The 118,156-nt window shown below is 41.7% G+C and overlaps 3 protein-coding genes and 1 non-coding gene across 5 annotated transcripts; 1 reads left to right on the plus strand and 3 right to left on the minus strand.

Annotated features, from left to right (window-relative positions):
- Nucleotides 1–13,932: 13,932 nt before the first annotated feature.
- On the minus strand, nucleotides 13,933–14,096 carry LOC123389837. Its single transcript, XR_006604472.1, has one exon. It is a non-coding gene; the product is annotated as a U1 spliceosomal RNA (small nuclear RNA).
- Nucleotides 14,097–17,181: 3,085 nt separating this feature from the next.
- Nucleotides 17,182–66,706, plus strand: LOC123386944. Its single transcript, XM_045072448.1, has 19 exons — nucleotides 17,182–17,606; nucleotides 18,022–18,079; nucleotides 18,478–18,585; nucleotides 20,219–20,412; nucleotides 20,999–21,058; nucleotides 21,981–22,174; nucleotides 22,421–22,651; nucleotides 29,714–29,876; nucleotides 32,468–32,610; nucleotides 34,290–34,325; nucleotides 36,628–36,777; nucleotides 40,392–40,502; nucleotides 44,878–44,902; nucleotides 46,013–46,078; nucleotides 46,368–46,557; nucleotides 51,521–51,723; nucleotides 55,519–55,695; nucleotides 66,176–66,325; nucleotides 66,632–66,706. Exons 1-15 carry the CDS (start codon nucleotides 17,530–17,532, stop codon nucleotides 46,549–46,551), a joined length of 1,800 nt encoding a protein of 599 aa, XP_044928383.1. The 5' UTR covers nucleotides 17,182–17,529; the 3' UTR covers nucleotides 46,552–46,557; nucleotides 51,521–51,723; nucleotides 55,519–55,695; nucleotides 66,176–66,325; nucleotides 66,632–66,706.
- On the minus strand, nucleotides 59,436–78,989 carry LOC123389825 (ral guanine nucleotide dissociation stimulator-like). 2 transcript variants are annotated; one of them, XM_045072436.1, is made up of 7 exons: nucleotides 78,258–78,989; nucleotides 64,068–64,655; nucleotides 63,563–63,670; nucleotides 61,984–62,177; nucleotides 61,337–61,396; nucleotides 60,199–60,398; nucleotides 59,436–59,947 (listed from the first exon to the last, which is right to left on the minus strand). In XM_045072436.1, the coding sequence occupies exons 2-7, from the start codon at nucleotides 64,203–64,205 to the stop codon at nucleotides 59,547–59,549; spliced, it is 1,101 nt and encodes a 366-aa protein (XP_044928371.1). In that variant the 5' UTR covers nucleotides 64,206–64,655; nucleotides 78,258–78,989; the 3' UTR covers nucleotides 59,436–59,546. The 2 variants fall into 2 exon arrangements, with proteins under 2 accessions (XP_044928371.1, XP_044928372.1); XM_045072437.1 differs by lacking the exon at nucleotides 78,258–78,989 and having other exon boundaries at nucleotides 64,541–66,180.
- Nucleotides 78,990–83,700: 4,711 nt separating this feature from the next.
- Nucleotides 83,701–104,719, minus strand: LOC123389834. Its single transcript, XM_045072449.1, has 2 exons — nucleotides 104,532–104,719; nucleotides 83,701–84,479 (listed from the first exon to the last, which is right to left on the minus strand). The coding sequence occupies exons 1-2, from the start codon at nucleotides 104,717–104,719 to the stop codon at nucleotides 83,744–83,746; spliced, it is 924 nt and encodes a 307-aa protein (XP_044928384.1). The 3' UTR covers nucleotides 83,701–83,743.
- Between the last annotated feature and the right edge of the window lie 13,437 nt (nucleotides 104,720–118,156).

The following is a 118,156-nucleotide window of genomic DNA, read 5'->3' on the forward strand; positions in this document are numbered from 1 at the left end:
AAGAGAAGCAGTTTGAGCTAGAGCTTCCAGAGGAGGAGATTTGATCACTTCCCTTAGCTCAATAGCATCCTAGACATCCTCACATTAAATAAGTCTGATCTTCCACACCCAGAGCCCTAGTGACCTCATTTAGTTGACGTTGAAAGAGAACTCCTACCTTCAAAGTACATATTACGTATGTTTCCATTCAACTTTAAGCAAGTGTTTAAAGCTTCTTGATCTATGTTCTTCTATCGTCTCTTCTCTCATGGAGAGATTCCAGGAGTTAACTTATCTTTTCTTTTTAGTGGAGGTGCAATATTTATTCCAGCAGTTAACAGAACCGTTCACGTGTATTTGCTCAACAGCATCGTGGTGGGGAGAAGTGAAGGATGGTGGGCGGAGCCCGAAGCCCTTTAGGTCACAGAGTAGGATACAAAGGCCTCTCTAGGGACATGCACGTGTCCTGTCCCCTGAAGGAGTAGCCATGGAAAGGGGTGGCTCCTTACCATAAGAGATAATCTCACCAAAGGCCAGAAGACTCTCTGAAGACTGCCTCCAAACCAGAAGAGCCATCACCACTCACATGGCAGTCACTGTTTTCCACATTTTTATTCTTGGAAATTTCAGAAGGACAGAAGTGTTGAAAGCCTAGCATAATAAATATCAGTGAATTCTTTCTGCAGAATTAAACCATTGATAACTTATGCTGTCTTTGCTTTCTCTTTCTACATGTCCTCATATAGCTTCTAGTATAGCAATTGATGACCCTTCTCTCCTAAATAATTCAACAAGTATCTTCTAACAATAAGAACATTACCCCACCAGAAAGCAGAAGAAAAAGTTTTTAAATTTCTCAGGATGATCTAGCATCCAGTTTGCCTCAATTCTCTGCATTATCCCCAAAATGTCTTTCTTAGCTGTCCCCTTTTTCTTCAAGCCCAGATCTAGCTGAACTTCTCTTATTATATCTGGTTGTAATGGGTCTTTAGACAATTTAAATACTGTGTCAAGACAATAAAGACAACCCATGGCTTCACTTTTTTCTGTGACACTGATAATTTGTTTTTGTTTTAAAAATCATCTGCATCAATGCTTAACTTGACCTTAGAAATTCAGCTGTAAGTGAACTTGGTTCATTAATTTTGACAACTGTATGCACTGATGTAACTGTCCCATCAAATCAAATAAAAAACAATCAAAATGCAGATTTCTGTTGGCCCAGAAAGATCCTTTGTGCCTCTCTGTAGTCATATCCCCTCTGCTCCTTGTTCCAGGCAAGCATTGATCTGCTTTCCATGATCAGATTGATTTTCTGGAGAGACGAGGCCAGTTTGTCTTGTAAAATGTCCCACAAGTCTAACTGTTTCCCTGTAGTGTCATTACCTCCACATTCTAGCTATCGACTTTCCTATACACTGGAAGTTAGGTCTAAAACCTTGGTTAAGTGCAGGTTAAACATATCAGGAACAAATACTCTCGGTGATACTGGATACTTCCTGCTGCTTCGAGTCGGGGGTACAACACCAGGGTGTGCATACTATTGAGTTTTCATCCTTGGTTGAGTTGTCAGCCACCAATACTGGCCTTTGTGATAGTATATTGTTCTCTTAAAATTGGCAAGTCACCAGTGGGGTGATACTTTGGTAATGTCCAAAGATCCTACTCCCCACAATCTTCTACCCAATGCTTGTAGCATCCATTGATGGCTCTTACCTGAATCAGTTTTTCCATGCGGAGTTGCAAAATGGTGACTTCCTAATTCTACCATTTTTTCTATCTTTGGAAGCTGTCATTCTTTTGTAAAGAAGATCTTTTTTTTTTTTTTAAACAGGAATTTATTTATTTGACAGAGAGAGAGCATAAACATGGGAGCAGTAGAGGGAGAGGAGGAAGCAGGCTCCCCACTGAGCAGGGAACCTGATGTGAGGCTCCATCCCAGGACCCTGGGATCATGACCTGAGTTGAACACAGACACATAACTGACTGAGCCACCCGGTTGTCTTGAAGAAGACTTCTCTGTAAGGAACCAGGGACTGCATCTCCTAAACAGGCAGAGTAAAGCCTAATTGCTTTACCCTTAGTTACAGTCCGGGACAATGTGATGGTGCGGGAAGGAAAGAAGGCAGGAGGCAGGGGCGGGCGGGAGGGCGGGAAGGAAGGAAGGCGAGAAGGACACAAGTAAAGGCAGGAAGGAAGGAAACAAACCGGAACTGAAAGTGAAATACTGAACAAATACAATTCTGCCTGATGAATTGTCTTTTTGGATATGTAATAAAAGCATCCAAGACGACAATGCAAAGTGTTGTAATGGTACTGGTCATTCATTGTCGGGCTCCTTATCATCCCAACCTTCACGTAATGTGTAGGTACGAGGCTGGCACAGACACACTGCATTTCCCTCTCTAGTGACGTGGGGTGGCGGGAGGGAGGGACATGGACTTTGGAACCAGGCGGCTCTGGGCTGAGTCCTGGCTCTGCCACTTGCTTGCTGGGTGGATTGAACCCCTTTGAGCCTTGGTTCTTTTCTCTGAAGGGAGAGTCATGTTGAGAATGAACAGAGGTACCATATGTGAAATTTCTGTCCCAGGGGGAGGGACTGATCCCTACCTTGGATCTTTTCAGTCCCCTGGAGAAGTAAGGCCACAGGAAGAGGAGCTGCCTGAACTTTCAGAGCCAACAGAGAATTGGGGCTGTTCAGACACTCTTAAATGTGCCCATGAACACAAAGTCACAATTCGCTGCTGGCTTATTCTTCCTTCATGTACTTTTACAGTGTTTGTTGAATGGTGTCTTTATTGAAGGAAGCACGCTAGAGACTAAGCAGTTAAGGAGGCAACCCAGGTGTATGTTGGTGACCGTGGTGCTAACCTAACCTATCCTTGGGCACAGGTGCTTCTTCTATCCTGGGACTCTGGTGCAAATTCCCGTTCAGTCTGTCCCAGGATTTCTGAAGCCAGAGAAAGCAAGCAGTGGAGGGAGGGAGGGGCCAGTGGGCTGGACTTCAAAGGAGAGAAGCAGGAGGGAAAGGAAGGCGTGACGTAGCAGAACTTCCATAAGCCATCACTGTGAGAGAGACCACTCTGACCATGAATGACAGAGCGACTGATGAATGAAGTAGGAAATGTATGCATTGCATGACGCGGATCGGGGCTAGAGCTGACAAAAACAAACCCGACTGTGTGGCCAGGTGGGGGCAGACACCAGCCCAGCAGAGATGGGCTCTGAAATGTCATCCTGAAAAGATACATGCCAAAGAGGTCATAGTTTTCCCCCATCTGAATTTCTCTCTCTCTCTCTGTTCCTGTCTTGATGAAAAGTTTGCAACTCTTACACTGTTACAGAGGGAACAATCCGACTTATCATGCCATAATTTATAGAGCTGACTAATGTTGTTTTTCTCCAAAATACTGGGATTTAATAGAATTATTTATTCTATATTTGGAATTATAAACGCATAAAATATACATGCCCCTAAGTGATGTAAAATGCAATCACTTTTTCAAATAATTAGAAGTTTTTTGATTTTTAAAATACATAGGAACATTGATTTTAGAGGTTCTGTGAGTAATAGGATTTCACAAAATCTATTGTGAAGCTATCGCTTAATGGGATTAAAAAAAAACACCTCAAGATATTTGAACTTAAATAATGCTGCATTGATCTCATACCAATTAAAGAAAGACACAAGATAGAATGCTATGTAGATTATTTTTAAAAGTACCTTACTAATATATTACAGGGGTATTTCTAATGGAATTATAATCTACTCAAACACCAGAAATTCTGTCGCTGAAATCTTGTCTTCAAGAGATCAACAGCTAAGCACTTAATATAACCACCTGAGCTGTTCAGAGGACCATATCAAATGTGGGTAATCCCAACTGCTTAATTAATATGGACCCTCTGCCCCCAGTACGAACTTTATAACAGGTTTGATACGCCCAAGGATCATAACATTTAAAGCACAAAATTTTAGACGAAGCCACCACAACCATCAACACCAGCTGTGCCAGGAGTAGAGGAAACCTTTGGCACCATTTTCAAGAAAAAACCCCAAATATATCTGAAGAACTTCAAATTTCCAAATTCTCTTTTCAGAAGGACTTATTGCTATGTCCCGAGGAACTCACTGTCCCAAATAAGATTGGGCAATGTCTCAGGAGTAATGTAATCCGTTTTGGGAAGCAGTCGTGAGGAAGCTGAGGGGTCCTTCCAAAGAGACCTTCTGCTCAACAGTGACTTAGAAATCCATTTACAATCTTTTCTTTGACATCAGTGAGAGACACAGCTGGTTGGCGGCTTTCACCTTGCTCTATTGGGATATCACCTGACCAAAGATCCCCCCCCCCCCCCCCCCGCCGCCACCACCAAATTCTCAGGCTCTGAGGAGATACCCAGCAAAGGACTGTGTGTGTACAGATGTGTGTGTGTGTGTGTGTGTGTGTGTGTGTGTGTGTGTGTGAAAAGACGCAGATCCTGAAGGCATCAAAAGGGCATGATGCTGTCTGTTGGAACTCATAATTTTATTTATTTATTTTTGCAAGAGACAGCGAGAATGAGAGAGCACACAAGTTGGGGGGAGGGGCAGGGGGAGAAGCAGACTCCCCGTTCAGCAGGGAGCCCGATACGTGTCTTGATCTTAGGACCCTGAGATCATGACCTGAGCGGAAGGCAGACACTTAAGGTTTTTTGCTTTATTTTAAGCTTTTACTTATCTGTTTGTTTGCTGTTATAATTTTTTTTATTATGTTATGTTAGTCACCATACAGTACGTCATGGGTTTCTGATGCAGTGTTCCATGATTCATTGTTTGCGTATAACATCCAGTGCTCCTTGCAATCCGTGCCCTCCTTAATACCCATCACCGGGCCGACCCATCCCCCCACCCCCTCCCCTCTAAAACCCTTGGTTTGTTTCTCAGATCCCATAGTCTCTCCTAGTTCATCTTCCCTCTGATTTCCCCCTTTTCATTTTTCCCTTCCTTCTCCTAATGTCCTCCATGCTATACCTTATGTGCCACAAATAAGTGAAACCGTATGATAATTGTCTTTCTCTGTTTGACTTATTTCACTGAGCACAATTTCCTCCAGTTTCATCCACACTGATGTAAATCAGTAATATTCCACTGCATATTTTTATTTATTTGTTTGTTTGTTTGTTTTTTCAAGAGAGGGCAAGAGCAAGAGAGAGGACAAGTGGGGAGGGAGGGACAGAGGGAGAAACGGTGTTAGGACTTATTAATCTGCGTGCGTTAGTCCTAACGCATTACTAACTTCTGGTTATTAGGACTTTTTTTTCTCCCTCTGAGAATATTGGAGGCTCCGGATCTCCTCATTATATTGATGTAAGTCACTAACTTAGGTCTGTGAGGACATAAAGACAAAGCAGACATAGACCCTCCCTTTGAGGGGTTACAGAGTAAAAACTTGTTCTCAACTTTGGTCACGTATTGAAATCACCTGGGGAGCTTTAACAAAAGCTGGAGCCAGTTTCCCTCGCAGAGATTCTGACTTCATTAGTCTAGGATATGGCGTTGGCATTGAGATTTGAATGTCCCCATTGATTCTAGCGAGCATCCAAGGCTGAGAACCATTGCAATAAGGAAAGACAAAGCCTTCTGAAGCCCACAAGCTTCAGCATAATAAGAATTTTGAGCCTCTAGGGGTGATTATACTACTATAGGACTTTTGCAGAAGTATAATAAAGTTTAAGGTTACTGTTCTCTTTTATACACATATGTATCCATGTTTGCCGATGTGTGTGTCAGCATGTGTACGCACGTGGATTACATGAGTATCGCAGTTTTTTCTTAGGACAGATCCAGTGACATAGCAGTAATCCAAGTCACATCTCACTCACTTCCCCGCCACCTTATTTTCTTCCAGCTTAAACAACAGAAGTCTTCCCACTTTGGTAGCCGTAGTCTGGGATCAAGGGGATGGCTGGATCGGTTCCTTCCGAGGGCTGTGGGGGACAATCTCCTCCTTGTTTCTCTCCTGGCTTCAGTGACCTCAGCTGTTCCTGGCTTCTAGAAGGCTTTTTCTGTGTCTTCCCTGGTCCTCCCTCTGTGCCTGCCTCTGTGTGCAGGTGCCCTCCTTTTCATTTCCTCTTCGTCTTTTTTACTGATGTATAGTTGACACAGAGTGATATGTTAGTTCAACATAGGGATTCAATGGACATTACACCATGCTCACCATAGGCAGAGGTCCCATCTGTCCCCATACAACACTATGACAGTACGGTTGACTCCATTCCCTACGTTGTACCTTTCGTGCTCGTGACTTACTCCCACCGTAACTAGAAGCCTGTATCTCCCGCTCCCCTTCAATGATTTTGCCCCCCCCCCCCCCCCCCCCCGTGGAGACAACACCGCCACCGTGGAGACAACCACCAGTTTATTCTCTATATTTATGGGTCTCTTCCTGCTTTTTTTTGTTTGTTCACTTGTGTTTTGCTCTTTAGATGCTATACATAAATAAAATCGTATGGTATTTCTCGTTCTCTGTCTGACTTATTTCACTTAGCATAATGCCCTCTCGGTCCGTCACTGTTGTTGTAAATGGCAAGATTTCATTTTTTAAATGGCTGATATATACCACTTAATGTATGACTTCTTCTTTATCCGTTCATCTATCAGTGGACATTTAGGTTGTTCCCACATTGTGGCTCTTGCAAATAATGCTGTCATAAGCATAGGGGGGTGTACATGTTTTTGAACTAGTATTTTTGTCTTTTGGGGGTAAATACCCTGTAGTGCAATTACTGGACCATGTGGTATTTTTATTTTTATTTTTTAGAGGACCATGACTCCCTTTTAGTTCCTGCCCCCACACTGGCTCCCAATCTCTTACTAGTGTCAGTTACTCCTGAGCAAATCCCCAGGCTCCCTTTCTATGCATCTTAAGCACATTTTCATATCCATGACCGATATACCTACAACAGAGGGTTCAGGTTATCTAATTTTGTTTTTTAAAAATTTTAATAATTTGTTGTAGCCACACTTAAAAAAACCTTTATTTACTGTTTGTTTGTTTGTTTGTTTGTTGTGAGCAGGGTGAGGGGCAGAGGGGGAGGTAGAGAGAGAATCCCAAGCCTACTCCCCACAGAGCCTGAGACCAATCCCAAGACCCTGTGATCAGGACCTGAGCAGAAATCAAGAGCGGGTTGCTTAGCCAACTGAGTCACCCACACACCCCTAGAGCCGCACTTTTGACTGGCTCTTCAGTGCTATTTGCTGTTTGGTTCAGATAGTCTCTGCTTGACTTACTCTGTCTCCTACATGAACTGTCTCTTACACGGACTGTTTCTGGTTACCCTCCTTTGGACGTATTTGAAAACTCTTAGAGCAGTAACAAAACAACACAAGTGGTTAAACAAGCAAAATTAAAACTATGACTCAGAATCTCATTAATATCTAGTGTAGAATTTAGCTTTGAATGCCCATGAAAACCAGAAACCTCTGTTTTTAACACGAGAACCACTTCTGACTCTATTAAAAAGTCAGGCCTTAGTGCAAAAAAAATTTGGAGAAATGTCCTGGAAAATGAGTATGGTTTCTATTGGAAACTATAAAAACAACAACAACAACAACAACAACAACAAAACAAAACAAAACAAAACAAAAAACCACACATAAGCATGAGCATTTTTGAGTGGGAGGAAAAGAAAGACAAACAATTCATTAGACTGAAGGGAAAAGGAACAGGAAGGGGTGTGGCAGCGAGCAGAGGACACCGCAAGACCCATCAGATTCCCTTCCTTATTTTATCTGGAGACAAGGGTGGTCTCGCCTATATAAATCACTTGGGGTGACTAAGCTGAAAGTGGGGTGGGAGGCACCACCGGGTCTGTCCACGATCACTGGTGGGATGAGCAAGCGATGCTTAGGGGGGAATCGAATCAGGAGATGCAATTTCATGCCATCGCGCTGTTCTCTTGTAAAGCGCCACCTGCTTCTGGAACACCCACCTGGCTGGGGGTGAAACGATCAGGTAGATTGTCCAGGACCGGCTGCAATTGTGTAAGCTTTCCATCAGACACTTGTTCCATCTGAAATAATGTTGCTCCTCGTGCCCTGGCTTGCACTCTACCAGCTGCCTCGAGCTCCGCGTGGGAGGGACTGGTTCAGAACCTGAGGAGGTGAAATGCTGAAGTTACCCTGGAGGTGACAGCAAGCACAACAGATGCTGGGATTGGAGAGGTTCTGAGAGAAAGTCTCAGGCTCAAGGCTGCTACTTTGCCTGAGGCTAGTTAGTGAGCGTGTAATACTATAGTTAATCAGGCTTATTATACTGGACGTTCTGGGATTTTTTTTTTTTTAAGAATTTTTTTTCCTAAGAAACAGATCAAAGGAAAGAAAACCGCCAGCTTTCCTAGTCAGGTAGCTTGATTTCCCCGGTACTTTTTTCTCTTCCATGAGATAACTGTATCACACAATTTGCGGGAGGCGGTGGGGGGCGGTTTCTGGGAATACACCCACCATACATCATAGGATACTCTATGGAGCGGGAGTTCCTAAAGCCTCTGCCTGCCGTCCGCTCCCACCTGTCCAGGGCTGTATTCACACAGGCAGAGGGCTTTCGAGGAATTCAACCAGGAAAATATGGGTCATTATCATTAAAGAGGTTGTTCCAAAACCTCATTGAGGCAATTTTTAACTTTGAACTTTTCCTAAACACTTACCAGGGGTGCTCCTAGAAAATAAAATTGTTTTCTTGCTCCCTTCTAGGAAACCAGCCTGGCAGCAGTGGCAAAGTCGGGGCAGGGGGGAAGAGGGAGAAGTCAAAAGGCAAAACGTGCACAGGTAACCTGGAAATTATCTGCCTCTGAAATATCCTGCCTTGTTTTATCCCATGTCATCTGTTTAACTCTCATGCCGCCCCTGCCAGATGATGCTAAGCTCTGGGGTTGGAGTGACAGCAAGCCGGTTATGAGGTCCCTGTTTTGGCAGCTGGAACCTGACTGGTGAGGGCTTAGTGGTGTTCCAGAAAGGCCAGTCCTATTACCAAGGCCCTTTATCTTAGCATTCACGTTCAAGGTGTCAAGAGCGTCATCCAGATTTGTGATTTCATTAACATCCGGGGTTTGACCATGACTCATTGTTGAGCGCATGGCAGTGGGCATCTGGCGAGTTGGAATTGAACGTGACTTATTGTTGAGGGCACGGCAGTGGGCATCTGGCTAGTTTCATAGCAGCCAAGTGAGCTTCCCTCGTCAATTAGGACTGTCTTGAAACCGGCCAGTCTTGACGGGGGCAATTAATTCCTGGTCCAGAAGCAGCCCAGCATCCACACAGCTGGCTAACAGTCTGGTACTTGCTGAATGAACCATGTACTTTCCGAACATCACCTAGCAAGTGCAGGGTTGTCTTCCTGGGAGTCCCCCAGCATTCAGAGATACGAAGAGAGCACATACAATGAGAAGGTCCTGGTGTAGGCAACAGGAAATCTCCAGGGAGAGGATACTTTACCCTGGTCAGTAAGCTAGTGTCCCAGTCGGAGGGCGGAGTGGAATGTGAGGAGGGGCAGTGAAGAGATAGGAGGATCCCAGTCTCAGGAGCGGGGGAGTCTGATCTCTGTCCACTGTACCCTCCCTGAGGACAGATACCAGGTGTATTGTGCTCACAGCTAGATTCTCAACACTTAGCCCATTGTAAGTGCTCATGAAATGCTTGTTGAGTGAATGAAGAGCTTAGAGAAGGACAAGGAAGCATCTGCGCCGGCATGATCAATGGGGAAAACAGCCAATATTCTCACAGAAGAAATGCTATGACACAGTGCAGCCCAACATTTCCACAAATTTCCCTTCTAGGAGAAGAGAAAAGAAAATTCTTGCCCCGGGGGATCTGGAGTAAAGTCTTGGGACAATAAAGCACACTTAGCAATATACACTGATAGTCTGGTTTATGACATAAAGCCATCACCTGTTTGTCCTGAGGTCCTTTGCATGGACACCTCTTGACCTAGCTCCTGGACTGCCCCCATGGGAGAGACCTTTGGATAACCCTTACGTTCTGGGAGTCCTTTAAGTATCTGTAGAGGCTTCGAGGTCTATTCCTGAGGGATTGTGGCCCCGAGAGCCAGAGCTGTCTCCCCACCCTCCATGTTCTTCTTTCCTGCTGAAGATCTTGGGATTACCTCTTCTCTCCAGAGATGTTGACCTCCTGCTTCAGAGGCATGGCCCCTACCTGGGGCAGCAACAAGAGGGATATCCCAACTCAGCACAGTGAGTCCAACAAGGGTACCAGGGATGCCCAATGACACTAGAAGAGGTCATTCAAGGGATGCAATCTGTGGAAATTAAGACAGCATCGGGAGGCATTTCTTAAGATGTGGACTTTCAAAATAGACTAACAGCAGTGTAAATTCTTCTTGGAAGCACTATAAAATGAGAATAGCCCCTCCTCTGCTTGGACCACATAAGCATGTGCTTATCTGTAAATGGAGGGTGAACCAAATGCTCTTGTCGGCCTTCTGAGAGTCCATGATTCTACAGCTCCGTGTTTATATGGCACCTTTCAATATGTTATTGTGGCCCAGTTTCAAACAAGTCGTCGTATATTCTTATTTTATAGCTGAGGAATGTAGGCCACAGCATGTTGGACCATTTACCCAAAGTAAAGCTGAAAGCTAGCCTTTGTCAGCTTTCTGTTATCCTCTGAGGAGATTCCAAAATCGGCGATGTTCTGGTTTCGGGCTTATAATTAGCTTCCAGAAAATGATGACAGATCATCCTGCTACATTAAAGCCCATCTTTTTCCCCTAAAACCTGACACAAAGTCCCCTACACCAGCAGCGATGACCCAGTTTATTTTTTTTCTTATGTATGGAGTTCCGAGGCGTGAGAAGAACAGGCTGTAGTTAACAGGTGTCTGGAGCTCCTGCCCCTTGCTCTTTTCTAAAGAACACAGTTGCCTGTGGTGGGTGGGGGAGATGTCCCACCTGGCTGGAGCCTCAGCTCTTAGAGGTCACTAAACCTCAGCTTGCACCCCTGAATTCTGAGGGAGTTCAGAATTCACTATGGGTAGTTACTGGCTGCAAGTGTCTTAGGAGACCTGACAGGTCAGTACAGGAGCTTCCAGTGATTTCTCTCTTTGTCTTGGGTACTCTCCCTCGTTTCAAAATATTTAAGGCCATCTGAATGGCCCTGGATTTTCTGAGGGAACCCTTGGATTTGGAGTTATCTCATGCCCCAAAGTAGTCAAGACCATTCACTATTCACTGTAATCCCAATTCTGGCAATCCCTCCTTACAACACACACACACACATAAACACACACGCACACCACCACCACCACCACAACCACCAACTCCACATTCTCAAATTTTTTAGATCTTTTCAGAACCGGTGCAAGGCCTTGACTTCTGGCAAGCACCAGGTTCTCTCCAATGTTTCAAGTGCCACTCTTTAGCAAAAATCAATAGAGGTGTCATCATTGTTGGTGTCTTGGCTAGAGGAAGGGAGGGTCCATTTTGAAGATGGAGTTTGATCAATATAGTGATTATTTAAAAAGTTATGTATCTTTAAAATACTGTGAATTGTATTTTCAGTAGCCATTTTCCTATTGTATTTATTTAATATCGTATCAGGTAATATCATATCATATAAATAAACACAGAGGAAAAGAGCACAACCTGGTTTAAATCCTGATTCTGCCATTTAGAAGTCAGCTAACTTTAGATAAGTAACCTAACTTCCCTGGAGCCTCATTCTCCTCATCTGTAAAATTAGAAATATTTATATCCATCTTAAAGGGTGATAGTGAAGGTAAGAGCTAGCAAGTATAAAGCACCTAGATTTTTGGCTAGCCTGTGATGGGTGCCTACGACATGGCAGTGTGGGTATGGGCAGTCAGGTTGTTGCATGAGTGTCCTTTCGTGGCTACACCTCTCCCAATGGGTTAAGGTGCACCCACTGTCAATTTTCAGTTGCACTGGGGCCCCCAAGTTCCTCAGGAACCAGCAGTCCTTGAATATCTGGCACCCAAGCTTGCTCTGCTTGGCACTGGAGTCCTTGAGAAAGGCTGCTGTCCATGTTCCCTCCCATGGCATTGGAATCCAACCTCTATGAAGGAACCCAACCCTATGGTCAAGTCCATTCTTAGCCCCCTGTCCAGCAGGCCTTCCTCTGAAGGATGCAGAGAGAACAGGGACCCACATAATCTTGCTCCCTCTTCTGCCTCTGATTCCAAAGCACCTCAACTAGGTGTGACTGGGTTTGTTGATCTTCGCCCGTGAATAGTTGTAGCATTATTAATACTAGTTGAGTAGTATCTAATTACTTCTGAGGCTATGTGAACTAGAATTGCATCTCCTCATTTGGAATAGATATATGCCTTTAACAGTGACATGTAAAGTGAATTTTGGAGTGTCACATCTTATTTTTCCATTGATTTGCATCATTAAATAGAAATGTGTTTCTTTGGGGAAAAACTGGATTTTAATAAAATTTCATGAAGAAATATAGGAACCACACATATTACAAAAGTATTTCTATAAAATCCTAATAATGATACTGAAAATCACTTACACAATACAAACAAAAACCTCTGAGTGTATTTTCATGTTTAACACAATTGCCTAATATTCTACGAAAGGAAAAACAATGATCATTGCAAAGAACATTCTGGAATAGAAAGTCAATTTTATAAATTCATTTCTCATCCACATAGCTGCATCAGGTGCTATTTTTTCTCTCTGTTGCTCAGATCTTAGAACTCTGAGAAGGCAATCTGTGACATAATTGCCTTTGATTTTCTTAAAACATTGGGCTTGATTAAATCTGAAAGGTGAAACAAAACTATAGATGTGACCAAGAGCATCCTATCAGTCAAGATAGACTAGGTTTTGTGGTGACAACAAACAGTTCCAACAAAAGTTTCTTTCTTTCGTTCTTTCTTCTTTTTAATATTTTATTTATTTGTCAGGGAGAGAGAAAGAAAACACAAGTAGGGGGAATAGCAGGCAGAGGGAGAAGCAGGCTCCCCACTGAGCAAGGAGCCCAGTGCAGAACTCAATCCCAGGACCCTGGAATCATGACGTGAGCCGAAGGCAGTGGCTTAACTGACTGAGCCACCCAAGTGTCCCCAAAAGTTTATTTCTTGGTCTTACTACATGTCCATTGCAAAATGACAGGGAATTCTGTTCATTAAAGCCACTGAGGAACACAGGCTAGAAAGCTTCACTTACCTTCCATGTTCCCTGTCACTAAAGAGGGAAAATGAGATCTCTAAAGGCTCGCACTAACAATTAAATGCTCAGCCATAAGAAACATAAAATTTCTACTCGTCACTCATTGCTAGAACTAGTTCCATGGCCCGATCCGTCCAAACAAAGTCAGATATACAGTCCATATCCTGTGTATAGATAGAGAGAAAGTATTTGAGGAATAGTGTTAATGTACACAGAAGGCATTTGCTGATGCATATTCAGCAAGGAAAGAGGCTGTGTGGAAGCAAATTGCTAGAACCCATCCCGAAGAAGGTCAGCAAACCAAGTTAAGAAAGTCTCCAGGAGATGTATGTTAAACCAGTTCTCTAATTTGTGAGGGGCATGGAAATTTTTTCCTAACAAACAGACACTGAGAAAAATCTTGTTAGATTTTCTTTTTTTTTCTTTCTTTCTTTTTTTTTTTTTTAATGTGTTGTATGGGGCACCTGGGCAGCTCTGTTGATTAAGCACCAACTCTTGGTTTTGGCTAAGGTCATGATTGGGTGGTGAGATTAAGCTTTATGTAGGGTTCCCTGCTTAGCATGGGGTCTTTTTAGGTGTCTGTTCCTCTCCCTCTGCCTCTGCCCCTCCTCCAACTCATGCACATGCACATCCTCTCTCTCCTAAAATGAAGAAAAGAAAATCTTTTGAAAAATGTGTTTTTTTTTCCATTTTTGAGATTTTGTACATCTGCATTTTCATGTAAAATTGGCAATTTTATTTTATTTTATTTTATTTTTTTCAGGGAAAAGCGCGAACGCAGTCCCCCACTACCACAAATTATGCAGTCGAGTTTCCCACATTTGGGGAAATCGCAGGGGTCAGCACATCCGGAGTGCAATGGATAAGCCTCGCCCTGGGAAAACCACCTTCGTGATCATGGTATCTCCCCTGTAAAATTGGCAATTTTAAATGTTGGGAAGTAGTTAACATAAAGTATGTTGAAGGCACAGAAAGGGGTCTATGCACTGAGACCCAGCACCTCATTGGTAAACTCTGGCCTGCACAGAGTGATGAAGAAGAGCAGAGTAACAAGTCTCGTTACACACCAGCTAAGGTTGGATAACAAAAATGTTTAGTGCAGCCAGTCAGTTTGGTCCCAAAGAGCAGTATGGGACTGGAGGAAAGGAAAGAGATCGTCCTAACCAACCTGGAGGTTTTGTTCTGTGGGTCTGGCAGGCAGTCAAGAGATGGGAAAGAAATCTGTGTATGAAAAGAAGGACATTCATGAACCTGCTGTTGGCAAGCTGACATAGCCTGGACATGCACTCTTTTCTCTTCCAAGGATAAGTTTATAGAAAGAACAAATAATAGATAAACTAACAGAGATGCCAGAATGGGACAAGGGAGGCCCCTAGGGTACAAAATTTAAGGAGGCACTTGCTCAGGGTCATGAAGGTTCATGGATGAGGCTTGCGCAAACCTAGGCGTGAGTGTCTCCCTGACACCGTGTGCTCTGGGGGCATCAATTGCCTCACCTTCGTGCTGCTTCACGAGTTTACACTACATCAGAAACAACTGTTTATTCTTTTCCCAGATGATACGGCTATGTTTTGGGAATAGCAAATCTTAGTGAAAAATAGTAATGAGAAAGCAGTAAAAAAAAAAAAACAATTTGGACACTAATGGCCCATTTTGTGATGACAAATTGGCAACCATTTGCTCCAATGAATCAATTTTTATTTGCATTTATACATTTTCGATTACACTTCGATTACACTTCCAAACTCTGTGATATGATTTCACTTTCTTGGTTTATATATTTATTCATTCAAAGGTATTTATTGAGTTCCTACCTCATATGTCATTGTGCTAGGCAATTGATTATATATTGGTGAATAAAACAGAAAAGGTGACTGCCCTTTTGGAGTTGATAAGTGAGACAGAAAGAGACACTTAATATGTACATAAGAAAATTAATAAGTACTTTTCACTGTGGCAAGGACAATAACAGAAACAAACACGATGCAGGAATGTCGACTATTACTGGTTCATGTTCGAGAACACAGTCAAGGATCACCTCCAAGACCTTTGGCGATGCAGCGTGGTTGAGGAGGATTCCTGCCAGAAGTCCTAAGACATTTGAGAAAGTAAATTATATAACACCCTTTCTTTAAATATTAAAACTAAAATTGAAATAATTCATGCATGCTTTAAATAATAGGAAGACATTTTGTCAAGTATGTATTATAAAAACAAAGCACATTTGGTCATACCACAGAGATACTACTAATAAAGTTCTTTCTTTCTTTCTTTCTTTCTTTCTTTCTTTTTTTGTCTTTCAGTTTTGCCACACTTTAGTAAAATTCATATTACTCCTTGACTACTCTCTCGCTGCTCTTGGCTTTCTTCTTTCTCTCTTCCTTCTCCTACTCTTTTTAAAAATTCATGCATATTTAGGATTGATCTAATTTCAATTTCTTCTGACTTAAGGCTACTCTTGGAGGGGAGCCTGGGTGGCTCAGTTGTTGAGTTTCAGCTCAGGTCTTGATCTTTTGAGTCCTGGGATCCTGCCCTGAGTTGGACTCTGTGCTCAGCAGGGGGTCTGCTTGAAGATTCTCTGCCGCTGGGGCGCCTGGGTGGCTCAGTGGGTTAGGGTGCCTTCGGCTCGGGTCATGATCTCAGGGTCCTGGGATCGATCCCGCGTCGGGCTCTCTGCTCAGCGGGGAGCCACTTCCCCCTCTCTCTGCCTGCCTCTCTGCCTCTTGTGATCTCTCTCTGTCAAATAAATAAATAAAATCTTAAAAAGATAAAGAAATAAAAAAGATTCTCTGCCTCTGCCCAACCACACCCCCCCCACACATTCTCTTTCAAATAAGAATTCTTTAAAAGGAGATGAAAGTAAGAAAAACCTGAAAAAAATAAACAAAAGCCTACAAAATAAAAATACAAAGAATGCTACCTAGTGATTTCCCTGAGCTCTGCAGCTTTGCAGCCCTCTCTGATCAGTGAACTTGAGAGGGGTGAGCTGTTCGTGATGGCCTTCTAGGGGAGGGGCTCTTGCCCTGATCCTCAGGTGGACTTCCCCTGGTGCGACTGCAGCTGGCCCAAGCAGCAGAGACGGGCCCTGGGTTCCAGCAAGTGCCGCTGTTTTACTCCCTGAAGGCTTGCAGCACCAATGGCTGAGGTGACTGTCACCGCACCCTGCTCCCTACCGTGGAGCTGAAAATTCACACCCAGCTCTTCAGTGAGCCCGCACAGAAAAAAACATTCCACCGGTCTTATCTCCTCGGATTCTGTCAGAACTCTGCGTTCACCCTGCCAGGGACGAGGCATTTTTATCGTAGGCACGTGACTGAGTTCCAATTCCAATTGTTTTGTTTTGTTTTATTTTTAAAGATTTTATTTATTTGAGTGAGGGAGTGCATGAGAGCGGAGAAGGTCAGAGGGAGAAGCAGACTCCCCATGGAGCTGAAGCCCTATGTGGGATTCGATCCCAGGAATCCGGGATCATGACCTGAGCTGAAAGCAGTTGCTTAACCAGCAGAGCCACCCAGGAGGTGGGAACCACCCACTCCAGGTTCTATGGATTCCAGTGACACAGACCAACACCAGACCTGCGAGGTGTCAGAGGTCTCACCAAGCTCCTGCTTCTTCTGGACCTCTCCCAGGAAAGTGATCACCCAACTATGCTGTGATTCGGAGTACAGGGCTTTACAGAGTAGAAAGCCAGGACATAGCTTCATGGTTTTCAGCCATTTTCCCTAACTGATGTCTGGGAACTCTGAAGCATTCGGGCCCCACCTGGTCTTCTGGGGACCACCGGGATCCTGAGATCATGCTGTCACCCCTGGGATATCACCCCACTTCACCCCTTGAACACTTTTAAGCCAGGATTGTCCCAGACAGGGGTAGACACCTAAGTGTTTCAATCATGCACCTGGCTGTCGATGGAAACTTTGCAGTAGGCTCCTTCAGGTAGGTGCCTCCCCTTGGATGTATCCATAGCCCTATCATCCGCATAACTTGTTCCCACCCAAGGGCCAAGGGGCCAAGGGCCAAGGTCAGTCCCTTACTAAGGGATTTCATTGAAAATTCGAAGCCTAAGTTCTTGAGAAGCTACTACCCAGCCCTTTGTAGGTGGGGCTGTCGTCTTCTGGGACTCCAGAATATGAGCACTGATGAACACATGTGTGCACACAGGAGCGAGTGTGCTTGTGCACACAAAACACACACACACCCCAGGAGGGACTGTGGGGTGGGATCTGATTAGTAGCAGATTCCAAGAAGTTGATAGGAGGGAGGAAATTGGGTGGGAGGTATTTCCTACCTGTGACAGCACTCCTCTAACATCATAGCTATTATCCAACCTATGCCTGTGGACATCTGATAGAAAGACATGCTGGAATCATCCGTATTTTGCAGAGAAGGGACCATCCCTGTCAGGCACAACGGCTTATCTAAGGTCCAAACCAGGTAAGTATAGAGACTTGTGTCTAAAAACCAGGTGTGTTTGCAAGCTGGGGACCTAGCTTCTCCCAGACCTTCCCTGGGGGCCTGTTCCGAGGGGTGTTTGGGGTCACTGTGTACAGATAAGATGTGGCCTTGCATGCAGAAGGGGGATGAGGAGATGGCAGACCGGAGCACTGTTCATGTAGGGGTCCAACCAGGAGTGGGCCCCGGTAGGGGATCACAGGCAGTGATGTCACTGCCTGGATCACAAAGGCCCACAGCTTGTAACCCCTGCAACCAGGACCCACACTCTAGTCCGGTATCAGGGCTATTTGGACAGAAACGTCTGACACAGAAAGATGTTTTCGTCCTGTCTACGTACATCCCGGGGCTCTGGGTACCAGAACCCCCAGGAAAATGTCTTGTTCCCATGCTGCAGAAGTTGGCTGAAACCACCCCCGCGATGCCTCAGGATGTTTCGAGGGAGACGCCATAAGGTACTTACTACTGAGGAGACTAGGCGATGCCCACCCCTCTGAACCGTCCTAGGGAAGCCCCATTCCTTCCTCTGGACTTTGAGGGGAGGAGGGATATGTGGGGGTTCCCGCCCATGGGCTGGAGGAGGGTGAGCACAGTGGATACCCTGGTGATCCCTTCTTGTTCACACCAATGTCATGGTGGGCTGGGTGCACCGGGGATTCCTGAGGTGCCTCTTAGCTGTGCCAGAGCACATCCAAGGCCCTGAAGCTGGGCCACGTTTCTCTCCTTGGGGGAGGGCTCTGCCACCTGGGCTGTGGTGTGTCTGGAATGGAGCGCCCTGGGTCTAAAGACTAGCAAACGCCTCCAGACAGGGCTCTAAGGTCTCCTGCCTGGCTGCCGGGCACTGTCTTTACAGAACGCTCCAGAGGACATGGTGCAGGAGATGAATGTTGACATCCGCTGCTCTCCTTCCCCAAAAGACAAGAAGCCGCACAGGGCCAACAGAGTCTGGCGCTGGCTCAGGGTGAGTGCAGGTGCTGGGGAGACCCAACCCCTGGGGCGCCCATGCCGCACCAAGGGCCCCACTTCCGAGAAGCCAGCCTGGCCTCCTAGAGTCCTGTACTCCCGTGAATCTGCATCCCATCTCTTCCCCAAACTGGCCCTCATGGTCCTGCCCACGCCTTGGACAGAAGCACTGCCATTGTCCACATACTTATAGGAGTATCATTAAAGAGACTTTAGACCAGGTCTCATCCCGTTGATCTAGACTCCTTTTGCCCTGGCCTAGGCATTTTCCTAACTCATGCTCCCAGGTGTCTCCATTGGCCCAACATTCCTTCCTCAGGTTATACAAATCTTGCAAATGATCATTTGCAAGAGTGAGTTGGGAGATTCTGATCCAAAGGGACATGGGGCCCATGGTACTCTGTCTCTTGCTCTGTGCTTTTGTTTTGATGGAACACATCTTTGGGGCTTCTAGGGTGAGGAACAGGGGCCTCACTGCCCTGCACGGCAGTCCAGAAGGCCAGTCATTTATCCGGCATCTAGCCCTTTACAGGGGCAGGACTGGATATAATCCCCTTCTGTGGCTAATGAACAGTGCTGCATCCTACAGCCTCCGTGCCCTCCTATCCTAAGCCCTCTCACCTAAAACGTCTGTGTTCTCATCTCAAGAATGAGATATGTTGGGTGCCGGGGTGGCTCAGGGGGTTCAGCCTCTGCCTGCAGCTCAGGTCATGGTCTCACGATCCTGGGATCGAGGCCCACGTTGGGGGGGGGGGGGTCTCTGTTCAGTGGGGAGTCTGCTTCCCCCTCTCTGTCTGGCTGCCTCTCTGCCTACTTGTGACCTCTCTCTCTCTGTCAAAAAAATAAATAAAAAATCTTTCAAAAAAATAAAAACAATGGGGCTATGTCATCAGAAATCACAGGATCCATGCCACTCATGCAGGGACGTGCTACCAATACTCCGCTCACAAAGGGACCTGAGATACTAGCAAGTTCAGACATCATTTTCTTCAATTCTTTGTATGGATACCAAGAACATTTTCTCTTTTCCTTTAAGGTTTCTTTCTTTCTTTCTTTCTTTCTTTCTTTCTTTCTTTCTTTCTCTCTTTCTTTCTTTGAATTTTATTTCTTTATTTGACAGACAGAGATCACAAGTAGGCAGAGAGGCAGGCTGAGACAGAGAGGGGAAGTAGGCTCCCCACCGAGTAGAGAGCCCAATGCGGGGCTTGATCCCAGGACCCTGAGATCATGACCTAAGCCAAAGGCAGAGGCTTTAACCCATTGAGCCACCCAGACACCCCTTCCTTAAAGGGTTCTTAATTGATTGGTTGATTGATGGATTGAGAGGGAGGCAGGGGGAGAGTGGGGAGAAGCAGAGGGAGAGACAGAATCCTCAAGCAGACACTGCCCTATGGACACAGCCCTACGAGGAACGCAGCCTCAGGACAGGGAGAGCATGACCTGAAGCAAAACCAAGAGTCTTAGGCTGAACCCAATGAGACACTGAGTCACCCGATTCTTTTTCGGACTCTGGGCTCTCTTGTCCCACCTCTTGTAGAAGTCCCTGAGATCTGGGGGCTCATTCTGCCCTCCAAGCCCCAACCCTCCTGGTGGCCACAGCACTGACTCATGTCTCCTCTGATTCACCTCAGGGGGAAAATGGCTCAACCAGGAAGAGGAATAAGACCTTGATACTATGGAACACTCGTGCCAGTTCATTGGAGGCCATAATAGATTACCTGGTGACTGCCGTCCTAAAAGAAGATCTAAACTATGTTCACATGTTTCTCGAAATACATCGCACCCTTGCTACCACCCAGGAGGTGCTGGGCCTCCTCTTTGCAAGGTGAGCACCCTCCCCTGCCCCTAACTGCTCCGTGGGATTTGGCCAATGCCTGGTTGTGAGACTTGGCAGGACCCCAAGCTTCCCCAAGCTTCCCTTGCTCCTAACTGGGGCAGAGGTATTATAGGGATTCAGTGGGGTCTTGTAGGGAAAGAACACTTGGTAGCCTGCGCCAGTGGAGAAGTCTGTTGTTGGGCCTGTGGGCATGCTCTTTGAACATTCCCGTGCCCCTCATGATGAAACCTCTGCCTCATTCCTGACTCTCACTGTGATCTTGAGCTGGGCTCCTTTGCCACTGAAAGGGAGATCTGAGATTCCTTCTGGGGACTGTGTGTGGGTGAATCCAGAGCAGGCAACCCTGAGGGTGAGCAGGGGCCAGGGCAACTCAGATGTCGGTGATGGGCTGGTTGGGGCCCTTTCATTCAGCAAGCATTCAGGAAGCCCCAGTAGGTGGAGGCGATTGTCTCGGAGCTGAATGGGATCCCTGCACAGAACAGAGAGCACCCCAGGGCTGCAGGCTAGTCGAGGGTCAGGCGGTGAGAGCCAACATCCACAGACATCTCATGTGATGCCCCCTGGCCTCCTCTAGATTCGGATGTGTTTACTCCACGTATGACGAGGTCGGCGGACCCCAGGACCAGCGCAACATGTGAGTAAGCTTTGGCTGCTCCAGGAGGGCCTTCCCTCTCCAGCAGGGCAGTAAGGGTACTGTGAGTTCGAGGGGCTACTGGACCTTCACGCACACCTCTGTGATTCCTGCTTTACGGTAAAGGTCTGAGAGCTTCTACTGGAAACTGGGAAGGTGCCCTGGGGAGCTGGGGTAGGTGTGTGAGCAGAGGGGCATGGAGGACAGCTTCAACCCCTGAGTGGGTCATGCTCCATCCCTGCCCCCTCCCAGCCCTCTCTCTGCCCCAATTCTGGGACCCAGAACGCAGGATTTAGGAAGCATCGCACAGCAGTCTGTTGGCACCTGCACTCGGTGCTCAGAGGGGGCTCAGGGAGAGTGGTGACCCAGTAGAGCCCAGGGAGCAGCAGGCATCCCACACCCTGTGGGAGGTGAGTGTCAGTGGAAACAGACCCACTCTCATGGCACCTAGTGACTGGGCAGAGGAGGTAACGGTGGAGGTATGGGGAGGGTCCTGGGAAGGCTTGGCTAGAGACAGAGTCCCCTTTGTTTCCCTCCTCGGTTGGATCTTCACGGAGCAGAGGCGAGTGCAGTGAGGGTAATTAAGAGGCCAGACACCACCCCTCCCTGGACACATGCAGTTGAATTCAAATGGCTCATGGGCAAGGAGACAGACTGAGGAGTGTGTCCAGCTCCCCTAAAAAGTCCAGAAATGCTCCCCCCATTGACCAAGGACTCCCACTCCCAGAGGCTTTTGGCCAGCCTGCCGTGTGGGAGCAGGCCTGTCTCAGGCGGGACTGCCAGGTCGCAGGTGGACAAGGAGTCCGACTGGTCTCGGACAGGAGCTGGAAGCCCAGGGGCCCAGGTTCCCACAGGGGTTCCCTGGGATATTGGTTTGGATGCATACCCTGTCCTCTGACTTCTCTGCCTCTATGTCTGTCCCCAGGGCCGTCTATGCCATCCTGGATATGTGGGTGGAAAGGTATCCAGGGGATTTTGTGCAGCCTCCAGAGTATCCCAACTTGCATGCTCTACTGGCCTACCTGCAGGTCAATGCGCCTGGCTCGGACCTGCTGCGCCGTGCCCAGCTTCTGCTGCCAGAAAGGCAGCGCGCTGAGACCACAGAACCAGAGGCTGGGGGGTGAGGAGGACTGGGGTTAACTGATGTGGGCCTGAGGAGGAGGCAGGGTGGGCCACCCTGAGGAAGCCTCCATAGATTGTAGTTGGGCCGAGAGGAGTGAGTTATCTCAGATCCCTGTCCCCATGGGCTTCTGTTGGGGACACCTTCCAGGGGCTGGGTCTTGAACACAGGCCACGCTGAGTGGTAGGGAAAGGGAAAGGCGAGAGGGAAGTCAACCAAGCTGATGATGCTTTCTCTTCTTGGAGCTACATCACCGGCCCCGGAGCCAGATCAGGATGTGTCTCGGGAAGTTGTTCCAGCAGCCACTCTGGCACCCGCTGCACCTCTGGGGCCTGAGCTGGTCCCCTGCCATCCCTGCTGCGGCTGCTCACTATGGGATAGGAAGACCAGTGTCCCCCCCCCCCTGACCCGTTGGGGCCAGGGGCAGATGGTCGTCAGGGCCCTCGTTCACTTCTCTGCCACGGAAGAGCCACCAGGCCCTTTTGACTTTCCTGGATGACCAGCAGGGTCCTGCCCCCGAGCTGCCGCCAGCTGCCGCCACCCTGCCTCCGTGGTGGAGCAAGCTCGGCTCGGTCCCCGAGTGGAGCAAAGCCGCCACCTGCCTCCGTGGAGCAAGCAGGCTCGGTCCCCGAGCTGCCGCCACCTGCCTCCGTGGAGCAAGCAGGCTCGGTCCCCGAGCTGCCCCCCCCTGCCTCCGTGGGAGCAAGCATGCTCTTCGCTCCCGAGGAGCACCTCGTGCTTGCTACAACCAGAAAGCGTGTCTTTCCCATCCCCCTTATTGCTGCCTCCGTGGAGCAAGCATGCTTTTTTTTGTACAACCAGAAATTTTTCTTATTCTTTTGTGTGTTCTCTTTTGTGTGTATGTAATAATTACATACTAGATTTAATTAAAGACAGTAGAACTTGAGTTTACATAACATTTTACTTGCATTCTTTGCAGTGGGATATGGAGGTTTCATTAGGTCCATTCAGGGTGTTGCACAACCATGTCATTCTACGACGTTTCTGTCACAGAGACACCCGCGCTCCTCATCGCTCACTGCTCTGTCCCTCGCCCAGTCCCTGCAACCGCTGCTCTGCTCTCTGTCTCGGCCACTTCACCTCCACTTGGATTTTCCTCTGCCTGGAATCCTACAGTATGGCCTTCTGTGTGTGTGTCTGCAGAACAGAAGTGTGATTCCCCTCTTTTCAAACTTTGTTATACAAATAACATTTTATTACATAGGAATGTTCCTGAAAGAACAGAGACCACGGGAAGCCCCCACATGAACTATTTTCATTCTGAGCTAGGTTTCCCATTTAGAAGCATGCCTTGAAAAGCAGAAACCCCGAGAGAAATGTCTGGGTCCATGAGACACCTTTACATGCTTTCAATTTCCCGGGTAGTCTGCGTTTCAACTATTCTGATGGGCATCTTATCAAATATTAAAATCATATCTTAAATATTCTCCTTTCTTGCTAACAAGTTAGGTCATCAAGAGGTCTTTAGGTTTTATTCAGACTATATCTATTTAGTCAATAATAATTTAAACATGAAAAAAAAAAAGGCACGTTCCTTCTACCAAGGAATAATCCCCCATCACACACGGCGGCCTTCTCTGCCTTTCCCTCTAAGTGTAGCGTGTGTGTGTGGGGGGGGGGTGTGCGCACATGTTTGTGACAGAGTGGGACAGGGAAAGTTCAGGGGCTCTGTTCTTGTTCTACCTAACGTCCCCTCAGTGGACTGACACTGTCGCTCTGTCCCCTTGGGCATTCTCAGTGACAGCATTCAGGAACCCCCTCTGTTGAGCAACTAATTCATATCCAGTTATTTGACTCTCATAATGTAAGTGATAAGCATGTCTGTGTCATAAATGTCTGTTTTTTTTAGAAATGATTCCTATAAACACCAACACCGAAACACACTTCACCCACATTTTTAGGGGACTGGCTGCTGGCTCCTCTATGCTGTCTTCATTAGGGAGAAGCATTGCTTTGGAAAGGAGGGATCCAGGATTCTATAGATGAGACCTGAAATCATGAGGAGGACAAGCCAGCAGTGATGACGTCGGGGCCCTGGGAGTGACCATAGAGCATTGGGGAGGCTGCCCACAGCGCCCTCATATGTCCTCTCCCAGATGCTCCCCTGCCCCATGTCCTGGAACACACCTCACCCATGCCCTGTCTGGTGACACGCTCCAGCCACTCCATCCCCCCCGGGCTCAATCACCCAGACTCTCACTGGAGCAACCAGACCCTGCTCCAGGCCAGCAGAGGTGCACAGGCCAGGCCACTCCTCTCGGCTTGCTCCCTGTCCTTCCTGGCTGAACCCCATCCTCTCAGGGACGAACCTCCAAGGACAGTGCCAGTCAGTGGGTGACAGACAAGTGTTCATGCAGATGGAGTTTTAGTGGCAACAGCAAGAGCCACATGAACTGTGTGAGCAAGAGAGGCCTTTACAATGCACATCGGCTGCTCATGGAAGCTGCAGGATGGACAGAGCCTCAACCAGGGCCTTTGGCACTGGACAGAGCTCATCCACACCCTCAGGATCTTCTGGCTGTGACCCCCTGACCCTGCCAACCCCAACCTTGGTATCCCTCAAATTAAGCTTGTGTGAGAGACGGGGCCGGGCTTCCTGCTGACACCCCTCCTCTCCCACAGAGTCGGGTAAGGGGGAGTCCCCTTGATCTGACGCTCTAATAGAGGTCGTCGTCAGTAACTCCGGTCTTGCCCGCCAGAAGATGGAGCTAACCAGGCACACAAGATAGATCCTCAGAGAGAGGGCATTTGGGGCTCTCCCTGCAGGAAGAGAGAGAAACACCAGCGAGTGGGACTCCGTGAGAAAGGGGAGCTCTGAGCACTAGGGGAGGGGCGGCCGTGGGCTGTGCGCTGCCTTACTGGCCAGGGGCTCAGGCTTCATGTTGGCTTGCAGGGAGTGCCCAGGCTTCATCCCACCAACAGGTCCATCAAAAACCAAACTGACCTCCATCAAACATTTTCAACTTCAGCCACGAAAAGGCTCTGGGGCCCTGGCAGTCAGGGAGGCCTAAGGCGCGATGTACCAATGGTTCCACAGTGGGGGAAGAGTGGGACAGGCGTGATGGAACTGGGGGGCAGCTCATTTCCCTGCTTTGGGGAGAAAGAGCCCCATCACAAGGCACCCCAATATTTGTTCTAAAAACAGGTGGCAGCACAGCGGGCTCCAGCTTGCCAGTCTCCACACGGAAGACTGTCCATGTCCAGGACACTAGCTCTGGGGGACGTCCTGCCCCAGGGCTGGCCTGGGTCTGATGGGTGAGCACCAGTGTAGTGGGATCCCATACTGGCGGGCAGGAAGGCTTTCTGGAAGGACGACTGGGTCAGGGGAGTCTGGATTGGTAGGCTGAAGGGACACAGTAGGGCAGAGGCCCAGAGCCCAGGACGGCAACGTGCTCCCAGGGGGCTACTCTGAGCAGGTCAAGCTGAGGATTACTGAGTATCTTTTGAGAGCATGAATCATAACAGTCAATCCCCCTAACAGCCCATGAGGAAGGGCAAAATGCTGTCTCTGTTGGACTCCGAAGGAAACCAAGGCTTTTCCTTTCTTTTCTCTTTCATTCATTTCTTGGGAGATGAGTGAAAATTTTATCAGGAAACAGATCATTATTAGATCTATTCTTGGAAACTTCTGTTTTAGATTTAGGCTCCAATTTTTTAGTATGAAACATTTCAAACCTGTAGGGAATTTCAGAGAGCAGTACAATGAACACCCATCTATCTTTGTTGTAGAGTCAGCAGTTATTAACATTTGGTCGCATTTTGACTGTTGATCTATCTTTCTATAAATTTTGTTGTTGTTGGATCTTTTGAAACTTTAATAGGATTTTTATAAAAAAGTTAGGACACTATATAAAACTTTAAAGTCAATAGATCCCCAGGAATAAATGCAAGACAGAGGTCAACTGATCATATATAGGCTTTAAATCATAATTTCTTTCTTGGTTATTTCAGAGGATCAGACCATATATATTGCGGATCCACTTAAATAGACTTAAGATTCCAGCTTCTTTTCTATGTTAGAACTTCTCAAATGATGCTTCTCAGAGTTATCCTGATCTGAGAATACCACGGAAACAAACTTCTTTAGCCATTTTAATGCAAGTTGAAATTAATTTTTTTTTTTACAATGCTATTGCCTTTTGGATTATTCAGTTTGCTTCTGACATTAGCAACATCAACATACAGCCAGTAACTCTGCAAAAGATGGTTTTCTTAGCATGATTCACATAATATAAAACAACAAAGGGAAGGAATGTGGTTTGTTGCATAATTTAGAATCTGAATCCTTTGCTTCCTCCTTGGAAAGTGGTAATTCCCATAGAATGGATATACAGATTCAGGTCCCCCAATGTCAAAGAGGAATATGGGAAACATCCTTTGGAATAGAATGTGTTATTGTAAATAAGGACAGTTAAGCCAAATGACTGTGCTGCATGGTTTTGCCTGGATGCATAGACTTTAGGCTTAAATAGGCATGAAATTTACATGGACATTTTACATCAAGCTTTCCATTTAATAACCACATTGCTGGCTTATAGAAACTGCTTTCTTTGGAGTTCTAGTTCTGTAGAATAAAGGAGGTAAACTGTTTTCTTTTTGCTAAAATGACAAGCATAAGAATTTATATGAGAAAAGATCTTTGAGGTCCAGTCTTACACTCGGTGTATCTGGAGCCATGTTATAGACTGTAATACTGCTGTTCATTAAGTAGTCTGCTTTCCATCCCTGCAGCGCTCCTCTCCGTGGCAGCTCAGGGGTTACTTCTGCACAAGTTAAACTACTCTGCCAGATGCAAGACAAAAATGCCATACAAAAACTTTTATGAAGTTAAAGGAATACTTTATCAATTTGAATGGCTCCCCCCAAACTCAAACTTTTATCTAACTCAAATTTCTCACTTTCTTTTATAAACTTATATTTTATTTATTTAGCTTTTTAAAAGTAGACTTCACACCCAACATGGGCTTGAATTCACAACCCTGAGAATCAAGAGCTGCATGCTTTACCAACCAATCCATCCAGGTGCCCTTGATAAACTTATTTTTAAAACTGTTTAAGATTTACAGAATGATTGAGAAGTTAATTCCGATATGGCCCACATCAGTTTCCCTTATTATGAATATATATTACTCCCTACTACATTTTTACATGCACTTTCCTTCCAGCTAACCTTACATGTTTTATTAATCAACATATAAACTGTATGTGCCAAGCATTTTTTTACAATATTTTGTTTATTTATTTAAATGACAGAGAGATCCTGAGAGAGAGCACCAGCAGGGGGGAGCAGGCAGCAGAAAGCAGAGTGAGAAGTAGGCTCCCCGCTGAGCAAGGAGGCTGGTGCTGGGCTCCATCCCAGAACCCTGGGATCGTGACCTGAGTGGAAGGCAGACACTTAACTGAGCCACCCAGGTACTCCTAGGCCAAGCCTTTTGAACTTACTAATTTTATGTTGATAGTCTTCAAAACTTGTGGAAAGAATACACAATGGAATTAAAAGATGTTGGGAGCCACATTCTATCTTCCTCCAAAAATCATCTGGATCTTTTTTTTCCAGTCAAAATACCCTACATTTTTTCCTCATAGTCCTCTTATTAACCATCTTATAAGTTATCACTGATAATAGCATTTTCTAGATCACTGAAGCTCTAAACCCTCGATATTTCATTTTTTCCTCCTCCTGTTCAGTCACTATGAAATTTTTCTTTAAATTACAATTCAAATGCATCACTTTTTAATTATTCTTATGGTGATATCCATAATATCTAAAATGCTATTTAGGTTTTTTAATTAAACACACACAGAGGTAATGTGTAAGTGCTCAGGCTGCCATAACAAAATACTACAGTCTGGGTGGGAACCGAAATTTCTCAGAGATTTGGAGGCTGAGAAGTTCAAGATCAAGGTGCCCAACAGCTCTCCTCTTACCTAAGAAGGCTGCCTTTTAGCTGTATCCTCAAGAAATGGAGAATAGAGGTCTCTAATGTTTCTTCTTATGAGGGAATCAATCCCATCATGAGGGCCCCACCCTCGTGACCTCATCTAAACCTAAGACCTTCCACAGGCCCTATTTTCAAACACCATCCCATTGGAGGTGAAGGCTTTAACACATGAATTTTAGAGGGACAGGATTCAGTCCACAGGAGGCAGCAATGCCCAACCTCAACACTAGAAAAAGTGCTGCATTAAGAGGAATTGTGAGGCCCGAGCTTAGATTTGTCTTATGGAGGACGAATGCTAGCCTAAAGGCCACTGGTGTTTCATCAAGGCAGTGCAGGGGTGAAAATTGTGTTTTAGGAGAGCAAATCTGGTGGTTGCTTATGGGATGAATTTTACTGGAAGAAATCACAAGTAGGAAAACCATTTGCGGGAGTAATGTAACAATCTCTGAATAAAGACCCACATTATGATGACAGCACCTTAAATGCACCAGATATGAAGCTTCTCCTGATGCTTCTATAAGAGGGGATCTCTTCCTTAAATCTACATTTTTCTTGTGTTTAGGGGTTGCTCTTGGAACTCTTAAATTCCGCACTATATTGTGTTTGTTTCTGTACTTAGCCCTTCCACCTGGCAGTTCCTCTGGTAGGTAGCAAAGAGGCGTCAGAGCAATGCAAAACCCAAAGCCAGGAGGCAGCCATCGCCCCGATGGGCCTGGAGACCCAGACTCCTACCCAGCAGGATATGCTGCAAAAACTTCGTGGACTTGACCACATCGCTTGACGTCCAGGGGGTTTGCTCAGCGCCACCAACGGGATCGGCCACCCCCCCACCAAAGGACGCTCTCTGAGCTTCCTGGCAGGCAACTCGCAATGACTGCGCTTATCGGGCTCCAAAAGCTGTGGAGGGGATGAATGAATTGCTCTCGGTTCATTTCCGAACTGTCAGGGAAAGACAAGCTACTCCTCCTCCTCCGGGAAGGGACGGCAGCCGACCATGGACTGAGCGCGCCTCCGTTCCTCTAACAGGGCTTGGACTGCTCAATAGGGCCCCCCCCCCCCACCATTGGGATTCCACGCATCCTTTTACCAGTAAGGAAAGACATAAGCAATAATATTCAACAGGCATGAAGTACAGATTACATCAACAGGTATGCAAATACAGAACTAAGGGAACGGTTTTGCTGTTTAACGCCAAGCGCCTACCCTTTAAGAGCACCGGAGTCCCACCCCTCCAACCCCGCTCCCGACAACCCCCCGGCCCCGCAGCCCGCCCCCGCTTAACCCCCCCTCCGCAGCCCACCCCCTCCGCTCCCCCCCTCTGTCCACTCCCTCCCTCCCCCCGCAGCCCGCACCCTCCTAGGATGCCCTGCGCCGGCGTGATCCACTGCTCCCATCCCAGGTTGCCTTGCGCGGCGGGCTCGCTCCCGGTTACGTGCGCGCGGCGGGAGCCGGAACGTGCTCTCGGGTGGTTGCCCCACCCACCTCGGCCTAGTTTGTTCAGCCTCTAGGTCTTGAATTTCCCGCCAGGTTGCGGCTGGGCAAGAGCGATGCTGCCTGGCCCGCCTTGGCTTTGAGGAGAGAGGAACGTCCAGAACCCCTGCAGCTTCCTTTCGGCGCTGAACCCCGCCCGCCATGTCCACGGGGTTCTCCTTCGGGACCGGCACGCTGGGCTCCACCACCGTAGCCCCCGGCGGGACCGGCGCAGGCGGCGGTTTCTCCTTCGGGACGGGGCATCTCGGTAACTGCGCTTCTGCGCCTTCCCGGCCTGGTCCTCTCCGTGAGATCCCGTGGGTGGGCCCGTCCCTCTCCCTTCGCGCCGGGTTCCTTTCTAGTGGGTCTGCGAAAGAGAAAGACAGACTTGCGCAGCGCCAGCCTCATAGTCCTGCCGTTCGGGGGCCTGGTCGGGAGGGTGGTCATAGGGTTGTGAGTCCCCAGAATCCACAATGGTTCACCCAGTGTCCCTGTCCAGTGGGGTCTGGCTGGGTGAAAGGGCCTGGGATTTCACGCTGAGCCCTAGCAGTGCGGCAGTCTGAGGCACAGAAGGAATGAACGACATTGTGGGTCATTCTGGGCTTTCAGAAAAAGACAATAGAAAAATTTTAAGGGGGACAATTAGAGTTTTATCGCTGATAATTCAGAATTCATTGCAGGATATACGGCTTTGGACATTCCACTGCTTTAATGATTTCGTGGTATTCTAAACGAGCTCACCTCTTGGTACCTCATGGAACCCTGTCCTTTTTTACTGCAGGTTTTAGTTTTAAATACGTATTGCAGCATTTCTTGGTGGTCATTTTGAACAGTGTGCGTAGTAGTATTCGTGAGTGTTATGGTGGAATGACTCACACTGTCTTCTAGTTACACTGAAAACTGTAGGTAGCATATTTATCGTTTTTGTGCAACCTGCTAAAGCACCGCTTCAGGCGATGACGAAATAGAGCCAGCAGAGGTTTAGAAAAAGACATTAATAATAGTTAAAGGTCATTTTCATGGTGAGAGATTTCATTTTTAGAACTTCATCTTTTTAAGGTAAAAGGGGAGGAGTTCATTACATCAAGAAGTGTGCATAGAAAATGTACAAGGTATCTATTGCCTGAAGCTTGAGGGATGTCATTATAGAGTAAAAAGCCAAAAGTATCTTACTTATATTAAAAAGGGGAGGTACAGGGGCGCCTGGGTGGCTCAGTGGGTTAAGCCTCTGCCTTCTGCTCAGGTCATGATCCCAGGATCCTGCGGTTGAGCTCCGCATGGGGCTCTCTGCTTAGCAAGGGGCATACCCCCTGCTTCTCTGCCTACTTGAGAGCTCTCTCTCTCTCTGTCAAATAATAAATAAAATCTTTAAACAAAATAAAATAAAATCCATGATAAACTGAGACACAGGGCCAGCTCCTTTTTTTTTTTTAAGATTTTATTTATTGATTTGACAGAGAGAGATCACAAGTAGGCAGAGAGGCAGGCAGAGAGAGAGAGAGAGGAGGAAACAGACTCCCCGTCGAGCAGAGAGCCCTATGCGGGACTGGATCCCAGGACCCTTTTTTTGACCCCCTACTCAGTGTTGATGACTGGTTTCAAGTTCTGTTCCCCTCACAGTGATTGCCTGGTGTAATACATTGTATAAAATGAGTTTAGTTGAATTTATTAAGTTCCTAATGATGACAGTAATAACATTTATTAAGTGAAGTTAATTCACCATGCATAATCTTTCAATCTTTTGCAAAAAATCTGTTAAGTGGGCACAGTTATTAACATTTTGCATATGAGGAAACAGAGGATCAAGAAGGCTAAGTTATGTCACACAAGTCCCAGGACATTGGAGAGCTGTCACTGGAACCCAGCCATAACACCGCTACCTCCTTAAATTGCAGTGTCCCAGACATAAGCTTTTTAAAACTGACCTTGACTTCTCTTGGGATTATGTCTTGGAAGGGCAGGCAGGATAGAATAAAGATACCTATATAGGATGAATGGGAGCTCCCATTATGTTATGTGTTATAGTCTCTTTTAACTCTCCTGTACAATTTTTGGAGTGTTAGGTTGTTGAGACATTTTGATTATTTAATAATTTGTTCTCCCACTATAGATAGCAAATATGAGCCCCTGAGTTTTGATAAGAACAGTTGAAAGTCGTGAACTTTGTTCACATCACTTGCTATCACCAGCTGTTCTTTTTGAGCTTTCAGAAACTCTGAAGAGAATTTCTGCTTATGAACACATAATCTGGATAGAGGGTGATTTTTACTTTGTATTTTCCTCTTGCCAGGTTATGTTTAGTCCTTTTCCTCTTCTCTCCCCTACCCCAGTTCTTGATGCTGTTTTGGTGACAAGAAAAGTAACTGTATCCCCCGTCCCTGCCTAAATCCATGAATATGGTGATAAAGCAACAGAGAGGTGGCAAAGATCACTTAAAAGAACTTCTCTGAGTATGTTTTATTTTTCTTTATTTAGTAGTTGGGAAAGAACAAATGTATTTAGAAATATGGACTATACGTGAGTCATTCAAGAGGAAAATGATCCACATTCATAGGACTTCTCTGTGGCCATTTTAAAATATGCTAACTGTCAATAAAACTTAGAGAAGGAGAATATGTGATACTGTTTATGATTTCCTTGGGATCTGAAATCTTTTGTATGTGACTTATTTTTAAAGAGAACAGGAGACTATTTGAATTGGGTTGGTTAAAAATAAATTGATAGTTCTTTTTGTATTCTATGGCAATATATTGAATATGTGAAAAGAAAGAAGGTGTTTAACCTTGAAGAGTTAATTTTTATTTTTCTTTAGGAAATACTGGCTCCAGTAGACTTTATTTTGTGTTCTTTATAAATAAGCAACCCTTCAGTGGGGCTCAATTTTAGAACTCTTGGAAGCACTGCAACTCCTGCCACGACATCTGCTCCTTCAGGTGGTTTTGGAACCGGGCTCCTTGGATCGAAACCTACCACTGGGTTCACTCTGGGAGGAACACATACAGGTAAGGAGGATTGTCACATTTCAGGGAGTAGCTATGGGATATTCTTTTTAAGGTTCTGGCTTATATCTCTGCCCTTTATAGGGATTGTCAGACCTAAAAAATGGTAAATATTAAGATGAAAAAATATATAGGGATGTGGACTTAAGGGCCAGTGGTAGGCCTAACATTGGTTATGATCTATTCTAGTGTAAATGAAAACACCCATTTAGGGGTTCTTGGATGGCTCAGTTGGTTAAGGGTCTAACTCTTGATTTCCACTCGGGTCATGATCTCATGCTTGCAGAATGAGACCTTCTTTGGGCTTTAAGCTCCTTGGGGAGTCGGCTTGAGATTCTGTCTCTATTTCCCTATCCTCCTGTTGCATACTGCACCCCCCTCCCCCAAGCTCTTTCTCAAAAATAAATAAATCTTCAAAAAAGAAGAGAAATGAATTTGAAGAAATGTGATTTTTTAAAGAAAGATTTTATTTATTCATCAGAGAGAGCGAGAATAAGCAGGGGGAGCAGGAGGCAGAGGGAGAGGCAGGCTCGTCACTGAGCAAGGAGCCCATTGCAGAACTTGATCCCCGGACCCTGGGATCATGATTTGAGCTGACGCAGCCACTTAATCAATTGAGCCACGCAGGCATCCCAAGATCTCTTTTCAAAATAACTTGTTTTTTGGTATACTTGACACAATGAAGATATACCTCTTTAAATATAAAGAATTAATTTAATTTATTTTTAAGATTTTATTTATTTATTTGACAGACAGATCACAAGTAGGCAGAGAGGCAGGCAGAGAGAGAGAGAGGGAAGCAGGCTCCTTGCTGAGCAGAGAGCCCGATGTGGGGCTCGATCCCAGGACCCTGAGATCATGACCTGAGCCGAAGGCAGCATCTTAACCCACTGAGCCACCCAGGCGCCCTAAGAATTAATTTAATTTTTACAAGAGAGTATATAATGCAGTGTTTCACCTTAGTGAAGATAAATCAAGTTTACCAATTTGGACGTTAATTTAATTTAGTATATATAGTGCAGTCAGCATCCTTTCTTGCTATAACATTATAATTTACCTTCCTAAGAGACGTTTTAAGTTTTTATATTATTAAAAGAGTTGTTTCGATGGGAAAAGGGCAAGAGGTCAAGGTTTCTGGTAGACATTTCGATAATAAAAATCTGTTTTTTAATACTTAAAGATATTTGGTTATTAAAAATATGTGTCAGTAATGCTGCCATTTCAAAAGCTTATTTCTTTATTTACTCTTTATTCTGTACCCACAGGGCCTCTTGGTCTCTGTTACCACTTTATGCATTGACATTCCAGCTTTGATTAAAACTTTTCACAGCCACACATAGAAAATATAAGAACTGCAGGAATGCGGGAGCCTCCAGTGAGCTCCTTGAAACGACTTTGTGTGCCAGTGTTGGCTTAGAGTAGCTTTTTTTCTCCTTGCCTAATGTTGTTATAAACAGTAGTCGTTTGCATTTATAAATCTTATTCCCTATATAATTATATATAGCCGGTAATATGAAAACCAGTGCTCTAGGAAGAACGTTTCTATTAGCGGTCATGGTAGAAGATACTGGTTGTTGTAGTATCATATCCTGAGGATGACTCTAAGTCTTGCCCTTGTAATAACCCCCCCAAAATGTCATCTGCCATTGATGATTAAATTTTATTTCTCTTTTTGTCCCCAGGCATAGCAACAAGTATAACTATAGGATTAACTCTGGGTAAGAATTTTTGGAGGAAAGATCCCAGATCTGTGGTTTTCTTCTCTTCTCTTTCTTATTATCTCACAGAGCTGGGGTATAGAAGGAAGCATGTAAGGAACCTAATAGATCACAGACACTGACTCATTATACAGCCTTTCAGTACTGGAGTTTTTAAAAAAGTCAATGACTGTTTAATTCAGGAAAAAAAACTTTAAATACAGCAATGGTTTTTTTCCTCTGGAGGTTTATTTTACATTGTATTTTTATAGTCATTTGAACCCTTTTAATGGAAAAAAAAAAAAAAAAGCAACAAACTCTAGACCAGAAGTCTTAGAATTAAGCCCTGGTTGTAATTCCAAATCATTGTGAGGTCTTAGGTAGTCATGTAGTATCTGGCAGCTTTTGGTTATCTGTAAAACAAGGGTAGGACTGAAAAGTTTTTGTATTTCTTTTCAGCTCAAAAACGCCATGGTTCTCTGTAGCGATACGCCAAAGGGAATGTGAGCAAGTAGTATGACAGTTAATAATGTAAAAGGAAATGAATGAATGAAAAGATAGAATGGGAACTCAGTTAAAGTTAAATTTATTAATTTAATTAACATTTGAAGTAAACTAAAGATTGGTGGACTTTGTTCATTTGGATGCTACTCACCTGTGACCCACAGAAAGTGTAATCCATCTGTTCACTACAGGAGTTTTGGACAGGATTGGCTTCTGGGCAAGCAGTTGGATTCTCTTCTTTTCTGAGATTTTAGAACACATACAGGATTTCAAAGCACTGTACGCGGGCAGGAATTTCTGGTTGTGGTAAGGGCAATCCAGAAGTTTAATTTCTGGCAGCTACTTCTCTCAGTGCCTTTAGGGAAAGCCAAAATGCAGGTCATTATGTATTTCCTCATTTAATAGTTTGGAATAGCTACTACTTCCTAACTTGGCCTTGAGTATACATAATGCTTTGAACATGTAGTATTAGCTGTGGTGTGGTGATGGTACTGGTGGTGCAGGTGGTACTAATGATGTCAAGAGCATCAGCATGAGTATGAGTAAGGCATTCAGTGGGTGATAAGGTGAAGCTGACTGGCAGGTATAGTAACATGTTCTTGTATGACCTGATAATTGCTCTAACATGTATGAAAGGCACAAAGAGAAGTAGAGGAAGATAAGAATAGAAGTTTATTTTGGGGGCAGGAAACATCATTCCTGATGGAGACGTGCAACAGCCCAGTCATAAGGGGACTCAGGGAAGTAGGAAAAGTACTTGGTTAGAATTTAGGATTCAGAAGTGGGAATGGTAGGGAGAGAGGGGGTGTGAAGAGCAGATTGGAGGTAGATAGGAAAGGTGGTTGTGTGTCACGCCTTTTGACTCTAGGGTAGAGATAGTATAGAGCTAATGAGAGCCTTCAGTCAGAGAGAATCACCAGGGTATTATTTTTTGTTGGTGTTCTCGCTTCTTCTTTTTTAAAGTAACTGAAATAATTCTAAGAATAGATTAAAGTTTAGAGGGACTGATAGCACAGAAACAAATTAAGAGGTTATATTTGTTCTTGAGAAGAAGATGACATGAGCTAAGGGTTTTGAGGATGCTCGTAATCCAGAGCTATTTCTGCAGTAGAATCAGCAGGATTCATGGCTAGTAGAATGCAGGAGAGAGAAGGGATGTCAGGGGTGATTATGGTTTCTGGCTTGAGCAACTGCGTGGACCACAGCAGGGGGTTTAGGAAACGTTTTGTGTACGGAGGCGTAGAGGCGGATAGTTAAGGGACATCCCGGTAGAGCTAACCAGTGGAGACTCGGGGTAGGTGTAGATTTAGGCCCGTGTTGCCCTAGCTGAGATTCTGTAGTTGGGAAGTATGGGAGCAGGCCTGGAGCCGTAGGCAGTATCATTTAAGAACTGAACAGAGGAAGGAGATGGACAAAAGCAGACTGGAAGGAGTAGCCAGAGTTGACAGAAGTACAGGAAGAGGAAACAGTAGAGAATGGTGGTTTAAATAGCGTTGGAGGGGAGGAATATTTTTCTGTTGAGTATAGAGCAAAGGAAGGGTAAGTGCTGTTTTAGGTAAATCCAGGGGTAGAACTGATACTGGATTTCAATATGACCACATTGATGGGACTTTTCCTTGCTTTTCCTAAGATCATAGCATCCTCTTTTAATTATTCACCATGATTTGGCTCCAACTTCTATATTTTCCTTTTTCATACCTACACACCTATGCTTCTAGCTACAAAAGTAGGGTCACGAACTTTTAGGGATCCTGATTGAAACCGGTGTAATACATATACAGTCATGGTAAAATAGGATTTGTTTGTTTGTTTGACACAGGAACGCCAGCTACTACATCTGCGTCTACAGCAGGTTTCAGTTTAGGATTCAGTAAACCTGCCGCATCTGCCACACCATTTGCTCTCCCTATTACTTCTACCTCAGCTCGTGGTCTTACTCTTTCCTCTGCTCTGACGTCAACTCCAGCAGGTGAGGCAGAATGGAAAAAGTCACGTTTTGTGGTTGAATTTTGTTTTGTTTTTGGTTAGTGAATATAGGGATCCACCTTATTCAAGATAACTTCAGTTTTGGAAAGTTTTTATTTTAATCAGTCTGCAATTAGGATCCTACAAAGATCATCATTGGCTTTAAAGCAGCAGGAGCCATCCTGGAAGTTGATCTCTGTTTACAGAGCAAAGCAGGGACAGGGTGAGAGGTAAAATGTAAAACTATTAATATACACTTTGTTTTCAAGGAGCATATTGGTGACAAGAAAGGATAAAGAATTTGCATCAGCCTAGCCTGCCTTAGGATTCATTCCATTTTGAAGGCGAATTTGGCATCTTGGATTGAAAACTCTTTATTATTCTCTGGAAACCGTTACCTTACCCCATTCTAGTGTTTTCTAGAACTCTTATTTGTGTCACTAGCGTTTGCCTTACGGTCTTATTTCTCTTTATTCTTAAGTATATGTAATTTTATCTTTAGCAAGTAGTTTTTTAGGAAAAACTAGAGTGAATTTTGTCATGGACGTGAGGGCTGTCTGTTTTGTATTTTCTCCAGTGTTCTTAGAAATGATGTTTCCTTTTGAAGCCTTTACCGTTTTACTTTCTATAGGATCTTACAGGATTTTCCGTAAATAATTTGGGCGGAACAACAGCTACAACTACTACCCCATCAACAAGCCTTTCCTTAGGGGGAGCCTTAGCTGGTTTGGGAGGTTCACTTTTCCAGAGTTCAAATACAGCCACATCAGGTAATTAATGGTATTCATATTCCAAAATAGTAAATATTTATATTTAAATTTACTTTATCTGTATTTTGACCTTTGGAACAGACCACTTTGTCTCTTTAACCTGAATGTTTTTGTTTCGTATGAAAACTGAATCATAAAATAATGGTTTTCATGCATAATTGGATATCTTAGCCATATTGTAGAAAAAAAGTTTTCTGCTTCTCAGTATTGACTGACTATATAAAGAAACAAAGAAGGGCCTGTTTAAGGATCTTATAAACTATTCTAGAGAAATTTATCAAGAAATGGTAGTTGTAGAGTCTTGGATCATTTGGTATCTAAGTTCGTGGCAAAACAACTTGACCCTTCAAGCCCTGGTTTTAAGAATGGCTTTCCATTACAGGCATCAGGAAAGGGTATTAGCATGCTTCAAAGAAAAGGTTTTAGAACACAAGTATTAAATTTATTCTAGTCAAGCAAAATACTAAAGTATCAATTCAATTGGCAGAGAATACTTCATATTTTCCATCTTGGATTGATTTTTCATTTCTTTCTTATTTTGAAATTAGCTTCATGTTAAGGATTCTGTCGATGTTTTGAGTATTAAGATATACTATAAATATATTTATATATAAATATAAATGAATGAATAATAGAGGAAACATGATACTATAAATAATGTAATATAATACCAAGTAGGAGTGAGAAGAGCTTCCCTCTGATTTGAAAACATTGTATAATTATCTCACATAGCAATATAATATCAAGAATTTCTCTTGAACAATTTATGTGTTAGGAAAAACATATTTTTTGGCATTGAAACATGTGAAAATCATAGCATTCCCAGTAATACAAAGGTTCATGTATAATGGCTATTTAATATCAGAAGTTTTTTTTTTTTTAAAGATTTTTTATTTATTTATTTGACAGAGAGAAATCACAAGTAGTCGGAGAGGCAGGCAGAGAGAGAGAGAGGGAAGCAGGCTCCCTGCTGAGCAGAGAGCCCAATGCGGGACTCGATCCCAGGACCCTGAGATCATGACCTGAGCCGAAGGCAGTGGCTTAACCCACTGAGCCACCCAGGTGCCCCAATATCAGAAGTTTTACTCAACACCTCCTAGGTGTCTAATACTTGGTCGTGTGGGAGAGATGAAGGAGTATGACCTAGTCTTTTCTATTAAACAGCTCTTTCATATCCTCCGTTCAGGTACTAAATTTAGTGAAGGAAGTCTGGGTCAGTGGAAGGGGAAAAAAGGAGTTGGTGAAGATAATCTGTAAAAATTTGTAGCATTCAGGTTTGCATTATCTTTCAGATACTTGTCTTTGTCACTGTAGTCTCACCTTGTAGGTATTCAAAATATCTCCTAATAACTGAATCACTGGATGACTGTAACATACATTTCTTTGTAGGATAAGTGTTTAAACATCTCTCCTAAAGAGTCCTATGAGAGCAAAACACAAAAATAACAGAAAGGGGAGGTGGAGGATTGTTTTTGTGTCTTTCTAATGAGTTTTTAGGCCTGCTACAATTTTTCTTAGGCTCTAGACACACGTCAGTGCTTGATTTATGGTTGTGCTAACTAAACATACCCCTGTATTTTTTTTTAATGGACATTCATTTAGCTATATTTTTTTTCACACATTGTCAGTATTTAAATCCACTCTTCATATATCCCCTGCTTTTATTCAGTACCTCTACTGTTTCCTCTGTTTAAAGTAAATAGCATCTGTCCAAAAAGAACCACCAGTTATGTGAGCTTGGTAATGCATGGACTTAGATGATTTACCAATGCGTGGTCTTTAAAATTTTGCTACTTGATTTACAAGCATACCTTCATGACTTAAGATTAACTGTAGTTTAGCCCCTTCAATTCCTTTTGTCAGTGAGGTAGGATTTAAATAAATGAAGTCTATTTCTTTCATTAAATTTTTTTTGAAAAAGCTTGGGAGTATGAAATTTGATGTTTGAACTGTAAGGCTTCTAACTCTCAGTTCTTTAGATTTCATGAATAATGAAACTATTTGCTTTATAAGATTTATAATATTTGCTGAAATCTTATATGTTTTATAATGATTTATAATGATTTTACTGGATTATTTTATTTTGTAATTTATTTATCTGTTACCAGCTTTCCTGAGGTATAATTGAGAAGTAAATGTAAGATATTTAAAGTGTAGAGTATAGTGATTTCATATATACGTGTACATTTAAAATGCCCATCAAGTTAATTAACACATCCAATACTTGATAATTTAAAAAGTATCCAATTACAAAGCATGACTAGAGGACAAGAAGTATTCACCTGGAAATATACAAACTAAAACTGCTTTTTCAGGAGGATTTAAAAAAAACAAGTAGTATGTTCACATTTATTGAATTAACAGATAAACTCTGACCTTTTTAGTAAAGACAAATTAATAGACCCATAAACACAGAGAACTGATGGTTGCCCGAAAGGGTAGGGAGGACAGGCAAAATGGCTGACGGGGAGTTGGTACAACCTTCCAGTTATGAAATCAGTCACAGGGATGGATATCATCCGTGGTATTGTAATAAGGTTGTATGGTGACAGATAGGGTAGTGCCACTTGTGGTGAACATAGCATGTATAGAGTTTTCAAGTCACTGTTGTACACTAATATGACATTGTGTGTCTACACTTTAAAAAATTACCTAAAACGTAAAGAAGTTAAAATTATATTATCCAGAGTACATACACCATTAAATCCCAGCTTTAGACTTATTCCATGTTATTTGCTTAAACCAATTATGAAAAAAATGGGATCCAGCTTGAAAGCATTTGAGAATTTTGTCCATTGAGGGAAAATCATTGTAAAGACTTTGTAAATTATATTTGGTTTATTTGTAGGACTTGGACAGAATGCTTTAGGCTTGACTTTGGGAACCACAGCAGCTACTTCAACTGCAGGCAATGAAGGTCTTGGTGGTATAGATTTTCGTACCTCATCAGATAAAAAGAGTAAGTAATGTTCTGTTCTAACAGTAACTTAAATTTCTATGTCAGTAAGATTTTTAGTTACATGTTCAGTAGTAAAGTTTTTACTTTTACATTTACTTTATATCTCACAAATTTTTTGTGTATTGTGTGTTTAAGATTTTCTTTTCATAGAAAACTGAATTTTGTTTATGCATACGGTTATGTAGCTATCAGTGTGTGTATTAATATATGTTCTTAAGTTGGGATCATGAACACATGTATGGTATATAAGTTGATACTTGAACAACATGCTTTGAACTGGTTAGGTCCACTTATATGTGAATTTTTTCCAGTAAAAGTGGAGTCCTGTAAATGTGTTTTCCTTACGATTTTCTTAATATTTTCTTTTCTCTATCTTACTTTATTGTAGGAATGCAGTATGTAGTACATATCACATACAGAGTGTGTGTGAATAGACTTTATATTGTCAGAAAACATTCTGGTCAGCAGGAAGCTATTAGTAAAGATTTTGGGGAGTCAAATTATGTGTAGATTTTCAACTGCCTGGGTGTTTAGGACCCTTAATCCCTGCATTGTTCAAAGGTCAACTGGATTGCTTTGTAACCTGTTCTTTATCATATGTTATATCGCCAATATTTGTCAGTTCAGTAATTCTTTAGGAGTGTTTTATTGCTGCTTAAATCAGCTTTATGAATCGATGCATCATTAATCAGCCGTCCTTCCATTATTAGTGTTTGTATTCAGTTCGTATATTCTAGGAAGTATCAACATATTGAGCATCTTTATGGGGAGAGGCAATGTGGTATTGTAGCTTAAGGGGATAGACTTGAGCTGAAATCTGGCTTCAGATCCCCTCCACTGTTGATAAGCTCTGTGACCTTGTTCAAGTTATTTATCCCTCTATGTTTAGTTTCTTTATCTGTAAAGTGGGGGAAAAGAACAGTAACTACTTGACATTGTTGGTCCAAGGATTACAGTTTATAAGACTTCAGTAGAGCCAGGCACACAATGAATGCTCTCTATGTGTTTGTTTTTCTTATAAATTTTCATTCATATTTTTGATTATTTTTTAAAGACAAATACCTAGAAACTGAATCACTGGCTTAAAGAGAGGGAGAGTTTTGGAGACTCTGGTAAATATTATAAAATTACTTTCTAGAAAGAGTTTACCAATTGATTACCCACCAGCCAGTATGAAAATGCCCTTCTCACTATGCTCTTGCAATGCTGAATATTCTTGTAATATTCTTTTTAAAAAATTACCAATCCAGATTCATTTTGAAAGATGTTTTAGTTTTGTTGATTCCCTGTGCATGATTTTTTGTTTGGTCTTGCATTGCCTCTTCTGCCTCTGATGAAAGCATGTTTCACGTATTGCATTGAATCCTCTGAAGAACTTAGAATGAGTAACAGATGAAGGAGTCCATATATCTGTGTAGGAATTTTTTATTTGGATGTGGTTTTTATTATGTAGACGATTCTAGGGTGAAGTACTGTTTTAGAAGCTGGCTATCCTAAAATCCTTTTAAACTTAGAAAATTTAGGATAACTTTGAATGAAAATTGATTTTTATTTTATATTATTTTTTTTTAAATTTTATTTGACAGAGAAGAAGAGACAGCTAGAGAGGGAATACAAGTGGAGAGTGGGAGAGGGAGAAGCAGGCTTCCTGCTGAGCCAGCAGTCTGATGCAGGGCTTGATCCCAGGACCCTGGATCATGACCTGAGCTGAAGACTGATGCTTAAGAACTGAGCCACTCAGGCGCTCCGAAAATTGATTTTTAAACATAGGGGTCTGTCTCTTGTTTTTACTTAGTTTTCTTTGTAGCCGCATCAAAATTAGAAGAAGTTATCATAGATGTTTTAGCAGCTTTTTTTATTTATCAGCTGAAGCAGTCTGGTACCCTTGAACTACTTTGATTTTAATTAGGAAACTGGTTCTCTCTTTATTGTAATTGCTTTTAGGCTCCACATGAAAGACTTGATTGACGCAAAGGAGTAAGAGAAATATAAGGAGTTAATCTCCCTTCGCCCCCCACCCCGCGCCACTCCACCTTCCCCCATTGTCTTCCTCTTGTGTTGTGCCTCAGAGTTGAACCCAAGGAGTATGTAGAATAAGTGCACATGACCTGATATAGCACATCCAGTTCCTTTTAACCTGCTATACGTGTCCAGGGGTTCTTTATTAATCTAAAGGATTTCTCTGTTTCCCTAGCAGCTGCATCAGTTAGCCTGGACCTGCTATATTGGGTTTGATAGATGAAGAGGGGTAGGAAGCAGTGGTCTATAAGTGGGGGCAGCATGGAGTAAGATCTAGAGACAAGGATGATCTTTACTCTTTTGAAGAACTGCTGGAAAACCGGCGAGCCGCAGCATGGGAAGATCAGATTCCAGATGTCATAAAGGGAAGGGCCGTGTATGTCATCTTAAAGAGTTTTGTAATTACACGGAGGACAGTTGAGACCCACTAGGGGTTTGATGTGAATAATAGGACATGAGATACGTGTTTGAAGAAGAGCATTCTGGCAGCCATGTGGAAGATAATGTGCAGGAGGGCAGGAACAGAGGTGGAGTGCTGACAGTGAGCTTTGACAGCAGTCCACAGGTATTACAGATGCCAAGCTAGATGGACTAGTCAGGGCCCACGGTCGGCCAAAAACAGGCCTAAGTTTTCTATACGCAGGTTTGTGTGTATAGAGACTTCTGTAAATATAATAAAAATAGAATATCAAAGAGAGAGCAAAATAGGATGCTAATGAATAAAAAAGTTGAAGTCTGTGGGAAAAAAATTAAATCCCTCCTTTATCTTACTGTGTCTCGTCCAGTCAAAGGCTTACATCGGTAGAACATGGATATCAATTTCAGAAATGTTAAACTATGAAAGACAAATATCAACATACAAAGTAAGGAAAAATAAATTGTAGTTAGATTAAAAAGGTAAACAAAAGAAACCCTATGGACAAAGGCAAAAGGTAAAGGACAGGTTGGAAGTAAAATACTTGCTCTTTCGATGCTTTTTTTTCTTCACATTTTAACATCCGAAATTGAGATGTATCTTGAAATGAAGGTCTCATTTTAGAAATAGACACATAAAGTATATGTATGAGATAATTAATATGCTTAATGTTGAAATAGCTCTGAGAAGTCCGTGAGAAACATACCTCAGATATACCTCAAATAGCCTGAATAGACCATTCACTCAAGGAGAAATAGACTTGTCTAATTAATATTTGAAATGTTTTACTTAGTACTGTCAGAAATATGAATTTAGATGATAATGAAGTGGCATTTATCACCTATGTACTGGCAGTGATTGTTTCAGAAAAATGTCCATTGTTGTAGATGGTGTGACAGAAAAATTACTTATTCGTAGTAGGTGGGAAGATAAATTGGAACAGTTGTTTTAAAGGATCAGTTGATAATACGTAGGTTTTCCTTGATGTAATCTTTGACCTATAAATTCCTCTTTTTGTGGAATACAAATAAAGTCATGCACAAGTATTTGGAGATAAAGGCATTCACTGTAGCAGCATTGTTTATATAGTACAGGCGTATATGTTAAGAAGAGGGATGGGCATAAAGGTTCTGATACAGCTATGTCATCAGTATTCTGTGGTCATTTAAAACCATGTTAAGTGACATGAAAAAGACTTAATTTCAACATCCTGAGAAAATATGTGCACATAACTTATGGTCATCCCGGTCACGTTTAAAAATGTGTGTGTAAGTGCCAAAACGGGTTGAAAGAGGAGCCATTAAGGTTCTCTGATGGGATGAAGTTTTGTGTGTTCCTGTATTTCCTTCATTAAGCAGGTCTTATTTTGCAGTGTGAAGTAAATTCTGGGAAAGCAGAAAGTGAGTCACTGCATTTTGCTGATGGAGCATTTTTACTTTTCTACTTTTAGACATACACTAATAATGATAACCACTAAATAAGTGTTCATGAGAAAGCTGTTGATCTATCTGCACACCTTAAAAACATCATCTTAAAAAATTGCTGCTCTTGTAAAATATTTAGAGACATCCAGGTAGTCTGACATATTTTAGTATTCTAAACTGATAGAACCTAAGAAAGCATCCAGTAGCACTTGCAGGAGGTCAACTGTGCCAAGCAAGAATATTTTTCATAGAAGATAGTTGAAAGAGGAAGAATCTTGCCCTTGAAAGAAAGAGATACAAATCAGCTACGTAACTATCTGTTTATTTGTATACAAACATGTCCCCATAGTATGTTGTTTGGAGTTTGTGAGAAGTGACCTCACTTGATGTCTATGAGGCTGTCTGAAAAATGCTTAGAAGTTTCTGTTTATACCTAAGTTTGTGTTAAATTTAAACTTGAATTTGGAATACATTGTTAAATGACCTGTTTTTACATAAAGCTTCTTGAATTTTCTAGGTGATAAAACAGGAACAAGACCAGAGTAAGTTTACAATTTAACTTTTAAAGTATTTTATTTGAAGAATTTTATTTGTTAATTTATAGGCAGGTGGTCTCATCGGAACTAAAAGAAACTATATAGACATTTAGAAGAAAAATTCTTTGAATCAGTTTTTGTCTAAAGTATAATAATAAACATATGCTCTGGAAAGATTTTGGAAGGTCAGATCTTTAATTTTTAATCATTAGGAAATTTTATAACCAATTTTTTCTGGATACTTTATGCTCAGTTTTAGGTATATATACCTTTTCTATATAAACTACTATACCAGTCCCATTTATTTTCTGATGATGAAGAGGGAGAAAAGCCTCTATCTATAATATACATCAGATAGGTTTGAAGATCACTATTTTTACTAGCACTTACATTTCTCGCCTAATTTGTATTACATTAGATAAAACATTTGTAAATAAATGATCAAGTTCATGCCTCCAAAATATCTTCTGTATACTTTAGCCCTATTTCATAAATGAGAAAGCTGTAGGAGACTGAGGTTTGCTTCAGGTTCTATCAAGGAAGTAGTAGCAGATCTGTGACTGAATTTTAACTCATAATTCCATTACAGCCTGCCACATTTCACCTCCCTCTATTCTCATTAAATACTTATGATTCCCTTAGTCTATCCCTAGGTTTTATTTTGTTGAAGAATAAATTGAAATTCTAAAAATGAAGTAAAATATAATGAGAATCTCATTATGAGAAGTTTGTAGACTTTCTTTAATGAATGCTTTAATATTTTTGAACGAAATAAAAGGTCAGTCATAGTTTTTGAGCCAGGGAAACTTAGTTCAATATTTAATCTCTTGTATTTTCTAATTTTTTTCTTAAACATTTGGTCAGATGCATTTATGTGTACTTCTGATAGGTGCCAGTCCTTTTAGAAGAGAAATCTCCCCGTCAGATGAATTGTTAAAACTATTGTAAAGGTCAGGAAACAACATTTTTTTATAAAGAGATTTGAAATCAACCATAAGAGCTATAAATGGGGAATATTTGTTTTACCTCCTCCCCTTTAACACTTCCGTAGTGGAACTCAGCTGTCAGCTTTTTAGAACCTCAATGGCTTTAATCTATCTGTGGCGTTTTTCTCAGGGATAGTAAAGCACTGAAGGATGAAAATCTCCCTCCTGTCATCTGCCAGGATGTTGAAAACCTCCAGTAAGTGTGTCAAATGTAATTAGATATATCATGTTGAAGAATGTTAGAATCTATTTTAAGGGGAACATCTCTGTTGGTAAAATTTTTAATATTTTTATAAACAAAGCAGAATAATGGGAATTAAAATTCTTTTATTGTCAATCTGAGAAAAGCATGTGAACTGTGGATGAATTTTTAATATTTCCTTTTTAAAAAACACTAGGACTCTGACCAGCCTATAGTAAATATACATTTTTCCTTTAGGAAAAAGGTGTATTTTTTTGAAATTCAGTTTTATGTATCTTTTTAGGAAATTTGTGAAGGAACAGAAACAGGTACAAGAAGAAATTAGTAGAATGTCTTCAAAAGCCATGCTTAAAGTACAAGAAGATATTAAAACTCTGAAACACCTTCTGTCACTGGCTGCCAGTGGATTACAGAGGAACAACCTCAGTATTGATAAGTTGAAAACAGAAACTGCTCAGATAAACTAACTTAAAGTAATTTTATTGTAGGGTTTTGTTTCATTTTATTTGAGTCTTATAGGTTATAAGACTTGATATAGATGTCCTGTAAGAAAACTGTATAGCATGTGTGCTTTTTAAAAAAAGATTTTATTTATTTGAGAGAGAGAGAAAGAGAGCATGAGAGGGGGGAGGGTCAAAGGGAGAAGCTGACCCCTTGCTGAGCAGGGAGTGAGTTGCAGGACTCAGTCTTGGGTTTCAGGATCATGACCTGAGCCGAAGGCAGTCGCTTGACCAACTGACACCCAGGAGCCCTAGCTTGAGTACTTTTAAGTTGCTATGATACTAGTAGTCACTAGTTTGTATTGAGTTCTGATTATTTATGAGGCAGTATTTTAAGCAATTTATATTAGTCCAGTTTAGTTTTCATGACAGCTCTATGGGTTACAGCATTGAATTTTAGAATTCAGAAATCATGACCACCTCTTTTTGGCTCTCAAATGCACTCGTGTCCACAAACAACCTGACTCTGCACTAATCCTTGGTGCTACCCTCTCCCTCTTCTCTTTAAAAGAGAAATAGCTACTCCAACAAATGAACTAGCTTCGGGCAAGATGATATTGTGTTAGAGGGTATACTGATGAGCGTGAGATGGCCAGAATTCCACTGTTCGTGTGAATTTTAGGTGTATGTGAAAATTGACCTGGATATATGACCCATACTAGTGTAAGTGGTACTTGAAGCTAAAAGAATGGATATTTAGGAGAGCAGAAATAGGCATGAATGAGAAAAGATATCTTCCAGGAACCCAAGCTCAAGGATTCTTGCCTCCTCAATTTCACTGCTGGGTCCTTCCCCACGGTCTGTTGGTATTCACCCCTTCCCTTTTCCCTGCCACCTCTCTGGTCTGTGCCTTCACTGCTTCACGTCTAACCCAGTAGAATCAATACCCCGCCTTCCTACTCTGCTCTGAAATCCGGTACGACCATTGTCAGGTTAATTCTTCTGTGACTCTGCTTTCCCTGGGAAGATTGGACCAGAGAATCAAGTCCATACTGATTAATCTAACAGTCCGGGTCCTCTGTGGACTCTTACACAACCTGTCCCCTCAGCCTTCACCCTTGCTTTTTCTTTCAGCTGTAGCCATCGGTGTATTACTGAAACATCATAGGCATGGTGGTCAGAGCTGAGGGTATAATTAAGAGCAAAAAGCAAGCCCTGCCCTCATAGAATGTATAATGTAGCAGAAAAGCCAGACATAGCAGTCTCCTTGCTTCCCTCCACGTTCCAGCCTGTCCCCATTGTGCTACAGCTTCCCCACCTTCATCCAGAAAGCCCTGCCCTGCCATTTTCACCCATTCAGACCTCTTCTCACACTAAGTGCTGAAGACATTCCTTCTCTTCACCACTGAATGCATAATTGGTCACAGAGAGTTATTCAAATGCAGTGTCTTCCTTTGGGGATGGCAGCCGCCATTATTACGTACTATGGGACAGGCTTCTCACAGAGCTGTGCCTGGAGTCGATACCCAGGACATACTTGCTGAGTCAATAAAAGAGTGGATTTGGTTATGATATCCTGTTGGGCATAGCTGTCTTCTTCATTAAAACCAAACTTAGAACCTCTAGGATTTTTAGTTCTTCAAGAGAAATGTCCAGAGGGGAAGGCAGACAAACTAGGCTCCAAGAGCAGCAAGGATTGACCTTTCCACTGGGGGTTCCTGGGGTTTTCCTGGCTTGGTTTTTCACTTCACACCCATCCGTATTCTGCCTCTTGAACTTCCAGTAGTTTGTGATTTCCACTTCGACACTTGGGTTTCTGATCCCAAAACCCCTGCTGTCCTTCATTGCACTTGGGCCTGGCTGACACAGACTCTCCGCTTCACCTCCATACAAGTGGGGAAAATCAATTTTTATTGAGAGAAGGCACTCATTATCTCTGTAGTGCCCTTTTTATAAAGCACTCAGATCATTTCAAACACATCATAACTTGTGTTCTTACAGTATCCCTGTGAAGTAAAGATGGTTTTTATTAGAGAAAAAAATTTTTTCAATAAGAGCATTAAAATAGGTAAAGTAGAGGGGCACCTGGGTGACTCAGTCATTAAGCATCTGCCTTCGGCTCAGGCATGATCCCAGCGTCCTGGCATCTAGTCTAACATCGGGGCTCTCTGCTCAGCCGGAATCTGCTTCTGCTTCTCCCTCTCCACTCTCTCTGCTTGTCTTCCTTTTTCTTTCTCTCTGTCAAATAAATAAATAAATAAATAAATAAATAAATAAAATGTTTTAAAAAAAAAGAAAACAACTTTAAAAATTTTTTTCTTAAAAATAAGAAAAAGTAGAAAAACCATTTAGAGGAGACCTTCCAGTTCTATAACCTTCCAGAGCATTTAATGATATGGGTATCTCCTTCAGTGATAGGGGTGAAACAAAGATGTGTATGGTGTTTTTATTTTGTTTTGTTTTTTAACGTAAGCACAAGAAAAAACACTCTGACATAGAGGAAACCACGCAGTAACATAATCGAGCATCAGGAATTAAAGTAGGTTGATAGTCACTGAGAAATGTGTATAGTAAACAGAATTAATAATGAAGGTTTAAGTACTGTATAAGAAAACCCAAATTTAAATCCCAGTTTCATTACTCCTTTTCACAAATGTTTGGTTCATTATAACTATGGGAACACACACCAGTAGCCATCTTGCATTAGGAGGGAGATTCAGGGCATTGGTCTCTTGTTCCAGACTTGAGGTTTTAAAAAAATTGAATACAGATACTTATATATGATACCAAATATAATATATTGCTCAAGTTGTTTCTTTGTGAAAAACATCTTAATGTTTTGGATTCTGAGAACAGCATGTATTCCATGTCTGAAAAGGAGACTAAGGAAGGCAAAATACAGAAAATGAAGAAGGAAGTCAAAATCACTGTCAGCCTAAAGTCCGTAAGATAGTGACATTAAAGTTTTGAAGAACATCGTACAAACATTTTTCTGTATATGCCTACAAATAAATAGGTACCTATTTACGTAGGTACTGAGACATGCACTCAGCTTGCAAATTCTGAGTTTGCCACCCTTTCTTTACATCAGCTGTATGCTGTGGACTTCTTACCCTGAAAATAGATGCACCATGATATAGCTGTATAGTAGACGTGTTGTGCTAAAGCTTACGTAAGCACTCCCCTGTCAACAGACTTTAATGTTTTGTTTTCAAGTTTAAGACATTTTGCTAAACTTCCCTCTAGAAAGATCGTACCAATATATACTCCCAGCAATAGGGCATGCCACTATTTTATGAAATGCAGGTATTGTCGTTTAGGCATCCTGCAATTTTAAAAATCTTGACTTTACCAGAATTCTTTTGTTGTGCTTGAAACCCTGAACTGTTAGATAGGCAGTTGGCCTAAAGCCAAATGTTGGCCCATCGTTTAAAGCTTATATGTCCACTTCCATCACACACCCAGAATTTTGTCTTTTAAGAAATCAAAAAAGATCAGGGATTTGTTTGTTAATCGGTTTGCATGAGCAGGGGTCTTCCCATAAAGCTAAATTACTGGTTATAGAGTATTTGGTAGTGGTGAGGGTTAGGCAGTAAAGCAAACAATTCTTAATATTGAAATGAGATCACAGAGGGGCCTCTCATCCCTCACACCGTGTGATCTAATACTCGGAAGTGTCAGAATCTCAAATATCTGGATTGTAAGCGTTCTACTTTGCCATTTACCTGTTAGATCAAATCCCCAGACTCTGGCCACATGAGAAGTGTTATTCTTTCAGTTATTTGAAGAATTGTCTGAAACTAGTTTAATGAAATACTTGAATAAGTAAGTGACTCTAATAGGGCCTTAAAATTGGTTATCACTCAGGCACCTGGGTGGCTCCGTGGTTCAGCATCTGCCTTCGGCTCAGATCCTACATCGGGCTTTCTGCTCTGCGAGGAGTCAGCTTCTCCCTCTTCCTTTGCCCCTCCACCTTGCTCTCTCGCTTTTGCTCTCAAATAAATAAATAAAATCATTTTTTAAAAATTATGGTTTTCACTCCTTTTCCAACTTGAGAACTGAAACTGGAGTGCTTTCTTAACATTACTGATGCAGTCATGGGGGAGAAGTGTTCTACTTTCCACCACAGCTTCTAGAAAGCAGGCTGTCAAATTTTCCCATAGAAATGATAGTAAACTTGGAAAGTTGTAGTCATGACCAAGAATCAGCATCAAGTAGACCAGGCCTGTACGTTAAAAGCAAAGATAAAATAGCTTTAAAAAGTATAATAAATGTGAATCTGTGTTTCAGATCTAGATCTATAAATACAGATAATGGACCTCTAATTTTAACGTGGTTGTCATCACCTCTAAAATTACATTTATGTGTGAGTGCACATATGGCATATATACGCACACAATTTGTGATGTATATAAATACTAATCCTGTTTTACAGGACCTTTGTTATCATTCTTTTCAGGACTGTTTAAGCTGATCCCTATTTTCGATTCGAAGCTGTAGTGTGTGGAAACAGAGCTACATGTAGTTTCATTGATTACCACTCTCAATAGCCATCTTGGAATTTATTTCAGAAATCACAAAGGATTGTAATCCAGTTTTGAATCCGTTCGTCCTTATATCTTCTTTGCTCTCTTTCTCTCAGTGCCAAGGCCAGTTTTGCAGGGGAGGGAAGTATAAAAAGACAGTTACCCTTCAAGAAATCATGGGGAGATCAGAACCCAGGCTTTGCTTTGGTTATATCCTTGGTATTTCCAGGATTAGGGAAGGTTTACCCAAGAGGTCTGCGTGTGGCTCTTTTACCTGCAGAAGTTTTAAAGTATTAGCTCCTGAAATGAACTCCCTCGTCTACCCCACCCCCAGCAGGGTCCTTCAGTCCCCACTCAGGTGAGGCTCTGATACAGCGATGATAAGTGCATTGAAAATGACCCTCCCTATAATTTTTTTAAGTGAGAAGCATCATTCATGACTGGTGATTATATATGTGTGTTTTCTCCAGGCTAGTGGCGACAGGGTGGATTTAACAATTGCTAGGCCGGGGAAATCCCAGCCTGGTAACCCTGTCCAGGACACAGGAGCTCAGGGTAGCAGCCAGCACCATGCACAGCCGCTGTACCACAACAGACCCAGCTCACACAAGGTGAGGCCTCGAGTTTGCATGTTTTCATTCATCTGCCCTCAGGGAATCCTTGTGACAAACTGGTAAGATTTAAATGAGGGCTGTTACTCTGTTGGAAAAGGTGAACACAAGGTGTTTGGGGGTGTGGAATGTGTGTTTGGCTACCTTGAGAGTCCCTGTACAGTCTGTTCCTCAGCCAGTAGGGGTGGTTTCTGAGTAAGAAGGTCCCTCTGCCAGATTGATGAGAAGTGTTTGATCTTCTAGAAAGACTTCTTTGTTTGGTCCTGCTTGAAAGTGGGATTTATCTTGGTTTGCTCATTCAGTTGTAACAGGAGGTTATGTAACTTAAAAAAAGGCAATGACCAACAAGTCCATACTTAGCGGTTGGGCAGGTTGCCTACAACAACAGAATTCTCTATGTGAATATGAAGCATAAATCATACTTTCTGATAGGTACATGCAAAACACAGAAAGCATTTCTTTTTATGTTACAGTTCATAGGAATACTACCCTAGATCATTTTAAATTCCTGTATGTTGAGCTTTTTGCTGCATCTTTCATATTTCAGTGCTTTGATAATATATACCTAGGTAATTTATCTGTGCCAAAAATTCTGATGCTGTCTCACTTTGGATGCAGAAATCAGTAGAAGTCAAAAAACAGTGGCACTTTACTGTGTTCTCAGTGTTATTTACTTCATTTATCTTTCATTTGAACTCAACTTCTAGTAGGCCAGAATTTTTACAATGATGCTATTTACCAACTGTGTGAAAATCACACATCGGAAACTTCCTATATATTTTTTTTCGTTTGTTTGTTTTTACTTCCTATAGTTTTTAAGTAGACCAGTAAATAAGTTTTAATTTAGCAAAGCAATTTAATTTTACTTAAGGAGAATGACTTGAGAAACACATGTTTAGCTTAAAGTGGCTTCTTAATGTAAGTACAGTTTGAGAGAATAACTCTGTAATGTCACAGGAGCCCAAGAAAGCATTATTTATTTATTTATTTATTTATTTTTAAGATTTTATTTATTCATTTGACACACAGAGATCACAAGTAGGCAGAGAGGCAGGCAGAGAGAGAGAGAGAGAGAGAGAGAGGGAAGCAGGCTCCCCGCTGAGCAGAGAGCCCCATGCGGGACTCGATCCCAGGAGCCCAAGATCATGACCCGAGCCGAAGGCAGTGGCTCAACACACTGAGCTACCCAGGCGCCCCAAGAAAGCATCATTTAAAGGCACAAGTATTTTTGGCCCATCAGGTTTATCTTGTTTTCTGAGCTGAAGTATAGACTTGTCAGTGGTCTTTGTTAAGTTAAAACTTTTAAAAAATTATAAGCACAAACTTCATCTTATTTTTGAACAGAAAATGAAATGTGTGAAGGGAACCTATAATTTTGCTTTCACAATGATGACTACGAAAAGCAGTTATTGTTTCGAAAAGGAATTTGAATAGGAGTTGTTCATATCGCTGGTCCTTGCTTTACAAGTTACATATATATACATATTCCTAAAGAATCATAATTAAGGCAAAAGTTGGTAACTGAATCCATGAATTCTACAGAAAGTGGAAATATGGGTGCTCAAAGACAATGCTACAAATTTAAGACTGTCTTAGGAACTACTTAACCATTTCAGCGTTCATATAGAGGACGATTTATGTCCTTTTGTTTGTTTTGGGCACAAATATTTTTCTTTTTACTAGTTCCTCTTCCTTAATTTTAAGTGGTGGTGTTTTAAATAGCAATGCTGAATTCTTACTCTAGGTGCTCTGTAAACCTGATTGTTAGAACAGCCACATGAAATGTAATTTTAAGCATTAATTTAGCAATTTACCATTAACATACAGCATTTGTGATGTCAAATCCTACTTTAAAAAAATAAAGGTCTCCTAGGGAGAACAAATACAAATTCATCAAAACAACCTGTTCAGAGGATAATCATTGTTAAAAATTAAAGCACACATTACTCTATTACTAAGCCCCTGCGTAGCCCCTGCTTGGAAACATTCATACAGTGTTAAGCCCTTAGAAGTTTCCATGAAGTATACCAAGAGTAATCCCTGAAGTTTGGCTAAAATGCATACATCTCAGCCATATGGAGGAATAAAACAACCACCTCTAATTGACTCGATACCTGACAGACACAAGCGTTGAAGTCAATGTGCTCCCAGCTGAGTTTACCTGGATTGTCTTCATAATAACGTGGGTCTTACCCAGTTTGGAAGGATGTGAACATAGATGTCATATGCTATGATACCACCTGTGGACGTTTACAGGTTTTCTATGAGGTCAAAATTCTAGGAACTCTAGGCTATTTAAGTAGTGCCCTCAAGAAAATTTCAGAGTGTTGGTTTCAGGAGCAGAGAAGAGCAGACACCCCTGCCGGTGCAGGGCTTGACTGACACGTCGTACCTGTCCGCTCTGAAGCAGTGTCACTAAAGGAAATGTTACAGTTCTAGCAAAAGAATTCATCTAGTTCTGCTGTTGATATTGTTAGTCGTGGTAATAGTTATCTTGTTATCTACACTATGCTGTTACAGTATATGTGTTATGGAACCTTTTGAGATAGGAGCTTCCATTATTACACCTAATGGGATAGCACCCTTGTAGTGTGGATGCATATAGCATCATGCTGTATGAACATACACAACTACATATGAATACATGTTTATGTATATACACTATGTGTGTGTATGTGTATTTTTTTTAAACTTGAATCACCTCAGATCCCAGTGTGATCATGCGTAGCTATATAATTTGGAGCAAATTACATGAACTTTCCTCCTTTTTTTTTTTTTTTAAGACTTTATTTATTTATTTGACAAACAGAGATCACAAGTAAGAGAGAGGCAGGCAGAGAGAGAGGAGGAAGCAGGCCCCCGCTGAGCAGAGAGCCCGATGCAGGGCTCAATCCCAGGACTCTGAGATCATGACCTGAGCCGAAGGCAGCGGCTTAACCCACTGAGCCACCCAGGCGCCCCTACATGACCTTTCTAATAAGGCTATTCCTTGTTTATAAAATGGGGCCAACCATAGGATTTACACTCCGGACCATTGTAATGAAATGTAATGAAACCATGTAATGAAATAATACATGTGAAGCCATTTGCTTTACACATAGTAAATCTTTAAATGTTAGTTACTATTGCTATTTTAATATTAATATTGCATAGGTACACCTTGTTTTTTTATAGCATTCTAATTTTAAAAAAAGGGTTGTGTTTTAAATTTTCCTTTTCTTCTAGGATGTCCCCATAAATAGAAACAATCAATATCGGTAAAAATTGCTTTTTCCTGAGAACACAGTTTGTTGGAAAATTGTTCTCTTCCTTAACTTTTTCAAAAATTCAGTTATTTCATATCCTTATAGATTTCCGTGAAGGTTGTGAAGATCAGTTTGCACCCATTTCATGACTGAGCATTCTCATGAGTAAGAAACAGAAGATAGATCTATAGCTTTTTTCTGGCAGTTAACAAAATCCGCACTTTACTTTTGTACTATTCTGTCACCATTTCTCTCAAAGAATAGAGGAGAGAGAGAGAAATAAAATTAATTAGCTTGTCTTCAGAATCTTAAAACTCAAGTGCATTATTGACCTTTGTAGAATTGGCCCTATTTTGACTTCCATATGTCAACAGTCCTGAGTTTTTTCTGTTCCATACATAGTCATATGAAAATACAGCCGTCCAAAGTCTGACATTGTGATCCCCAGTGTTCGGTGTCATGTTTGTACCATGAGGAACTGTGTATTATTTCTACAGTAACTGATTTTAACAGTGACTTTATCATTGCCATGGTATTTTTTCCTTCAGTTTCCTTACTTTACTTCAGCTATGTATTATTTATTTTGCAATGAATTTTCTTCCCCTGTGTTAGGATCTTACCAGTGTGTTACATGCCAAGAAAAACACATGACTGTAAAGAAGGAACCACCTAAGTCCCTGGGAATGACAGTGTCAGGGGTCAGAGGAAGCAAGAGTGGTGAACTGCCCATCCTTGTAACCAGTGTGCCAGCTCATGGCTGTCTGGCACGTGATGGCCGCATCAAAAGAGGTAAGATAGGGAGGGCTGGGAACAGTGAAACTCTTCCCATCTTCTCCCTGCATGCGACTCATGTTTGAAAAAAGTAACAAATATTCCCCAAATTTTCTATTAAATATGATTTTTTAAAAATGTTCTAAAGTTTCCCATCCATATATAAGTGTAAAACCTCTCTCTAAGGTTAGAAAAATGCCTAATGGGAAGGAAAATTGCTGCAGTTTGATGATGTTTCTGTTCTTTTTTTTTTTAAGAATTTATTATATTATCTGACAGACAGAGATTACAAGTAGGCAGAGAGGCAGGCGGGGGGTGGGGGGGGCGGGAAGCAGGCTTCCGGCTGAGCAGAGCCCGATGCGGGCTCGATCCTAGGACCTGGGATCATGACCTGAGCTGCAGCCAGAGGCTTTAACCCACTGAGCCACCCAGGCGCCCTTTCCGTTATTTTCTAATGTTTATTTAGATCATTGCATTATTTTATGTTGGAAAAAACCCTCCAAAAAATAGAACACTCATCTTTTCCTTCCTAACCATTTATATAATCCTCGTTGCCCTTTTTTTTTTATTATATTACTTGGCAGGGCAACAAACACTTTTTTTTCTTCCTTAAGCAAAAGATGCTCAAATCACAAGTTTCATTTCTTTGTGTAGACCCAAGGATCTCTTCTCTTTAAGTATTCTGATACATCCACGCTGAGCAAACTCTGTAGGACTATATCTATAAAACTGTGTAACTCTAAAACAGGATATGTTTAAAATTCATTTCTAAGAGCAAAAGATCAAATAATTTTTGAGCAGGAAAGAACTATAGAAATCACTGAAGCCCAAAGAAGAGAAATGAACATGCCCAGGTCCTGCACATTAGCAAAACGAGGTCTAATGATTTGGACTTCCAGTCACATCACAGTGCCTCAAGCCACATTTTTTCCTATATATGATGAAATTATCTTAAAGTTTTGAGTTGTTTTGGAATGTTTTCCATGAATTGGATTTTTCCCTCGATATCGTAAGAATGACAGAGATGTGAAAAAATTACAAATAACAGGATGTATAGGGAAGATAATGACTTGGTAGCTCATCTCATTTTCTTGTTTATTCCTTTGGACAGGTGATATATTGCTGAATATCAATGGCATTGATTTGAACAATTGAAGTCACAGTGAGGCCATGGCTATGCTAAAAGTCAGCGCCGCATCCCCTGCTATTGTCCTGAAAGCACTTGAGGTCCAGACTGTCGAGGAGGCAGCCCAGGCTACTGAAGAGCAGCCAGGCACCTTCAGTGAGAATGAGTAGGACTCCAGCTGGTCCCCGTCGTGGGTCATGTGGCTTGGGCTTCCAAGGTACTGACAGCGTTTCAGCAGTTTCATGGAATAATCATAGTGACAACATTTCTCAGTATGGAACACAGTAAATTCATTTGTCCAGGGTGTGAGGGGGAAGGTCCTGGTCAGAGATGAAAGTGGCAATGGCATATCAAGTTATAGAAGAAAAGGGTAATTTTTTCCTTAGGTTATTATATTTTAAAAGATAAATTTAAGGGGCCTCTAGGTGGCTCAGTCGGTTAAGCATCCAACTCTGGATCTCAGCTCAGGTCTTGTACTCCGGGCCATGAGTTTGTAAAAAAGATTTTTTGTAATTTTTAAAAAATTAACATTCTTAAAAAATAAACCATTTACCTTATTAGAGGTAAATTTAATATGTAAGAACTCAGCTAAAAAGACTTGGTGTATCTGTTTATAAAAATGAATAAAGCCATTCTGTCCATGACTATTAAGAAGGTTCTCAAGTGGGCCAGCCATGAGATTTGGATGTTCATGCTCTTGCTTTAGAAAAGCTGTCATTTACCACACGTGTACATGCTTAGACTTCGTGTGCATTTTTCACCAGAAAAAACAGGTCAAAGTGTGGGGCCTTTTGAAAAGCTTTACTAAATCCCCTTTCTTAATCTTGTTAACTCTGTCTAAAAAGGCAGGATGTCAGAACTCAGTTTTCATTGAACATGAGAGACTCCTTCAGCCAAACCACGGGTGTGCGAGAGTAGGTCTTCTCACCACCTTCGGGACTGTAACCCACCAGGACATTCTGTAGTTGGTCATTGTCTGCTCATGAAAGTGTTTCAGCTCCTGATGAGTGTTGTATATACTTCGGTATTGAAGTTGGAAGAATGTGTATTACTGTCTTTGTTTCTAGATCACTTTAGAGGAATCCTAAAACTGAACTATGATGAAACTTTCTGATTCTGAGCCAAGTAGGAAAATGACTGATTTTTTTTAAATAAAAATAAACAATAAGAATGCCAGTTTCTGAGACATCTAGCTTCATTTGGATGTAATTTGTAATAACTAGCATTTGTATAGTGCTATGTGAGATATATATATATATATATATATATATATATATATATATATATATTTTAAAAGTCCTTTCACGTAAAGAATAGCAGAAAAATCCAGGATGAATGGAATTCATTGTCTATCATCTAACTTACTGACTTGTCCTTGTGGTAGTGAAAAAGACCAAAAAGGCCTGAAACAGTAACAGAATTCGTATCTCAGGGCCCTGTAGGCATAGATTGGAATGGTTGCTATGAAACCATGGCCGTTCTACCTAATGGTGAGGGCTCAGCCAGCAGAGGGAACTCATTTATCCTCTTGAGTACTCAGCCTGATACACTGACGTGTCACTTGAAACCCAGCATGTCAGAAAGGCCCGGTCCCACTGGGGGAGAAGTGGTCTCCTCAGCGGTGCAGGAGCCGAGCGTGTGCACACCACTGCCGGTGGCCAGGCCATGCTGGCGCTCCTTTTGTTCTTCTTACCTGGTGTTCTGGGTGTCCAGCTCCCCTAAGAAGTCCAGAAATGCTCAGCCCATTGATCAAGGACTCCCACTCCTAGTGGCTTTTGGCCAGCCTGCCGTGTGGGAGCAGGCCTGTCTTGGGCAGGACTGCCAGGTAGCAGGTGGACAAGGAGTCTGACTGGTCTCGGACAGGAGCTGGCAGCCCAGGACCCAGGTTCCCACTTGGGTTCCTTGGGATTTTGGTTTGGATGCGTACCCTGTCCTCTGACTTCTCTGCCTCCATGTCTGTCCCCAGGACGGAGCATTTTCAGGTGAATCACAAAGAACAATGATATTTCAGATGAACAGTACATGGGATAATGAAATCTATTTGGGGAGTCTACCTGTATCGAAAGGGTATCTATCAGTCCAAGCTCACAATTCTGTGGACTTCTTGAGGTTGTGTGTTGTGTGCAGACCAGTATACACAACCAGGTATTGGGAGGGCCACTGCTCTGTGGGTACCGGCGGCTCTTTCCAGCATGTCGCACACCACACAGGGGGTAGCAACTCTGCTCTTTTCAAAAGGGAGGGTCTTTCTCTGCAGTTAGCTGGCGGTGTACCAGACAAAAGAGTCATTTGTTTTGTGTTGTGCTGTTTCATTGTTTGTTTTGGCAGAAGATTCACAAAAACGAAAATACCTATATCGTCTCTAAAAAAGTTTGAAAAGAGGGGAATCACTCTTATGTTCTGCAGACACACACAGAAGGCCATATTGTAGTTTTCCAGGCAGAGGAAAATCCAAGTTGAGGTGAAGTGGCCAAGACAGAGAGAAGAGCAGTGGTTGCAGGGACTGGGGGAGGGACAGAGCAGTGAGCGATGAGGAGCGCGGGTGTCTCTGTGAGGAAACGTCGTAGAATGACATGGTTGTGCAACACTCTGGATGGACCTAATGAGACCTCCATATCCCACTGCAAAGGATGCGAGTAAAATGTTATATAAACTCAAATTCTACTTTATTTAATAAATAACATCTATGAAGTAATTATAGAGGTGAACACAGAAAACAAATACGATAAAGAAGGAAATGATGTCATGCTCCAGTCATGCTCTGGAGCTGCAGCAAGCACAAGCTGCTGCTCGGGGGCCGAGCCTGCTTGCTCCATGGAGGCAGGGGGCGGCAGCTTGGGGGCCTAGCCTGCTTGCTCCACGGAGGCAGGTGGCGGCAGCTCGGTGGCAGGACCCTGCTCTGGTCATCCAGGAAATTCAAAAGGCCTGGTGGCTCTTCCGTGGCAGAGAAGTGAACGAGGGCCCTGACGACCATCTGCCCTGGCCCCAATGGGTCAGGGGGTGTCACTGGTTTTCCTAACCCATAGTGAGCAGCCATAGCAGGGATGGCGGGGGCCAGCTCAGGCCCTAGAGGTGCCGCAGGTGCCAGAGTGGCTGCTGGAACAACTTCCCGAGACACATCCTGATCTCGCTCTGGGGCCGGTGCTGTAGCTCCGAGAAGAGAAAGCATCATCAGCTTGATTGACTTCTCTTATGCCTTTCCCTTTCCCCACCACTCAGCGTGGCCTGCGTTCAAGACCCAGCCCCCGGAAGGTGTCCCCTACGGAAGCCCATGGGGACAGGGATCTGAGACGATTCACTCTCCTCAGCCCAATTACAATCTACAGAGGCTTCCTCAGGGTGGCCCACCCTGCCTCTGCCTCAGGCCCACACCAGTCACCCCCAGTCCTCCTCACCCCCAGCCTCTGGCTCCGTGGTCTTTTCAGGAGCGCATTGCCTTTCTGGAAGCAGAAGCTGGGCACAGCGCTGCAGGTCCGAGCCCGGCACATTGACCTGCAGGTAGGCCAGCAGCGTATGCAAGCTGGGAAACTCCGGAGGCTGCACAAAATCCCCTGGATACTTTTCCACCCAGGTGTTAAGGATGGCATAGATGGCCCTGGGGACAGACATGGAGGCAGAGAAGTCAGAGGACAGGGTACGCATCCAAACCAAAATCCCAGGGAACCTATGTGGGAACCTGAGCCCCTGGGCTGTCAGCTCCTTTCTAAGACCAGTCGGACTCCTTGTCCACGTGCGACCAGGCAGTCCTGCCCGAGAAAGGCCTACTCCCACACGGCAGGCTGGCCAAAAGCCGCTAGGAGTGGGAGTCCTTGGTCAATGGCGTGGGCATTTCTGGACTTCTTAGGGGAGCTGGTCACACTCCTCAGTCTGTCTCCTTGCCCACGAGCCACTTGAATTCAACTGCTTGTGCCCGGGGAGGGCTGGTGTCTGACCTCTTCATTACCCTCACTGCACTCGCCTCTGCTCGGTGAAGATCCAACCGAGGAGGGAACAAAGGGACTCTGTCTCTAGCCAGGCCTTCCCAGGACCCTCCCCATACCTCCACCGTTACCTCCTCTGCCCAGTCACTAGGTGCCATGAGAGTGGATCTGTTTCCACTGACACTAACCTCCCACAGGGTGTGGGATGCCTGCTGCTCCCTGGGCTCTACTGGGTCACCACTCTCCCTGAGCCCCCTCTGAGCACCCAGCATGCAGGTGCCAACAGACTGCTGTGCGATGGTTCCTCAATCCTGCATTCTGGGTCCCAGAATTGGGGCAGAGAGAGGGCTGGGAGGGGTCAGGGATGGAGCATGACCCTCTCAGGGGTTGAAGCTGTACACCATCCCCTTCTTCTCTCTCTCCCACAGTGCTCACACACCTACCCCAGTCCCCCAGGGCACCTTCCCAGTTTCCAGTAGAAGCTCTCAGACATTTACCATAAAGCAAGAATAACGAGGTGAGTCTGAAGGTCCGGCAGCCCCTCGAACTCACAGGACCCTCACTACCCTGGTGGACAGGGAAGGCCCTCCTAAAGCAGCCAAAGCTTACTCACATGTTGCGCTGCTCCTGGGGTCCGCCGACCTCATCATAGCTGGAATAAACACATCCGAATCTAGAGGAGGCCAGGGGGCATCGCATGAGATATCTCTGGATGTTGGCTCTCACCGCCTGACCCTCGACTAGCCTGCAGCCCTGGGGTGCTCTCTGTTCTGTGCAGGGATCCCATTCAGCTCCTAGATAATCGCCTCCACCTACTGGGGGCTTCCTGAATGCTTGCTGAATAAAAGGGCCCCAACCAGCCCATCACCGACGTCTGAGTGGGCCTGGCCCCTGCTCACCCCCAGGGATGCTTGCTCTGGATTCAGCCAGACACAGGCCCCAGAAGGAGTCTCAGATCTCCCTTTCAGTGGCAAAGGAGCCCAGCTCAAAATCATAGTGAGAGTCAGGGATGAGGCAGTGGCTTCATCATGAGGGGCACAGGAATGAGCAAAGAGCATGCCCACAGGCCCTCCAGCAGAATTTTCCACTGGCGCAGGCTCCCAGGTGTCCTTTCCCTACAAGACCCCACTGAGTCCCTATAATACCTCTGCCCCAGTTAGGAGCAAGGAAAGCTTGGGGAAGCTTAGGGACCTGCCAGAGTCTCACAACAGGAATTGGCCAAATCTCACAGAGCAGTTAGGGGCAGGGGAGGGTGCTCACCTTGCAAAGAGGAGGTCCAGCACCTCCTGGGTGGTGGCCAAATGACGATATGTGTCCAGAAAGGTGTGGACACAGTGTAGATCTTGTCTGATGACGGCAGGCACCAGGTGATCTATTGCAGCCTGCAGCTTGTTGGCCTGCTTGGCCATCAGCACCGAAATCTTCCTCCTCTTCCGGGTTGAACGATTTTTCCCCTGAGGTGAATCAGAGGAGACATGAGTCAGTGCTGTGGCCACCAGGAGGGTTGGGGCTTGGAGGGCAGAATGAGCCCCCAGATCTCAGGGACTTCTGCAAGAGGTGGGACAAGAGAGCTCAGAGTCCGAAAAAGAATCGGGTGACTCAGTGTCTCATTGGGTTCAGCCTAAGGCTCTTGGTTTTGCTTCAGGTCATGGTCTCTGTGTCCTGAGGCTGCGCTCCTCGTAGGGCTGTGTCCATAGGGCAGTGTCTGCTTGAGGATTCAGTCTCTCTGTCTGCTTCTCCCCACTCTCCCCCTGTCTCTCTCTCAAATCCATCCATCAGCCAATCAGTTAAGAAGCCTTTAAGGCAATGAGAAAATGTTCTTGGTATCCATACAAAGAATTGGAAAAAATGATGTCTGAACTTGCTAGTATCTGAGGTCCCTTTGTGAGCAGAGTATGGATAGCACGTCCCTGCATGAGTGGCATGGATCCTGTAATTTCTGATAACATAGCCCATTCTTTTTATTTTTTTGAAAGACTTGTTATTTATTTATTTGACAGAGAGAGAGGTCACAAGTAGGCAGAGAGGCAGCCAGACATAAAGGTGGAAGCAGGCTCCCTGCTGAGCAGAGGACCCCACGCCCCCGACGTGGGCCTCGATCCCAGGACTGTGATACCCACGACCCATGACCTGAGCTGCAGGTAGAGGCTGAAACCCCTGTGCCACCCCGGCACCCAACATATCCCATTCTTGAGACGAGTACACAGAGATGTTTAAGGCGAGGGGGCTTAGGATAAGAAGGAACAGAGGCTGTAGGATGCAGCACTGTGCCTTGGCCAGAGAAGGGGATTACATCCAGTCCTGCCGCAGTAAAGGGCTCCATGGCTGTGATCAATGACTGGCCTTCAGGACTGCCGTGCAGTGCAGTGCAGTGAGGCCCCTGTTCCTATTCCTGGGGGGGGGGGGGGCAACAATGTGTTCCATCAATACCAAAGCGCAGAGCAAGAGACAAGAGACAGAGTACCATGGGACCCATGTCCCTTTGGATCAAAGTCTCCCATTTGCAAGACTTGCAGAAGCTGAGGAAGGACTGTTGGGCCAGTGGGGGCACTTGGGAGCACGAGTTAGAAAAATGCCTTGGCCAGGGCAAAAGGAGTCTAAATCAACGGGATGAGACCTGGTCTAAAGTCTCTTTAATGATACTCCTATAAGTATGTGGACAATGGCAGTGCTTCTGTCCAAGGCGTGGGCAGGACCATGTGGGCCAGTTTGGGGAAGAGATGGGATGCAGATTCACGGGAGTACAGGACTCTAGGAGGCCTGGTTGGCTTCTAGGAAGTGGGGCCATTGGCGCTGCATGGGCGCCCCGGGGTCGGGTCTCCCCAGCACCTGCACTCACCCTGAGCCAGCGCCAGACTCTCTTGGCCGTGTGAGGCTTCTTTTCCTTGGAGGAAGGAGAGCAGGCAATCTCCTCGGTCACCTCCTGCACCATGTCCTCTGGGGCGTTCTGTAAAGACAGTGCCCGGCAGCCAGGCAGGAGGCCTTAGAGCCCTGTCTGGAGGCGTTTGCTAGTGTTCAGACCCAGGGCGCTCCATTCCAGACACACCACAGCCCAGGTGGCAGAGCCCTCCCCCAAGGAGAGAAACGTGGCCCAGCTTCAGGGCCTTGGATGTGCTCTGGCACAGCTCAGAGTCACCTCAGGAATCCCCTGTGCACCCTGCCCACCCTGACATTGGTGTGAACAAGAAGGGATCACCCGGGTATCCACTGTACTCACCCTCCTCCAGCCCATGGGCAGGAACCCCCACATATCCCTCCTCCCCTCAAACTCCAGAGGAAGGGATGGGGCTTCCCTAGGATGGTTGGGGGGGGGGGCATCGCCTAGTCTCCTCAGTAGTAAGTACCTTATGGCGTCTCCCTCGAAAGGTTCTGTGGCATTGGGGGGGTGGTTTTAGCCAATGTCTGCAGCACGGGAACAAGTCATTTTCCTGGGGGTTCTGGTACCCAGAGCCCCGGAAACTAGGTACACAACAGGAAAACATCTTTCTGTGGCTAGGTCCTGAGTCCAGTAACCCTGCTACTGGACTAGACTGGCTGCCTGGTTGCAGGGGTTCCGAGTTCTGAAGGCCTTTGTGATCCAGGCAGTGACATCACTTCCTGACATGCCCTATCGGGGCCCACTCCTGGTTGGACCCCTACACGAACAGTGCTCCTGTCTGCCATCTCCTCATCTCCCTTCTGCATGCAAGGACACATCTTTTCTGTACACAGTAACCCCAACACACCCCTCTCCACAGGCCCCCAGGGAAGGTCTAGGAGCAGCCAGGGCCCCAGCTTGCAAACACACCTGGTTTCAGACACAAGTCTCTATTCTTACCTGGTTCAGACCCTAGAGAAGCCATTGTGGCACACAGGGATGGTCTTCTTGCCAAATATGGATGAATCCAGCATGTCTTTCTATCAGATGTCCAAAGGCATAGGTTGGATAATAGCTATGATGTTAGAAGAGTGCTGTCACATGGAGGAAATACCTCCCACCCAATTTCCACCCTCCTGTCAACTTCTTGGAATCTGCTACTAATCAGATGCCACCCCACAGTCCCTCCTGGCGTGTGTGTGTTTGTGTGCACCAGCACACAAGCTCCTGTGTGCACACATGTGTTCATCGGTTCTCACATTCTGGAGTCCCAGAAGAGGACAGCCCCACTTACAGAGGGCTGGGTAATAGTTCCCAAGGTCTTAGGCTTTGCATTTTCAATGCAAACCCTAAAGAAGGGACTGGATTCTTGGTCCTTGATGGTCAGAATGTACCCTTAGCCCTAGAGACCGCCTGTCCCGGGATGCAGGCCATTCTCTCCTATCCAAAGGGTGTGATGCAGATAGGGGTCCATCCAGTGGGTCGCCATGACCCGGGATCCTCCTCAGACAAGAAACTGGGCATATGTCTCCTGTCTAGGAGACCAATGATCACCCTCAGCCTGATAACATTTCCAGGCCAACAGCCACTTCCTTCCAGAAAAACTTTTCCAGAGCCCCCAGTGAATGGCTAGGTTGCATCCAGGACCCCAACTTTGAGGATACTCAAAGAGCTGGGTTCAAGCCTGCTAAGCATCCCAACCAGTCTGATTCTGGGCAAGGCCTGGACCCTTCTGGGATCTTTACAGTCTCCCTTCGGGGGCTCCATTGGTTGCCCAACTCCTCTGTAGACATGTTTGTGTGACCCCTCCCCAGAGTGTGGTCCGGACTTGGTGATTCACTTCCATGACACAGAACGTGGCCACGTGACCCAAAGGCCCTTCTGAGATTTCGTTCGAAAACTCATTGCCCAGCCCCATGTTGACTCGGATCCATGTTCTCTCTCCAATATTCATACTGGAGCACAAGACCCTAGGTGGAACCATGACCCAGACATACGCACATGGCCCAGCCCTGTGGGCCCACAAAAGACAGAAGTCAGGTCTTTGAGATGGGCTGTATCTGGCCCATGCCCCTGAGTGCACTCAGGTTCTCGGTGAAGCAGGTCCTCCCTTGGTGTTGTCATCAGCCCAGTTTAAGGAGAGACTCTGGCAGGAGCCCCCAGCAGAGCACTGCTGGATTCCTGATCCCCTGAGACCACAAGGCATCGTTTGTGGGTTCAGCCACTGAGTGTGGGGAAGTGCAGTCACACAGCCCTGGGAGAAGAGCACTGATACTGACCAACTTCCCAGGCCCTGGCCCTCCTCCCCTCCCACTCTGGTCCTTCCTCATCTTCTCTGGCCACGCTGGCCCCCTTTCTAACCTCCAGTCCTCTGCTCCATGGTGCCCTCCGCCAGGTGGAATGCACTCGCATTTGTGCAGGGCTGTCTCCTTCTTTTCCTCCCGCAGGAATTCTCCGTGTCATCTCAGCACAACCTTGTCATACCCCTTACCGGGTGGAGTTCGGGCCTTAGTTGTGTCCCTTGCTCTTTTGCTGTGGAGCAATCGCTTTTCCCGTTCACATTTTGGTTTCTCGTCTGTCCATCTTCTGCTCTAGACCCTGAGCTCTCATGAGGAGAACCCGCTGGGCTGATAAGCCCTGGCACCATCTGAGTGCGCAGTGCCCAGTGGCTGAATGAACGGGAGACAGGATCCATCCCAGCACAGACCAGCTCCGTTGTTTGAGCCTCACTGATTTTAGTCCTGTGTAAGCCTTTTGTTTATTTTTAAGTTAACTGTGACTGATGTTGGCCTCGAACTCATAACCCTGAGATCAAGGATCCTAGTGCCTGAGGAAGCCAGGTGCCTCTTTGGTCCTCTTTAAAGGTTTTAGGCTGATCACTATTCAAGTGAACTTGGTCATTTTAACATGCTGTACGGAGCTATATTACATTACGCTGAATGACCATGTAATTCCCCAGGTTTTGGTAGCCTGTCACCACAGAGGTCCCCGCCTTGACAGTGCTGAGTGGATCTTCAGATTGGAGACTGAAATCCTTTCTGTGTTCTTCAGGAGCCCAGAGTCTCTCCACCATCGGCCTTCTCCCTCCTTGGGATGACATGCACCTCTGATGCCATCAGCACAAGAGGAAAGATGACAAGGAAATACACACAGGAGGGTGTTTCCGGCCAGGTCTTGAAGGCCTCAAGGTTCACTTTGATGCTCAAGCTTTTATGTATTATTTTAGGATTTTATTTCTTTATTAGAGGGAAAAGAGCACAAGCAGGGGGAGGGGTAGAGGGAGGAGAACCAGAGAGATGCTGATCTGAGGAGGACAGGGGGTGGCTGATATAGACCTGTGCAGGGAACAGCCGAGGCCGCCCAGAGCTAGCCTCTGTCATCTGGTGGGCCGGGAGTAAGGAGCGGCCTCAGATCCCTGTGCCCATGACCTGCTATCAGGGGAGACCCTCTAGGGATTGCTTCCTGGACTCAGAGAACATTGAATGGTGGGGAAATTTTCCTTGATTTAGGAGGGACATGAAAAGTCAATCATTGGGTTGATACTTTCTCTTCTTGGACCAACAGCCCCAACCTCAGAAGAAGATGCTGAACCACCTCAAGAGCTACCTCTAGCTCCCACTGTGGTGCCTGCCGCAGCTTCAGAGCCCGAGGGGCCTGGATGGGAACCAGTTGTGAGTGTGATACAGCTATGGATACAGCCGATGGATACAGGCACCTACCTGAAGGGGCCTACTGCAAAGTTTCTATGGACAACCAGGTGCATGATTGAAAGACTTAGGGGTCTTCCCCTGTGGGGGACATTCCTGGCTTAAAAGTGTTCAAGCGGTGAAGCGGGGCGATATCCCAGGTGTGACAGCATGATCTCAGGATCCCGGGGGTCCCCAGAAGACCAGCTGGGGCCCGAATGCTTCCGAGTTCCCAGACATCAGTTAGGGAGGATGGCTGAAAACCAGGAAGCTAGGTCCCGGCTTTCTGCTCTGGGAAGCAAGCTGGGCCCAGACACCACCTTATTCCATCCACAAAGTCTCACACATCTCGCCATTCTGGTTGCAATGAAGAAATGGACTGTACACCAGAATTTCGTACCTGTGGATTATGCCCAGGATTGAAGGTGCTAGAGAAACATTTTTTGACATAAGGATGGAGAAATGGTTCCTCCACCACAGCTACTGGAAGGACAACTGAAGGATTATTTCAGCACCGGAAGTCAGACCTGCAGGAGTGAGTGGGAAACAAGGAGCCCGGTGGGTAAGTAGTTAGCCAACATGTCGGGAAATCTGAATCACCATTAGCTGTAAAACCCACGAAAAAGCCATTTCGAGAGATGTTAGTGACAAGTTGGAATGACATGATAATGCACATTGTTAGAGAACAACTGAAGGTACATAGCATTAGGATTCTGAGATTCTCATTTTTGTGCTCTAAGTGGGTAATAGACTCAGTTCAGACATAAGTTACACGTGCTTAAGAGTTTGGCTTTTTTAAAGATTTCATTTATTTATTAATTTATTTATTTCTCAGCAAGAGAGTGTGAGAGCGCACAAGCAGGGGAGAGCAGCAGGCAGAGGAAGAAGTGGGCTTTGGGCTGAGCAAGCAGCTTGATGCAGGACTCAATCCCAGGTCCCCAGTATCATGGCCTGAGCCGAAGGCAGATGCCTAAGAGGCTGAGCTACGTAGGCGTCCCTACGTGGGGTTAAGAGTTTTAAAGGTGGGGCACCTGGGTGTCTCAGTTGGTTAAGGAACTGCCTTCGGCTCAAGTCATGATCCTGGAGTCCCAGGTCCCACATCAGGCTCCCTGCTCGGCAGGGAGTCTGCTGCTCCCTCTGACCTCTCCCCTCTCATAGTCTCTCTCTTGCTCTCTCAGATAACCCAAAAATCACAGAAATCAAGTATATGTTTTTTCAAACTAAAAGATGAAATTAGAGAATAAAGAAAGTATGTCAACTCCTTGACAGGGAACAAATGAGAAGAAAGAAACATTGAAAATGCATGATCGGTGGGGCGCCTGGGTGGCTCAGTGGGTTAAAGCCTCTGCCTTCAGCTCAGGTCCTGATCCCAGGGTCCTGGAATCGAGCCCCATGTCGGGCTCTCTGCTCACCAGAGAGCCTGCTTCCCTTCCTCTCTCTCTGTCTGCCTCTCTGCCTGCTTGTGATCTCTGTCTGCCAAATAAATAAATAAATAATCTTAAAAAAAAAAATGCATGATCGGGACACCTGGGTGGCTCATAGGGTTGAGCCTCTGTCTTCGGCTCAGGTCATGGTCTCAGGGTCCTGGGATCGAGCCCCACATCGGGCTCTCTGCTCGGTGGGAAGCCAGCTTCCTTCTCCCTTTCTGCCTGCCTCTCTGCCTACTTGTGATCTCTCTCTGTCAAATAAATAAATAAAATCATTAAAAAAAAAAATGCATGATCAGGGACGCCTGGGTGGCTCAGTTGGTTAAGCAGCTGCCTTTGGCTGAGGTCATGATCCCAGCATCCTGGGATTGAGTCCCACATCGGGCTCCTTGCTCAGCAGGAAGCCTGCTTCTCCCTCTGCCTCTGCCTTCCTCCGCTCACTCTCTCTGACAAAAAAAAAAAAAAAAAAAAAAAAAAAAAAGCATGATCTATAGAAAAGTAAAAATCATACGGTAGAAATAAGTCTACCTATATAAGCCATCACAACAAATGTGGGTAGTTAAACCATAAGTCAAATGATATATGAATGGACAGAACTCTTAAATTGAATTAGGAAATTAACAAAATCTGTTTCTCTGCTGTTTTTAAAAAAACATCAAATGCAAGAGGACAGAAACCAGTGCACAGGCCCAAACTAAAACCAAAGCAGATGCACTGGGTTTTGCCTGGAGGTGGAAATACCCCAGGCTGATGGCCTTGGGAGACACGAGGGTGGGGGGTGGGGGCCAGCTAAGGGAGGACTAAATGGAAGAAGTGATGTGAGATTTGAGGCGGAAATGGTAAGAATGAGCCACCTGGGTGCCGTACTTCAGGCAGAACATCCTAAGGTCCCGTAGGACCTTAGGATGTTTGTAAAACAGAAAGGTGGGTGTCCTTTGACAGATGGTACAGGAAATAGATCATGAAGGATCTTGAAGAATATTTGCATTTTATTTTTAGTGCAGTGAGGAAACATCGGAGCATTTGTAGCAGACGAGTTCCATGATGTATCTTTAAAAAGATCCTTCCAGCTACTGCGGGGAGAATGCAGTAGAGAGGGTTATAGAGAAGCAAGAGGGGAAGCAGGAAAGCCATTTGGTGGCCAGTACAGTTGTTCAAGTGAGAGGAGAGAGTGCCTTGATCCAGAGGGGTTGTAGGGGACACCAGGAGGCAGCGATGGGCTGGAAATATGTTTTGGCGGTTGAGCCAAAGGGACTTCTTGATTGACTGGACACAGAGTACGGGATGGGGAAGAATCAAGGCTGACGCTCTCCTTGGGGGCTTGAGCAACTGGGTCGATGTCAGTGCCATTCACCGAGATGGGGAAGGGTGAGGAGCAACAGCTTGGGGGGGTGGGTAGGGGGGTTGCAAATCAACAATTCTGATTGGGTCTGAGATGACTCTCAGCTGTAAAAGTGGAGTTATCATGTAGGTAGTCCACTCTTTTGGTGTGGAGATTGGTAGAGATTTCTGAACTGGAGATAAAAATTTCAGAGTTGTCAGGATAAAGCTTGGACTGTGTTGACTCCCCTAAGTAGTGTGTGTGTGGGTAGAGAAAAGGTCCAGGGTGGAGACTCAAGGTAAGTGTTCCTCGAATTAGCAAATAAAAATAAAGGAGTGCCAACTGAATTTGAACTTCAGATAAACAAATAGTTTTATGAGACTGATGCACTGCCTACTGTGCTAAGGAGGCACCTACAATAAATATTTTTAAAGGATATGTTACATGAAATACTGGGGACATACTTGTGCCAAAAGAATCACTTATTATTTTTCTGAAATTCAGATTTAATGGGACATCGCATTTAATTTGACAATCCTACCTAAGGTATTACTTCCTTGTTTAGATGAGATGTAGAGAAGGATCAGGAGCAAAGAGAATGTTCCATTTAGTGTGACTCTGTATCCTATCTTGCCAGAATGCAATGTCATAAAAAAAAATTTATAATGCTCACAAATTCTATGGGTCATGGATTTGGACAGGGGATAGTGGACATGGCTTTCCTCTACTCCTTACTCTAATCCTGGGATTCTTGCCAGCGTGGTGTCTGGGTTCCAATGGTGAGAAAGAAAATGCATGTGCATGTAGGCAAAAGAGAAAGAGAGATTCAGATAGAGAGAGAGAGGGAGACAGACAGAGAAAGAGAGACTTTACCACTCAAATGTCCCGATTCCAGGTAACTTTGATTCATTCTACAAGAAGCTCCCCCATGCCTTGCCCTATATTCTGGACTGTACAGTAGGGTTAGGAGGAAAGCCCTTGTTCAGTTTTCAAGCATTTATGGACCAGACCCTGTGCAGGGCACTGGGAACACAAAGGGTCTTAGCCTTGGCCCCTGCTATCCAAGCAATTACAGTATGGGTGGGTATGTGCTGGTGAAGACAGACATATCGGGAGAATCAGGGCTCGGCATCCCCATCAAACCCTATCCTGGCTTTTGGGGGAGAAGATGTGAAAATGTAAGCTATTCTTAAATAATCTAGCAGGTGACTTAGGATCAGACAGGCTGAAACAGATAGCAGGAACAGGTGGAACCTGGGAGAGGGAGTGATTGTTCTGGGTTGGATTAGTTTGGAACGATTTTCTACAAGAAAAGCAGTTTGAGCTAGAGCTTCCAGAGGAGGAGAGTTTGATCACTTCCCTTAGCTCAATAGCATCCTAGACATCCTCACATTAAATAAGTCTGATCTTCCACACCCAGAGCCCTAGTGCCCACCTTTAGTTCACCCTGGGTGTCAGTTGACATTTTTTCCTCCGGAGTCCTGGGTTTCCTCTACACTAGTAGTTAGATCTAGAAGCTTGGCTGGGCTTGATTTTCTCTTTCCCTTCCCTTCTCTTCCCTTCCCTTTTCTTTCCTTCTTCCCCCCTTCCTTCTTTCCTCCTTTTTTCTTCCTTCCTTCCTTCCCTCATGTCTCGCTCTTTCTCTCTTTCCTCTCTCGCGCTTTCTCTCCTTCCTCCCTCCCTCCCTCCCTCCCTGCCTCTCTTCTGTCCTTGCTCTCTCTCTCTCTCTCTCTCTCAGGAATACTTACTTCACAGGTGGTGCCCTTGTTTCCACCAGGAACATGTGCGACAAAGGCTTACCACCTAAGTTTTCTTCTCTAGTTAAAAATGTGCCAGCATCTCATTTGGATTATTTACTTACTTTTTTATATTTATTTTATTTTAATATTTATTCAACTTGTCTTGGTGTTGGTTTGTTTTGGTTTGTCTGCTTTTTGGTTTGGTTTTGTTTTGTTTCATGTTTTGAATGCCTGCTCTGCTCCAGACAGATTGCCAAAGCAAATGCTTATTAATCTCAGCAGTCTTCGTGGTGAAATTACTTACTCCTGTAGGTATATGTGAAATAAGAATAAGATCAAGCCACCTAGACACCAGTGTTGGTAGAGTATCTCATCCCAAAGAAACCCAAATCCTGCTTTTAAAACCAAACAAAACATTGAAAACTAATATAGCTCCTTACTGAAGATCTCTTGAGAAGGTAGAATAGGGTGAATTATACTAAACAACATCCATCAAGACTCCCTTAATAAAGCTTCTTTGTATACTGTTTCTCCCGCCTTGTTTGTCACTTTCCCTATTTCCTGCTCGTCCGCAGTTTTGCCCGCAGGTCCCAGGCTGTCCTCCCCCACTCTGTCTCCTATCATGTCTCCTTGTTTTTCTTTTGCCAATTTTCACGGAGAGGTAATAACAGTAACTAACACTTACTAAGGGATTATCAGGAGACGGAAAGTGTAGCAAATGCATCACCTGTGTTATGAGGAAAATACTGTTCCTTTCCTCCGTTTAAAGATGAAGAAAGTGGAATACAATGAAGTTAAGTATCTTGCCCAATATCACAGAGAGTTAAAGCCTAGATCCACGATGTAAAGCCAGACAGTCTGACTCGAGAGTCTGTATTCTTTTTTTAAGAATTATTTTTATTAACATATAATGTATTATTTGCCTCAGGGGTACAGGTCTGTGAATCATCAGGCTTACACACTTCACAGCACTCACCATAGCACATACCCTCTCCAATGTCCACAACCCAACCACCCTCTCCCTACCTCCCCACCCCCCAGCAACCCTTAGTATGTTTTGTGAGATTAAGAGTGTCTTATGGTTTGTTTCCCTCCCGTCCCCATCACTTTTTTTTTTTTTTCATTTTTTCCTTCCCTAATCCCACGACCCCTGCCCTGACTCTCAAATTCCTCTTATCAGAGAGATCATATGATAATTGTCTTTCTCTGATTATAGAGTCTGTATTTTTAACAGCTATTCTATACTGATTTCTTTTCCAAAATCTATATATAAGTTCCACTTATGATAATATAATAGGCTAGGAAATGACCCTGCCTAAAAAAAAAAATAATTAAAATAACAAAGTAGAAATCAAGTTCCGTAAAGCACCAGGTACCTGACAAGTTAGTGAGAAGGTACAAGATGGCTTCTTTTTTTTCTCCAGTATACTCTTATCACCCTTCTCCTCTCCTTGTCTCTTGATATGCTCATTGGACATGTGTGGCTATATTCACCTCTGAACTTTGGTTCCTGCTCTTTACTGGCTTGCTGGGCCCCAACACACCCTGTTTTTTTTCTAACCAGCCTATAAGCTCAAGTTCCTATTCAATGGTGATGGCAGAATGAATAATTAGACAGAACTTAAAAACATCAGAATTATAAAACTAAGTCCATCACTCAGGTTATCCATTAGTAAATAATATTATTGCTGTGAAAATGATTGTATTGAAGTAAAGAAACTTTTCAGTGATAGGCCCTAAGAGAGATTATCTAGTCAAAAACACTTTTATACTTGAAGTTGAGGCCCAGAGAGGTTAAGTGATTTGCCCATATTGAAAATGCTCGTAGTGAACTAGAACCCAGATTCCTTTATTCCCATTTCAGTGCTCTTTTACCATATCCTACTGGACTTGTGTTTTTAAGTATCATCCCAAGCACATTTCATTTCTCCATGTATATAACAAGAATAAAATTTTTGCTTCAAATTTTAAGAAAAGAGGGGCGCCTGGATACCTCAGTCAGGTGAGCATCTGCCTTTGGTTCAGGTCATGATCTTGGGGTCCTGAGATCGAGCCCCATGTCAAACTTCCTGCTTTGGTGGGCAGTCTGTTTCTCCCTCTGCCTCTGCTTCCCCCACCCTCTTGTGTGAGTTCTCTCTCTCTCTGTGTGTCTCGAATAAATAAATAAAATCTTTTTTAAAAATTTTAGAAAAAGATTCTATTTTTTACAAAACTAAATCAAAAGCACTCAACACCACTAGAAAATTTTGGTATTGACTAAATTCTGTAAGTACCTATATTGTTTTAGACCAAAGCTGGTAAGACAATGTTGCACTGTGCATAACTTTAAGTATATAACTACTTTTTTTAAAGTTTATTTACATTTGGAATCTCATATAAAGATAGTTAACTAGTCCTGATTCTCTATTTTAGTTAATTGCCTGAAGGAAGGATCCAAATGCTGTTTCCTATTCTATAAAATAAGAGTTTATTTGGAATGATAGCTCAAAATCTTTTCTAGTTCTGTACTTCTCTAAGTCACATTAACCAAAACTTAAATTTTACAATGCTGTGTCATCCTTTTTTTTTTTTTTCCTAACGCATTTAGAGGTAAGAAGGATGTATAGAACATGTCTAACATATTGTGAAAATCTGCGAAGATGTCTTAAATTATTTGAACTTCATTTTAGCTAAAACATTTTAAACTGACAAATTACTTGAGATTGTATTCAGAATTAATTCTAAAGTAATTTTTATAATGCCATATTACATTAATATGTTTATGAAATATCTTTGAGATTGCTATAGATTTTAGAAAGTCTGCTCCAAGTAGAATTTCAACCTGTGTAATAAAACAAAGTAAGAAAATAATACTTTACTGTTGGATAGCACTTTAATATTCCCAGAGCAAAAGATTTTCAGATCCAAACATTTGGAGATTCTTCTACAAATAGGACACTTCACCTTATTAACCTGATTAACTTGCAGTGAAAGTCACCAATTGACAGGACCTACCCACACACTTCTTTCAGTGCTTCATTCTTTATATGAGTGATCGTCCAATAGTTCACTCCAACAATTGTCCATTAATTTAAGGAAAGTTTCCAACATGAAAAACATGATAATCGGAATCAAACAGTATTCTGTGATCCAGAAGAAACTGACAATGAAGGTAGCTAGAAGATTAAAAGCAAAAGCAAAAAGAAAAAAAAAAAAGAAACATATATAAGTTAGAGACAGACTATATTTTCAAAGAATCAGTGGAACTATTGAGTTCCTTAAATAAGAATAAGGGGCTACTTAAAATTTTCAAAATAGAAAAAGCAGAACTTTGAAATTAAAAATATAAATAAAATTTAATTATAAACACAAATAGACTGGAAGAGAAAATTATGAAGAGCCCCTAGAAAACAGAACAGGAAGCAAAGAGGTTAAGAGAAACAGAAGGGGAAGGAAGAGAAAAAGGTGGGGGAGAGGCAAACCATAAAAGACTCTTAACTATAGAAAACAAACTGAGGGTTGCCAGAGGGGAAGTGGGTGGGGGATGGGCAAATTTGATGATGGATATTAAGGAAGGTACTTGTAATTGGCATCATGTATTATATGTAAGTGATGAATCACTAAATTCTACTCCTGAAACGAGTATTACCCTATCTGTTAACCACCTAATTTAAATAAAAACCTGGGGAAAAAAAAAAACACAAAAAACAAAGGCAGAAAAAACTTGAGATTCAAGGCTTAACCAGGAGGCCCATCATATTGCAAGTAAGACTCCAATAAAGGAAGAATAGAAAAAGTATAGTGAGCAAGAAATTATTAAAGAACTAATAAGTTTATTTTTTCTCAGAACTGATGGAAATGAGTCTCCACATTGAAAAAGCCCACTGAATATCCAGCACGATAAATGAAAAATACTCTTACCAAAGAAAAAGTCCCAAATTGCAGCATATCAAGGATAAACAAGAGGTTGTAAGAGCTTCCCAAATGCAAGGAATGGGAATAGTTCACATCCAAAAAGTAGAATGGCACTGGACTTCTCCACAAATACATTCTGAAACAATTTCTTCAAAATTGTAAGGGGAACAGTTTCACTAGTTAATTCTGTACTCAGCCAAATCAAGTGTGATGGTACAAAAGAAAGAGTGGTCCCTCCTTTCCCTAAAAAATACTTTCCATGGACTGTGGCCTATGAAATTTTTAAAGGATGTGATTTATCCAGATGATTAAATAAGAAAGAGAAAGATATAGATGACTCAGGAGAGGGATAAAAAAGTGTCAGCATGGCTGCTATTCAACAAGCCATGAGGTCAGTCAGTTCCATATTGTACTCTCAAAATGAGAACCTTGGGAAGGAGCTCTCCAGGAAACAAAGAAACATAACATGTTGAGCATACAGAAAAAAATATTAATTGCATGTAGCAGTGATTTGGAAGAGTATATAATAATTGTATTAAGTACATAGAAAACTAGAGGGTAAAAAAATTAGTAGCTATGAACTCCAGGAGAAATAATAGGCATGGTCCTAGTTCACCTCTTTGCTTAAAATATTTGCAACTCATAATAATGTAGTCATTAGCTATTTATATTTATATTGGTGATTTATAGAGTCCCACATTATAACATTATTTTGATATCAGAGATGGGTAGAAATGTGGGATAAGAATATAGAAAAGTGAAGTCTTCATATGATTGGGAGTTAACCAATTTTGTTTTAAATTGATAAATGAAGAAATAAAGTATAAGGATATCATCTAGACCCACACTAATATTAATCTGTGGCAAAGGAGGTAAGAGTATACAATGGGAGAAAAGACAGTCTTCAACAAATTTTGCTTGGAAAACTGGACAGCTACATGCAAAAGAATGAAATTGGACCACTTTCTTATACTGTACATACACAATAATAAATGAAAATGGACTAAAGACCTAAGTGGGAGACCTGAAAAAAAACAAAACTCATAGAAGAAGACATAAGCAGTCATTTCTTTGACATCTGCCATCACAGCGTTTTCCTAGATATGTCTCCCGAGGCAAGGGCAACAAAAGCAAAAATCAACTGTTGGGACTACACCAAAATAAAAAGCTTTTGTGCAGCAGAGGAAACCATCACCAAAAAACAAAAAGGCAACCTACTAAGTAGGAGAAGGTATTTGCAAATGATATATCCAATAGGGATTAATATCCAAAATATATAAAGCATTTATACAAGTCAGTACCCCCCCAAAAAAAGAACAAACAGATAATCTGATTTTAAAAAGGACAAAGGACCTGAATAGACATTTTTCCAAAGAAGACATACTCATGGCCACCAGATACATGAAAAGATGCTCAACATCATTATACAATGAAACGCAAATGAAAACCACAGTGAGATATCATTTCACACCTGTCAGAATGGCAAAATCAAAAAGACAAGAAATAACAACAGTTGGAGAGGCTGTGGAGAAAAAGGAACCCGTGTGCACTGTTGGTAGGAATGCAAATTGGTACAACCACTGTGGAAAATAGTATAAACCTTTCTCAAAAATTTAAAAATAGAAATTTAAAAAAGAAGCTCTGGCACATTGTTGGTGGGAATGCAAATTGACGCAACAACTGTAGAAAACAGCATGAAGGTTTTACAAAAAATTAAAAATAGAAATACCATGTGACCCAGTGATTCAACTACTGGGTATTTACCCAAAGAAAATAAAACACTAATTCGAAAAGACAGATGCACTCCTATGTTTACTGCAGCATTATTTACAATAGCCAAAATATGGAAGCAACCCAAGTGTCCATTAATGACTGGATAAAGAAGATTTGATTGATATATAGATAGAATATATATTCTTTATATATAGATATATAGAAATAGATTAGGTAAATTAGATAAATCGATATATCTAAAGAAGATGTGATATATATATATACTTACATTTAAGTGTATATATATATTTAAATTATGTATAATATATATAATATATACAATATACATATATTATATATATACACATATATATAAATGGAATATTGCTCAACCATAAAAAGAATGAGTTCTTGCCGTTTGTGACAACATGGATGGATATAGAGGTTATATTGCTAAATGGAATAAGTGCGAAAAAGACATACCATATGATTTTCCTCCTACGTGGAATTTAAGAATTAAAACAAAGAAAAAGAAACACAGACTCTTTAAGTACAGAGAACAAATGGGTGTTTGCTAGAGGAGTGGTAGGTGAGGGGGGCAGATAAAATACATAAGGGGGTTTAAGACTATACTTAATCATGATGAACACTGAGTAATGTATAGAATTGTTAAATCATTATATTTTACACCTGAAACCAATGTAATACTTACATTTATATATATATATATACACATATACACGTGTATATGTGTATATTACATATATATGTGTATATATATGTATATGTACGTATACATATATATATGAGACAGTATAGAGGGGTGTACCCGAAGGATGTAATTTTCACTATAAGACTTAATATAATTTTACTTAATAAACTATATACATGTATTACCTTGATAAAAATAAAATCATTCCTGCGGTTTCTCCGCAGACCACGGGAGGCCAGAGGCGGGAACCGGCTCCCCTGGCCGCGCGCAGGAGGGATTTCAGCGGAAGCTGTCGAGCGACTTTCATAAATGAAGCTTTAAAATGACCTTCTTAAAAGAAGAGTAAATCCTCGGTTTCCGTGTGACTCTGCAGACACAGCCCGGAGGTCAGCCCTGGGGGCCCGGAGCAGGCCGGTGCGTGTGGGTGGTCGCAGGCGGCCGGTGTCCAGCCTCGGGCCGCGCCAGCGCCGCAGGACGAAAACGCTCGTGTGGCCTTTCCCTGCGCCCCGACGGAGCCCGAGGCCGTTGTGAGGTGCTGGCCGCGGGCAGGACGGACGCGCCCCCCCCCCCCCCCCCCCCCCGCGCCTCCAGGGGCCCGGGCAGCTCGCGGTCATCTGGATGTACAGTCTCTGTTGTCTCTGGTTTTAAATAACAAGCCGCTTAGAACCTGATTTTTACGCAGATTAAATTCATTGTCACTTCGCTTTGATCTTCAGCAATATTTATAAATTGAGTCATTGTAAAGGTTTCCTCATTTGATCCAGTTTTATAAGAACTCTGGTTTGTTTGAGTCCGATGTCCAGGAAGAAACAGGACACCTTCACTTGGAGAACCCGGCTCGGGCCCAAGAAAGCTTTCCTACAAATAACGTGTTTTTCTAGGAGCCTCCGGGTGGAGACGCAGGGGCTCCTCCTGTGGTCCGGGCACCACCTGCTGCTCAGTGGCAACTGTCCTGCCTCGGGGACGCTCAGGCCACCAACTGGAAAACACAATCTCACCATCTTCATTTTTGCTGAATCCATTAAGTGTAAAAGCCAATTATTTTTCTTTTGGAAACTATTTATTGGGCAGAAATACTTTTTATTGAGTAATTTTGGTCTGCCACGCCTATATTTGATTTTGCTATTTGTGCGCTTTTGTTCCTAAACACAGGAAAGACCAAAGGTGCTCTCTCTTTGTGGTCTGGGGCAAGAGCTCAGATACACCCAGATTGATGGGCGCCAGTGAACGTAGGAGCATCTTTTCTGGCACCCAAGCAGTCAGAAGTGTTTTTGTGGTTTTTTGGTTGTTTTGTTCTTTTTGTTTTTTTTTTTTTTTTTTTTTTTTTTTTTTTTTTTTTTTTTTTTTTACTACAGTAAGTATTATAGAACCAAAAACCTAATGCTACTTACTATCACAATGAAATGTTCTTTTACTAAGTTATTGCTGGTTATTGAATATCTTGTTGAGTACTGGGATCTGTTACCAAGAAGGAAATTACGTTTCTTACCATGTTTGAGCTAAGCAAATGTGAATAATTTTTTAAAGAAAGAAAAAAAAAAAGAAGCCTCCTCTGAGACTTGTATTCTGTTGTTCATAATTTTAGGAGTTCTGAGTTTCCTGGAACAGCTGCTTGAGTGTATTTTTGTACCCATATCTTCACTTCTTCTTTTTTTTTCTTCTTTAAAAAAAAAAAAAAAAAAAAAAAAAAACTATGATGTATTACACATTAAAGTTTTCTTGGTTTTATATATCAAAGAATAAAAACTTTTTTGTTACATTTAAAAAAATAAAATAAAATCAATTTAAAAAATACAATATCTCAACTTCTATGAAGGCACGAGTTAATTGTGTGTTGATTTGACACTTTGCAGAACTTAAGATACACAAACATTTAAAACAACAGCAAAAACACTTTAATAAATATGCGTCTTATCTAGGTTTTCTAATTTCTTGAAGTGTAATTATTGTTAGTATGCCCTTATAATCCTTTTTATTTCTATGTGGTTGGTAGTGTTATTCCTCCTTTGTTCCTGATTTGACTTGAGATTTTCTTTTTTTAATATGGGGCATTTATAGCTGTAAGTTTCCCTCTAAGCACTACTTTAATTAAGTCCCATCAGTTTGGGTATATTTTGTTTATGTTTTTATTCATTAAAATATTTTCTGATTTCTCTTGGGATATCTTGTTTGTTGATTATTTAGAAGTGTGCCATTTAACTTCCTCACGTCTGTGCATTTCCATTCCCTGCACATCTGAGAAGAAAGATATTCTTCTGATGTTGGGTAGAGTATTCTATAAATCTCTTACCTCTAGTTGATTCTTAGTACTATTTCAGTCTTCTATTTCCCTGTTGACTTTCTGGCTAGTTACTGAAAATGGGATACTGAAGTCTCCAGTTATTATTGTTTAATTGTGTATTTTTCCCTTCTGTTCTGTAAATTCTTCCTTCAGGTTTATCAGGGCTTTTTTTGTTAGATGCATATATTTATAATAGTTATTACTTTCTGATAGGTTGATCCTTTTATTATTGTAAAGTGTTCTTCGTCTCTAGGGAAAATTTTTGTCTTAAAGTTTATTCTGATACTAGTACACACACTCCAACTTTCTTTTGATTATTGTTTGTATGGCATAATCGTTTTATAGTTTTCCTTTTTAACCAATCTCTGTCTTGAATCTCAAGTATATATTTTACAGAGAGTGAGAGTATAGTATCATGTTTTTTAATCCATTTTAGATTGTTTATTACATTTACATATAATGTAATTACTGTAAAATTAAGAATTACACCTGCCATTTTCCTGGTTGCTGTGTTTCTTATGTCTTCACCCATTGTTCCCATTCCTTCATTATTGCCTTCCTCTGTATTTGATAGATTTTTTTTTAGTATACCATTTTAATTTCTTCGTTTCTTTTACTGTATGCTTTAGAATTGTTTTCTTAATGGTTGTCCTGGTGATTATTATTAGCATGTTTACATAAAATAATCTAGTTTAGATTAATACCAATTTAATTTCATTGCAGAAACTTTGCTCCAGTATAGTTCCATTCACTTCCTTTACTTTGTGCAATTACTATCATATACATTACATTTTTATACATTGTAAACTCATCAACACAGTTTTAAAATTGTATAGCTGTGTTTTAAATCATATAGGAGAAGAAGAGAATTGCAATGAAAATATCTATTTATACTTTTATATTTACCTATATACTTTTATAGTAAATACTGGTGCTTTTTGTTTCCCTATGTAAAACAAAGGTATGTCTAGTGTTAGACTGAAATACTCTCCTCACTTCTTGGACACAACTACTAGCAACATCTTCTCTTAGTTTTTGTTTTTTAGAAATATCTTGATTTCTCTTTCATTTTTAAAAATGGTTTTGCAGATGTAAGATTCTTTGTTAATAGTTGTTTTTTGCTTCTTTCTTTGTTTTCTTTCAGCACCTGGGATAATGTCATCTCAGTGCCATTTGGCTTCTATGCTTTCTAGTGAGAAGTCAGTCTTTACTTTTATTGAGGATCACGTTTTCCATTGCAGTTTTCAAGATTGTCTCTTGTCCTTTTCTTTTGACATTTTGACTATGAAATGTTTGAGCGTAGATCTTGTTGATTTATTGTACTCGAGTTTACTGAGCTTCTTGAATTCTAAGACTAATTCTTTTTGTTGTTGTTGTATCTGGAGAGTTTCTAGTCATTATTTCTTAAGATATTCCATCTGCTCCTTCCTCTCTCTCCTCTCTCTCTCTCTTTCTCCCACCTTTCCCAGCCACTCCGTCCTTCTCTCTTTTTCCGGGACTCCCATTTTACATGTTGGGGATGGTGGATGGTGTCCCTCAGGTGTCTGAGGCTCTGTTAATTTCTCCTCATTCCTTTTGCTGTTTCCTTCTCATGCTGGATAGTTTCAATTGACCTGTATTCAGTTCATTGTCTTCAAGTTAACTGATTCTTTCTTCCGTAAATAATAAATATATTATTATATTTACATTTATATTATATAAATAATAAATATATTATTCAGACTAGAGAAGTTTTTCATTTTAGTTATACTTTTCAACATCAGAATTTCTCTTCGATTTCAAATAATAAGGGTGCCTGGCTAGCTCAGTCAGTACAGCGTGTGACTCTAGAGTTTGAGCCCCATACTGGGTGTAGACCATTACTTAAAAATAAAATCTTTTATAAATAAAAGGAATAATAATTTATATCTCTTTATTGTTATTCTCTATTTGATGAGACATCATTTGCATACTTTCCCATAGTTCTTAGACATGATTTCTTTCAGTTCTTTCAACTTATTTATTATAGGTGATTTAAAATCTTTGGCTAATAAATCCAACTTTTGGGTTTCCTCAGGGACAGTTTCTGTTAACTGCTATTTCCTTTTTTCCTGTTTATAGGCTATGCTTTTTTTGTTTGATTATAATCTCTCTTTTTGTTGTTGTTGTAGAAACTGGATATTTATGATATGTGTTTTTTTTTTTTTTTTAAGTACCAAGGATCTTTATTTTCAGACCTAATGTTCAACCTGTGACTGCAGATAACATGTCACTATTTCGAGAACACCTTCATTCTTTCCAAGTCTTCAGCCATAAGGTTATACCTTATTCTCATCATAACAAGATAAATGAATGAGATTGAAGGAGGATTAAGGAGATACACTGAAGATACAAGCAAAGGGGAACAAACATTTTACAAGTTTATCATCCCAGTTACCCTAAAGGTTAAGTTTCAGATTTACAAGAGTAATGACAGAACAGCATGATTTCAGTGAAAACCAACACAAGTTAGATCTTAAAAAAAAAGGGGGGGGGGGTGGGGGTGGGAGAATCAGTTCAGAAATACTAAGTCAGGCAAGCATGCAAACTTCAGAGTATAAAAAAATGCAAGGCCTGGTTGTCCAAACACAATATATCCCTCAGGAGATGGTGGTGCTTAACAGAAACAAATGAATTAAAAGCTGAAAGGGACACTTCTCTGAATTAGCAGACCAATTCCCTCATTTTTTAAGTGAGGAAAGAGGGTAGACAGTAATTAGTGAGGCTCACATGGCTAGAAAAAGGATGTACATAGATTTAATTCCCGGTGCTATTTACTACATACATCTAAAATACGATAAATATCCAGAACACATTAAGCCCACCGATTAAAATGACAAATACACGGGGAGGAGGTGAATTAATACAGCACAGCAGCACTTCTCACATCATATTTAAGAGATTAAAAGGAAAAAAAATAATCTCTCAAAGATTTTAATGTTCAGTTTTGATAGACTCCATCCAATTCTTTAATGGAGAGCAAATATACGAGCTTAAAAAGAACGTGCATTCTTCAGCTTTCTCCTATACTTTTTCGGCCTATCTTTCAAAACTAAGCACTGAGTATTTTTAACCTAAGTAATGTGATGTTATATGTACACTTTAATTGCACGTTTTAGGAATAAAATCCATGATATTTTGGTAAATCAGTATATTTATAAAATGGACAGCATAGTGTATCAAAATACACTTTTCACTGGGAAAAATAAATAAAACAGGCGAATGGATCTACACAAAGTAAAAATTAACTTTGGTAGATTTCAGTGTAGGACAGTCCGTAACAAGCCTATTTGCCCTTTTCCCCCCAGAGCTGCTCATCTTCCAACTTCAGATTTTAAAAATATTTTTAATTGAGATTATGTTGACATGTTCTCATTCCACATCATCTTCAGCCAAGCTCTGAGCACTTACAATTCTCTGACTAATTGTTGGAAGCTTGGTCAGAAGCATCTGGAACACTGGTGGTGGGAGAGTCTGCTGTAACACTTGCAGCCACTGCTGTGGCTGTCCACACACAGCAACTGCATTTGTCAGATGGTCTACACCTTTCTCATATTCGCCTTGGGCTAGCAACTCTTCCCCAAGTTGTATTTCTTCAAGGAAGAATCTCTGAACAGCTTCGGCATCTTTAAGGTCAGGTAACTTGCAAAGTCCGGCTCTCTCCTTGGCAAGCTTTTGTTTCTTTCTTCGTTCTCGAAGCCTGTTCTCGAAGTTGGGGTCACTCGGCCTCTTGCGGCCGAAGCAGATGCAGTACCCGCTGCAGAGAGCCCCGCAGACGCAGGCGGCGCCGGCGCGGTTCCGGCCACCACCTTCCCACGGCCCAGAGGCAGGAGCGAGCGCCGCGGCGGCGGCGGGGCCGGCGAAGAAGCTGTGGGCCGGGAAGCCGCGACCACGCCGCTGCGACCGGCCGCTCGCCGCGGGAGACGCGGAAAGCTGCTCTCTGTGTTTTAAGTGATGGTTCTGTAAAGTCCGTTCTTTGTTGTGTGGGCACTGAAGTCTCTGTTCTGGTGCCTTAGCAGTCAGCCAATGATTGATGGGAGGTTGAACTAAGAAGTCTCTCAACCTTTGCTGAGGGGCTTGGTATATTTGTCGGGGCGTTCCCTCAGTGCTCCACCGGGCAGTTCACAACCCTGCCTTGGCCTTAGCCTTCACTTTCTGCTTGCACAGAGTCTCAAAGTCAGCCAGAAATGAGAGCTCAGAGCCTTCTCAAGTCTTTCATGGTCACGCACTAAGCTCTTTGCATGTACATGAGCCTCTAGAACCCCAGGAATATGTTGAAGTTTTTCAGGGTTCCATGTGGACATCTTAATTCTTCAATTTTCCCTTTAATTTGTGTTTGTTTGATCAGCCTCTCATCAGCCCCAAGCCTTAAAGTTCCCTCCAACAGCTTCAGGGCTAACTAATTGCCACTGATTTTCTTTCGTAAGCGCTCCAAAGTAACACTGTTTGCACAGAGGCAGCTCTTGAGTCATGAAATAAAATGCCTTGAAAATGGAATCGTTTGGTGAGATGCTAGATAGGCAAATATTGACAGTTCTTTAGGTATGGACATTTCAGGGATTCTAATTCTAAACCTACCCTAATCCTATATGTATTGATAGGCTGCGAGTTTATCCAGCTACCAGAGTGGTGAGGCTCTTTGTTTTCATTGCTACTCCAGAACCTGATAGGGGAATGGGATTAAGAGAAAAATGAGATAACTAACTGAAGTCAATTTGCAGAGTTTGGAAAAAGATGATTTTGAGAGTTTTGCCATTGTTGCTATTGCTTTTACTCCACCATTCCAAACATTAAGCTCTACTTTTTAAAAGACAACTACCATATGATTCCACTTATATGTAGAATTTAAACAACAAAATGAATAAACAAACAAAAAGCAGAATCAGACCTATAAATACAGAAAACAAACTGATGGTGGCCAGAAGGGAAGGGCTGGGGGTGGGGGGGGGATGACAAACCGCGAAGGAGCGAGCGAAATACAGGCTTCCGGTTATGGAGTGAGTAAGTCATGGGAATAAAAGGTACAGTGTCGGGAATATAATCAATGATATTGTAATAGCAATGTATGGGGACAGATAGCAGCTATACTTGTGGTATGGAAAGCATAATGTATACAGTTGTTGAATTACTATACTATTTTCACCTGAAACTAATGTAATGTGTATCCACTATAGTGAAATTTAAAAAAAAAAAAAATAAAAAGCAATTCAAATAGTAGAAATAGAACAAAAAAGTGTTGTAAATAAGGTTTCTACCCTAAACACCTCGACCCTGGATCCCAAACAGAATATTTTTTTAAAGATTGTGTATTTATTTATTAGAGAGAGACAGCAAGAGAGTTAACACAAGCAGGGGGAACGAGAGAGAGAGAGAGAGAGAAGCAGAGAAGCAGGCTTCCTGCTGAGCAGGGAGCCCATTGCAGAGTTTGATCCCAGGCCCCGGTATCATGACCTAAGCCGAAGGCAGATGCTTAACGACTGAGCCACCCAGGTACTCCCAGAATATTAACTAGTGTTAACAGCTACTGTGTGTCTTTCATAAATACATGCCTAGAGAAGCATGTATATAGAGAGACAAAAGATCTGTATTTCCTTTTATACATATAGAAATATACTGTACTCTCTATTATTCACCATTTTTTTAAACTTGGTAATTTACCTTAGATGTTGCTACATAGAGCTATTTCAGTTTGTTGTTGTTGTGGTGTTTGGTATTGTAAGATGAATAGGGCATTATTTACACATTTTCTAGTAACAGACACTTGGTTTGGTCTACTATTTTGTTATTTCAAACAATGATGGGATGAACACCATGGCATTTACATCTCTTTGACCATGTGTGCTATTACTGAACGATAAGTTCCTAACTATGAAATGTAAGGTGTGTTTGTTTTCAGATATTGATGGATGTTGGAAAATTGCCTCCAATGATGTTTTCATCAGTTTATACTTCTGTTTGTGGTAAAGGAGAATGCTGTTTCTCCTCATTGCCACATTGGATTATCAAGTATGTTTTGCCAATTTCAAAGACGAAAATTTCTCCTTATTGTTTTACTTCTCTTCTCTTATAATACCTTCTCATATATTTCATATATTCATATGTTTGTGAGTCTTCTTCGCTTCACACACAGCACCTCTTTTCATATCCTTCTCTCATTTTTTTATTGAGTTTTAATTTGTAATGCTCTTTGTGAGTTAGAGTCGTTGGACTTTTGGTCTGTTTTACATATTACAAATATTCTTTTCTCTAGCTGATTATTGGTCACATGGTGTGGTTTACAGTACTTTTTTCTTTGTTAATTTTTTTTTTTAAGCAGTCAGTCAGATTTCCCAGTCTTCTTCCTACCTGTATGTCTTGCTTAGAAGGGCATTTGTTTCTTCTCAGTTCATAAAAATTCATCTCTTATTTCTTCCAGGAACTTATTGTTCCATTTCGTTATTTATTTGGGTGGCTTATTGTTTGTGAGGGCTAACCAGTTGTCTCTGCATCATTCCTCTCTGATTTAAAAAACGCCACTCTTGGGGCGCCTGGGTGGCTCAGTGGGTTAAAGCCTCTGCCTTCTTCGGCTCATGGTCATGGGTCATGATCCCAGCATCCTGGGATGGAGCCCCACATCCGGTTCTCTGCTCAGCAGGGAGCCTGCTTCCTCCTCTCTCTGTCTGCCTGCCTCTCTGCTTACTTGTGGTCTCTGTCTGTCAAGTAAATAAATAAAATCTTTAAAAAAAATAAATAAAACGCCACTCTCCTTAGGTACTAAATTCCTTTATGTAGAGAGAATATTTATGGACTCTCTATTCTTTTCCATTGATTTCTTTGCCAACATTTTAATGGGTATTTTTCCATATGACCTTTAGAATCAGCTTGTCTATTTCTATTTCCCTGTTGAGGAAAAATTTACGTTGTTACTTTTGTTAAAATTACATTAAAACGGGTGCCTGGGTGGCTCAGTGGTTTAAAGCCTCTGCCTTTGGCTCAGGTCATGATCCCAGGGTCCTGGGATCAAGCTGAGCATCTGGCTCTCTGCTCAGCGGGGAGCCTGCTTCCCTTCCTCTCTCTCTGCCTTCTTCTCTGCCTAATTGTGATCTCTATCAAATAAATAAATAAATAAATAAATCTTTAAAAAAAATGACATTAAAACAGGAATCTCAGATTTTTGCACCTATCAGTCAGAATCTTGCGGAAAGCTTGCTAAAACATAGTTTGTGGGGCCTCACCTTCAGAGTTTCTAATTCACTGAGTCTGAGTTGAGGCTTGGAATTTGTGTATCCTAAAATTCAAAGGGTGATGTCGATGCTGCTGGTCTGGGACAACTCTACTTCCGTGAAGTAAAAATGTATTCATTTTAAGAGAGTTGTTATCCTTCCAATATTCATTCTAACAGCAAGGTATGTTATTCCATTTATGTTCTATTTTCTTAGTAGAGTTTCAGTGTTTTCTTTATATTGATACAACTTATTGTTTTAAATTTATTCCTCTGCAGTTTCTTTTTTGTTGCATTGTAATAAAGGTTAGTTTAGGGGCACCTGGGTGGCTCAGTGGGTTAAAGCCTCTGCCTTTGGCTCAGGTCATGATCCCAGGGTCCTGGGATCAAGCTGGGCATCTGGCTCTCTGCTCAGCGGGGAGCCTGCTTCGCTTCTTCTCTTCTCTGCCTGCCTCTCTGCCTACTTGTGATGTCTGTCAAATAAATAAATAAAATCTTAAAAAAAAAAAGAGTACTAGAAACATAAAGTTTAAAAAAATAAAGGTTAGTATATAATTATTATTTAATAATTATTTAGCAATTTTTGAATTATTATTTTAAATATTTATGGTTAGCAAGTCTTCCCTGTTCAACTTATTACAATGGAAGTGGGAATAATATTAGGTTACTTTCTGAGAATTTGGAGGACATATTAGGGAAAGAGAGGAAGGTGAGCTTTTTTTTAAAAAAAAAAATTTATTTATTTATTTGACAGAAAGAAATCACCAATAGGCAGAGAGGCAAGCAAAGAGAGAGGGGGAAGTAGGCTCCCCGCTGAGCAGAGAGCCCAATGCGGGGCTCGATCCCAGGACCCTGAGATCATGACCTGAGCTGAAGGCAGAGGCTTTAACCCACTGAGCCACCCAGGCGCCCCGAGGAAGGTGAGCTTTGATAAGAAAATGTTACTAAAACTTTTTCCACTCGTGGCTTAAAAAATGTTTCCTTCATGTGATTCTAGGGCTGGAAAAATTAGTTGGAATAATTAGTTTTTCTAAAGTATAGAAAAAGCTCTGAAAACCCGCAGGCTTCACTAAGATGTATGAGGAATCACTAATATCAAAGATGGGTTACATTCAGATAGCTTGAATTTTGGTCATATATGTAAATTAGAGGCCATGGACATTGCTAGGAAGGGTGAAAGTGTAACTTGCAAGGGCAAGGGGTGAACGGATGAATGAAGACTAACGAACAGATCCTTTCACTTTTATAGAAAGTAAGCACCTTTCCGGACCACAGCATATGCCCCTGTTTTATTGCCTAGACTGAGGATAGCTGAAGACTACTTTTAAGATCTGCAAGATAAATTTTGAAAATTCAGCCTAAATATTTCTGCAAATAGTATAATCCAAATCGTATTTCCCAATCAGCCTAGTATCTTTTTCCCTCTCCTTCTATTGGTTAAAAAAAAAATAAAAAGAAATGGAGAACACATGTTCTCCATCCTGTTCTCCAATAGTAGGAACATACTATGCTATAGGTGAGAATTTTCTTATTTACTGTGGTATTCAGAATACGAGTTCCCCAAAGGTGCCTATGTTCTGATCTGCAGAACCTGTGCGTATGTTACCTTACACAGCCTAAGGCGAATTAAGGTTACAGATAGGGTCAAAGTTGCTAATCAGCTTACCTTAAGAGGGAGAGTATTCTAGATTATACAGGTGGGCCCAGTGTAATTACAGGGGTTCTTTAAGATTTTATTTATTTATTTGACAGACAGTAATCACAAGTAGGCAGAGAGGCAGATCGAGAGAGAGGGAAGCAGGCTCCCTACTGAGCAGAGAGCCCGATTCGGGCCTCGATCCCAGGACCCTGAGATCATGACCTGAGCCAAAGGCAGAGGCTTTAAACCACTGAGCCACCAGGCGCCCAATTACAGGGGTTCTTAAAAGAGCAAGAGGAGTGCAGGAAAGAAGGTGAAATATATTTCATGTGATAAAGACTCATTTTGCTCTTGTGGCTTTAAAAATGGAGGAAAGGAACCATAAGCCAAGGAAGATGTGCCATCTCAAGAATCTGGAAAAGGAAGGTTCCCCCAAAGAGCCCATAGAAAGGAATGCAGCTGTCCCCAGCCTTAACTCAGTGAGACCTATACAAGGTTACTTGACCCTATACAACAACAAGGTAATAAAAAGCATTGTTTTAACCTATAAATTTATGGTAATTTGGTAACAAATAGGAAATTAATGCAATTATTAAACTATTATGACAGAGTACTCACGAATACTGATGCTTCCTTTTTTTTTTCTTAAATTGTTAGCATTTGTCCAAATATCTAAAAGGTTAACTTTTTTTCCCCAATTAACAGCAAATTTTTGGAAATTGAATATCTCAGAGTTCATTTAGGGCAATACTTATCCGGAAATCTGGTCTATCTGCAAAGTGACTAAGGACCTCATTGGCATATCACCCTGGAAAACAGCTGAGTCAGAATTAAGATTAAGAGCTTTGGAGTTGGAGGCTCAGAGACCTAAAACCTCTGCTAGGACTGAATATGTGACATTGGATAAGTTATTTACTCTCTCCTCTTTTTTCTTATACTAGAACTTAAATCATAAGGTTATGGTGAGGATTACCTGAGAGGATATATGTATAGCACTTAGCATGGTTCTAGCCCATAGGCAAAAAAAAAAATCATAAAATGAAGACACAGATTCTCAAAAAAAAAAAAAAATTCATAGTGCCTTTCATCATAAAAGCAAAAAAATCTAAACGACTCAACTGTTCCCAAAGGCATAAATACAGCAATTGACATTCATAATGGCATTCATAAATGATCAAGTATAAGGTTTTTTAACAATTCTTTTAAAGATCTTTAAAATATGTGACTGTTGGTATTTAAAGTGGCAAGATTTTTGTACCTCAAAAATTTATGCATGTGGAATTTACATCAAGAGTGTCATATGAACAAAACATTTTATAAGGTATATTTTTACTAGGACTCAAACCTTAGCTCCTCCACTTTTTGTTCATCTGTAACATATGAGACACTTCATCTTACTTAGCCTAAGTTTTCTTCTATAAAATTTGGATAATAGGAGAGGTACTTGGTAATGTGGTTGGGAAGATTAGCGATAGTACATTTGAATCACCCCCTTGAATATACCTATAAGTGATTGTTCAATAAGTGGTGGTTATTCGTCATTGTTACTTTGTGATCCTCTCTAAAAAAACTGCATTGACTAAAGTCAGTAGTAACCTAATTATGAAATACTCTGGGTCTTTCTCTTCCTTTATTATAGTTTGTCTTACACTGGATACTACTGAACCTCTTCAAATTCTCTCCTTTCTCCTTTTCTGGCATTGTTCTTAGCCTTTTTTTCCCCCCAGGTTATTTATTTATTTATTTGTTTGACAGACAGAGATCACAACTAGGCAGAGAGGCAGGCAGGGAGAGAGGAAGGAAATCAGGCTCTCCGCTGAGCAGAGAGCCCAATGCGGGGCTCGATCCCATGACCCTGGGATCATGATGACCTGAGCCATTGGGATCAAGGCGAAGAGGCTTTAACCCACTGAGTCACCCAGGCTCACCCAGGCTCCCCTTTTGCTTATTCTTCTTCCTTTGCCCAAACCTTAAAGATTGATGTTTCCCAATTTCTATAGCTTTTTAAATTTTTCTTTTTTCCCGTGCACATTGTTTGTGAGTATGATAATGCTTCTTATACTAGCTGAAACCTTTTCCCGGAGCACCAGTTGTATTGCTCAGAGACCTCTTTCTTTTTTAAAGTGAGAGAAAGGAATGCATTTTCTTTTCGAGTTTGCTTCATTTATAGCCTTAAGTATTTATATGGCATGTGGGTATGCATTTGTATTGTGACTTTAACCCAAAAACATGAATTAGGTGGGTCTTTTCCAAATCTTTAATCTCTACTAATCTACTAATGGTTGAAAAATGGTACATGTAACTGTGATGGGCATGTCTTTGGAATTAGTTAAACACATTTGCAAGTTTCTGAACCATTTACTTGTTTTTCTGGGCACTCCTTTATATCCTTTGTTCCTTTGCTTCTTTCTTTCCTCCATCCTTCCTTCCTCCTCCCGTCGTCCGTCCGCCCCTCCCTTCCCCCCTTTCTTTCTTCTCTTAAATTTCAAGTTAGGTAACATAGAGTGTGGCTCTGCTTTCAAGAACAGAATCCAGTTATTCGTCAGCTGCATACAACACCGAGTTCACATTCAAACCAGTGTCCTCCATAATGTCCATCACCCATCGAGCCCATTTTCCCACCCACCCACCCCCTTCAGCAACTGTCAGCTTCTTGTCTACATTAAAGAGTCTCTTGTGGTTTGCCTCCCTCTCTGCTTTTTATCTTATTTTATTTTTCCTTCCCTTCCTCTTTGTTTAACAGTTTTTCTGAAATTGCACATATGAGTGAAATCACAGAGTATTGGTCCTTCTCTGACTGACTTATTTCACATAATGCCCTCTAGTCCCATCCATATCATTGCAAGTGGCAAGATTTCATTCATTCTGATACCAAGTAGTATTCCATTGTACATATACCACATCTTCTTTATCCATTCATCTGTTAATGGACATCTGGGCTCTTTCCATAATTTGGCTATTATTGATAGTACTGCTATAAACGTGGGGTGCATGTGCCCCTTCAAATCAGAATTTTTGTATCCTTTGGATAAATAACTAATAATACAATTGCTGGGTCATAGGGTAGCTCGCATTTTAACTTTCTGAGGAAAATCCATACTGTTTTCCAGAGTGGATCACCAATTTGCCTTTTGACTAACAGTACAAGAAGGTTCCCCTTTCTCTGCACCCTCACAGACACACCTGTTGTTTCTGAGTTGGTAATTTTAACCATTCTGACAGGTGTGAAGTAGTATCTCATTTTGGTCTTGATTTGTATTTCCCTGATGATGCGAGATGTTGAGCCTCTTTTCATGTGTCTGTTAGCCATCTGAAAGTCTTTTTTGGACAAGGTTCTATTCAAGTCTTCTGCCCATTTCTTAACTGGATTATTTGTTTTTTGGGGTGTTGAGTTTGAGAAGTTCTTTATAGATTTTGGATACTAGCCCATTATCTGATATGTCATTTGCAAAAACCTTCTCCCATTCCATCGGTTGCCTTTTGGTTTTGTTGATTGTTTCCTTCAGTGTGCAAAAGCTTTTTGTCTTGATGAGGTCCTGATAGTCCATCTTTGTTTTTGTTTCCCTTGCCTCCGGTGATATGTCTAGTAAGAAATTTCTATGGCCGAGGTCAAAGAGGTTGCCGCCTGTGTTCTTCTCTAGAATATTGATGGTTTCCTGTGTCACAGTTAGGTCTTTCATCCACTTTTAATTTATTTTTGTGTGTGGTGTAAGAAAGTAGTCTGGTGCCATTCTTCTGCCTGTCACTGTCCAGTTTTTTCCAACACCATTTTTTAAAGACAGTGTCTTTTTCCCATTGGATATTTTTTCCTGCTTTGTTGAAGATTAGTTGACCTTACACTTGTGGGTCCATTTCTGGTTTCTCTTTTCTGTTCCTTTGATCTATATGTCTGTTCTGTGCCAATACCATACTGTCTTAGTGACTGCAGATTCGTAATAGAGCTTAAAGTCCGGAATTGTGATGCCTCCAGCCTTTCTTTTTTTTTTTTTTTTTTTCTACATCACTTTAGTTATTTAGAGTTTTGTCTGGTTCCATACAAATTTTATAGTTGTTCGTTCTAGCTCTGTGAAAAATGCTGGTGTTATTTTTGATAGGGATTGCATTGAATATGTAGATTGCTTTGGGTGGAATAGACCATTTAACAATAGTATTTTTTTTCTTGCAATCCATGACATGGAATGTTTTTCCATTCCTTTGTGCCTTCTTCAGTTTCTTTTATATGTGTTCTCTAGCTTTCACGGTACAGAACTTTTATTTCTCTGGTTAGGTTTATTTCTAGGTATCTTATTGTCTTTGATGTAATTGTAAATGGGATTGATTCCTTGATCTCTCTTTCTGCTGTTTTATTATAATTGGTGTATAGAAATGCAGCAGATTTCTGAATGTCCATTTTGTATCCTGTGACTTTGCTGAGTTCATATATCAGTTCTAGCAATTTGTTGGTGGAATCTTTCTACATAAAGGTTTTCTACATAAAGTATCATGTTGTCTGAGAAGAGTGAAAGTTTGACTTCTTCTGTGCTAATTTGGATGTTTTTTTATTTCTTCTTGTTGTCTGATTGCTGAGGCTAGGATTTTCAGGACTGTGTTGAACAATAACAGTAAGAGTGGACATCCCTATCATGTTCCTGACCTTAGGGGTAAAGCTCTCAGTTTTCCCCATTGAAGATCATATTAGCTCTTAGTCTTTTGTATACAGCCTTTATGATGTTGAGGTATGTTCTTCTATCCCTACATTCTTGAGGGTTTTTTTCGAGGACGATGCTGTACTTTTTTCAAATGCTTTTCTGCGTCTGTTGAGAGGATCATATGATTCTTATCCTTTTATTAATGTGGTGTATCGTGTTGATTGACCTGCGGAAATTGAACCACCCCTGTAGCCCAGGAATAAATTGCACTTGATCTTGGTGAATAGTCCTTTTAATTTACTGTTGAAATTGATTGGCTAGAATCATGTTGAGAATTTTTGCACATGATCATTGGCCATATCGGTCTGTAATTCTTTTTAATGAGGTGTTTGTCTGGTTTTGCAATCAAGGTGATGCTGGCCTCATAGAATGAGTTTGGAAGTTTTCCTTCCTTTTCTACTTTTTTAAACAGCTTCAGAGGAATAGGTATTAATTCTTCTTTAAATGTTTGGTAGAATTCCACTGGGAAGTCATCCAGCCCTGGACCTTGTGTTTTGGGTTATTTTTGATGATTGATTTAATTTCTTTGCTGGTTATGGGTCTGTTCAGATTTTCTATTCCTTCCTATTTCAGTTTTGGTAGTTTATATATTTCCATATATTTGGTAGTTTATATATTTTGGCATATAATTGCTTATAAGATTCTCCTGTAATTATTTGAATTTCTTCATTGCTGGTTATGGGCTCTCCTGTTTCATTTGTGATTTTATTTATTAGTGTCCTTTCTCTTTTCTTTTTGGTAAGTCTGGCCTAGGGATTTAACAATTGTGTTAATTCTTTCAAAGAACCAGGTCCTACTTTCATTGATGTGTCCTAATTTTTTTTTTACTTGTATATCATTTATTTCTGCTCTAATCATAGTTATATCCCTTCTTCTGCTGATTCTGGGCTTAATTTGATGTTCTTTTTCCTGCTTCTTTAGGTGTAAGTTAAGGTTGTGTATTTGAGACTTTTCTTCTTGAGAAAGGCTTATATTGCGATAAAATTCCTTATAACTGCATTTGCTGCAGTTTTGGACTGTTGTGTTTTCATTTTCTTTTGCTTCCAATTTTTTTTTAATTTCTTTAATTTCCTGCTTAACCCATTCATTCTTTAGTAGGATGTTCTTTTACCTCCATGCATTTGTGGTCCTTCTAAATTTTTTCTTGTGGTTGACTTCAAGTTTCCTAGCACTGTGGTCTGAAAATATGTATGGTATGATCTCAGTCTTCCTGTGCTTGTTGAGGCCTGATTTGTGATCCAGTATGTGATCTCTTCTGGAGAATGTTCCATGTGCACTCAAAAAGAATATGTATTCTGCTGCTTCAGGATGGAATGCTCTGAATATGTCCCTTAAGTCCATCTGGTCCTGTGTGCCATTCAGTCATTATTTCCTTGTTGATCTCCTTAAGATGATCTGTCCATTGGAGTGAGTGAGGTGTCAAAGGCCCCTCCTACTATCATATTATTATCAATGAGTTCCTTTAAGATTGTTACTAATTGATTTATATATTTGGCTGCTCCCAAGTTGGAGGTATAAATATTTGTAACTCTTAGAGCTTGTTGGATAGACCCCTTTATTATAATACAGTACTCTTCTTCATCTCTTACTACAGTCTTTGGTTTAAAATATAGTTTTTCTGATGTAAGTATGGCTATTCCAGCTTTGTTATGATGTCCACTAGCATGATTCATTAGCACGGTATCCATTAGCCTGGTCCTCCACCCCTCACTTTCAGTCTGGAGGTGTCAGTTGGTCTAAAATGAGTCTCTTGTAAGCAGCATCTTGGGTTTTTTTTTTTTTTTTTTTTCTTTTTTAATCCATTCTGAAGCCGTGTGTATTTTGATTAGAGCATTGAGCCTATTTACATTCAGAGTAATTATTGATAGATAGGAATTTAGTGCCATTGTATTACTTGTAAAATCGCTGTTCCTGTAGATTGTCTGTGTTCCTTTTAAAAATGGTTTAAAAAGTTCCTGTCACTTTTTGGTATCTATTTCCTGCTCTAAGAATCCCTTTTAGTATTACTTGCAGAGCTGGTTTAGTGTTCATGAACTCCTTTAGTTTTTGCTTATCTTGGAAACTCTTTATCTTTCCCTCCATTCTTAATGACAGCTTTGCCGCTTGGCTGTGTTCTTTTTCCCAGTCAGCGTGTTGAATATATCATGCTGCTTATTTCTGGCCTGCTACGTTTTTGGGGACAGGTCTGCAGCTAACCTTATGTGTCCACCCTTGTAGGTTAAGGACCTTTTGCCCCTGGCTACTTTCAGAATTCTCACTTTATATCTTTTTGTTTTGTGAGTTTCACTCTAATATATCTTGGTGTTGACCTGTTCTGTTTGGGTTTTGAGGGGAGTTCTCTGTGACTCTTGGACATAAATGCCTGTTTCCTTCCCCCGATTAGGGAAATTGTCAGCTATAATTTGTTCAAATAAACTTTCTGCCCCATTTTCACACTTTTATTCTTCTGAGACTCCTGGGATACAGATAATATTGCACATTGTTGAATCACTAAATTCCCTAAGTTTGTATTCATGATGTTTTTCTTTCCCTCTTCTTTTCAGCTTCGTTATTTTCCATAATTTTCACTATCACCTATTTGGTTCTCTGCCTCTTCCATCCTCATTGTGATTACATCCAGTTGGTTCTGCATCTCAGCTATAGCATTTTTATTTCAGCATGACTAGTTTTATCTCTGCAGTGAGGATTTCTCTGGTGTCTTCTATGCTGCTTTGAAGCCCAGGTAGTATTCTTATGACTGTCATTCTAAATTCTTGTTCAGATATATTGATTACATCTGTTTTGAGAAATCCCTGGCTGTGATTTCTTCTGCTATTTCTTTTAGGGAGAATCCCTCTGTCTTGTCTTTATGTCTAGGTTTCTGTCTTTTGCATGTCATGAAAGAATGTTAGGTTTCCTGCTCCTGAGAGGAATACTATATTAAGAAGGGGTCACACACTGTCCAGGGTCTTGCACTTCAGGAAGTGTTTCTGTTGTATGCTGTGTGCACTCTGATGTAGTGTTTTGGCTGTCCTTTTCCACAGGTCAGTTTGCTCAGACTTCCTCCGTGCTTGCAGTGGGAGGTGGTTGAACCTTTCACTAGGTGTGCTTTGATTTGTTTGTTGAGATAAGCCTAATTTAAAAAAAAAAATTTTTAAAAAAGGGGCTGATCTAAGAAAAGAGAAAAGGAAAAGGAAGAAAAAACAGACAGACAAACAACTATAACCCTGATTCCAAATAATGAGAAAGAAGGAAGGAAAAGGGGGGGGGGAATCAACAACAACAAAAAAAGGCTGATCCTATAAAGGAAAAAAAGAAACAAACCAACAAATAAACACAAAACTATAAGCCTAATGCCAAAGGAAGAAGAAAATAAAGAATAAAGAAATAAAAAAATTCTTAAGAAAAGAAAACCTGGTCCTATTTCCACCAGAACTGAAGCTGATGCTTTAGAGCACTCTGTGATTAGTAGACCTGGTACATGTGGGGCAGCGTATGTTGTTCTGAGGGAGAGGCCCCCCTGTGCTGGTTTACAGTCAGACCTGCCTTAGAAAACTTGCCGCTGTTGGGTGCACAAGGGCAGGGTTTGGTGTAAGGGACTCCAGCCTCCCCTGGAGGTTCTGTTTCTCTCTTAAGTCCAACCATGGTGGTGGGGGGAAGGGAATGTGTGGAAGATCCTATCACCCCACCATCTCAACCTGGGGGAAAACTCACAGCTGCTACTGTTTAGGAGGCCCTGGTAAAAAAGTGAACAACTTCTTCTCCTGTGTTCCAGGCTTTCATCATATCACTGCACCTCAACTTCCCTGTGCCTGGCCATCTGCACACGCTATGCCACAGTTATGTGTTTTATCTTTGTCCCATGGCTGGTATTGAAAACTCCAAATCTTAAAGGACCCAGCAAGGTGTGGACCTGCTTCTCTCCCTAGGAGGAGAGGCTTGCAGCTTGCCCAGCACCATTCTGTCCCATAAAGGCAGTCACACAGAGTGGAGTCTGTTGGGCCCCACAGTGGAAAGCTGTGACCAGCATATCTGCCCTCTACACATGCTTCTGTCCCCTGCTGCTAAACAGCCACTCAGTGGCTCCTAGGGGGCCTTTTGTCCACAGAAAAGCAAAATCCCTCTTCCGCATGTACTCCAGGAGGGGGAGTGATTTCTCTCAGTGCCATTCAGGGGATCCCCTCACCCCAGCATATTGCAGGAACCCTATATGCTGTTCTTTCTCCTGCCCTCTCTCTCTCTCCCTGGCTTCACTCTACACAAATGGCTCCCTCCCTTTCCCAGCACCACAGCTTTTCTCTCCCCTAGTTCATAGCTCCAAACCTCACATCTGCCACTTTCCCTCCAGTTACGCAGATTATTTTCTTAATCCTCAAATCTATTTCCTAGTTGTTCAAAATGATTTGATGTTGAGCTCCTCTGTTTGAGGGATAAAGCAAACCCAGGGTCCCCCTGCTACTCTTCCAATTTTGTCTTTCTTCTCAGTGACCTCTTCTAATTGAGCATATTTAAAAGTGCACATAATCATTTTCTGCATACTTTTTCCCCACTCTGTACCGATGTTGATGCTACTGTTAATTCACTTGTTCAATCATTAATTAAACATATATTGAATGCCTACTATGTCCTAGGCCCTGAGGGTACAGTAGTGAAGTAAACAAATTAACAAATATTTACCCCTCAGGGAACACATCTGTAGTGGAAAAGACAAAGCAAATAAATCTGTTGTGTGTCTGATATAAATTCTGTGGGGAAAAAAAAATAGAGGAGGGAAGAGGACTAAGGAGAGCCAAGATGTGGATAGGGTTATAATTCTAAGTGGGATGCTCAGGGAAGCCATCACTATACAGTTACCATTTGAGCAAAGATCTGAGGAGGTGAGGGAGCAAGCCATGGGGACATTTGGGGAATATTTTTCCAGGATGAAGGAACAGCAGTTGCCCATTGTGAAGCAAGAGTAAGTCTCGCATTTTGGGAAAACTGAGGTAGGAGCAATAGGAGAGAGGTCAGAGAGAGAGAGTTTATAGGCAACCATGGTTGTGTTGTCCTACCTATTTTCTTAAAAATTGGTAACTATCCTTCACTACTTAATCTTTTACCTTTTTTTTTTCTTTCCTCTTTAACTCTGGCAAGTCACCAAGTTTTAGTGATCCTAACCCTCTTCAGTTCAGACCTTTATCATTGGTCACCCAATTGATCTACTGCTAGCTGCACACTTGATATTCAGCACCCATTCAAGAGCTTATTTTCAAACACTGTCTGTATTGCAGGGCTGCACTAGGTATTGTAGATACACAGGCCATCAAGCTTGCCCTTAGAAAATTCACAGTATCTGGAGAGAAAATCAACAGGCAGTTGGTCACGTGACAGTGAAGTAAGTGCTTTGAGAAGGGAAGTACAAGCAGACTAAGTACCACATGGTAGATGGGTAGCTCCAATTTTTGAGGGTTAGTGCAAGCTTTCCAACAGAAATTATCTTCCTGTTAAGCTCTAAAAGATAAGTTGAAGAGTTAGACCCTCAAAATGAAAAGAAAGAATTTCCAAGCAAAGGGACCACTTGTACAAATGCCCAGAAAAGAGAACCGAATGTGGTTTAGTGTTACCAGATAGAGGACAGAAGAGGATGACTCAAAATCAAGCTGGAGAAATACAAAGGAGCCAGATCATGTATGATCTCTAGAGGCCCTTTTAGGGTGTTTGGTTAATCCATCTGTTACCAACATCATCAGTTTCAAACTTGAATATAATACATACTTTATCTCCGAGAACTGAAACCCACCAATGATTCCTTAGTGGCTTTGTGCTGAATTCAAACTGTAACAGGCACACGTGAGGTTCTTTAATCTGCCTTTGCCTCTTCAGCCTCAGGTCCCACAGGCCCCACTCTTACTTACTTTATACACCAGCAGTGCGGGACAGCTTATAATTACATGCCAGGAGGGAGAAGTCTCCAGGACCTACCAAATGCTTGGAATGCTCTTTGGCCCTTCCCAATCTCGTGAATTCATGTTTATCTTTCAAAAATAATCTCAGAGGTCATCCCTTTTTTTTTTTTAATATTTATTTATTTGAGTCAGAGTGAGTGAGCCTGAGCAGAGGGGCAGAAGGAGAGGGAAAGAAAAACTCAAGCAGACTCTTCACTTAGTGCAGAGTCTGACACAGGACTCCATCCGTCAACCCCAAGACCATGAGCTGACCTGCAAACAGGAGGTGGGTATTCAACTGACTGTGCCATCCAGGTGCCCCTCAGAAGTCATCTTCTATAAGAATCTTCCCCAGAAAATTCAAACGAAGTTAATCCTTTACTCTTCCATGCTGCTACCACCCCACTTCTGTGTGATCTTTTCATTGCAATCGCCTTCATCTGTAACAGGGTGTTTATATATTAAACTTCTCCACTGGTTTGAGCTCTTTGAGGGTCTCTGGGTTTGGTTTTGTCCGTGTATCCTTAGCCTGACAGTTAGCCACACTTAATAAGGCTCGGTTAATTTACACTAAAGAACAATGAGAATTATCTATAGGAAAGAATGAACACTAATTTATAGCTCATTTAAGTCACACAATTGTGATAGAGCTCAGCACATCTTAGCAAAGGAATCACAGACTTTTTTTTAATTCTTAAATTCAGTTCAGTTAGCATATACTGTATTACTATTTTTAGGAGTAGAATTTAGTGATTCATCAGTTGCATATAGCACCCAGTGCTCATTATATCAGGTTATGTCCTTAATGCCAATCACCCAATTACCCCTTCCCCCCAGCAACCTCCCATCCAGCAACCTTCAGTTTTTTTTTCTAGAGTTCAGCCTTTCATATGGTTTGCCTCCTTCTCCATTTTCATTTTGTTTTATCTTTCCTTCCCTTCCCTTATGTTAATCTGTTTTGTTTCTTAGATTGCACATATGACTGAAATCATACAGTATTTGTCTTTCTCTGACTTACTTCACTTAGGATAATACACTGTAGTTCCATCCATTGCAAAAGGCAAGATTTCATTCTTTTTGATGGCTGAGTGATATTCCATATAACACATGCACACACACATAACAAATCTTTATCCATTCATCTGTTGATAGACATCTGGGCTCTTTCCATATTTTGGCTATTGTAGGTATGGCTGCTACAATCACTGGGGTGCAGGTGCTCCTTCAAACCACCATGTTTGTATCCTTTGGTTAGATACCTAGTAGTGCAATTTCTGGGTCATAGGGTAACTCTCTCTTTTTTAAATTTTTGAGGAACCTGGGCACCTGGGTGGCTCAGTGGGTTAAGCCGCTGCCTTCGGCTCAGGTCATGATCTCAGGGTCCTGGGATCGAGTCCCGCATCGGGCTCTCTGCTCAGCAGGGAGCCTGCTTCCTCTCTCTCTCTCTCTCTGCCTGCCTCTCAGTGTACTTGTGATTTCTCTCTGTCAAATAAACAAATAAAATCTTAAAAAAAATAAATTTTTGAGGAACCTCTATACTGTTTTCCTGAGTAGCTCTACCAGTTTGCATTCCCACCAGCACTGTAAGAAGGTTCCCTTTTCTCTGCATCCTCACCAACATTTGTTGTTTCCTAAGTTGTTTATTTTAGCTATTCTGTCTGGTGTGAGGTGGTATCTTGTGGTGGTCTTGATTTGTATTTCCCCGTTGGTGAGAAATGAGCATTTTTTCATGTGTCTGTTGGCCATTTGTATGTCTTCTTCGGAGAAACATTCATGTCTTCTGCCCATTTCTTGACTGGAATTTTTGTTTGTTGGGTTTGAGTTTGGTAGGTTCTTTATAGATTTTGGATACTAGCCCTTTATTTGATATGTCATTTGCAAATACCTTCTTCCATTCCATAGATTGCCTTTTAGTTTTGTTGACTATATCCTTTGCCATGCAAAAGCTTTTTATCTTGATGAAGTCCCAGTAGTTCATTTTTGCTTTTGTTTCTCTTGCCTTTGGAGATGTGTCAATCATCCAGAGTTTTGTCTTCTCTTAGTCTCTCAGTTCTCTCATCTGCTAAATGAGGATGATAATACCTATACCCTAAGATTTCAGTGGTGGTGAGATTTGGAACATATATGACATAAACTAGAAACTTAGTTAGATGTTCATGATCCGGTGAGATTTTTATGAGTTGGACAAAATGTTATTTTATCCCTTTCAGACCTGTAATCACTGTGATCACATTATTATAGATTGTCCCATTCAACATTAATAGGAGTCTAGGTATTATGGATTCTGAGCATCTGACTTATGAAGACATAACTAATGCTGTCTTTGTACTGTGCTCATGCTGTGTTCCTCTGGAGAGGAGGGCTTATTCCTTGAGCCTCCATGTTGCCTTTTTGCCAGTGGCCATTATCCATGACAAAAGGAAGACAGTTTCCCAGCCTCCAAACAAGGAACCTAGAAAATATTTTCTTATAAAAACTGTGCTATGAATTCCATTAATTCGTTATTAAGGTTTCCCCCCAAAGCTATTTTATTTTTAACATAAACAGTTGTGCATTTTTAAACATACAAATGTATTCACCATATTTTTATTGAAAATTGGTCTTTTTATTAAGGGGATCCAGACTAGTTTATCATCCTCCACATGTTGGTCTTTATTCTGAGCTAGCATTTCGAAGACTGAAACTTCCGTCGGTCAGTTCCATGTCCACACCAAAAGATTCTGTACCCAGAGGACTTGTAATGAAGTAGTATTACATTGTTGCTTAAAAACTTTGTATGGATCGATGAAGACCTTTTCTCATATTATTTATATGTAGTTTTGGGGAAAGATGAAAAACAATAAAAACGGTAGAAGGGTAAAGGACTTTCAATTAGAGTGCTGCGTAATTTTCAAAAAGATTCATGTTCACTTCCCCTTTTTCATAATTTGCTTGATTTTAGAAGGTATGACTTTTAGAAAATAGGTCTATCTTTGAGATTGATGGTTGCTGTAAATTTTTAAAATTGTAGTAATTCAGATATATTTCATGTTAATGAAATTGGTAAGAATAGTCTAAGGCAGCATTCTTAATATATACTTATATACAAACATCTTTTCTTAACTGTTCTTAGTAAAAAAATGAATTAAAAGTAGAGAGGTACAGATTTGAAATATGTTCATGTTGGGATGTGGTGCAATGCTTATAATATCTCCTACAAATATGATTTATGTGAAAATGTGTTGTGGAGCTCAAATGAAAAGCTCTGCAAATTGGAAAAGTTAATATTTCAAAATTATTTGTGTTAAGGACATCTGAGAGGAAATGATGAGACCTGGATCCTAGCCTTTTTATCACTGACTATGACCTCTGGCAAGTCAACCTTTTAGCTCTGTTTTCTCTTCTTAAAAATGAAGGCAAGGTCTAGGAGAGTACTAAGTTTCCTTCCAGCTGTAAATTTCTGTTATTGTTACTAAATCTTGATATGAGAAATTAGTCATGCTATACATAAAATTGTTTTACTCAAGAATTATTAACAGCATGAAATTTAATATTATAAATTGGTCTTTAAAAAATAAAAATTTGAGGTTTTTTTTCCTAAATATTTGTTGTTTTATACACTATATTTCTTTATCAGACTTACTCTTTCTGAGAAAGAAAAGAAAATATTCTTCTTCCTTTTTTTTTTTTTAAATAATCTTCTTAGGTAAATCTCTTACTCTTCAGATTTCCTGCTGCCTCTCCCTCTGCCTACCTCCCACCCACCGCCAGCACCTTTCCCACGCATACACACTGAACGTAATCCTGACGACCGCACAACCCACAGAGTAATAGCAGAGGAACCCTGACAAATTCCAGGCACTACTCTCTGCAGTAGAAATAGACCAATACTTGGCAACTGTGTTGTGAAAATATAATTCAGAGGAAGTAAATACATGCACAATTGTCTCAAATAGTATGATTTATAGCCTTGCACAGTTTAGGGGAGAAATGGCATCTCTTCACTTACACACACACACACACACACATTTTAAACCTTTTTTCTCTATTCTCTGTAAAAAATAATGAACAAATTAGTTTCACATCTACAAATACTAGTTTTGGGTGCAGATACATAGTTTACATACACTTAGCTTTTTCTCCATGTTTAGCTTTCAGAAGATTATCACTCTTGAATAAACCCACTTTAGTGGGCAGTAAGTGACCAAAAGTGCCCTTAGGCACTTAGCCCATAGGGCTCAAGTCTTAGCCTTCTAGTCTGTTGTAGCAGTCCAGAGACTGCAAGGGCTAATCCAGTTTACAGAGTCAAGATCCAGAAATAATAATCCATCAGACTTGCATTTCATTAACCAAAGGAGTTTTGGAATTATGGTGAAGCCAGGACCTGGACCTGAGCTCTCCTAGTTGCCACCTATCACCTGACCTTGAGAAACATAATTGCTATGGCACACTCCAAAGAAAAGACTTTGAGAGTCAAGTCAGGCAAATACTGAGAGGAACCAGAAAAGCTTTAAAGATGAGAAAGAATTAAATTAGAAAAATTCTGCTTTAGGTTGGAGAAGCATTTCTTGGAGAAAGTGCTTGTGGATTCTCCAAATGACTTTAATCCATAGTTCATTTATTTTATAGCATATACCTTCAAGTTTCAATAGGAATGTACCCATTTCCTAGTAAATAGTTTGATTATTTGAGATGATGTTTCACATCTCTTGTTCTGGTGGGGGTGTTTGTCCTTGCTGTGGTTTGGTACATTATAGGAATCATGAGGATACTTTCATTTTTTCCTTTAATTTCTGGTTTATTAATTCTCTCATCAAAAATCTGCACAATCACCACAGATAAAGTCACTGCCAAGTGTTTCTCCTTCTGTTGTTGAATCTCCAGTTCACTTTTTGCCAGCACCAACATTGGCTTTGTAGTCCCCCTGACTTTCTTCATTCTGCTCTTGCATTACTTTCACTGTTTTCGTGAGGTCTTTTTCTTCTCATACATCCTCTGTCTTGCAACTCAATTTTTGGGTTCATTTTTCTTTGCATTATCCAAGTAATCCTAAGTCATACCAAAGTCAGTTGTCTTGGCACCACTGAAATGGGTTTTGAATCCAAATACAAAGATGACATCTCTTGTGGTCTTATACATTTTGGCTAGTTTTTCCCAAACTTTTGTCTCCTGTTCTGCTGCCTTTCTGGAGTGAAGAACATCAATGACCATTTGTTTCCACTGAGATAGTCTGATGGTGTGAACTTCCTGGTCCAGATAGTTATTGTGTCCTTCATGATAATTAACCAATCTTCAAGAGCCAAGGAGGAAACCAAGATTATTTCTTCAAAGAGTTAAATCATGGGCTGATATTATTCCTTGAGCGTGTTTCCTAGTGTCTCAGTACCCAGCCTCCTGTTTTGTTAGCATTTTGAGTAGAGAAGTTATACACTATACACTATAAGAAACTGTACACCCAGAGAGGTAAGCAGAATAGTGAAATTGTGGCAAAAGGGCCATTTATATTTCTTACAGGACATAAAATTCAGAAGTTAAAATCTAGGGCCTAATGAATGGGGAGTCTAATGAGGTACTCTTCCTACATAAAGCCAGGGACATATAAAAATACAACCAACCCAAACCATAGAATACATCAGAAAATTTGTATTGACATTGAGAAATTGCCTGTCTTGGATATATCACAACCACAAAAAAGTTAATAGATGGATTTGCAACCTATATTCTTACTACCCAAAAAACTTCTCCCAAATGTCAAGCTGTGCATATAATTGAAAGTGTTTGCAATTAGTAGTGCCTAAGAATTTTTTATTACAGCAAATACAAATTCTTTTTGATTGGACTGTCTCTCTACGATAGGTTTCAAATAATTCTCACAATTAGTTTTCAAAGGAAAATAATTCATCACAACAACAACAACAAAAAAACTAGTACACAAGGAAACAATTCTCAAGAGATCATTGGCAGTTACAACCTGATGGCAATAAAAGATTTTATAATTATCAGGCTTTGTTTATAAAGCAACTGTTTTATTTCAAGAAATTAAAGACCCTAAAAAAACATCTGCAGTGTATGGGAAAATGATTTTTGAATGATATAGAAAATATGAAGAAGAACCAAATATAAGTTCTACAACTGAAATACAAAAATTGGAATGGAAAGCTCATTGGGTGAGTTTAACAGATGAGACAAATTAGAAAAAGAATTAGAAAACTGGAAGTTACTAAAAGAAGATTATCCACAAAGAAAAGGAATACAGAGAGACAAAAAGATTATATGAAAAGAGGTTAAGAAAAATGAAGGATAGAATTAAAAGATCTAAAGCAAACTTGATCATAGTTTCACAAGAATAAGAGAGAAGGAGAGCGACTGGGGCAAAGATAATATTTGAAGAGACAATGCCTCATTTTTTTTTTCAGAATGCATGCTAGACACCAATCCACGGAATAAAGCAACCAACGAATTCCAAGTATATTAAAAAGAAATCCAACTCTAAACACAGGCTAGTGAACTACAGGTTCACTATGGTGACTTCATTATGGCAACACCAAAGACAAAAATGGGGATTTTAAAACCATCCAGAATAGAAGTACAAATTACCTCCAGCAGATCAACAATTAAACTTATAGTAGACTTCTTATCAGCGATAGAAGCCATGGAACATTGCAATGGTATCTTCCATATACAGAAAGAAACAACTGACAATCTCAAGTACTTTTCCCAGGGGCACCTGGCTGGCTCAGTCAGTGTGGCATAGGACACCTGATCTCAGGGTTGTAAGTTTGAGCCCCATGCTGGGTGCAGAGATTACTTGGGGAAAAAAAAAATCTTTCAAAAAATGAATATAAATAATAAATAAATAAAATACTTCTCCCAGGAAAAAATATCTTCCAGAAAATAAGAGTAGGGAGGAAAATTCATTTTTCCAACAAACAAACAAACAAACAAACAAACAAAAAGATGGAGTTTGCCATGATCCATACTAAAGCAAATTTTAAATTTATACTTCAGAATAAGTAAAATGATCAGAGATGGAAGATCTAAGCTACAAAAGAAATGAAGATTTTTTTAATGTAAAGAAATGAATAAATGTAAATAAACACTGACTGCATAAAACAATGATACTCAAGTTTTATAAAATTGAAAAGCAATTTATATATATGAGTGAGGATTGAAATAAAGTATCTTAGAATCCTTGCATCATCTTGGTAGAAATTAGGAATGCTAGTTAACTTTCGTTAAAAAGTTGTGTGTAGGGACGCCTGGGGGGCTCAGTCAGTTAGAGCATCTGATTTTTTATTTTAGCTCAGGTTATGATCCTGGGTTGTGAGATCAATCCCGCTTAAGATTCTTTCTCTTTCCCATTTCCTCTGCCCCTTCCCTTATATCCCCACCCTACTCTCTCCTTCTCTTTCTCTTTCTCAAAAAAAGAAAAGAAAAGAAAAGAAAAAAAAGGCTGTTTATAGCTTTTAATTGCTAGGGAAACTGCTTTTAGAAATAACATATAAATTCTAATTGAATAGAAGATGAAAATGGAATTGTATTTGCCACCGCATAAAAAATAATGTCAGATGTCAATGAACAAATTTAACAAAATACATGTAAGATATTTATAGAGAATGTTATAAAACTTCAAAATGGATGGATGAAAAGATATGTTGGGGTAGATCTATCTCAATTTCTCTCTCTCCCCCTGCCAACACACACACACACACACACACACACACACGAAGACCTAACTAAATTGAAGGGATGCACTATATTCATGGAATAGAAAACTCAATTTTAAAATATATCAATTCTTTCCAAACTAATCTATCTATAAATTCAGTGTATTCCCAATCACTATCCTAACAGGTTGGTGTGTGTATATATTTTGGGGGTGCAGGGATTTGTCAGTATGTATGTGTAATGAGCTGATTCTACAACCTATATGGGGATGTAAAGGGCTAAGAATAATTCTGAGGAAGAACAAGAAGGCAAGACTTTCCCAAATTATAGTACTTAAGGTGGCATGTTGCAAGAATAGGCAAACAGAATGAGAGTCCAGAAATAAAACCACATATATGTAGCTATCTGGTTTATGAAAAAATGTGATATTACAGATCAGTGTGGGGAAACTCTCTTTTCAATACATGGGGCTGAGAAAATTTGCTATCTATATGGGTCAAAAGATGAAATTTGTTTCTGACCCCACACTATCTATTCCTATGTTGATTGAAGACCCAAGTGTGAAAGGCAGCATTATAAACTTTTGGAGGATAAGTGAGAAGAGTCTCATGACTTTATTATAGAGGAAATTATTTAAAACAGACTATACAAACATTGTAGACAATAAATTGAACAGTACTTAAATTGTACAATTCTATTCCTTAAAAAAAAAAAAAAAAAAGACAACAATAAAGCAGTACAAGGACAAACCATAGAGTGTAAGGCAGGTTTTTTAAAAACTATTTTATTTATTTGAGAAAGAGAGAGAGCATAGGGGGGGGAAGGAGCAGAGGGAGAGGGACAAGCAGGCTCTGTGCCGAGCACAGAGCCCCACATGGGGCTCGTTCCCAGGACCCCGAGATCACGACCTGAGCTGAAATCAAGAGTTTGAGGCTTAATCAACTGTGCCACCCAGGCACCCAGAGTGTAAGGCAGTTTAATACATACAATATACAAAGGATTCATATTAAGAAAATATAAAGAACTTCTATAAATAAATTAGAAAAAGGCAGAGGCTCCACAGAAAAATGGGAAAAACATTTAAATAGGACTTCACAAAATAAGACATACAAAATTTCAGTAAGCATATATGAAAGTATTTAACTTTATTTTTAATCAGGAAAATTCAAAAACGTTGACACTAACATGTTTTGGCAAGGATGGATAACAGCATGGACTCTCAGACCATGGTTGCTGTGGGGGGTGTAATTTGTTACAAAACCTTTCAAGAACAATTTATCTTCCTCTTATCCAGTGGAACACATACATAGCCTAGGAACCATCAACTCACTCCTAAATGTGGATTCTAGAGAATTTTAAACATATGCAATAAGATACATGTATAATGTGTTTATAGCAACCCCATTCTAATAGCCCCAAACTGTAAACAATAGCAACAATAAAATAGGTATATGGTGATATAGTCATCAAATGGAATGCTATGCAGCAGTGGAAAGGAACAATCTTCAGTTACATACAGCAAGGATTAAACTTAAACATAAGTTTGAACAGGGATGCCTGGGTGGCTCAGTTGGTTAAGCAGCTGCCTTCAGCTCAGTTCCTGATCCCAGCGTCCTGGGCTCGAGTCCCACATCGGGCTCCTTGCTCCGCAGGGAGCCTGCTACTCCTCTGACTCTGCCTGCCACTCTGTCTGCCTGTGCTCACTTTCGCTCGCTCTCTCTCTCTGACAAATAAATAAGTAAAATCTGTCAAAACAAAACAAAAAAACATAAGCTTGAACAAAAGATACAAGGCACAGGGGCACGTGGGTGGCTCAGTCAGTTAAGCATCTGATTCTTGATCTCAGCTCAGGTCTTGATCTCAGGTTTGTGAGTTCAAACCCCACTCTGGGCCCTACGCTGGGTGTGGAGCCTACTTAAAAAATAATTTCAGAAAACTATACAAGACACCAAATGATGCATATGGTATGATTCCATTTATATTACAGTTCAAAAATAGGCAAAAACGCAACTATGTTTAGGGGTGAGCATGTAGGTATTGAAACTGTAAAGAAAAGTGGAGAATATATCCTTACAATAGCTAGGATAATGGTTACCACTGGAGTGTGATTGAGGACGTCAATCACTAGAAGTCACTTCTAAGTCTCTTGCAGCGCTCAGTTTCTTGATGTGAGTGGTGGTTACAATGTGACGTTTAGAGATGAGGGTATCTAGTTATACAGTACTTGTACACTTTGTACTTTCTTCCTCAAGTATGATATTTTCACAATTGGGAAAATCTATGGAGTAGGAAATTTGAACTTTTTCCCAAAATAATATACGATGCTTTTAAAAGTTCAAGAGTAGCACAAAACTTATAACAAAATGTGGTTATCTCATGCTTCATCGCTATTCCTACTTCCCCCAAAGCACTCATTTTGATTTTTGCCTTTTTCCTCTTTTTTTTTTTCACTTCTATATGTCTAAGTAACTTGTTATGGGACTCTTTCCTTTTTTTTTTTTTCTTTCCATTTTAGATAATCTTCATTTACTTACTTCAGTGAAGGTCAGAATTTCAGTATCTTACATCATTGGTACCTGCTCCCAGACTTATACTTATAAAGGTATTCCTATAAAGGTATGCAGACACTTTACAGTGGAGAAGTTTGCTTAGTTAGCATGAATTCAGAGCAAGGGAAAAAAATCGTGTGGATAGGCTGTTCTCATTCAGCCAAAGTCTTGATGCATCTGTAAATCCTATTGGGAGGAATCAACTGCAGGACAAGATAGTAGTGTTTCTGGGCCAGGGAAACGTCTGGCGCAGCCCTGAAGGTTCATTATTATAGGGGTGTATCAAGTAAGCCTAATTTAGGCTTTATTGCCGAAAAAGTCTCCTTCTGAGGGTCCTGTTGTTTCTTTAACTACACCATTTGGCCAACTAAGTTCCTGTAAGTCATGGTCTAGACACCAAACTGTGTCTTTCTATGGAGTCCTTAAATGTTAGTTCTTTGATTAGTTTTGTTTTGTTGCATCTAGTTAGAACTTCCTTTGTCACCCAAGTTCTAGGGGACACCTAAATTTTTCCTTTATGTGCCAACAAAAACAACTTACAATAGGGATGTGACTATTGTTATTGGATGACTTTAATGAAATGGCATTTTCTTAATTAAAGATGGTAGATTTTTGCATCAAAATTAACAAACACAATAAAGCATTCAATAAACAATCATGATACTTTGAAATAATGAGGAATCAGAATCTCCTGCATTCCTTTCTCCCTAATGCTTGTTTGTTTGAACACTCTTAAAAAAAAAAAAAACACCAAAACACTTACTTCCCCTACAAAATGTGTGAGAGTTGTCTGATACTATGATTCATGTGAGATAATATTAATATTTTAAAAGCAAATGTTGTTGCTTTTATAATTATGTTTACTATTTGCCACCTAATGAGATATCATAAGAGCAATTATATTTCTTAATTTTTGGTTGTTTCTTAAATAAACATAAGTCATTGAAAGAATAAGAATATTTCATTTGACTCCATTTCTTCACTTTTAGTTTTAGGTATATTATTGCAGAAGATGAAATCTATGGTCATAATTCTTTGTGGAATCAAAGCTATCTAAATTCAAATCTCATTTCTGCTGTTCACTATCTGTGTGAACAGATATTAAATTATTTAATTACCAAATAATTTACTAGCTATAATTTAATAATTACAAAATTATTTAATTTCTCTACTCTCGGTTTACTTATTGGTAAGTAGTAGTACTTACCATCATCTTCTCCACTAAGTTATTTGTGTTAGTTAAATGATGGAATGAAGAGAAATGCTCAAGCTTAGTGGCTGGCCTCAACGAATGCTCAATAAATAATAGGTGTGAGAGCACGTGTGTTTTAAGAATGCATCCCAGAATGCCTGGAGATGTCTGCGTGCTTGCTGATCCTCATCCTCCTCTTCAACCCTGAGTTTAGGAATTTATATGGATCAGGCTGTGTTCCTTGAGGAGAATGGGTGACGGAATAAACATTTGTTCTTATCAGAGTGACTGTACATTGTATGCAAGTGATCACACTCTGTATTCTATACCTGCGGGTGAGGACGTGCACCTGGCCCAGCAAAGTGCATGTAGCCAAGTTAACCGATATGCCTCAGTCTCATACTTGGAGGGAGAAATATTATATTTCCAGAGGTTAGTATAACTTTCATTGTCTCCGTATTTGAGAGTTCGGAGGCTGGCTTGCTCCTCATTCTGTCATAAAGAAGATAACTCATCATTTTTCACTGTATCCTGAAGGTGTGACTTTCTCTCTGAATCCTTTAGATGAGCAAATATTGATGATTTGCCCAAGTGGTATCCATGTCTGATCTTTCTGTCCGTTCACACTGGTTATTAACATTGGTGGATACAGTGGTCAGTCGTGCTGTATTCTGCATAATCCCTTCATTGAACACTGGATTCTTATGGGGTGAAACAGGCAGTAGCTTTTTCTTCACAGTTTCCCTTTAAGGCTGTTTTGTTGGTTTTCCTTTTACCTCTCAATAACTTTGTACGATTACTTATTTTTAGGAGTCAAGAGTTTAGTTTAACATAAATATAAATTTGCCCCTCTATCCTATTCAAAAACTCTTTTTCCCTGTACTTCCCTGGTTTGATAACAGTGGGGTTGGAGGTATGGACAGGGTTGGGGGGAAACTGTTCTGCTACGTTTGTTTCACTTTCTCCGCATTTGTTTACTGGCCTTTTCTCCTTGAGAGCTGGGTCTCAGATTCTTGTGTGGCAGATGCCTGAATGCCCCTCTGTTTCCCTTGGGCACTCAACCAGTTAGTTACTCCTTCCCCCATCCCCTGGGACCTCCAGATCTTCTCAGTTCCAAAATAAGTGCAACTCTCTCCTGTTCATTTCTTATGAACTGTCTAGCTGTCACTTTCTGATATACTTGAGGCCTGGCTATTCCTTTTTGTGGGAGGCCACAATAGGGCTTGAGATGAGGACCAATCCAGGCCCTGACTTGTGGCTCCTTTAAAGGCTGAATAGCCGAACAAAAGCCTTAGGTCGATAAAATCGAGTAGCATTGAGAAAAGGTCTGTGCTATGTGTTATGCGCTCGCCTACCTGACTTCCCACATGCTTGCTAAAAATGAGAACAATTCGGTTGGGGTCATAAGTTCGTGGCTGGTCCTTGCTGCCCTAGTACAGCCCATAAATTACTTTCAGGTTTGCTGTGTCAATACAGAACAATTGTACCGGCGTCAGCCATTTGGTGTCACAAAGTCTGCTTATAGTTCATTGTGAAACTTATTATGGGAACTCGTGGTTAACTAGACACAGATGTATTGCTTCTCCTATTATCACTATATATATGGCCTTAATGCTTTGAATAAACTTAGCACTGTTGGACATCCTCCTCAGCGCTCCTCCTGCCCCATCTCTCTGCTTCTCGAGTTCTTTTCTTCATCCTCTTACCCTCACGTTCCTGGTCGATTTGTCGCACCGGCCGTGACACCTTTTCCTCTAGATTCACTTGAAACTTCTCTGTATTCCAAGTCTGTCTCCCATGTCTCAATAACAAGACCTACCAGTAACTCTGTCAAGACCTACCAGTAACTCTGTCTTCCCACATCTCCTTGCACATGTATACACAGTTGTGCTTAAAATTACTTTTAGAGGATTTCTATTCCTTTTAACCAAAAGAAGTCTAATCAAGCAGTGGGAAAACTGGTCAAAGAGAATTGAGGGAAATTTTGTGCATGCTATGGAATAGTCTTGTGAATGTATTTCTGCTCCATGACAGTGCATACTGAGTCCATCAGGTACCATGAATTGTTTTGTTAAGATGTGAGAACAATAAATGCAGATACATTCTCCCTCTTTGGCTCCTATGTTTTTGAGACTAGAACTCAACTGTGCTCTCTGCTAGCAGAATAAAATTAGATAACAGGATATTTTGTTTTTGCCTTTATCACTATATAGTGATCCTATAGAGAATCTGGACCTTGGTTCATCATGGCTATTTCCTGTTTCTTCAGTAACACATACAAAATCTATCTTTTAGTGTGGGTTCCTACTTAAACTGGTATATTAAGTTTAGCTATGAATAACAGAGACCCAACTATGATAACTTTTTAAAAAAATTTTTATTTTTTTATAAACATGTATTTTTATCCCCAGGGCCAACTCTGATAACTTAACACGGAAGTTGATTTTTTTTCTTTCATTTAAAAGAAGTCTGAAGTGGGAGCTGGGTGACTTAGTTGGCTGAGCGTCTGCCTTAAGTTCAGATTGTGATCTCAGGATCCTGGGATGGAGCTCCATGTCAGGCTTCCTGACAGTGGCAGAGTCTGTTTCTCCTCTCTCTATGTCCTTCCCCCTGCTTGAGCACTCTCTCTCTCTCCCAAATAATTTTTTTTTTACAAAATCTTTTTTTTTTTAAGATTTCATTTATTTATTTGACAGACGGAGATCACAAGTAGGCAGAGAGGCAGGCAGAAAGAGAGAGGAGGAAGCCAGCTCCCTGCTGAGCAGAGAGCCCAATGTGGGGCTCGATCCCAAACCCTGGTTCATGACCTGAGCCGAAGGCAGAGGCTTAACCCACTGAGCGACCCAGGTGCCCGGCTTTGTGATTTTGAACTCCACGTTGGATGTAGAGATTACTAAAAAAAAATTTAAAAACAAATAAATAAAATTAGCTTCATGTAAGACTCCCTGTATTGCTTTTCCTTTCTTTTCTTTTTTATTCATTTCTTGGGAGATAAGTGAAAATTTTATCAGGAAACAGATCATAATTAGATCTATTCTTGGAAACTTCTGCTTTAGATTTAGGCTCCAATTTTTTAGTATGAAAAATTTGAAACCTGTAGGGAATTTGAGAGAGCAGTACAATGAACACCCATCTATCTTTCTTGTAGAGTCAGCAGTTATTAACATTTGGTCGCATTTTGACTGTTGATCTATCTTTCTATAAATTTTGTTGTTGTTGGATCTTTTGAAACTTTAATAGGATTTTTATAAAAAAGTTAGGACACTATATAAAACTTTAAAGTCAATAGATCCCCAGGAATAAATGCAAGACAGAGGTCAACTGATCATATATAGGCTTTAAATCATAATTTCTTTCTTGGTTATTTCAGAGGATCAGACCATATATATTGCGGATCCACTTAAATAGACCTAAGATTCCAGCTTCTTTTCTATGTTAGAACTTCTCAAATGATGCTTCTCAGAGTTATCCTGATCTGAGCATACCACGGAAACAAGCTTCTTTAGCCATTTTAATGCAAGTTGAAATTAATTTTTTTTTACAATGCTATTGCCTTTTGGATTATTCAGTTTTATTCTGACATTAGCAACATCACCATACAGCCAGTAACTCTGCAAAAGATGGTTTTTTTTTAGTATGATTCACATAATATTAAAAAAAAAAAGGGAAGGAATGTGGTTTGTTACATAATTTAGAATCTGAATCATTTGCTTCCTCCTTGGAAAGTGGTAATTCCCATAGAATGGATACACGGATTCAGGTCCCCCAATGTCAAAGAGGAATATGGGAAACATCCTTTGGAATAGAATGTGTTATTGTAAATAAGGACAGTTAAGCCAAATGACTGTGCTGCATGGTTTTGCCTGGATGCATAGACTTTAGGCTTAAATAGGCATGAAATTTACATGGACATTTTACATCAAGCTTTCCATTTAATAACCACATTGCTGGCTTATAGAAACTGCTTTCTTTGGAGTTCTAGTTCTGTAGAATAAAGGAGGTAAAGTGTTTTCTTTTTGCTAATATGACAAGCAGAAGAATTTATATGAGAAAAGGTCTTTGAGGTCCAGGCTTACACTCGGTGTATCTGGAGCCATGTTATAGACTGTAATACTGCTGTTCATTAAGTAGTCTGCTTTCCATCCCTGCGGCCCTCCTCTCCGTGGCAGCTCAGGGGTTACTTCTGCACAAGTTAAACTACTCTGCCAGATGGAAGACAAAAATGCCATACTAAAACTTTTATGAAGTTAAAGGAATACTTTATCAATTTGAATGGCTCCCCCCAAACTCAAACTTTTATCTAACAAACTTCTCACTTTCTTTTATAAACTTATATTTTATTTATTTAGCTTTTTAAAAGTAGACTTCACACCCAACATGGGCTTGAATTCACAACCCTGAGAATCAAGAGTTGCATGCTTTACCAACTAATCCATCCAGGTGCCCTTGATAAACTTATTTTTAAAACTGTTTAAGATTTACAGAATGATTGAGAACTTAATTCCGATATGGCCCACATCAGTTTCCCTTATTATGAATATATATTAGTCCCTACTACATTTTTACATGCACTTTCCTTCCAGCTAACCTTACATGTTTTATTAATCAACATATAAACTGTATGTGCCAAGCATTTTTTTACAATATTTTGTTTATTTATTTAAATGACAGAGAGATCGTGAGAGAGAGCACCAGCAGGGGGAGCAGCAGGCAGAAGGAGAGTGAGAAGTAGGCTCCCCGCTGAGCAAGGAGGCTGGTGCTGGGCTCCATCCCAGAACCCTGGGATCGTGACCTGAGTGGAAGGCAGACACTTAACTGACTGAGCCACCCAGGTACTCCTAGGCCAAGCCTTTTGAACTTACTAATTTTATGTTGATAGTCTTCAAAAGTTGTGGAAAGAATACACAATGGAATTAAAAGATGTAGGGAGCCACATTCTATCTTCCTCCAAAAATCATCTGGATCTTTTTTTTCCAGTCAAAATACCCTACATTTTTCCCTCATAGTCCTCTTATTAACCATCTTATAAGTTATCACTGATAATAGCATTTTCTAGATCACTGAAGCTCTAAAACCCACGATATTTCATTTTTTTCTCCTCCTGTTCAGTCACTATGAAATTTTTCTTTAAATTACAGTTCAAACACATCACTTTTTAATTATTCTTATGGTGATGTCCATAATATCTAAAATGCTATTTAGTTTTTTTTAAATTAAACACACACAGAGGTAATGTGTAAGTGCTCGGGGGCTGCCATAACAAAATACTACAGTCTGGGTGGCAATCGAAATTTCTCAGAGATTTGGAGGCTGAGAAGTTCAAGATCAAGGTGCCCATCAGCTCTCCTCTTGCCTAAGAAGGCTGCCTTTTAGCTGTATCCTCAAGAAATGGAGAAACAGAGGTCTCTAATGTTTCTTCTTATGAGGGAATCAATCCCATCATGAGGGCCCCACCCTCGTGACCTCATCTAAACCTAAGACCTTCCACAGGCCCTATTTTCAAACACTATCCCATTGGAGGTGAAGGCTTTAACACATGAATTTTAGAGGGACAGGATTCAGTCCACAGGAGGCAGCAATGCCCAACCTCAACACTAGAGAAAGTGCTGCATTAGAGGAATTGTGAGGCCGGAGCTTAGATTTGTTATATGGAGGACGAATGCTAGCCTAAAGGGCCACTGGTGTTTCATCAAGGCAGTGCAGGGGTGAAAATTGTGTTTTAGGAGAGCAAATCTGGTGGTTGCTTATGGGATGAATTTTACTGGAAGAAATCACAAGTAGGAAAACCATTTGCGGGAGTAATGTAACAATCTCTGAATAAAGACCCACATTATGATGACAGCACCTTAAATGCTCCAGACATGAAGCTTCTCCTGATGCTTCTACAAGAGGGGATCTCTTCCTTAAATGTACATTTTTCTTATGTTTAGGGGTTGCTCTTGGAACTCTTAAATTCCGCACTATATTGTGTTTGTTTCTGTACTTAGACCTTCCACCTGGCAGTTCCTCTGGTGGGTAGCAAAGAGGCGTCAGAGCAATGCAAAACCCAAAGCCAGAAGGCAGCCATCGCCACGATGGGCCTGGAGGCCCAGACTCCTACCCAGCAGGATATGCTGCAAAAACTTTGTGGACTTGACCACATCGCTTGACGTCCAGGGGGTTTGCTCCGCGCCACCAACGGGATCCGCCACCCCCCACCAAAGGACGCTCTCTGAGCTTCCTGGCTGGCAACTCGCAATGACTGCGCTTATCGGGCTCCAAAAGCTGTGGAGCGGATGAATGAAGTGCTCTCAGTTCATTTCCGAACTGTCAGGGAAAGACAAGCTACCCCTCCTCCTCCGGGAAGGGACGGCAGCCGACCATGGACTGAGCGCGCCTCCGTTCCTCTAACAGGGCTTGGACTGCTCAATAGGGCCCTCCCCACCTTGGGATTCCACGCATCCTTTTACCAGTAAGGAAAGACATAAGCAATAATATTCAACAGGCATGAAGTACAGATTATATCAACAGGTATGCAAATACAGAACTAAGGGAACGGTTAGGCTGTTTAACGGCAAGCGCCTACCCTTTAAGAGCACCGGAGTCCCACCCCTCCAACCTCGCCCCCGACAACCCCCCCCCCCCCCCCCCCCCCCCCCCCGCAGCCCCGCCCCCGTCCCCGCTAAGCCCGCCCCCCCCCCCCCTCCGCAGCCCGCCCCCCCCCCCCCCGCTGTCCATCCCCCCCCCCCCCCCCCCCCCCGCAGCCCGCCCCCTCCTAGGTTGCCCTGCACCGGCGTGATCCATTGCTCCCATCCCAGGTTGCCTTGCGCGGCGGGCTCGCTCCCGGTTACGTGCGCGCGGCGGGAGCCGGAACGTGCTCTCGGGAGGTTGCCCCGCCCACCTCGGCCTAGTTTGTTCAGCCTTTAGGTCTTGAATTTCCCGCCAGGTTGCGGCTGGGCAAGAGCGATGCTGCCTGGCCCGCCTTGG

The sequence above is a fragment of the Mustela putorius genome, unplaced genomic scaffold, assembly GCF_011764305.1.
Source record: "Mustela putorius furo isolate JIRA1106 unplaced genomic scaffold, ASM1176430v1.1 tig00004036_pilon_pilon_pilon, whole genome shotgun sequence".
NCBI classification, from domain to species: domain Eukaryota; kingdom Metazoa; phylum Chordata; class Mammalia; order Carnivora; family Mustelidae; genus Mustela; species Mustela putorius.

Bases quoted from the DNA above. Each gene is read 5' to 3' on its own strand.
- LOC123386944 (XM_045072448.1), top strand. From the start codon at position 17,530: ATGCTGGAATCATCCGTATTTTGCAGAGAAGGGACCATCCCTGTCAGG. The intron at 21,059-21,980 runs GTGAGTAAGCTT...GTCTGTCCCCAG, and splicing joins CCCCAGGACCAGCGCAACAT to GGCCGTCTATGCCATCCTGG. The intron at 46,079-46,367 runs GTAAGTGTGTCA...GTATCTTTTTAG, and splicing joins CAGGATGTTGAAAACCTCCA to GAAATTTGTGAAGGAACAGA.
- LOC123389834 (XM_045072449.1), bottom strand. From the start codon at position 104,719: ATGAAGAAAGTCAGGGGGACTACAAAGCCAATGTTGGTGCTGGCAAAA. The intron at 84,480-104,531 runs GTACCAAACCAC...TGCCCGGTGGAG, and splicing joins ATCCTCATGATTCCTATAAT to CACTGAGGGAACGCCCCGAC.
- LOC123389825 (XM_045072436.1), bottom strand. From the start codon at position 64,205: ATGTTTTCCTGTTGTGTACCTAGTTTCCGGGGCTCTGGGTACCAGAAC. The intron at 63,671-64,067 runs GTACTTACTACT...CTGTCTTTACAG, and splicing joins TTCGAGGGAGACGCCATAAG to AACGCCCCAGAGGACATGGT. The intron at 60,399-61,336 runs GTGAGTAAGCTT...GTCTGTCCCCAG, and splicing joins CCCCAGGAGCAGCGCAACAT to GGCCATCTATGCCATCCTTA.